This window comes from Zootoca vivipara, chromosome 7 (assembly GCF_963506605.1).
Source record: "Zootoca vivipara chromosome 7, rZooViv1.1, whole genome shotgun sequence".
Classification (NCBI taxonomy): domain Eukaryota; kingdom Metazoa; phylum Chordata; class Lepidosauria; order Squamata; family Lacertidae; genus Zootoca; species Zootoca vivipara.
This window is the reverse complement of record NC_083282.1, coordinates 91,900,265-92,042,795: the sequence shown is the minus strand read 5'-3', so window position 1 is coordinate 92,042,795 and position 142,531 is coordinate 91,900,265. Positions and strand designations below refer to the sequence as shown.

Below are 142,531 nucleotides of genomic sequence, written 5' to 3'. Positions count from 1 at the left end.
ACTGCAAGATAGTTTGGTATGCTCGGGTGTTTCATGGCAACTCACATGCACACGAATGCTTTTTCACAGCTTTAAGACTATAAAACCCATGATGCAGTGCACCTGTGAGCGGAACACCTGCAGGCGTGAAAACATTCAGAGCCTTTAGTTGAAGTGAGCAACTGAAAAAGGCCTATAAGAAAGTAAGTCAGGGTATAAATTGTTGTTGTTTGTTTGTTGTTGTTGTTGTTTAGTCATTTAGTCGTGTCCGACTCTTCGTGACCCCATGGACCATAGCACGCCAGGCACTCCTGTCTTGCACTGCCTCCCGCAGATTGGTCAATCTCATGTTTGTAGCTTCGAGAACACTCTCCAACCATCTCATCCTCTGTTGTCCCCTTCTCCTAGTGCCCTCAATCTTTCCCAACATCAGGGTCTTTTCCAGGGATTCTTCTCTTCTCATGAGGTGGCCAAAGTCTTGGAGCCTCAGCTTCACGATCTGTCCTTCTGTCCAGGGTATAAATAGAATGAATGAATGAATGCATCAATCAATCAATCAATCAATCAATCAATAAAAGGATTAACAGAGCCATCTGAAATTCAATTAGACAAATGGATTTCCCATGGAAATTGCTCCCAAGAAAGCAAGATTCCTCCTGTGGGCTTCAGCAGAAACCTCGGATAAAAGCTCCATGCAAATGGGGATAATCTCCGTGAGGAAGGTGGTCGTATTTTGCCACAAAGTGAGCTCTGTCCATTGCAGCATCGAAAGCCGGTTCCCTTTTCCATCTGACTTTGAAGTCATTAAGTCACGTCTCGCCCCAGTGAGCTCCAGCCAGCTTGACCTTTTCTTTTTTCATATCCAGAAATTAAAAACAACCAGCGCAGGTCCTGTGTGACATTATTGGGCCCTCTGGGGATGTTCCTGCAAAGTCTCTCATCATTGCAGCTGGTCAGGCAACCTTAAAGAAACATGAGCTGTCCATAACGGATTTGCACATGACGTTTCCTGGTGGCAGGTCTTTGACACCATTTTGAAAGCCCCACGAAATGATTTCTCACTCTTTCTGGCTACACCTACAGGCTTGCTGGAGAAGAGATGTTACCTCTGAGCATGTGCAAAGTGACAACCCCCAGAATCGGTACTTCTCTGAGTTTATTGACTAAGTCACCCTGGAAGTTGAAGAACCTCTCAGCTCCTTTTGCAAAAGTCAAGTGCAGCTGAGAGGTGTAGGCATGTTTACTTGGGCGTAAGAGCTAGAGGGCTCAATAGGGCTTGCTCTCAAGTAAGTGCGCATAAGAACACAGATATTGAGGGGGTTCTGTATTCTCACATCTCTAGGATGATCTGCCACAACAGTCTGCTCAGGTGAGAAACATGAGCTCTGAAAACAAGTTCCGAATGACCACATCCAAGCTGGCTGGGGCTTGGGGAGCTGTATGCCAAAACCGCTGGAGGGCACCAGGTTGGGAATGGCGGCAGCAGCAGCTAATAGACACTCGCTATCAGCGGTGATAGGGAAGCATGAAACTTATAGAAGCAAAAATGAGTGTGGGAGAAGTCATTCAAAATCCATTCATCTAGCTCAGGCCTGTCCAACCAGTCGATTGTGATCTACCCGTCGATCGCCGGCTGTCCGTGGTCGATCCCGGTAAATCACATGATCTCCGTTGATTGACCCAAAAGCTCAACAACTGTGATCTCCTTCCCTAAAAGAAGCTCAACTACTGTGGTCATCCTCTCCTCCACCCAAAAAGCTCAACAACTCTGGTCAACCCAATGGGTAGATCACTGCCAGTTTATTTATAGTGGGAGGAGATCACAGTTTCTTGGAAGTTGGACACCCCTGATCTAGCTCAAAGTGGGTGATGGGACTCTTGGTGGGGTGGGGGCACTAAGAGGCAAGGGGGTGGCCAGCTGCAAGGATGTTGCTTGCCCAGAGTTGGAAAGACGATAAGATACCTATGAGGGCAGACTGACAGGCAAAACTATTGGACTATGCAGAGACGGCAAGATTAACTGGGGAAATCAGAAACCAGGAGGAACAAAACTTCAACAGAGAATGGGACGAATATAGATTGTATTTGAAAGACCGCTGTAAACACTTGAACTCTTTGGCAGACTTGAAATAACTCTTGCAATGATATATATAGACTTTGGATATAATGCAGGACTGTAAACTGGATGGACTTACGGGTATAATATGCAGTTGGAAAAGCTTTGTAATGAACCCACGGAGGGAAGTCCTAGGATTCGAGAGAATCTCGTGTAAAATTTTAATATTTGCAAGAATATTTTGTGTGTGGATGAACTTGTAAAACCAAATTAATTAAAAGAGAGAGAGGCAAGGGGGTGACAGGAGGTGCTGGATGTGTCAGTGAGTTATTATTATTATTAATAATAATAATAATAATAATAATAATAATAATTTATACCCTGACCATCTGGCTGGGTTGCCAAGGTTGCCAGGATACTGACAAGCTGGAACGTGTCCAGAAGAGGGCAACGAAAATGGTCAAAGGCCTGGAAACGATGCCTTATGAGGAACGGCTTAGGGAGCTGGGTATGTTTAGCCTGGAGAAGAGAAGGTTAAGGGGTGATATGATAGCCATGTTCAAATATATAAAAGGATGTCATATAGAGGAGGGAGAAAGGTTGTTTTCTGCTGCTCCAGAGAAGCGGACACGGAGCAATGGATTCAAACTACAAGAAAGAAGATTCCACCTAAACATTAGGAAGAACTTCCTGACAGTAAGAGCTGTTCGGCAGTGGAATTTGCTACCAAGGAGTGTGGTGGAGTCTCCTTCTTTGGAGGCCTTTAAGGAGAGGCTTGACAGGCATATGTCAAGAATGCTTTGATGGTGTTTCCTGCTCGGCAAGGGGTTGGACTGGATGGCCCTTGTGGTCTCCTCCAACTCTACGATTCTATGATTCAAGTGGCATTTTGTTTCAACCATGTTTGTTTTTTTAGAATGCTCCCTGCTTAGAAGCTTTTGCAATACGGAGTCGTATAGAAATGCTTTTAAATAAGAAAAACAAAAAAGCAAAAGGCTGGTGAATTTCGCCGAGGGCGATGTTTAAATTATTATTATTTTTTAAAAACACACACACACTCACACACACAAAATATCATAGTCATGAAGAATTGTGATAACCCTCTGTATATATATAGGGTCTGACACTTCTGTTTCTAGTGTATCTGAAGAAGTGTGCATGCACACGAAAGCTCATACCAAAATATAAACTTAGTTGGTCTTTAAGGTGCTACTGAAGGAATTTTTTTATTTTGTGATAACTGAATTTAAGATGGAGGTGGGGGGATGAAGGAGAGAACGTGAAATTGACAGATGTAGCCAAGCACCGCATAATTTGGAGGGTGAAGCCCTGCTCCCTCTCCCTTTCACCCCACCCCCACCCAAAAGCCAAACTATCCACCGTGAGTGGTACCCGAGGAGCCTGAAGGACACAATGCTCTTCTCCCCGCAGATCCCAGCCAGAATGGGTCTGAGGGCTGCCTCCTCCGCCTGGCCTGATCATTAGACGTAAGGCACACTTGCCGGGTCAGAGGTCAAGGTCTGGCCTGCGCCGTCCGCTGACCGCAGCACCCCCCCCCCCGATGACAGATGGAGATTTACCATCAGGTTGGAAGGTGGGGACCGGGGTCTTCCCAGGGGTACGGCCCTTTTGTCTCCGGCTGACGACTGTCGCACAGGTTTTCCTTCATTAGGGAAGCGAGCTTCCCTCCCTGCGCCCCCTCCCCAAACCCTCTTCATTTCACCCCCCAGATGGCTGAGCGGCCTGCTGACAGTCAGGGCTGCAAAGACCCTCTTTTGAGAAGCTAAGATGAGGCACTCCACTGGGCAGGGTCAGGCCAGAACCCCGGGGACCACCGCCTTTTGTCCCCTCCTAACCCGGCTCGGCAAAAGCCCCTTCCCCCTCAGGGATCAGCAGACAGAAGCCTTCCAACTTTCAACTTGACCTGGTCTATTGGTATGTAAATCAGATGCAAATAGGGCAGGGAAGCAAAGAATGGCGTGAGGTCTCTTGACACCAGCCGTTTGTTAGCTGCAAATTATTTTTTGGGGGGAGGGGTCCATATCACCCCTGAAAAATTGCAGGACTGATACAGAGAACAAGGGGAAAGAAAGAATTTGAAAGAGGCATATCCGTTCTTGGTTCGTTTTTTGCCATATCTATATGCATAGGCTACCCTTCAACATGAAAATAGGGATGCCCTATGTAATAATAATAATAATAATAATAATAATAATAATAATAATAATATCCTGCCCATCTGACTGGCTTCCGACTCTGGGCGGCTGGCTTCCATCATATATGAAAACATAATAAAACATTAAACATTAAGAAACTTCCTTATACATGGCTGCCTTCAGATGTCTCCTAAGGGTGATATAGTTGTTGTTGTTTAGTCGTTTAGTCGTGTCCGACTCTTCGTGACCCCATGGACCATAGCACGCCAGGCACTCCTGTCTTGCACTGCCTCCCGCAGTTTGGTCAAACTCATGTTCGTAGCTTCGAGAACACTGTCCAACCATCTTGTCCTCTGACGTCCCCTTCTCCTAGTGCCCTCAATCTTTCCCAACATCAGGGTCTTTTCCAAGGATTCTTCTCTTCTCATGAGGTGGCCAAAGTATTGGAGCCTCAGCTTCACGATCTGTCCTTCCAGGTGATATAGTTACTTATCTCCTTTTCTGAATATAATTTTTATTAAATTTTCTGTTTTACAATTTAAAACACTCATTTTTACATCCTTAAAATATCAATGAACTCCCTTCTTCTCTTTCCGTGGTTCATTTTACATATCATAAATCCTTGCATATTATACCATTCGGTTTTCCCTTATTGCATCCATCGAAGCTTATTTACACTGTTGAGCTTATCTTAATGCTGCCAGTGTTTTCAGCTGTACACAATGAAACGATGCCTTATGAGGAACGGCTTAGGGAGCTGCGTATGTTTAGCCTGGAGAAGAGAAGGGTAAGGGGTGATATGATAGCCATGTTCAAATATATAAAAGGATGTCATATAGAGGAGGGAGAAAGGTTGCTTTCTGCTGCTCCAGATAAGCGGACACGGAGCAATGGATTCAAACTACAAGAAAGAAGATTCCACCTAAACATTAGGAAGAACTTCCTGACAGTAAGAGCTGTTTGGCAGTGGAATTTGCTACCAAGGAGTGTGGTGGAGTCTCCTTCTTTGGAGGTCTTTAAGCAGAGGCTTGACAGGCATATGTCAGGAATGCTTTGATGGTGTTTCCTGCTTGGCAGGGGGTTGGACTGGATGGCCCTTGTGGTCTCTTCCAACTCTATGATTCTATGATTCTATGATTTCCCATATTGGCTGGGGTGGGGTGGGGATCACATAACTCCATACCCTCCAAGATCTCTCCAATGAAAATAGGGAGATCCTAAGGAAAAGCTGGACATTTCAGAATCAAGTCAGAAAATAGGACGGCTTCTGTAAATCTGAAACTGTCCCCGGAAAATAGGGACACTTGGAGGGTCTGCTTAAGTGGTCATTTTCCCCCATTTAGGTAAGAAGCAAATCTACCTCCCATTTGGTCTTGAAAGTTGTTCTTTGATTATCTGGCTGGTTTCCCAGGGAAAACCCTCTTCTTACTACTGAATCAGAGCAGGCATAAATACGCAGAAAAACTGATTGACATTCAGCAGTAAGCTGTGGGTTTTCCAGGGGGAAGTGGCGGGATAAAAGAAAAACCTCTTGGATTTGTGACTAGAAATCAGGGGACAAACAGAAGGAGGTTCTGCTCCCTTGGTTGTCATTATAATTTTATTATCGTGGTTCCACCAACTCCTCCCCAGTGCCTGCTACCCTACCTTATAAAAAGCACTATTGAGAATAACAGCCCAATCAGAAAGCTATTGATGCAATAAAATTCAGAACAGTAACAATTAATTGCACATTTATTCAAAAGCAGAGCTATTTCATTTAATTAATTCAAGGGAGTTGATTAAATTGATCCAGGGATACCAGCTTTTCGAAGTCTGATAGTCATTCGCGCCTCCAGCACCTTCTTGCTGCCCCCTCGCTTCTTAGCTCCCCGCAAGGTAATCCCCCCCTTGGGGGGTGCTACAGCACACTTTGGGAAGCTCTGGATTTGGCAAAGAGATGCATAATTCTATAAACAGTGCAAACTTTGGGTTGAAGCAGCAGACTGTGACTGTTCTGCTTGCACAACAAAATGTTCTGCCCATTTCCTCCTGTTCTAGGGGTTCCCCCAGCCTCCTGGAGCAGATTTGGAAGACCAAGAGGCACGCCCGGTGATCGTGAATGGGAGAGACCCATTGTGCAATCAGAAATCTTGGTGCTGATGGGGCCCATAAATTGAATATTGCCCTTTGTATTTGACTTGCAGAGTCATTGAGAGAATGATTGCATTTGGACTCCTAGAATAGATAGCTCCTATCTAAGGTCTCACAAAGTCCTAGATATGAGCTGTTAACTGCTTAGATTTGTAAAAGTGTTAAGGATCACCTTAACTATCGAATTTATGTCACCTACCTTTCCACTAAGAAGGACAGGAGTGCATTTTAGCTTCACAAAAATTCCGGGGAGGTTTTGCTGAGAGAGGTTGCTATTTTTCTTAAGGTCTCTCTGTTACCAAGGCCAAGACAGAGCTGGGATTTGCATCCGAACATCTCAGCATCCTGGGCTATTACACCACAGTGTCTGTCTACCTAACCAATAAATGCCTGGATTTAAAAACTGCAGAGAAAAGCAATCTCCCCAAAGGATTACTCTCTTTCAAATAATCCTTGAAATTTGGCATTATAAAGCTTCTGGAACAGCTTATAGAAATGCCAGGAGTGAAACATATCACCATTTTTCTTGCCTTGCATTTCGTGTGAAACATTTAGGCCGCAATCTTCTAGACTTACTTACCTGGGAGTAAGGCCCATTGTACTCAATGGGCTTTGCTTCTGGGTAGAGATTGGATAGGCTTGCGGTTTCAAGAGGCTTCAAGACCAAGGGCAGCAGACTCTGTTTACCACTTTGGGACTTTGCAGAGCTGCCTAGTTACCGTTAAGTCTGCCTCTTCTTGTCACCATTTGAGGAAGCAGGATTCTCAGAGGTCAAAGTGTCCACTGAGCCACAAATCCCTCATTCCGGTCATGCAGTCTTGTAGCAGGGGTGTTGTGTGTGTTTCTGTGTTAGGCAGACCTTTGCTTTCAGATAAGAAACTAAATGCTCTGGGAAGGGGGTGCATGATGCTCGCTTGCATTCTGGAAAGTGCCTTGCGGAAACCTGTGGCTGATGAGTCAGGATAACACAGAAGGCTGGCAGAACCAAAATGAACATTCTTACCTGGGACCTTCCTCATAAGAAGCAGGTTCTGCCCAGCCCTGATGCAGAAGAAATTTGAATGTAGGTGAACATTGGGGGCAGGGGGGAGTGGGTGGCTGTGAGAAGAAGCCCCTTCTTCTCTTGCAAGCACACACCCCATTTTTACGCTAACCAGAAGACACGTGCTTAGGGAACATGCGCATGCCAGCAGATTCGAAGAGAGGTATTCCGACAACTCTCAGCATCCTTAGCAAACTACCGTTCCCAGAACATGGCTGTTTAAAATGGTGTCATGGTTCTTTAAAAGTATGGTGGGAATGTGGCCTTGGATGAACCAGTGGCCTCACTGGGCAGGAGACTGTTGAAACATGTACCTTTCTTGTACTCCAATGTAATGACCTGCTGCTTCCTACGATGGAAGTTGAGGGTGCACACCTTCACCTGGAAAGCGTGGGAGGGTGTGCCATACAATGGCCATCTTCAAATATCTGAAGGGCTCTTCTCACACAAGTGTTTGTTTTCTCCTGCTCTGGAGGGTAGGACTCGAACCAATGGCTTCAGGTTACAAGAAAGGAGATTCCAACTATTATTATTTATTACTATTTATACCCCACCCATCTGGCTGGGTTTCCCCGGCCACTCTGGGCGGCTTCCAACAAATATAAAAATACATTAAAGTATCACAGATTAAAAACGTCCCTAAAGAGGTCTGCCTTTAGGTGTTTTCTAAATGTCAGGTAGTTGTTCATTTCCCTGACCTCCGATGGAAGGGCGTTCCACAGGGCGGGTGCCACTACCAAGAAGGCCCTCTGCCTGGTTCCCTGTAGCTTTGCTTCTCGCAGGGAGGGAACCGCCAGAAGGCCCTTGGCGCTGGATCTCAGTGTCCGGGCTGAACTAAACATCAGGTGTATCTGAAGAAGTGTGCATGCACACGAAAGCTCATACCTATGACAAACTGAGTTGGTCTCTAAGGTGCTACTGGAAGAATTTTTAATTTTTATTTAAACTTTCTGGCAGTAAGAGATGTCCAGCAGTGGAACGGACTCCCCCGGAAGGTGGTGGACTCTCCTTTTTTTGGAGGTTTTTAAGCAGAGGTGGGCTGCTCATCTGTTGGGGATTATTTAGCTGTGATTCCTTAATTTGGGAGGGACGGTCTGGATGACCCTTGGGGTCCCTTCCGACTCTGTGATTCAGTGTCACACAATGTTGATTCCTGAAGCCGCAGCACCCAGGCACGTGTCCCTGGGTCCCCCAGCCAAGGAGGGTCACGCTTCCAGATACCCCTCAGCTGCCAAATGTCGTCGCCTTGTGTCGGGGGACTTCGCTCACATCTGCTCCGATATCAAATGGGGCCTCCTCGCATCGCCCCGATCTGTTGGCTGACATCTCAGCTGCTGCAAATAATTTGGGATGGGCTGGGGCGAGGGGAGAGGAAAAGAAGGGGGCGAATTCACGCTGCCTCACCCAGACGGGGAAGACGGCACGTGTCGGGAAGGGGGCCTGGGGCGATGGGATGGCGCAAGCCCCCCCCCCTTTCCACGTGGATTACTTCCCCCTTTTGTCTCCCTCTTGTTTCCCCCCTTCCCCCAGCAGCCAAATTGATTGGGAAATCGCCTTCCTGCTGACGACCACACAGCAACTGCGCCGGCCAGCCCTCTTCCTTTGTGCCCCGTGGGGCTCAGAAATCCAACCCGAGGCAAAAGCGGGCCCCTCGGAGCATCGCCTCCCTCTCTCCTCCCACAACCCAGCCCCAAACCTCCAGAGATCTCAGCTTTCGACTCTGAAAGCAGGAGGACCATTCTATGGGACGCACGCATTTCTCCGTCTCCCCAGAGCAGAAAGGACAAAGAGAGCTCGGGGTGCGGGGAGAAAGATCCTGACACACGATTTCCAGAAAAGCAGCGGCGGCAGTCAGAGGAGATGGGGCGAGCACCTGGTTTTGTCAAGGAAGGTGTCTGGGGCCATAATGTGAAAACCAAGAGAGGCTGGTCACAATTAGCCACCTGGCTGCCTCCAGGTTTATAACCTGCCTAGGGGATGGCAATAGTAGAAGATGGCAATGGTGACCCAGGTGGCCCTATGGGTTAAACCACAGAGTCTAGGGCTTGCTGATCAGAAGGTCAGCGGTTCGAATCCCTGCGAAAGGGTGAGCTCCCGTTGCTCGGTCCCAGCTCCTGCCCACCTAGCAGTTCGAAAGCACATCAAAGTGCAAGTAGATAAACAGGGACCACTCCGGCGGGAAGGTAAACGGCGTTTCCGTGCGCTGCTCTGGTTCGCCAGAAGCAGCTTTGCCATGCTGGCCACATGACCCGGAAGCTGTCTGCGGACAAACGCCGGCTCCCTCGGCCTATAGAGCGAGATGAGCGCCGCAACCCCAGAGTCAGACACGACTGGACCTGATGGTCAGGGGCCCCTTTACCTTTACCTAGGGGGTGGCAATAGCAGCCAGTCTCCTCCTCAGGTTACCTTTGCGGCACACAGGACCACTTTAATTTTCTCTGGTTCCCCCCCCCCCAAAGTATTCTGGGAGCTGTAGTTTTTTTCAGGATGCTGAGAGTTGTTAAGAGGCCTCTACTACTCTCCTCCCAGAGAGGTTCGGGAATCTCTGCCACCTTCCTCTTGACCCATTCCAATTTCTCAGCATCCTTCTTAACTGTGATACCCACAGTCCACTAGGGACACATTCACATCACTTCTCCTACCTGGCAGTTATCTTTCCACAAGGGGCGACATTGCTGCCAAAATCCAGCATCGCTTGAGCTCTGCGAGTGCAGCTTTCTGCCGATTGAAGTGCAGAGTGTTTGAGGACAGGGACATTCCCAGGGAAACCAAAACGCTTGTTTGCAAAGCTATTGTACTACCAACCTTACTGTATGCTTGCGAAACATGGACCTCTTATAAACACCATCTCCAACTCCTCGAAAGAGTCCATCAGTGGTGTCTCTGAAACATTTTACACACCACTTGGGTAGACAGGGGAACTAATATCAGTGTACAGTGGTACCTCGTTTTATGAACACAATTGGTTCCAGAAGTCTGTTCATAAACTGAAGCATTCATAAACTGAAGCGAACTTTCCCATTGAAAGTAATGGATAGTGAATTAATCCGTTCCAGACGGTCCACGGAGTACTTAAACTGAAGCATTCATAAACTGAAGCGAACTTTCCCATTGAACGTAATGGAAAGTGGATTAATCCGTTCCAGACGGGTCCGCGGAGTACTCAACCTGAAGCGTACTTAACCCGAAGCATGGGTGTAATTGGTTCCAGAAGTCTGTTCATTAACTGAAGTGTTCATAAACTGAAGCGAACTTTCCCATTGAAAGTAATGGAAAGTGAATTAATTCGTTCCAGATGGGTCCGCAGCGTTCATAAAGCGAAAATTCATAAACCGAGGTGTTCATAAACCGAGGTTCCACTGTACTGGAAGAAGCAAAGATCACCAGTGTTAAAGCAATGATTCTTCAACATAAACTTTGTTGGACTGGTCATGTTGTGCGGATGCCTGATGATCGTCTTCCAAAGCAACTACTCTACAGTGGTACCTCGGGTTACAAACACTTCGGGTTACAAACTCTGCTAACCCGGAAGTAGTACCTTGGGGTTGAGAACTTTGCCCCAGGATGAGAATGGAAATCACACAGCGGCAGTGGGAGGTCCCATTAGCAAAAGCACACCTCAGGTTAAAAACCGTTTCGGGTTAAAGAACAGACCTCCAGAACAAATTAAGTTCATAACCCGAGGTACCACTTTATTCCGAACTTGGAAATTGTAATGCTGGTGGTCAACAACAAGTTTAAAGACTGTCTCAAGGCAAATCTTTAAAAAATGTAGTATAAACACCGACAACTGGGAAACACTGGCATACGAGCGCTCCAGTTGGAGAACAGCCTTTAACAAAGGTGTCATGGGCTTTGAAGACGCTCAAACTCAGGACGCAAGGGAGAAATGTTTTAAGAGGAAGGCACGCTTGGCAAATCCCCACTGTGATCAGCTCCTGCCCAGGAACCTATGTTCCCACTGTGGAAGGACGTGTGGATCCAGAATTGGCCTCCACAGTCACTTACGGACTCATTGTTAAAAACCGTGTTTATGGAAGACAATCTTACTTGGCTACGAGGGATCCCCAAAGAAGAAAGAAGAAGATTAAGGGTCCAATGACCTATTGAACTCAAAGAGACTTCCGAATCGAACACCTTAAGAGTGCCCTGCACCTATCACATTGCTTTAGAATTATTTCGCTTTGGATTGGAGCAGGGCAGGGTGGGAGAGATGTGTGTTCCGTATCTTTTCAAAAAAATCATAGAATCGTACTGTTGTAAGGGACTCTGAGGGTCATCTAGTCCAACCCCCTGCAATGCAGGAATCTCAATTCAAGCATCCAGGACAGATGGCCATCCAACCTCTGCTTAAAAACCAAGGAAGGAGAGTCCACCACCTCCCAAGGGTCAAACAGCTCTCACTGTCAGAAAGTTCTTCCTGATGTTTAGTCGGAATCTCCTTTCTTGTTACTTGAAGCTATTGATTTGGCTGTAGAGCAGGAGGAAAACAAGCTTGCTCCATCCTTCATGTGGCAACCCTTCAGATATTTGGAGATGACTATTCTATCTCCTCTCAGTCTCCTCTTTTCCAGACTAAACATACCCCCAAGTCCCTCCTTCTTAAAACATTAAATCTGGGCAGCTTGCAGATTTAACATATAGAATAAGAGAACAAGAAGAGCATACGTTTAAAGAAGATTGGGAAATGTTAATTGAATACAGTATATGGGAGAAATTGTGTATACTGTACAGTACTTGAAAATGTTGGCAGCATTAAGATAAATTCAACAGTGTAAATAAGTTTTGACGGGTGTAATAATGGAATACTGAATGGTTTAGTTTATGATATGTAAAATGAACCATGGAAAGAGAAGAAGGGAAGTCACTGATATTTTAAGGTTCCTTAAATGAATATTCTAAAATGTAAAACAGAAAAATTTAATAGAAAAATTATACATAATAAAAAACAATTTTAAACATTGACATTCTCTTCTCTTCTCTCTCTGTGTGTACAGTGTGTGTGAGAGAGATTAAACACATTCCTTATTGCATTTGATTATGAGTACCTTTCTTGGTGATCATAGAATCACCGAACTGTAGAGTTGGAAGGGACCCTCAAGGGTCATCTAGTCCAACCCCCTGCAATGCAGGAATCACCGCTAAATAATGCCTGACCGGCAGCCACCCAACATCACCCTCCAATGAAGCAGAGACCACCACCTTCTGAGGGATGCTGTTGCCGGGGCAGAGAGGCAACATAGGCAGCTGTCTCAGGCAGCCCAGTTAAATAGGAAGCATTGCATAGTAGGTAAGATGCCAGATTAAGATTGGGAAGACCCAACTTCAAATCTGCAACCAGTCATTGAGGGTTGTGTGTGTGTGTGTGTGTGTGTGTGTGTGTGTGAAGCAAATATAACCCATTTGCTATTTTCTTTGCCTAACCTACCCCACAGGGTTGTTGTATGTAGGAGAACAGAAGATGGAAAGCAGGCACATTTCCTTGAGATGATGCTTGGATGAAATAGCTTGAAAGAAAAAAGCCCGTATTAGCTTTGATTCCCAGAATGTTTTCTTTCTTTCTTTCTTTCTTTCTTTCTTTCTTTCTTTCTTTCTTTCTTTCTTTCTTTCTTTCTTTCTTTCTTTCTTTCTTTCTTTCTTTCGTATTTGCAGCTTTTACAACTGGCAGCCACTAGATGTCACCCCTGCATGGCCTTATAAAGTTCTCTGCTCTGTTACTTAGCCTTTTTAAAGAAAACAAAACAAAACACTTTTGCAGTTATGGTGCAATCCTATGCAGTGGCGTAGCAAGGTCAGGTGGTACCCGGTGTGGAAAATTTCTTGTCACCCTCCCATTGAAATTATTAAAAGAAGGGAGAATAAGATACAGATCCTATGTCATTGTTTATTCTCAGCCAAGTGAAAGTTCTGCTATGTTCAGTCACGGGGCTTACTCCTGGGAAAGTGTAATAGGATTACAGCCTTAAATTCCCTTCTGGGGTGGGGCACTTCCAGGCTGTTGCTATTCAATCACATATTGGAAATTTCTGGTTGTGCAATTTTAAGATTTTGTACAAGTGAATTTGTTATGACAGCCCCATCTTCCCACTCTAACCTCATGGTCAGACTTCCACACACATAGGTACGGAAGGATCTGTCAGTTTATGCCCTCACAGTTTCTCCTTCTAGTCTTTAATCTACATTTTGCATCCAAAAAAGGAAATCCTTTTGGAAATCCACCAGCATTTTTGTGTGACTTTCTCCTAACAAACACACGTTATATGTGGTTTTGACGAATGCACCAAATTTTTTGGAAGCAATGCCCCCAATAGAATGTGCTTCTGTGTGATAATTTCGCCAACGTATTCACTTTTGTTCACACTTTCATCTAAGGTGTGCATTTTTGGAAACATGGTTTGGTTAGAAAATTGCATTGCAAAATTCAGAAATGCGCAGATTTCAAAGGATGGCTGTGCTCCCGGTTTGCATGTTGTTTCGGAAAGTGCAAAAGGTTCAAAGATAATCCCTCCTCTTCAGGGAGGGGGGAATTTGCAGGCGGGACCCGCTCTACGCGCTGAGCAGGGGGGGCGTGTCCAGCCCCCTGCTCCACCTACCAATGCTGCCGCGTTCAGGGACTTGGCTGGCCAATAGGGCCAGGCCTGTGGGCGGGCTTACCTGTTTTAAAAGAACGCGGCAGCCTCCAGATCTCCCCTTTTCACGCTGCTCCTCATCGGATCTCCCACCCACCCGCCCTTTAGGTCTTCCCTTAGTAGGATGTTCGCTTTGACCTTGCTATGGACTGCGGTTGGTCGCCTTTGGTTGCCCAAAGGGTCCTGGTAGGAGTTTTTTATCCAATTGGCTAATTGGCACCGGCCTCTTGGTTTTTTCGCCTACCTCGTAGCAATTCATCACAACTTCTTCGGTATTTGGTGGTAGGCATTGGAATATGGAGTTGTCTGGTGTGTTCGAGGACTGGTTGTGGCCACCATCCAACCCTCCTCTTATAGGGGTATCCCCTTAAGGGATCCGGCGGTCGTGGATCCCGTCCTGCGCCCTGCGGGTGGCTAGGGCCATGGCACGACCCCGGTGGCACCAGGGGGAGCTTTCAGTTGTATTTGCATCAACAGGCTCCTTCCTTGGGGTGTTAACCTGATATGAACGCCCTCCCCCCCGCAGAGCGGGGTGGAGTCACGCTTGGTAGCGAGTCCAATGCCTAAGCCAATACCTCTCACTTGCTTTAACCAATAAAGTTGTGGCCTTATTCTACCCATTAACCCTTATACCATGTGTCACTGTGTCTTTATTTCCTGCGGGGGGGGGCGGGTCCTCGAACCGCAATCACCTTTTAAGTGCAAACTGAAGTCTTTCCCCAGCCCCTAACCACCACTACCCATTTTGGGTGAATGTCAAGGGAAGGAGAGGGCTTTGGATCCAAGCATTCCCAAACCACCACCACCCCCAATCTGTACCTGGTGCACAAACACCTTTTGCCCTCTCTGCTGTCAGAGCACCTGTGGCCCCAGAGAGCATCATCTGATGAACTTTCCCCCATCACCACATCTGAGGAGAAGCTGCCTAGGCATACAGTAGAACCTCTACTTACAACCGCCTCCACTCGCGGACGTTCAAAGTTGCGACCACGGCAAACCTGAAAGTAATTCGCGCATGCACAGAAGCATGCAATTGCCGCCCATGCCTGTGCACATCGGCGCCTCTCCCAGTGACCCGTTTCACCATAAGGACGGGCCTCCGGAACGGATTGTGGTCGTGAATAGAGGTTCCACTGTACTAAAGAGGAGGAGGTCCAAGGGGTGTTGATACAATGGGCTAAAGATTTTGGATATAATATTCAGTTAGAATCCTGGGAAAGGTCGTGGAAGGAAGGTATTAATTTTACTGCATGCATGCAGTGCACTTAAAGAAAATGTTACGAAAATGATGTACAGAAGGTATTTAACAGCAGCTAAATTGGCTAAAATGTACAAGACAAGAAGCAATGAGTGCTGGAAATGTAAAGAAAGGGAAGGGATCTCCTACCACATGTGGTGGACTTGTAAAGAGGTAAAGGCTTTCTGGGAAATGGTATGTTGTTATTGTTGTTGTTGTTTAGTCGTTTAGTCGTGTCCGACTCTTCGTGACCCCATGGACCAGAGCACGCCAGGCACTCCTGTCTTGCACTGCCTCCCGCAGTTTGGTCAAACTCATGTTCGTAGCTTCGAGAACACTGTCCAACCATCTCGTCCTCTGTCGTCCCCTTCTCCTAGTGCCCTCAATCTTTCCCAACATCAGGGTCTTTTCCAAGGATTCTTCTCTTCTCATGAGGTGGCCAAAGTATTGGAGCCTCAGCTTCACAATCTGTCCTTCCAGTGAGCACTCAGGGCTGATTTCCTTAAGAATTGATAGGTTTGATCTTCTTGCAGTCCATGGGACTCTCAAGAGTCTCCTCCAGCACCATAATTCAAAAGCATCAATTCTTCGGCGATCAGCCTTCTTTATGGTCCAGCTCTCACTTCCATACATCACTACTGGGAAAACCATAGCTTTAACTATACGGACCTTTGTCGGCAAGGTGATGTATCTGCTTTTTAAGATGCTGTCTAGGTTTGTCATTGCTTTTCTCCCAAGAAGCAGGCGTCTTTTAATTTCGTGACTGCTGTCACCATCTGCAGTGATCAAGGAGCCCAAGAAAGTAAAATCTCTCACTGCCTCCATTTCTTCCCCTTCTATTTGCCAGGAGGTGATGGGACCAGTGGCCATGATCTTGGTTTTTTTGATGTTGAGCTTCAGACCATATTTTGCGCTCTCCTCTTTCACCCTCATTAAAAGGTTCTTTAATTCCTCCTCGCTTTCTGCCATCAAGGTTGTGTCATCTGCATATCTGAGGTTGTTGATATTTCTTCCAGCAATCTTAATTCCAGCTTGGGATTCATCTAGTCCAGCCTTTCGCATGATGAATTCTGCATATAAGTTAAATAAGCAGGGAGACAATATACAACCTTGTCGTACTCCTTTCCCAATTTTGAACCAATCAGTTGTTCCATATCCAGTTCTAACTGTAGCTTCTTGTCCCACATAGAGATTTCTCAGGAGACAGATGAGGTGATCAGGCACTCCCATTTCTTTAAGAACTTGCCATAGTTATACTTGTCAGGTAGTTATTTATCTCTTTGACATCTGATGGGAGGGCGTTCCACAGGGTGGGTGCCACTACCAAGAAGGCCCCCTGAAAGATTATTGTAAGCAATTAACATCACTAGCAGGGTTGTCTGAAGACTTGTACTGAGAAATTTTCTATCTTTCTATCTTTATTTAAATTTTTTGAGCCATTTTGTAATGAGTGTAATTAAAATTGGATAATTTATAAAACGCTATGATAGAAAGGTTAATTTTGAAAACCATGAGGTGGGAGGGAAGGAAGTTGACAGGAGCCAGGGTGGTAAAGTGGATAATGATGATGTGAATTTATAATATTAAATGGAACATAAATAAAAATATTACACACACACACACACACACACACACACACACACACACACAAAACACACACACACACACACATACATACATACGCAGGTGGCGCTGTGGGTTAAACCACAGAGCCTAGGGCTTGCCGATCAGAAGGTTGGCGGTTCGAATCCCCGTGACGGGGTGAGCTCCCGTTGTTCAATCCCAGCTCCTGCCAACCTAGCAGTTCGAAAGCACGTCAAAGTGCAAGTAGATAAATAGGTACCGCTCCAGCGGGAAGGTAAATGGCGTTTCTGTGCGCTGCTCTGGTTTGTCAGAAGTGGCTTTGTCATGCTGGCCACATGACCTGGAAGCTGTACCACAGGGCTACACAGGTTTGTTTTATTCTGGTTTTCCTAGTCATGGGTAGGAGGAAAGAGTAACACTGGAAGTTTTCTTGAGTCACCCTCTTGGTTTCTGGGTGTTCTGCAGCCCACATGCTTTTGAGAAAATCTGCTCGATCGAATGCCCAGGTTCTTATGGAACCAGAATCTCTTGGCAACACAGCACATTCTGGTGGCTTCCAGAATACCTGTTTATTGAGCGCTCTTCCTGGTTAAATTTGCGGGGGTGATTAAATTAATTACCTGGCCATTTGTAAAGCAGACTTAATTAAATTAAAAATTAAATTAAAATTAAAAACAATTAAAAACAGATAAAACAGATTATAGTCACGGGAATTGCTTGAGCCCTGGAAATAAACATCTCCCAGGTGTCAAAGGGCAGGGCAAAGAGGTACACTTTCAGCTCCTGAATGCCATTTAATGAGCATTTGCTGTTACTGTATATCAGGGGTCAGCAAACTTTTTCAGCAGGGGGCCGGTCCACTGTCCCTCAGACCTTGTGGCGGGCCGGATTATATTTTTTTTGGGGGGGGGAAATGAACAAATTCCTATGCCCCACAAATAACTCAGAGATGCATTTTAAATAAAAGGACACATTCTACTCATGTAAAAACACTAGGCAGGCCCCACAAATAACCCAGAGATGCATTTCAAATAAAAGAACACATTCTACTCATGTAAAAACATGCTGATTCCTGGACCATCTGCGGGCCAGGTTTAGAAGGTGATTGGGCCGCATCCGGCCCCCGGGCCTTAGTTTGGGGACCCTGCTGTATATGTTTGTGGGGAGGGGGTTGATTGCATGCATGGAGGCATGCGTGCATGGAGTTCTATCCTACCATGTCCTCCAAGGAGCTCAAAGCGGTGTACATGATTCTCCCCTTCCTTATCTAATTCCCACAACCCTATGAGGTAGGGTTGAGAGGCAATGACTGAGAAGCCCAAGGTCAGTCAGAGAGCTTTATGGTCAAAGGGAGAGTTGAATCTTGGTTTCCCTGATCCTAATTCAATGTCCTCCTAATCACCACACCACACAGGCTCCGTATAATATTGTGTCAAACACATGCTATCCCACTGATCCCAGCACACACACACACCCATTACTTTCCTTCTTGCAAAAAGACTGTGTTGGGGGGAAGTGAGTTTGCTGCGCAAGAACTCCAGATCTGCTTTATAGCTGCAGAACTTGAATTGGCCAGGCTGTGACTGAATCCAGCCCCCAATAGGGATGGTCTGAAAGCATCCTGTGCAACTTTTTACATACTCCTGTGAAATCACAGAATATGCAGAACCCTGGAAATCATTGACACTGTATATCCAAGCCTATGTCTACATTGTTAGGGACTCAAACCTTTTTTTAAAAAAATTGTTTTACAAATTGGTATGATGCCAGAGAAACTGAACGAACCACTTGCCGTTACACCATTCCTTAGTTTTCCCTTCGGCTCAATTTCCTCCTTCAAAGACACAAACAAAGTTAGAATACCAGCAACCTGACTCACTGTGGTCCAGGTTGAATTACTACTCACAGCATTCCCTACTTAATATGCTAATGACATTTGCTTCCACAAATGAACCAGGAAGTTGGAGGCTGGGACACAGATGCAAGGATATCCTACTTCGTACAAGTTTGTAGCTCCTTTTCCTTTTCTGCAAAATATTTTTAAGTTTTAAGTTTAATGGATCCGCTTGCTTGTTTTGCTTACTTTAATTCACCTGTGCAGCAGATGCATCGCAGTACCAACCTGGTTGAACTTCAATCTAAAGGAATGAGCTAACACTTTTTTGGGTGCCTCCAGGCTGCCACTTGCAGAAGTGATTCAAACACCTACCATAAATTTAAGTTTGCACAATTGAAGTGGTTTGAAGGGCTCTCTCAACCTGGCACAACAGATCTACCTTTTTCCAAAAAAAGGGGAAAGAAATTGACAAGGGAAGCGATGAGGAAATGCACTAAAAAGAGTAGGTTAGGCAAATGGTTAATGTGTAGATGTAAAAAACACCTTGCAAGGCAATCAAGATGAATGCAGGAAGACAGGTTGTGGCACTTTAAAGCGCAACCAATCCTAAACTCGTCCACTCAGAAGCAACTCCTATTAGATTCAGTGGGGCTTACTCCCAGGTAAATGATTATTTTTATATCATAAAATTCATACACCACTTGAGTGTAACAGCAGCAACCTTCAAAGCCATTTACAAAAAAAAAGGTATCACGATAAAATCATCAATAAGAAAAGTTAACAGCAATAACTAAAGGCTTTCAAAAAGTTAAAATAACAACAGATAAAGAACCAATTAAAATTCACATCAACTTTCTAAATGTCTGGGCTTGTCTAGGCAAAAAATGTTTTAAGCAGGTGCCAAAAAGGGCACAGTGAAGATTATGCCATTTAATGAGCATTTATCAATAGGCAGGGAGTTCCAAAGTGTAAATTAAATTAGGACTGCGGCCTTAATTGTGATGGATGGGAGCTGGGGAAATCAGGGCTGGAATTTTAAGACCTTGGCGTAGGCTAAAATTCTTTCATTCCTTCCTCTTCCACTCCCTGCTTTCTCCCACACATTCTTGGTTGTCTTGTCTGTTTGAAGGGTATTCTCTGCCTATTTCCGGAAAGAGAGAAACAGAGATTTAATTCTTTGTGCAAAGGGTGAGTCAGCAGCAGTAATGAAAATATTGATTAGACACATGCTTGATGACTCTCTTCTTGATGACTCTCTTCTTGAAACAATGGTAGGATTTGTTTCAAAGGGTTTTGGGAGGTTTCCTCATAGCAGCAGCAGCTTCAGGAACACCGATCCTTTAAAGTAGGCCAGATGGAGAGATATTAAGTGGCTCCAAGTCTGCTCATCAGCCACATGACTGAACAGAGATTAGAACCCAGCCCCTTTCTGCAGAACAACCCTTAAAATGTTACTTATCACATTAGCATAGCTGCCAAGTTCTCCCTTTTTTAAAGGGAAATTCCCTTATGCTGAATAGGCTTCCTCGTGAGAAAAGGGAAAACTTGGCAGCTATGCATTAGTATGTTGTAGCCATAGAAGAACCCTCTACACGCACGATGTGAAACAGCCCCGTTGAACTTCAGCACTTTTAGTTCCAGGTAAGTGGGTGCAGGACTGAAGGCAAAATTCTTGGACAGAATCTCCTTCTTTCGTTTCCTCCTTTGCCTTTTCGCCTTATTGGAGTGTAGCCTCCTCAGGGCAGAGACCTGCCTTGCAGTGCAGCTCTAAACAAGCTTACTCGGAAGGAATTCCCACCGAGCTCAGTGAGACTTGCTCCCATGTAGGTGGATCTAGGATCTGAATTTTCTTCCTATAGCTCAGTACACTTTTCAAAATAATTACGGTAATAGGGCATGATGCAGTCGTAATTTAAGTACTTTTTTAAAAACAACAACCACAGGTTTGATTGAGAAAGAATGGTTTGTGGTTAACTCCACTGAAACCTACAAAACTTCAAAACAGAGGCAGCTCACCTGTGGCCATCCAGGTGTTGCTGAACTACAGCTCCCATAATTCCTGGTCACCAGCCATATTTGTTGGGGTTAGGAGTGTGTAGAATGGAAGAGAGAGGCAGCCACTTCAGAAACAAGATTGGGAAGGTGGAAAAGAGACAGGAATTGTATTTTGGGGGGTGGGTGGATGGGAAGGTCTGATGGGGGGGGCAGAGGTTGGCGAGTGGAACTAGCAAATGCAGAGCCTCTCCATGTACTATATTGTCTGTTTACTTTTAATCTACACTTACAGACTTTAAAATGGTGTACTTAAAAGAAAAAAGAAAAAAGTTGAGACCTCTGTGGTGTAAGCAGGCAAGTAATAATGTCAATGCCCCGGCCAGGATTTTTATTTATCAAAAGATAAAATAAAATATGCATGCTGCTTAATTGCAAATAAAACTTTGAAGTGGTTTGCAAAGGCTGACAATCAACTTAGATTGATGTGTTTATTGCATTTCCACCCCACTTTTTCTCTAAGGAGCTCAAGTTAGAGTATGCTGTTCTCCTCATTCGACCCCCACAACAACCCTGTGAGGTAGGTTAGGCTTAAGAGGCAGTGACTGGCCCAAGATGACCCAGCGAGCTTCATGACTAAGCAAGGCGATTTGAACCCTGGTCTCTTCCAGGTCCTAGTCTGATACACTGCACCCTGCTGACTTACTCAGAGTAGACCTGCTGAAATTACTGGGCCTAAATCATTTAGCTGTGATTCCTGTGTTGCAGGGGGAGGGGGACTAGATGTCCTTTGGGGGGGTCTCCCTTCCAAGGGTGCTACAACCTACTTAACGCAATTAATTCCTGTGGGTCTACTGTGAGTAAAACACCCCAAAGAACATAAAACATGCATTGAAACGATCAAAGGTTTTTTTTAAAAAAAAAGGAATAAAATGTAAGTTATTAGCTAAAATAACCGATTAAAATAGAATAAACATGACGTGTGGGTGGGTTTCTTTGACAGGTGCCAAGGAGAGATGCAGCGACGCCCTCTGTCTAGCATCAATGGGCAGGGAGTTCCAAAGTGCAGGATCTGCCACTCTGCACTCTGCGCATCAGCCTGGGCAGAATAGAGGGATTAATAGCTCCCGGCAGCCATAATATATCCAGCTGAGCTGGCTTAGCCACTTTATCAAATATCAATAGTGCCTTTGGGGCGGAGGGAGCCTGTTGCTGAGGCCTCTTTTGGTGCTTTCGAGACTCCAGTTTCAAGGCGGAGCTCCTGGAAGACACCCAAGGATTTCTAAAGAACCTGCCTTTTCCTCCTGTGAGGGCAGAGCGGAAGGAGGTCATCCTTGTTCTCCTGGGGAAGTGAAGTTGCAGATCTGCTTCTACCACTGAAGGTAGGTAGAATCCAGACATGGGCTTCTCCACCCAGCTGAGCCTCCTGCTACCCAGCCAGGTCTGCATTTTGTGCCTAGCGCATGGTTAAAAACAATGACTTACCTCCAGGTAAGTCCGACTTGGAGTAGACCCACAGAAATTAATGGCACTAAGTAAGTGATGTATGTTGGCATCTGTCCGTCTCAGGAGACGATGGAGGAGCGCTCTGTTGTGGGTGACGTCAAACCGTCAGAGAGTTACAGCAACTGCTGCGGCTGTAAAGACCGATAAGGGAGAGAGATGTTTTGTTGCAGCTGGGGCAGATGAAGGTGCCCGGTTGTGTTGATGCAGATGGAATCGTAGAGCTGGAAGTGACCCCCATGTAGTCCGACCCCCAGCAATGCACGAACCGGAGATGCAATGAGGTTGAGGGAACGTTCTTTCACATGTGGTGGACTTGTAAAAGCATATTGGGAAATCATAATGAATTGGAAAAAAATGTTTAAAAGTAAAAAAAACCCAAAAAACCAGAGTCCTTTTTGCTAGGGATAATCCAGATGGAAATTTCCAGGTGTCAAAAAAGGTTATTTATGCCATAACTGTGGCCCGTGTTTTGTTAGGCCCCAAATGGAAAACTAGCGAGGTCCCAACTAAAGAAGAGCAGCAACTTAAGTTGACGGAATATGCGCAGCTTGCAGACTTAACATATAGAATAAGAGAACGAGAAGAACATACGTTTAGAGAAGGTTGGAAAACATTTATTGAATACATGATGGGAAATTGTGTACACTTGAAAACGGCAGCATTAACAGTGTTAATAAGTTCTGATGGATGTAATAATGGAATACTGATTGGTACAGTGGTACCTCTGGTTAAGAACTTAATTCATTCCAGAGGTCTGTTCTTAACCTGAAACTGTTCTTAACCTGAAGCACCACTTTAGCTAATGGCGCCTCCCGCTGCGATTTCTGTTCTGTTCTCATTCTGAAGCAAAGTTCTTAACCTGAGGTACTATTTATGGGTTAGCGGAGTCTGTAGCCTGAAGTGTTTGTAACACGAGGTACCACTGTATAGCTTTTGTAAGATATGCAGGGATTTATGATGTGCAAAATGAACCATGGAAAGAGAAGAAGGATGTTTAAATGAGTTTTTAAATGAGTATTTTAAATTCTAAAACTGTTTGTGTGGCAGTGCAATGCAGGAACCGCAGCTGAATGCAGGAACCACAGACCTTTAGAAGGTATATCAAGGCAGCCCTGTTTAGGGAAGCTTTTAATGTTTGATGGATTTCTGTATTTTACTATTTTGTTGGAAGCCACCCAGAGTGGCTGGGGGAACCCGGCCAGATGGGCGGCGTATAAATAATAAATTATTATTATAATATTATTATTATTATGAAGAAACCCCGACAGATAGTCATCTGTCTATATAAAAGGATGTCATATAGAGGAGGGAGAAAGGTTGTTTTCTGTTGCTCCAGAGAAGCGGACACGGAGCAATGGATTCAAACTACAAGAAAGAAGATTCTACCTAAACATTAGGTATCTTCCAGCTCTATGATTCTATGATTCCTCTGACCCATCACTCTTCTCCGGCAGGTGCACCACCGAGGAGCGAGATGGCTCTGCTCACCCACGTGCTGGCCTGCATTTTTGGGATTGGCTCCTGGATGTCCATCAACGGCGTGTGGGTCGAGCTCCCTGTGCTGGTGAACGTGCTCCCCGAGGGCTGGTTCCTGCCTTCCTATCTCATCATCATCATCCAGCTGGCCAACGTGGGTCCTCTCTTCATCACCCTCATGCACAAGTGGAAGCCGGGCTTGCTGAGCGAGGTCCTCATCATCCTCGTTGTGGTGTCCACCGGAGTCGTGGCCTGCTTCCTCCTAGCTTTCCTGTGGCAGTACACCACGGATATCGGTGGGGCTCAGCACAGCACGGCCTTCTTCGTCTTGACCTTCTGCATCTCGCTGGTGGACTGCACCTCCTCCGTCACCTTCCTGCCTTTCATGGCTCGCTTCCACCCTCGGTACATCACCTCCTACTTCATCGGGGAAGGTCTCAGCGGGCTGGTCCCTGCTCTCTTCGCTCTGGCGCAGGGAGCAGGGATCTCCAGCTGCGTCGAGGTGGCCATCACAAGCAACCACACGCACGGCAGCAACGCCACCTTGGGCAACGTGAGCATGGGCAACCCCGTCCCTTTCCGCCTAGAGACCCGCTACTCCCCCGCCAACTTCTCCAGCCTGGTCTTCTTCCTCATCCTGTCCGGCCTGATGTTCTCCTGCCTCGTGGCTTTCTTCTTCCTCAACCGCCTGCCCAGGGTGTGGGATCTTTCGGAGCAGAATCTCTGCGCCAGCGAGATCACCCTCCACTCCATCCGGAAGATCCCTGCGGATGGGGGGCTGAAAGAAGGGTTCACTAACTTCTCCGTGGAGGGAAAGGCAGAAGGTTCCTTCAAAGAAGACGAGGAAGGAGCTCCGGAGAAGGTCGCCTACTCTTGGCCCATGTTGGCCTTCATCTATGTCCTCATCACTTGGTGCAGCTCCCTGATGTATGGCGTCCTTCCCTCGGTGCAGAGCTACTCCTGCTTGCCCTACAGCAACTTAGCCTACCACCTCTCCACCACCCTGGGTGCCATGGCTGTCCCTCTTGCGTGCAGCATCTCTACGTTCCTGCCCAGCAGGTAGGTACCCACCCGCCTTGGCAAGAAGGCAGTTCTCCAAGCTCTGGGGTTGAATCTGCCTCACAAGTATGTCTTGCTTTTGCCGCCGCGCCCTTAAAGAAGGCTCAAGATGCAACTCGCAATGAGGAAAGGTTTCATTTGTTAGAATCATAGGAATTCCTTCCACTAGCACCTTAGATGGTTGATGGTCGAGATAGTTGGACAGTGTTCTCGAAGCTACAAACATGAGTTTGACCAAACTGCGGGAGGCAGTGGAAGACAGGAGTGCCTGGCGTGCTATGGTCCATGGGGTCACAAAGAGTCGGACACGACTAAACGACTAAACAACAACAGCACCTTAGAGACCAACTAAGTTTGTCATTGGTATGAGCTTTCGTGTATATCTTTCGTGGTATCTGAAGAAGTGTGCACACACACGAAAGCTCATACCAATGACAAACTTAGTTGGTCTCTAAGGTGTTACTGGAAGGAATTTTTTAATTTTGTTTCAACTACGTCAGACCAACACGGCTACCTATCTGTAAATAGAATCATAGGATTGTAGAGTTGGAACGGACTCCCCCCCCCCAGTCATCTAGTCCAGCTCCCTGCAATGCAAGAATCTCAACCAAAGCATCCATGACAGATGGCCATCCAATCTCCACTTAAAAACCTCTAGGGAAGGCGAGTCCACAACTTCCTGAAGGAGACTGTTCCCCTGTCAAACTGCTTTTACTGTTAGATAATTCTTACTGATGTTTAGTTGGAATCTCCTTTCTTGTAACTTGAAGCCATTGGTTTGGGTCCTACCCCCCGGAGCAGTAGAAAACAAGCTTTCTCCTTCTTCCATGGGACAGCCCTTGAGTTATTTGAAGATGGCTATCCCATCTCCTCCCCGTCTCCTCTTTTCCAGACTAAACATACCTAGCTCCTTCAACCGTTCTTCATACGGCTTGGTTTCCAGACCCTTGACCATCTTGGTCGTCCTCCTCTGTACACTTTCCAGCTTGTCAACATCCTTCTTAAACAGCGGTGCCCAGAGCTGGATACAGTATTCCAGAAGCGGTCTGACCAAGGCAGAATAGAGTGGTTTATATATTTAAATATCACGACAAGAACTCGGAGGATTTGCGTAACCAGATAACCAAACTGAACCAATCGGCCAGATCCAATTAGTCAAGCAGCAACATTTCCTGCCGAGAAAAGGAGCGTCTCCCTTCCTGTTCCTGGGCAAGCTCTCATCCTGCAACAAGGCAGGTTTATGGAAGTGGGGCCAGTTTGCCCGCATTAGGCACCAAGCTGAGGGGGAGCTGCAGGGGGCACTGCAACACTGATGAACAATAGAAGGTGAGAGGCCGGGGGGGGGGGGACGACCAATTTTTGTTGCCACACAGGCCCTACTGAAATTTTAAAGCCCAAAGTCCGCCACTGCTTAGCGTTAGCTTTTTTTTTTTTTTTACAGTCTAACAGTATATAAATGTTGTCAAAGAAATGAACACCCTGTAAGCAAATGTAGGTCAAAAAGAATTGCTGTTGTATAACCTCACTGCAAGGAAATCAGTGCCGGATAGAATCTAACCTCTGCTTTGAGATCAAAAAAGGATGGATGCAAATCAAGATGCTCAATAAATAGGCCATCTGAAGGAGCTCTGAATCTCCCCCACTCTCTGTTCGAGGCTTCATCCCAGGTGAAATCCTGACCCCAATTTGGCTCGAAATTAGCCACCTATTTGCCTTAATGCTCTCCTTTGCTCTCCCCCCCCAGGTCCCTCCCCTTCTTGAGTGTCCTGGCAGCTACCGGGTCGGCCTTTGGCGCCTACAACCTGGGCATGGCTGCTCTGAGCCCCTGCCCGCTCCTAAACCACTCGGAGTGGGGGGACGCTCTCATCGTAAGTAGCTTGCCCCCAAAGGCTCTGGTGTTCTCCGTTTTGCAAGAGGGGTGTTGCTCAGAGACATGGTGGGGTGTCCTGCAGGTTTGCAAACTTGCTAACCCATAATGGGTCTTGACAAGGACCCAAAGGCTGCAACGGTTGCTCACTGGCTGCGAGGGCCACATTCTGCCCCAGGCAGCCTTCCAGGGGCCACTGACCAGTGGTGGGTGTGGCCCGAGGTCAACAGGGGGCAGGGCACTGGGTGCGGATTTTGCAGGCTCCATTCTAGGCATATGAAAATTCAATTTTCTCCAGCCTCTGTTCAGGCGTTAGGCCAGTTCAAGGACAAATTCCAGCCAAGCAAAAGTGTTCAAAGAGGGCACAGGGTGAAACCAAAGGGGGTGTGGCCTACAGAGAGGGGTGTGGCCTGGGGAGAGTCCCAAAGGCCAGGTAGAAAGCCCTCCAGCTTCTCCCCTCCTGCCCTAAAAGAAGACGAGGCCGGTTCCTGGAGGAGGATAGGTCTATTGGTGGCTACTAGCCAAGACAAGTGGGACCTGAGACAAAGGGGAGTGATGCTCTTCAGGATTTTACCCACTCCAGTTCATCCCTCTTGCCATTTCCCATTCTCAACCCCCCTCCACAGTCCATCAGTTGCTCAGTATGTTGTGCAGGAAGCATGACCAGTCCTTATTGAGACTTTTTTGGGGGGTGGGGCTTGCCCCATACATGTTTTGTACTTCTGCAAACCTTGTGGGTTCCATGGGGCCTGCACATGCCTCCCTCTCTCATGTGGGTGGCACTGTTTTAGCTACATAAGTAACAGCACTCACTCACAGACCATTGGAAAGTGGAGCCTGCAACAAAATGTTGCAGCATGGAATGCTTCTACTCAGCCAGCCAGGCCCTTTTACGGGGCACTTCATCCTGTTCCAACCCCCCACCCCCACCCCATGCCCAGCCACTCCATCATCAGCATTCTATGCCCACTGAGCATGCTCAATTGTCATTTGGGTGCTTATTAGAGCGGTGCAGGTTCATCCAAACCACATTGGGGTTTGGAAAGATTTCCCTTCTCTGTATATTTGCCATTCCGCCAAGCCTGCTGATACTGCCCTCCTGAACTGAGATTGCCGTGAGCATGTAGGGTGATGGCAAGATGGAGCCTCCAGGTTTAAAAGCACTCTACCACCCTTTGCTGATTGGTGGGGAACAGGAAAGGCAATGTTTTCATTGCCCTTATCTCAAGTATCTGGCTAGCCACAGTGGGAAGCAGATTGCTGAACTAGGCTAATGTTTAGCGTGTTCCAATGCAGCTTCTGTGTGCTTAATGGAATAATGAAAGGGGAAGGTGATAATTTGTTGGCTTCAAACACAGCTGCTTCTGTGCCAACAGGTGATCTCCTGGGTGCTGTTCAACGGGACCCTCGCGTATGTCAAGGTGATGCTGGGAGTGATCCTTCGTGGCCACAGCCAGAGCGCCCTCGTGTGGTACGGAGCGATGGAGCAGCTGGGGGGTCTGCTTGGAGCCGTCATCATGTTCCCCTTGGTGAATGTCTACAGTGTCTTCAAATCGGCCGACTTCTGCAGCTTCCAGTGCCCGGCGTGACCTCAAGAGGAGGCAAGGGCTTGTCTCGGATCAATGCAGCAGTCGGGACGCTCGTCCTGTTTCCAAACTGAAGGAAGGAACCATGCGAATAAGTTCCCCTTCAGATCATGGCGAAGGAATGCAAGGGATCGTTGGGCAACGTCACCCTTGACTTTGTGTAACAGTGATGGACGATGAATTAACTTTGGACATGGCTCCACGCTCCTCCTCCTCCTCCTGCCATTTCTTAACCTTGGTGATGCCAAGAACCCTGCTGTTCAGAAGCTGGCCAGGGAGTTGTATAATGCCTTGTAAATAAATCAGTCGAGTTACCAACTCCTGTGTTGAGCCTGGATTCAGCACAGACGTTGCGACCAGTTGTTTAAGGTCCCTTTGGGCAGCTGTAAGCCGCAGCCCACACCAGTGAGCTTGGCAAGACTGGGGAGACAGCAGGGGAATCGTAGCATGCGCCAGCATGGATGGTGCTGCAATCCAAAGGATGATCCTTAATCCACACGGAAGAGGATTCCTACGTCACGTGCAAAGGGGGAAAGGAGCAGCCTCCACAACCAGGATGGAGCCCAGGAAGGGGTGGGCCCAACTGGTCAATTTCACTTCTCATCTCATTTTTCCAACCTGAAGTTCATTTCTGCACATTTCCACATCAGTTTGCAAAACCAAAAACCAAAATTCACATAAGAACGTGAGCCTGCTGGATCAGGCCCATGGCCCACCTAGTCCAGCATCCTGTTTTTCTTTGCAATTTTGCTTTATGTCTGCAGAGAGGTTTCCCCTAATAATAATAATAATTAATAATAATTTTATTTATGCCCCGCCCTTCCCAGTCAAGATCGGGCTCGGGGCGGCTAACAACAAGAATATCAAAGCAAGCATGAAAGAAACAATTCAATTAAAATGCAGATTAAATACAATGTTAAAATTCAATTTTAAAATTAGGAATCTACAAGTGCAAGCTCATTTAAATTATCTGTAGGATAAAGCCTTAGGGGAGGGTAACGCCGCGGTCAGGTGCACTTCTATGCGCAATTTACCCCAGTATTTGCATATTGGTAAGCGTTACATGGCTAGAGAACTGAATTGCAGTATTCAGGAAAGCGCGAGTTCCGAGTTGCAGTCTGAAACATTTAGAGGGCACCAGGTTGGGAAACGCTGAACTCTGGGCCGGCCCAAGACCTTTCGATGCCTGAGGCGAACGACAGACTGATGCCTCCTTCCACTCCCTGTACAGGTGCAACCCGGACAGGTTCTTCCCTGCAGCTCAAGACAGCAGGCACACATCGCTCTGCCCTCTATCCTCTTGCAGCTGTTCCCCCCCCTCCATCCCCCCCCAGTATCTCTCGCTTAAGGCAGCTACCTTGCATTGCATCACTATGTGGCCGGCACTGGATGATCTATAGCCAGGGGTGGAGGAAGGGGCGGCTGGGGGCAGCACGCCCCGGGTGTCATCACTGAGGGGGGGTGACATTCGGCGCGCCGCCTGCCCCAAACTCCCAAGCCTACCCCAAGCCTTTGTCTATAGCCGCACAGAAAGTGTTTTTCCTGATTTACAAATACCGTGTTTCCCCTTTTTTAAGACACCGTCTTAAAACTTTTTTTACTCAAAAAAACTCATGGTGTCTTATTTTCAGGGGATGTCTTGTACCTTAAGGCCTCCTCGGAGGGGCCAGGCCACTGGCTTGGGGTGCTGCTGGGCGCTCTGCGCGGCACCGAGGCGGCAGGCTGCTGGCTCGGTGCTCCGCCCAGCGCTGCTGGGCGCTCCGGGCGCTCCGGGCTGCAGACCGCCGCTTCCGGCGGCGGGGGGCAGGCCTCGGGCAGCTCTCCCCCCAAAAGAAGAGGCTAGGCGCTGCAGGGCGCTCCGAGCGCTCGGCGCTTCGGAGCGCTCCGCTCTGCAGCCGCCGCTTCCGGCGGCGGGGGGCAGGCCTCGGGCAGCTCTACCCCCAAAAGAAGAGGCCAGGTGCTGCAGGGCGCTCCGGTTCCGGCGGCGGGGCGGCAGGCCTCGGGCAGCTCCTCCCCCCCCCCGAAAAAAGAAGAGGCCAGGCGCTGCAGGGCACTCCGAGCACTCGGCGCTTCAGAGCGCTCCGCTTTGCAGCCGCCGGTTACGGCGGCAGGGCGGCAGGCCTCGGGCAGCTCCCCCCCCCCCCCGCAAAAGAAGAAGCCAGGCGCTGCAGGGCGCTCCAAGCGCTCGCTGCTTCGGAGCGCTCCGCTCTGCAGCCGCTGGTTCCGGTGGCGGGGCGGCAGGCCTCGGGCAGCCCCAAAAAAAAAAAGAAAAGAAAAGAAGAGGCCAGGCGCTGCAGGGCGCTCCATGCGTTTGCTGCAGCAACAGCAGCCGGTTCCAGGCCCCTCTGGCTGGCTGGGGTGCTCGGCGGTCTCGCATGGAGGTATGTCTTATTTTCGGGGGGTGTCTTAGATTTCACTAATGCTAAAAAATGCTGCCATGGCTTACTTTCTGACTACGTCTTAAAAAAGGGGAAACACGGTATCTGAGATTAATCCAAGAATCCCTTATCCCTTAGGGATGTGGGTGGTGCTGTGGTCTAAACCATAGAGCCTCTTGGGCTTGCCGATCAGAAGCTCGCCGTTTCAAATCCCCGCAACAGGGTGAGCTCCCATTGCTCTGTCCCAGCTCCTGCCCACCTAGCAGTTCGAAAGCATGCCAGTGCAAGTAGATAAGTAGGTACAGCTGCGGCGGGAAGGTTAAAAAGTGTTTCCATGCGCTCTGACCCAGAAAAAGCTGTCTGTGGACAAACGCCAGCTCCCTTGGCCTAAAAGTGTGATGAGCTCCGCAACCCCATAGTCGCCTTTGACTGGACTTACCTTGAGATCCACCAGATGGCAGCATAGGTTTAAGGAACCGGGTCCTGACGCTGGTTCAGCAGTTTTGCTTTTCCGCCTTTGTGGTTTTCTGCACAGCCTTGCACACCACGGAACTGGTGCTGCACAATCGGCGGCTACAAGAAGGCAGACAAGCTGCGTGATTCTTTCGGGGCTGCTCAGCCACCATTGCTGATTTTTTGCACTTGAAGAACATCCTCCGAAAGCCCAGGAGGTTTCTGAGCAACTCAGGGCTGCCCCAGAAGTGGAATGAAAGCTCCGCTCCCCATTGGCTTGTTCGTTTTTTCTCAGGGGCAGGGAATCCTTTTCCGTCTGGGGGCCACATTCTCTTCCCAGCAGCCTCCCAGGGGCCGCATGCTGGGGGTGGGCAGCGCTATGGGCAAAAGTGGGCGGAGCAATGAACACAAGTTTTACTGTTGTGGTTTCTAACCACACAGCACTCTCTATCCTGGCTGCACAAAGAGAAATAATAATAATAATTTATTGTTTATACCCCGCCCATCTGGCTGGGTTTCCCCAGCCACTCTGGGCGCTTCCAACAGAAGAATAAAATAATCGATTAAAGATTAAAAGCCTCTCTAAACAGGGCTGCCTTCAGGTGTCTTCTAAAAATCTGGTAGCTATTTTTCTCTTTGACATCTGATGGGAGGGCGTTCCACAGGGCAGGCGCCAGTACCGAGAAGGCCCTCTGCCTGGTTCCCTGCAACTTGGCTTCACGCAACGAGGGAACCGTCAGAAGGCCCTCGGCACTGGACCTCAGTGTCCGGGCAGAAAGATGGGGGTGGAGATGCTCCTTCAGGTATACTGGCCCGAGGCACATTACCAGAGTTCAAGAACGCAATTCCCATCAGGTGAACAGACTTGAGGAGGCTGTGATGTAGGGAAAGTGAGGGACATGGTGTGCAAAGGGGGGTCTGGAGAGGGCAGCAGGGTGGGAAGAATCATGGGGGCCAGATGGAGAGGTGTGGAGGGCCACATAGTCCCCTCCCCTGTTTAATACAGGAAATAACACAGATTTTGCCAGCTGATTCATATAATTTTATAATTAATCTAAAGGTCAGAGAAAATCTGGAGAGGATCAGACATTTGCTTGCAAATCTTAAGGTCAACCATGCATGTAATATTTGCTTCTGCAAACTGCATAAGATCATATAAAGTGATGAGTGGGGCATAGAATGACAAATATAATTTCGGTGCCATGTTATGCTTAATGCAACTTAGCTCAAAAGGGCAACATCCATCACTATGGTAGGTTTCGCTACCTCTGTCTCTGGAACTCAGTCATGGGACATTTTCACCCCTTACAATGTGCTTTGGGTAAATGACTGAAATCTCATCCAGCATTTAAAAGGCCAAAAACAAGGCTTGAGAGGCAATGATTTTAGGCATCCTCAAAGAGCATTGTCACTTCTGGTGTTAAGGGGTAAATGATGATAGACATATGCAAAAACTGCCGCCTCTCGGGTTCTCCCAGGTGCCTCAGATCCCCGCTTGTGAAATGGGTGTGTAATCCCTTAACAGCTGCCACGCACAGTTCTGGCAAGGATGGAAGAGCAGCTGACGATTGGATCAGGCTCCCCGTGGTTCTATAGTTCTGTAGATATAATATATGGTACACCCAGCCTCAGTTCTCCATCTGGAAAATGGAACTTCTGTGGGCACTTCAAGGACTGGAGGCCCTCTCCTTAAGCATGGTTTTGCATTTAGAATCATAGAATCATAGAGTTGGAAGAGACCACAAGGGCCATCCAGTCCAACCCCCTGCCAAGCAGGAAACACCATCAAAGCATTCTTGACATATGCCTGTCAAGCCTCTGCTTAAAGACCTCCAAAGAAGGAGACTCCACCACACTCCTTGGTAGCAAATTCCACTGTCGAACAGCTCTTACTGTCAGGAAGTTCTTCCTAATGTTTAGGTGGAATCTTCTTTCTTGTACGGTAGTTTGAATCCATTGCTCCGTGTCCGCTTCTCTGGAGCAGCAGAAAACAATCTTTCTCCCTCCTCTATATGACATCCTTTTATATACTGTATTTGAACATGGCTATCATATCACCCCTTAACCTTCTCTTCTCCAGGCTAAACATACCCAGCTCCCTAAGCCGTTCCTCATAAGGCATCGTTTCCAGGCCTTTGACCATTTTGGTTGCCCTCTTCGGGACACGTTCCAGCTTGTCAGTATCCTTCTTGAACTGTGGTGCCCAGAACTGGACACAGTACTCCAGGTGAGGTCTGACCAGAGCAGAATACAGTGGTACTATTACTTCCCTTGATCTAGATGCTATTTCCCCACTGCTGCCATTCGTATACAAATCCCTTCCGCTTCTCCCCCTGCAGGAATACCTTTCATGGATGGGGCATCGCAGTCTACAGGAAGTTTGTAGTTTCATCTGTGAGGCAGTTGCGGCGAGAACTGGGAAGGCCTCCAATAATTATACAGGCACATTTTTAAGAGGCAATTTTGTGTGTGTGTGTGTGTGTGTAAATTTGCTAAAAATAAATAAATAAAAAATACTGCTGCTGCTACCATTACAAATAACAATACTGTTGTGGGTTTGGGGTGAGGTCAGTCTAGTGCAGGGGTCAGCAAACTTTTTCAGCAGGTGGCCGGTCCACTGTCCCTCAAACCTTATGGGGGGGGCAGACTATATTTTGAAAAAAATATGACCGAATTCCTATGCCCCACCATAGCTGCCAAGTTCCGGCCTGAGAAATAAGGGACTGGACCGGAAGTAGCAGACCGGAAGTAGCGCTGCCGCCATTTTGGAACTGGGCGGAGCATGCTCAGAAGCGACTTTTGATGCTGCTCTGCCCTGTTCCAAAATGGCCGTCGCACCAGAAGTTGCGCTGCAGCCATTTTGGAACTGGGCAAAGCAGCATCAAAAGTCGCTTCTGAGCATGCTCCGCCCAGTTCCAAAATGGCCGCCGCGCCAGAATAAACCGGGACCGTTTTTTCGGCTGGGAACAGCTGGAAAAACGGGGGTTTCCCGGGAAATACTGGAGACTTGGCAGCTATGTGCCCCACAAATAACCCAGAGATGCATTTTTAAATAAAAGGACACATTCTACTCATGTAAAAACACCAGGCAGGCCCCACAAATAACCCAGAGATGCATTTTAAATAAAAGGACACATTCTACTCATGTAAAAACATGCTGATTCCTGGACCGTCCAAGGGACGGATTTAGAAGGCAATAGGGCCGCATCCGGCCCCCGGGCCTTAGTTAGGGGACCCCTGGTCTAGTTGATGCCCTGAGTCCCTCCCAATTCTTGGGGTCCTGTACCCAGCGAGGGTGAGAATCTAACAGGGGAATCTATTGTTGAACTAGTCTGGGTTTTTTTATTATTATTATTTGGTAAGGCAATAACTTTAGCAGGCCACAAGTATCCTCATCGGCATCCCAAAAGGATGAGCTATGTTGTGGCTATGAGGTGGCCAATACTTTGGCCACCTCATGAGAAGAGAAGACTCCCTGGAAAAGACCCTGATGTTGGGAAAGATTGAGGGCACTAGGAGAAGGGGATGACAGAGGACGAGATGGTTGGACAGTGTTCTCAAAGCTACGAACATGAGTCTGACCAAACTGTGGGAGGCAGTGGAAGACAGGAGTGCCTGGCGTGCTATGGTCTATGGGGTCACGAAGAATCGGACACGACTAAACAACTAAACAACAACAAATGTTCTAGTTACAGGTAGGTAGCCGTGTTGGTCTGAGTCGAAGCAAAATAAAAAAATTCCTTCAGTAGCACCTTAAAGACCAACTAAGTTTATATTTTGGTATGAGCTTTCGTGTGCATGCACACTTCTTCAGATACACGAAGAAGGTGTATCTGAAGAAGTGTGCATGCACACGAAAGCTCATACCAAAATATAAACTTAGTTGGTCTTTAAGGTGCTACTGAAGGAACAACAAATGTTGTGAGAGCTACAGCTATCTGATGGGGCCCTCCAGGCGAATGGGTGGGCCTTTTTTCCGCCCAACTCACTTAGCTGCTAGGTAGGAGAGCAATAGCCAAGGTATGTGTGATAGCTGAGCTGGAAACAAGTTGGAAGCTGGAGACACAAAGACCTGCTAGCCCTGTGCTGGATCTAATGAATTATTAGATTTCGTTTCTCAAATTAAAATTTTGCAGACATATATCAAACATAAATAATCAAAAACAAGATTCGAAGGAATCTCCTGGACTGCCACCCTACCTTTTGTGGGTCCTAATTTAATCATCCCCCCCCTCCACCTCTTTTTTGACAGTCCAAATCTTTTACAGTATACCTGAAGGAGCGTCTCCACCCCCATCGTTCTGCCCGGACACTGAGGTCCAATGCCGAGGGCCTTCTGGCGGTTCCCTCACTGCAAGAAGCCAAGTTACAGGGAACCAGGCAGAGGGCCTTCTCGGTAGTGGCACCCGCCCTGTGGAACACCCTCCCATCAGAGGTCAGAGAGATAAACAACTACCTGACATTTAGAAAATACCTAAAGGCAGCCCTGTTTAGAGAAGATTTTAATGTTTAATAGATTATTGTATTTTAATGTTCTGTTGGAAGCCGCCCAGAGGGGCTGGGGAAACCCAGCCAGATGGGCAGGGTATAAATAATAAATATATTATTATTATTATTATTATTATTATTATTATTATTATTATTTACATCTCTGTTGTGTCCAGAATTCACCCTTAAACTACAAGTGATATTCCAATCCTACTAACGATTTCAACTGTTTACAATGCTCTTTAAGATAAGTTACCGGTACCAATTTTCCCCATTCCTTATTAAAATTTTGGTCTTCCTGATTTCTGATTCTTCCGGTCATTTTAGCCATTTCAACATAGTCCATCAACTTCATCTGCCCTTCTTCTCTGGTCGGGACTTTTACATCTCTGAGCTAATAACATCCGTGCAGCCCTGGCCGCATACATAGGTAGTCTTTTCTGCTCCCTTGGGATTTTGGTACCTAAAATTCCTAAAAGGAAGGCTTCAGGTGTTGTTGTTTTTTTAAAGCAAAGGTTCAAGATTTTAGATGGTGACAGCAGTCACGAAATTAAAAGACGCCTGCTTCTTGGGAGAAAAGCAATGACAAACCTAGACAGCATCTTAAAAAGCAGAGACATCACCTTGCCGACAAAGGTCCCTATAGTTAAAGCTATGGTTTTCCCAGTAGTGATGTATGGAAGTGAGAGCTGGACCATAAAGAAGGCTGATCGCCGAAGAATGGATGCTTTTGAATTATGGTGCTGGAGGAGACTCTTGAGAGTCCCATGGACTGCAGGAAGATCAAACCTATCCATTCTTAAGGAAATCAGCCCTGAGTGCTCACTGGAAGGACAGATCGTGAAGCTGAGGCTCCAATACTTTGGCCACCTCATGAGAAGAGAAGAATCCTTGGAAAAGACCTTGATGTTGGGAAAGATGGAGGGCACTAGGAGAAGGGGACGACAGAGGACAAGATGGTTGGACAGTGTTCTCGAAGCTACGAACATGAGTTTGACCAAACTGCGGGAGGCAGTGGAAGACAGGAGTGCCTGGCGTGCTCTGGTCCATGGGGTCACGAAGAGTCGGACACGACTAAACGACTAAACAACAACAACAAAGATTTTAGCATCTTGGTGGAGTATATTCCTGTTATCCCTCCCTTTTCCTGTCCACCAACAGCATCTCCCTCCCCACCTCCTTTGACAATGGGCCCGAGGGGGGTTCCCTCTATCTGTGCCCATTGCCCAGCTGCTTGCAATTTCCTCCTCCACAAAAGCTGTTCTTTAAGGAGGCTTGCGACTCGCATGAGACACGCACATATGTACACACACACACTCACACACTGAAATGCCTCGCCCCCCCACCCACCCACATTTGCCTGCCCTACACTTAATCACAATTAGGCAGAGGGTGTCAGCTCCATTCTCCAGATCATCAATCAGGGCAGGCACAGCCGGCAGGGGCGGCCAGAGGAGAGACTGGGTGACCCACTTGCCATCCGGCCAGCTTGTCAGGCCAGTGAGTGGATGGCATCTTTGATGCCCCAGGATGGAAGGCCAAGGCAGCTCCTTTGCCTGTCAGAGAGAGAGAGGCCACTGGCCTCGCCTCCCCCCCCCCGCCCCCCGGCAGCAAGTGATCCTATTAAGAGCAGGATGGGAATCTTTGCACCAGAGCACAAGTTGGGAGTAAGGAAAGGGGAGAGATACATTTCAGGTTGCATTTAAAGACAATTTCATAGAATCATAGAGTTGGAAGAGACCACAAGGGCCATCCAGTCCAACCCCCTGCCAAGCAGGAAACACCATCAAAGCATTCTTGACATATGCCTGTCAAGCCTCTGCTTAAAGACCTCCAAAGAAGGAGACTCCACCACACTCCTTGGTAGCAAATTCCACTGCCGAACAGCTCTTACTGTCAGGAAGTTCTTCCTAATGTTTAGGTGGAATCTTCTTTCTTGAAATTTGAATCCATTGCTCCGTGTCCGCTTCCCTGGAGCAGCAGAAAACAACCTTTCTCCCTCCTCCATATGACATCCTTTCATATATTTGAACATGGCTATCATATCACCCCTTAACCTTCTCTTCTCCAGGCTAAAACACAAGCTGAATTTTGCAATGCAGTTCCCCAGCCGAGGAATGCGTACAATAATTCCTATAACTGGGGCAAAGTCCTGTTCACAAAGGTGCATATATTACCGAAGGTAACAAGCAAGCAAAAAAAAAGTGCATTAGGTTAAGGGAAATTGGTTTGGAGAGCTACCGGTATGTACTTTGGGTGAAATTGCCTACAAACGTGTATTAGGAGAAATTTGCACTAGATTGCTGTTGAATTTTCATGAGACCTTAAAAAAAAAAAAGAACCCTGCAAAGTGAGGTGGAGATGTGGAGAACTGAATTTAAGAAAAATTAGAAATGGAGAGAAATCAAAATTGATAGATTCACCTGCCCTATGTGAATGTTTTACCTGTTTATATTTGAGTATACACATTGGTTGGTCATGGCGCCATTGAAGTCGGAGATTCTCTCGTCGGAGAGAACCTCGGCGCTTCAAAGGAGGGGGCCATCGTCCCAGCGAGACGGACCCCCACGAAGAACTCCAAATTGTGCGTTTTGGAGGCAGATAGCTTGGCGGACGTCAGAAGCGAGCTCTCCCCTCCCCCGGTAAGGCTGCATTTTGAGCCCCCGAGAGTGGGGAGGATTGGAGCTGCGGCGCGGCAGGAATACATCACTAGCTTTGAAGCGCAAAGCTGCGGGACTTCGTGGCGGAGGCGGCCAACTCTTCCAAAATTAGAGACTAAAGAGACCTAACCGTGAGTGTGGCGAATTTTCAACTAAAGTATTTCTCTATGATGCCCGTCCATTTTACTTGCAGGAGAGATCTGTTTTTTTAATAATAATAATAATAATAATAATAATAATAATAATAATAATAATAGATGAACATTCTGAAGGGCATCCACAGATCCACAGAACAGGTCCACTCCATTTCCCGAAGGCAGGAGTCCACATTCTGCTGCCTGTGTGGATGAGTCCCCGGCAAAATCTCTTGGCAAATGCATGTGACCAAACCCTCTAATTAGTTAATTTCATGGAAAGGGCCATACATATTGCCGTTTTCTGCTGATTCCAGGGATGCAATGAGCAGGAGGTTGGATTAGGTGGCCTAATTAGGTTGCAACAAAGTGCCACAGCTTTGAGAGCTCCTGTATCGAGATTCCAGCCTCTCCAACTCCAATCACACACAATTGGAAGTCAGTTTGGGGGAGTGAAGTTTGCTGGCGCTTCTACGAACCTCAGTGCGCCCTCACACCTGCTGATACTTCCCCTGCACATGTGCAAAGTGCCATTCTGACACTCTGAACATTAGAAACAGAGGAGATGTACAGTGGTACCTTGGTTCCCAAACTTAATCCATTCCGGAAGTCCGTTCTTAAACCAAAGGGTTCTAAAACCAAGGTGCGCTTTCCCATAGAAAGTGTTGCAAAATGGATTCATCCATTCCAGACTTTTAAAAACAACCCCTAAAACAGAAATTTAACATGGATTTTACTATTCTATTGTTCTGTTAATGGTTCTCTTGGCTTTGCAGCTTTTACCCATGCTTCCCCCCCCCCGCAGTCACTCAATCCATCAGTCAATCAATCAATCAGTAGCTGAACTGGGTTCTACACAGTCACAAAAACAAATTAACCAAAAGAGCCACACAAACAAAAATGCAATTTTTGGAAGCAAAAACAGAAGCACCAAATATAAGCTCCAAATATCTAATCGGAAGCAGGGTATTCAAATGAGAAACGGAAAACTCAAACAGGAAGAGGAACACTCTAATCAGAAGCGGAAGACTAGAAACGGACCACGTTCAGCTTCCGGGAGGAAAAGTTCGCAAAGTGGAAGTAAGAGCTGTTCAGCAGTGGAATTTGCTACCAAGGAGTGTGGTGGAGTCTCCTTCTTTGGAGGTCTTTAAGCAGAGGCTTGACAGGGTTGGACTGGATGGCCCTTGTGGTCTCTTCCAACTCTATGATTCTATGATTCTATGAACAGTCACTTCTGGGTTTGCAGCGTTCAGGTTCCAAGTTGTTCGAGAACTAAGCTGTTTGAAAACCAAGGTATCACTGTATTTGTGTGGAAACGTACACCCTTTGGGGAAAAATTGAACAGGGCCCCTGAGATACAGATGGGTGCTGTTTCATACTAAAATGGCATGGAACCTGCATGCAGAGAGGCAAAATTCTGACACCAGGGGTTGTCTGTGTGTCCCTGACACCAAGTTCCATCTGTCTGGACTCCCCCATAAAGTTGGCAGAAGGTGTAGAATGATTCCAAACCCCCACCCCCCACCCCGCTCCAGCCCTGGCCAATTTTCCAGGCATAAATTTGGTTGCAATTTTGCCTCCAGCCTGCAGGAGTCATCCTCAAGAGACTGTGTGTGTGTGTGTGTGTGTGTGTGTGTGTGTGTGTGTGTGTGTGTGTTTTGATGTGATGGGGAGGGGAGGGGTATAATTAACTCGGAGCTAATAAAATGCCGATTTGGGGGTTCTTTTGTGCTGGCTGCAGAAGGCAGCATTGAGATGCAAAGTGCATCATGTCAGCGGCTGGTTGCCGGCATCCTTCCTTGGGCTGCAGCTGGCCAAGAATGGCCAGCTGTACATGCCAGATTTGTCTGAGGGTGCAGATCTGGAGCTGGAGTGGGGGGAGGCAGGAGAGAAAGCCCTCTCCCCCCACACACCCCATTTCTCCTGCAAGTGGCTGACTCCATCCATTCAGGCCTCTTGCCTCTAAAGTCTCTCTGTTTGCACACAGGAGGTCAGTAGGATTGGACACTCTTAGATAATAATAAAGCAGTTGTTTATTATTATTATTATTATTATTATTATTATTATTATTATTACCCCACCCATCTGGGCGGTTTCCAACAGAATATTTAAAACACGATAAAACATCAAACATTAAAAACTTCCCTGAGCAGGGCTGCCTTCAGAAGTCTTCCAAAAGTCAGATACAGTGGTACCTTGACTTACGAATTTAATCCGTTCTGAACGGACCTTCATAAGTCGAAAAATTCGTAAGTCGAAGCCAATGGGGGGATTTTTAAAAAAATCGTCAGTCAAAAAAATCCGTAACTCGAAACATTCATAAGTCGAGTCATTCGTAAGTCGAGGTACCACAGTCGTTGTTTATTTCCTTGACATCTGATGGGAAGGTGTTTCACTGCGCGGGCGCCACTACCAGGGCAGTCTCGAGCAGGTCGGGCGCCCTGGTGCTGAGGGGTGGAGATCGCTCCATGCCCCCGCCCTCGCAGGGCGCAGCATGGTTTCTGCGCGGCTTTGCCGCACAGCGCCCCGTCTACCGGCCCGGCGCCCTGGCACACCGCACCACTGGGACTCTACCTAGAGCCGGCCCTGGCCACTACCAAGAAGTCCCTCTGCCTGGTTCCCTGTAACCTCGCTTCTCGCAGGGAGGGAACCACCAGAAGGCCCTCGGAGCTGGACCTCAGTGTCCAGGCTGAACGATGGGGGCGGAGATGCTCCTTCAAGTATACTGGGCCGAGGACGTTTAGGGCTTTCAAGGTCAGCACCAACACTTTAAATTGTGCTCAGAAATGTACTGGGAGCCAATGTAGGTCTTTCAAGACCGGTGTTATGTGGTCTTGGCGGCCGCTCCCAGTCACCAGTCTAGCTGCCGCATTCTGGATTAGTTGTAGTTTCCAGGTAACCTTCGAAGGTAGCCCCATGTAGAGCGCATTGCAGATAGATCTATATAGCATCAGCAGCTGTATGAACTTCACCTGATCAGAAAAAAGCACTCTGAGATCATCAGAGGTCACTTTCTGGGTGCTGAGGATGGACAAAGGAGGCCAGAGATTCAAGGGAGACCTGGGTTATCTCACCTCATGAATGGGTCCCCTCGTCTGCCAGCTTACCCCTGGGGACGGAAACATTTTTGTCACAAGGGCCACATGCACTTCTGGGAAACTTTTAACGGGCCACATGCCAGTTGTGGGCGGGGCAAGAAGCAAAAGTGGGCGGGGGAATCAAATGGTCTTTGACTCCAGCCAGACATGCAGGAAGTAACATGAAAACATCACGTTTTGAAAGTTGATGAGGGTTTTAATCTTTTAGGTGGTTATTTTATTCCATAAAATGAACCCCGAGAGCAGTTTACAAAAAGATAAAGCAACAAAACCGAGGAGATTTTACAACTTTTAACTTTCCAGAAGTCTTAAATTATTGTTAATTTTTCCTCATTGATCGTGTTATTGTTTACATTTTTTTGTAAACTGCTTTCGGGCTTTGTTATGTCTTTGCAATTGAGTGGCATATAAATTTTATGAAATAATAATAATAATAATAATAATAATAATAATAATAATAATGTTTTAATTACAGTCCAATAATAGCCTCATTATAACAATACCAGTTTATAATACAATTACTAATACCCAAATACTGAATTATATAATTTAGATAAAGTGCCCCCCTGCATGCTAGATTTGATTACTGATGATTTTCTTTATTTCTGCATTCCAAAATCTTATTAATTTCCATTACATTCCGATCATCATAGTAATAATCCCTTATACAACAACTGCAATATTAATACAGTAACTCCTATTTGTGTTGACACATTAAATGATTTGTAAAACTACAAGGGAGGAACTCAAACTAGATCCTTGCTCTTCCTGTGTGTGGCAATTACACTGTCCGTAGTGTTTCTTCCTGTCCTTGTAAGATGTTATGTCGTTCTTTCCCCCGGTTGTTGCTGTTATCCGTCATGCCTTGGGCGGAGCTGATATCCCATTGCACTTACCAAACTTTGAGAAGGCGCCCTCGTTGGCTGCGTACCTGGTGCAACAGTTGTCAATGTTTATACTACATTTTTTTAGATTTGCCTTGAGACAGTCTTTAAACCTCTTTTGTTGACCACCAGCATTACGCTTTCCATTTTTAAGTTCGGAATAGAGTAGTTGCTTTGGAAGACGATCACCAGGCATCCGAACAACATGACCAGTCCAACGAAGTTGATGTTAAAGAACCATTGCTTCGACACTGGTGATCTTTGCTTCTTTCAGTAAAAGGTAAAGGGACCCCTGACCATTAGTTCCAGCCGTGACCGACTCTAGGGTTGTGGCGCTCATCTCGCGTTATTGGCTGAGGGAGCCGGCATATAGCTTCCAGGTCATGTGGCCAGCATGACAAAGCTGCTTCTGGCAAACCAGAGCAGCACACAGAAACACTGTTTACCTTCCCGCTGGAGCGGTACCTATTTATCTACTTGCATTTTGATGTGCTTTCGAACTTCTAGGTTGGCAGGAGCTGGGACTGAGCAACGGGAGCTCACCCCGTTGCGGGGATTCGAACCGCCGACCTTCTGATCAGCAAGCCCTAGACTCTGTGGTTTAACCCACAGTGCCACCTGCATCCAGTACACTGCCATTAATTCGCCTGTCTTCCCAAGTGATGTGTAAAAATTTTCAGAGACACCATTGATGGAATCTTCTGAGGAGTTGGAGATGGTGTTTATAAGTGGTCCATGTTTCAAAAGCATACAGATCAAGGGTAGGAGTTATCGATAGCCCTCTCCACCTCCATGAATTGGCCTCATCCTCTTTCAAAGGCAGCCAAGTTGGTGGCCATCACTGCCTGCTGGAGGAGTGAGTTCCAAAGTGCAGATCTGGCCACCCTATAAGATCAATTTCCTGCAAGTGCAGAATTAATATTACTTGGCACTTGCAGCAGTGCCTGTTCGGTAGTTTTCTGGTATGGCATAGAATACGCAAGCAAACCCAAAAGCAGTAAGGGGGCAGCTGTCACCTCCACTCAACTCACACCCATGTCCTGAGGGCAGATCTGGAGCTGCCAACACCCCCACACACAACTCAGTGTTGTTTGCAAGAGAATGGGGGGATAATGGAGCCAGTGTGGTGTAGGGGTTAAGAGCAGTAGACTCGTAATCTGGGGAACCGGGTTCGCATCTCCGCTCCTCCACATGCAGTTGCTGGGTGATCTTGGGCTAGTCACACTTCTCTGAAGTCTCTCAGCCTCACTCACCTCACAGAGTGTTTGTTGTGGGGGAGGAAGGGAAAATGAGATTGTTAGCCGCTTTGAGACTCCTTTGGGTAGTGATAAAGCGGGATATCAAATCCAAAGTCGTCGTCTTCTTCTTCTCTTCTTCCCTTCCTTTCCAAGAGTCGGAAATGCTGTTTGTTTGCTGTCTTGGGCTCCCCAACAAATGGAGCAAGCAGCGCGGGGTGTCACAAACAGCTCGATCCAATCAAGGTGCTAAGTGAGGACCCTCCAGTGTGTGCAGCACGGCTATAAGGAAAACCACATCAATTTCTGCAGAGAGAGGAAGGTTTCTGCAAGGAGTCTGATAATTGCATTCCACCTGCATCCTCAGCTTAGGATGTTGAACTATTGATCCGAGACCCCACTGAGAGATGGGCTGGGGAACTATGCGGGGGGGGGGGCAAAATGGATTTCAGAGAAAGTCTTACGGCAGACAGCTCCATCCACAACTATTAGGTATGATTGCCTAAATTGGGGGCACCAAGCTGAGAGGTGGCATACTTTGCCTCCATGCAGCGAATGCAAACAACAAAGGCATCCTTATTGCCTGTATTTTTATTTACTCGTTTTTTTTATTAATTAAATTTGTATACCACCCTTCATCCGTAGATCTCAGGGTAAAAGGTAAAGGGACCCCTGACCATTAGGTCCAGTTGTGACCGACTGGGATTGTGGCTCTCATCTCGCATCATTGGCCGAGGGAGCCTGCGTACAGCTTCCCGGTCATGTGGCCAGCATGACAAAGCTGCTTCTGGTGAACCAGAACAGCGCACAGAAACACCGTTTACCTTCCCGCTGTAGCAGTACCTATTTATCTACTTGCACTTTGATGTGCTTTCGAACTGCTAGGTTGGCAGGAGCTGGGACCGAGCAACAGGAGCTCACCCCGTCGTGGGGATTCGAACCACCGACCTTCTGTTCGACAAGCCCTAGGCTCTGTGGTTTAACCCACAGTGCCACCTGCATCCTGTACACTGCCATTAATTCGCCTGTCTTCCCAAGTGATGTGTAAAAATTTTTAGAGACACCATTGATGGAATCTTCTGAGGAGTTGGAGATGGCTTTCATAAGTGGTCCATGTTTCAAAAGCATGCAGATCAAGGGTAGGAGTTATCGATAGCCCTCTCCTCCTCCATGAATTGGCCTCATCCTCTTTCAAAGGCAGCCAAGTTGGTGGCCATCACTGCCTGCTGGAGGAGTGAGTTCCAAAGTACAGATCTGGCCACCCTATAAGATCAATTTCTTGCAAGTACAGAATTAATATTATTGGCCCTTGCAGCAGTGCCTGTTCGGTAGTTTTCTGGTGTGGCATAGAATACACAAGCAAACCCAAAAGCAGTAAGGGGGCAGCTGTCACCTCCACTCAACTCACACCCATGTCCTGAGGGCAGACTTTGATGTGCTTTTGAACTGCTAGGTGGGCAGGAGCTGGGACCGAGCAACGGGAACCCACCCCGTCGTGGGGATTCGAACCACCGACCTTCTGACTGGCAAGCCCTAGGCTCTGTGGTTTAACCCACAGCGCCACCCGGTGTGTAAACTATCTCAGGGTAGTTTACAGCATAAAAAATACAAGATGAAAACACAAAATACACACACACACACAGACAGACAGACAGACCAATAACCTCCTTGTCCCACCCCCTCCCACAAACACATTTAAAAGGGGCATCAGATGTCACTCAGCCCAAGACCTGGTTGAGGAGGAATGTTTTCACCTGGCACCTAAAGATACACAGTGAAGGCCCCAGGCAAGCCTCCCTGGGGAGAGCATTCCACAAATGGGGAGCCACTGCAGAAAAGGCCCTGTTCTTGTGTTGCCACCCTCTGGATTTCATGTGGCAGAGGCACATGACAAAGGGCCTCAGATGGTGATCTCAGGGTCCGGGTTGGTTCATATGAAGAGAAGCAGTCCTTGAGGTATTGCAATCCTGAGCAATTTAAAGCTTTATCAGTCAAAACCAGCACTCTGAATTGAGCCCAGAAACGAATTGGCAGCCAGTGCAGTTGGGCCAGGATCAGTGCAATATGCTCAAACTTTCTTGCCCCAGTGAGCAACCTGGCCACTGAATTCTGCACATCTTACAATAATCTAACCCCACCTTTCTTCCATCATGAAACCCAATGGGGCACACCTGTGATTCCTGCATTGAAAGGGTTTGGACCAGGGGACCCCTCGTCTCCCTTCCGATTCTATGATTCTGTGTGGGTCCCAGGTGGTCTCTCATCCAGGCACTGACCACCCCGAAACCTGCTTAGCTTCAGCAAGTTGGCTGCCTCATGAATCTTCCGATCAGGCCTGGACTGCATGTTGTGGGAGTTTCCCTTTTGTGAAAACTGAGCTGCCTTATATCAAGTCAGAGAAAATTGGTCCATCTAGCTTTGCTCCTGTTGCTCAGTCCCAGCTCCTGCCAACCTAGCAGTTCAAAAGCATGCCAGTGCAAGTAGATTAATAGGTACTGTTGTGGCAGGAAGGTACCTGCGGACAAACGCTGGCTCCCTCGACCCGAAAGCGAGATGAGCGCCCCAACCCCATAGTTGCCTTTGACTGGGCTTAACTGTCCAGGGGTCCTTTACCTTTACCTTTACCTGCATACAATGGCTCCTTGATACAATCCCTTGCATCTTCAGATTGGGTTTGCAGAAACCCAGAGCTGAATCTCTGGAGATCTACTGCCAGTCGGTAGATGAAGCTAGACGAAGCGATTCAGTATAAAGCCTTTTTCTTCCAAAAGCAGAGCGACGTACATGGCAGGGGGGTGGACTAGATGATATGTCCATCCAAAATGGATGCATTATTCAATGTGAAAATTAAGCACCACACTTTCTACGTGTTTCCAAAAAACCCGCCAATGCCAATGCAAGTGTTGCAGATGGTAAGGAAAACCTCAATGAGAGGCATTGAGAGGGGTTGTTTTTCGTGGTTCTACTGTGAAATCCTGGCTCCCTTTCCCCTCCTGGAGAGACCAGGTTCCTCCTCGGCCCGCCATCCCTTCATCCCCCAAGCAGAACCCCACTTGCCCCCCCCCAAAGGAGACCCTTTTTATCTCTGGCCCTTTTGACGAGCGGCATGTCCAAGATCAAATTAACTTTTGCACACTTAATTATGCCTCCTTCTCCTCTCCTACCCCCACAATGAGGCACACACACACACACAAGGCAGCCAGATCTCGCACTCCAGTCCTTTGGGCAATTAATCTTCACACCTCAACCAGCCAACTGGCTATTGTGCGGCCATGAATGGGATGGGGGCGCAGGCAGGAGCCATGGGGCTCAGGGCCTGTTCATGGCGATAAGGAAGGAGACGCACTGCCAAGGCCGGGAGGTGGATTGCTTGCTTCCCCCTTTGTGAGGGGCTCAGGGAGAAATGGATGCCCGCCCCAACCGGCACACTCCTCCTTGGCTGTCTCGCTCCCCCTCCTCCTTCCCCTTTTGCCTTCCATCCATCTGTTTGCACAGGACTATTCCCCCGGGGTGCTGGAAAGGGGGGAAAGAAACAGAGAAAGAGAGAGAGAGAGAGCGCTGATCTATGGCTTTTGTGTGTCCTCGTTACTGCATGAAAGTATAATTATTTGGGGAAGGGGTGGGTGGGGGTGGGAGGTTGCCAAATAATTGTTCTGGAGCTGAACTTGGCATCCCGATCATGAAGTCACCAGGGGCCATCAGGAGGAAGAGGCCCAGGATTTCCTCCCCATCCCCTCTCAGCGATGGAGATCAGGAAGTTCAAACCCAGGTGGGAATGTCAAAGTGTGCTCCTGCACAGAGAAAAAGACCACCTTCAACTAGATCACCTCCTGCCCCGGTTCAAATAAACGGGAGCTGTGCAACATGATGTTGGAATCCTTGCTCTCTCCCATTTGGGGGCAAATGCAGGCAATAATATAAATTCAGCAACTGCATTCAGTTTATGCAGGACAAAGGATTCCATTTTTCTCGGGAACAGAATTTGGGCTGCCTGGGGGGGGGGCTCATTATGTTTCAGCTTTATATCAGCACACAAGGAGACGCAACTTTGTCTGCGTGGGCCTCTTGCTGCTGGGTCCTGTCACACATGGAAATAGCAAGAACAACAAAAAAAAGCATTTGTTTGCTGGTTTGCTTCCATGCAAAGCGCTCTGAGGAGAGCAAACCCGAGTAGAGGGAAGCCACAGCCAAGAACTTGATTGATCACAATAATAATCCAGTTAATTAAAATTGGGATCTGGGAAGGAGGCGTCCTCCGAGGCTCTGGGGAAGGCTTCGATACATTCTGTTATAAGCTTGGGGGTTTTTTGGACCACAATCGTTGGCACTCTGCTGGAGGGGCCTCCCTGGTGTCCACGCCACTCCTGGTTCAATTTCCCCTTGCTATGTTAGAATCAAAGAATTGTAGAGTTGGAAGGTATCCCCAAGGCAAGGGTCATCTAGTCCAACCCCCACAATGCAGGAATTCGTTTTTGCCCGAACTCACAACAGAGCCAAGGGAAAACTTGTGCAAATTGCAAAACGACTCAGGCTACTGCTAAGGGCAGGAGTAGATGACCCTTAGGGGTCCCTTCCAAATCTACCGTTCTGTGGTTCTGCATTTCCCTGCACAAACACTGCACTCTCTCCCCTATGGAGAGGCGCTTCACACGTATCATGTTTGAAGTAGCTTGGAAATCGCTGGGACCTCTGGTGCTCCAGCTGCTTAATTGATACGCAGATTGATCCGTTTGATTGGCCGCTGCTGGAGACCTTCTCCTGTGACCTTTCGGCATGGAGGGCCAAGCTGGGTGGCCTCCATTTGCCCACCCTGCAGTGAAGAACAGAGATCACCAAGCGGTGGTGGGTCTAATTGATACGTGGTTGAGAGGGCCTGAGTGGAGCAAGTTGCAAAAGCGAAAGCCACAGGACTCTTTCCTCAAGCCGTGGGCAGCCAGAGGATTAAAGGTTTACGAGAGAAAGAGACCAGAAAAAACCCTTCTCGTTGGCCGCTGTGTAAGTCATCCTGCCAAGCGATGACAAGCCCTACGGCAGATCAACTGCTGCTCTTTCGAAGCTTGAGGTTGTTCAAATAAATATGTATTTACATAGTATAGCAAAGATTTGGAAGCAGCCATGCCTGGTTATCGTATCTGATTTAGACGGTCAAATTCTGAATCTTTAGAACGGAAAGTTCTATTGATATGCTTGTGCCCATACTTCACTTACTTGCCTTCACTCACCAAACTTAGTACCACAGAACTGTCTAGTTGGAAGGGAACCCAAGGGTCATCTAGTCCAACCCTCTGCAATGCAGGAATCTCAACTCAAACATCCAGGACAGGTGGCCATCCAACTTCCACTTAAAAACCTCCAAGGAAGGAGAGCCCACCACCTCCCAAGGAAGACTGTTCCACTGTCAAACAGCTCTTACCGTCAGAAAATTATTCCTAATGTTTAGTTGGAATCTCCTTTCTTGGAACTTGAAGCCATTGGTTCGAATCCTACAGAGTAGGAGAAAACAAATTTGCTACCTCTTCCATGTGACAGCCCTTTAAATATTTGAAGATGGCTCTGATATCTCCTCTCATTCTCCTCTCTTCCAGGCTAAACATACCCATCTCCCTCAACCATTCCTCGTAAGGCTTGGCTTCCAGACCCTTGATCATCTTGGTCGCCCTCCTCGGCACACCTTCCAGCTTATCAACATCCTTCTTATACTGTGGTGCCCAGAACTGGACACAGTATTCCAGAAGTGGTCTAACCAAGGCAGAATAGAGTGGGACTCTGACTTCCTTTGATCTGGACACTACTATTGATGCAGCCGAGAATTGTGTTAGGGTTGTTTGTTTGTTTGTTTGCTGCTGCCTCACACTGTTGACTCATGTTCAGCTTGTGGTCCACCAAGACCCCTAGATCCTTTCCACATGTAGTGCTAGTAAGCCAGGTGCTCCCAATCTTATATTTGTGCAGCTGGTCCTTCCTGCCTAAGTGCAGAACATTACAATTCTCCCTATTGAAATTCATGTTATTAATTTGGGTCTTAGTTCTCCAATCTGTTAAAGTCGTTTTGAATCACTTACCTGCTCTTACCATACTCACTTTGCATGCTTCCCACAGGCATCTGATTGGCTACTGTGAGAACAGGACGATGGACTTGTTGGGGCCCTGGCCTGATCCTGCATGGCTCTTCTTGTATTCTTATATTCTCAGCATCAGGTGAAAACGGTCCTGTTCTTCCAGGCATTTGTTATCTGGTTCCTATTTGTTGCTGATATTTAGAGCAGCTGACAATATTGTTTACGGTTCCATGGCTGGCATTGGCTCTTGTGGTTCTTGTTCTAAATGCTTGTGTGTTTTTAAATCATGTTGGAAGTTGCCTACAGATCATTTGGAATTACACAACTAGCACATGAAAATAACAACAACAACAACAACAACAACAGCTTACTCATGATACATTTGATCTACAAAGTAGCTCGCTGATGGGATGATGAGTGATCCATTGCACATTTTAACTGCACAAAGCATGCTGCACTCTTTATTTTAGCAATTAGGGGCACCGTTCCCAACCTGTACATCCTGCAGGGCTGAGCCTTGTGAATGACTCAAGGGGAGACCTTCCGCAAATGATTTTACACAACCAGATTCCTGCGCAAAGAACACTGACTTTTGCAGTTGGAGGTATCCTCTATTTAGCCCATAGGTCCTTAGTGGTGGTTTCACTAGCAAAAAAAGGACATTCCACGTCCCTCACAGAAATTGTGTTATTGCCTGTCAAGAACTTCTTGCTGAACCATTTAACTTCAGTCATTTAAATCTGCACACAGAGATGGTTTTAGGGGCACACGACCTGTTCAGTTGCACTGGGCGCCAAGCCTCAGGGCGCTGCAGGGGATGCCACAACTATGATTTAGAAAGGGGGGATTTTGGCACTGCACAAGGCACTTCTGGAATCTGAGACCCCAAAGTCCACCACCACTGATCCCCAGACCCTCTAGGAGATCACAGCAGTGGTAGCTGTAGCTAAGACCCAGGGGGCTCCTCTGCATTGCTGACCCAAATCAGCTTGAATCTGGAGAGCAAAGAAAGTCGAGGCATTAACCCTGCCTCTAGTTATTTGAGGTTTGCCAAACTGCAAGTGTGGCAAGAGATCCAGGATGAGAGGGGCAACCCTAACTCAGCAGGTTCAGTCAGAAGTTAGTCCCACTGAACTCCATGCGATTTACTCCTTTGTTAAGTGTTTTCAGGATTATGTTAATCTTTCATTCGCCATGTTGGCCCAGCTGGTGCAAATTTAAATGAAATTTACATGTGCTGCTTTATGTGTACAGGTATAAAGTGCAACTGATTTTCAGATGGGAAGTCACCTAAGGTTTTTTTTTTTAATTATACCCCGCCCTCCCCAGCCAAGACCGGGCTCAGGGCGGCTAACACAGGATATAAAACAATTGATTAAAATACAGCTTAAAAAAATAAGAAGACGAAGAAGAGGGAAGACCCAGGAGAGGAAAATACAGGCTCAGTGTTGGATAGACAAAACGGAGCCAGAAACTCAGGAGGTGTGATCAAAACTCTCCAGCCATCACAAACTATGCAGCCTTAAGGAAATGCAAAACTCCTTCAGAAGAGAGGCTGTGGCTGTGCCATCCATTTGAGCAGCTGGCACTGTCAGCATGCAAAGCAGGGTGGCTCTGGCCCCACTCTGAAAACTCCCAACAATTCCCTTCTGAAACTGGGGCGCAATTCCCTCACCTGCCCTCCTCATCCCAGCAAGGAAGAACAGCCGAAACACCCATTTCCTCCCTCCCCTTTAAAAAGGGTCCGAGGTGCCCTTTAAGTCTTTTCTCTCCCCCCCCTTCTTTTCTTTGGGATGCTTCCCTCTCTCTGTGTGCCACTTCACTCCAGCTGGGGGTTTTATGGGACTGCTGCAATGCTAACCTGTCTTAAATCAAGGCAGCCGGGCCGGCAGGATGAAAGATGCCACAGGGAGCCAGGTGTGCCCAGCAGAAAAGATGGAGGTCTGAGGTTGTGAATGTGCCACCTGTGAGCTCTTTGCTGCTGCCCCCCGGCCTGCCCCCCCCCAGCCCACCAAGCTACCAAGGAGGGGGCCAGTTTCATGATTCATGAGTGAGCGGGCCAGAGCATGTCAGGCAGGTGGTCTCAGGGAAATACCCAAACAGAGCCCAGTCATCCACAATTCCAACTCTTAGGTTTAACACGGAAGCATTCAGATTATGATTCCCAGAACCAATGCTTAATCCTACATTAAAAAGACACACACCCCTATTTACACTTAGAATAGTAGAGTTGTAAGGGAAGAAGAAGAAGAAGAAGAAGAAGAAGAAGAAGAAGAAGAAGAAGAAGAAGAAGAAGAAGAAGAAGAAGAAGAAGAAGAAGAAGAAGAAGAAGAAGAAGAAGAAGAGGAGGAGGAGGAGGAGGAGGAGGAGGAGGAGGAGGAGGAGGAGGAGGAGGAGGAGTTTGGATTTGATATCCCGCTTTATTACTACCCTAAGGAGTCTAAATGGGTGGCACTGTGGTTTAAACCACAGAGCCTAGGGCTTGCCAATGGGAAGGTCAGCGGTTCAAATCCCTGCAACGGGGTGAGCTCCCGTTGCTCTTTCCCAGCTCTTGCCCACCTAGCAGTCTGAAAGCACGTCAAGTTCAAGTAGATAAATAGGTACCGCTCTGGCAGGGAAGTAAATGGTGTTTCCATCCGCTGCTCTGGTTTTGCCAGAAGCGGCTTAGTCCTGCTGGCCACATGACCCGGAAGCTGTCTGGGGACAAATGCAGGCTCCCTCAGCCTATAGAGTGAGATGAGCACGCAACCCCAGAGTCGTCTGCAGCTGGACCTAAGAGTCAGGGTACCTTTACCTTTTAAGGAGTCTCAAAGCGGCTAACAATCTCCTTTCCCTTCCTCCCCCAAAACAAACACTCTGTGAGGTGAGTGAGGCCGAGAGACTTCCGAGTAGTGTGACTAGCCCAAGGTCACCCAGCAGCTGCATGTGGAGGAACAGGGACGCAAACCTGGTTCACCAGATTACGAGTCCACTGCTCTTAACCACTACACCACACTGGCTCTTGGGATACCCCAAGAGTCATCTAGTCCCACCCCCTGCAATGCAGGCACCACAGCTAGAAAATGACAGGTGGCCCTTCAACATCTGTTTAAGGAGAGACCACCACCTGCCAGACAGAGTAGTCTGCTCTGCTGTTCTACCATCAGAAAGTTCTTCTTGACTTTTAGTCGGAATCTCCCTTCTTGCCATTTGAATCCATTGGTTTGGGTTCTACCCCCCTGGAACAGCAGAAAACAAGCTTGCTCCATCTTCCATGTGGCAGCCCTTCAGGAGGGCTGCCTGCTGAGGGCCTGAAGGGCCCTGCCCTTTCCTCTCTCCACCTGGCTTGGGGCGGGGCCTGACAGGCTTCACAAGGACTGCAGCTGCTGCTCAGCAAAGGGGGCTCCTCTTTCAAAATTGTTTTTAATTTCTATCTGTGTTGTTTTCAATGAGACCATCTTGGCTGTGAGCCCTGGAAGACCTGCGCCCTGCCTGGCCAGCCCTTTCCCATCTGGCCTGGGAGAGTGGAGTGCTGACGGACGGACTCCAGCTACAAAAGCTGAGGCTGTTGAACAGATTCTTGGGCTGGAATATTGCTTATGGGGGATTGAGAGAGCTGTCACTGTTTTTGATATTATTGTTGTATTTTTTAGTTTTAGATCTTATGATTTACATGGAAATTGTTTCCATTTGGTTGTGTACTTTTTGATGTGTTTTATTTCGTGAAGCTGAGGCTCCAATACTTTGGCTACCTCATGAGAAGAGAAGACTCCCTGGAAAAGACCCTGATGTTGGGAAAGATGGAGGGCACTAGGAGAAGGGGGCGACAGAGGACGAGATGGTTGGACAGTGGTCTCGAAGCTACGAACATGAGTTTGACCAAACTGCGGGAGGCAGTGGAAGACAGGAGTGCCTGGCGTGCTCTGGTCCATGGGGTCACAAAGAGTCGGACACGACTAAACAACATTTATTGTTTGTGACTTCTGCTGTGTTTGTAATTATGTAAATCTTGTTAAGTTGTAAGCTGCCTTGAGTATAGTTTCTACTATGGAAGGCGGCATACAAATAAAATGATGATGCTGATGATTGAAGGGGGCTCTCTAATCAACGCCCAGTCTTCTCTCCTCCAACTTGTTTGCTCAAACCACATCTCATATTTGCTCTCATTGCATAGCCTCCAACATTTCTCTGATAAAAATAGGGACGTCATAAGGAAAAGCGGGACATTAAAAAACTAGGATGGCTGCGGTAAACCTGGGATTGTCCCTGGAAAATCGGAACACTTGGAAGGTCTGCATTCATGAATTCCACCTCCAAGTCATCACACGCACACACACCCTCCTGAAACAACACATGGCCCATGAGAGCAATCTGGGGCTCTTTATGACATCATAGCCCATCTGTTTCCCCGGCAAGGAGCCATGACATCACACGCCTTGCAAGTTCAAGGTTAGCGGTCCCGATGGAGCAAACAGAAGCCACCTCTCCAGACAACTTGCCTTCCAGGCCTGCAAAGGGCAGCTCTTATTTAAATGCCGCTGCTTGGCAATGCTTCCCCCTCCCTTCTCCCTGAGCCCATCTTCTTGTTGCTCCTTTATTGCATGCTTCAGAGATTCCCTTTTCCAAGGCCTTGGGCGGTGGTGGGGAGAGAAGAGCCCGGTTTTCCCTGCACCTTATCTATTAATACGGAAGCCTCTTCCCCTTTCCTTCCTCGAAGGCACAGCAAGCGAATTGGCGATTACTCATGCCCTATTTGTGCCAAGCACACTTGCCCGCTGCCCTGTGATATTTCTGCACCCCCTCCCCACCCCGGTGTAGTGTAATAAGTGAGGTAATTAAGTGTAAAAGACAAGGTAGGGGTGCGGATTGGGGAGGGGGGAGCGAGAGGGAGGGCTGAGGAGGGGAGAAAGAGAATAACCACCACCACCCTCTTTTCAGGAGCAAGGGACTGAGATAATATATGCTAATAACCGGCAATCAGAGCTGCCGAGTGGCATTAATACTGCTGACTGCAATAAGCCTCTGTGTGCAGCCCCCCTCCCCAAATGCACACAAAGAACCCCCTTCTCCATGCACAAAAAAAGGACAGAGGGGAGACACACAAGGAAGAATGCAAACCTTTTCTTCCACCCTAGGAAGAAAGAAACCCCCACCCTCCAGCAACCCACAATGATCTTAAAATTCGTGGCTTTCTGGGCAGCTGTATGGAAATAATTTTCCTCAACTGAATGTGATAGCCCCCAATGTGAGGTTGGTGAGGGGTTTAAATAAATAAAAAAGTGGGGGTGGTGAAGGAATTGGTAAGAGTATGGGGCTGTATTGAGGAAGGGGAAACAGATGCAGAAAGCCAGTGGGATGCAATGGTTAGAGTGTTGGACTTGGGCAGACAAGGGCAGGGTTCGAATCCTCCCTTGGCCATGAAGCTCTCTGGCTGACCTTGCGCCAGTCACTGCCTCTCAGCCTAACCTACCTCACAGGGTGGTTGTGGGGATTACTGTAAATGAGAAGCAGGGAGAACTCCTGAGTGGGGAAAGGGGGGGATATGAATACAACAAAATCAATAATTATAGAGACCAAGCCATCTGGGGCAGGTTGAAGCACAATAAAAATACAGTGATACCTCGGTTTACAAACACAATTGGTTCCAGAAGTCTGTACCTAACCTGAAGCGAACTTTCCCATTGAAAGTAATGGAAAGTGGATTAATCCATTCCAGACGGGTCCGCGGAGGAGTACTTAAACTGAAAATACTCAAACCGAAGCATACTTAAACCGAGGTATGACTGTAAGGAGAAGTTGCAATTGCAAGCTTCTTTTGGATGGAGAGGTCAAAAACTCTGGTTGAGTGTCCAGCAGTGGTGGCCATCTGGGCTTTGTCTGGTCTGGTCTCCTCTCCACCTTCCTGTTTTCTAGGGTGACACTTGCACGGACATCAACAGCAACAACATAAAGGGCCATCCAGCTAGCACCAGGGGTCTTTTTCAGCCTGTGGAGCCACATCCAGGGACCCCATGCGGGTGGTGAGTGGGGTCAAATACTGAAGTCTTCTTCTTCTTTGACAATCACTCATAGCCGAGTAAGATTGTCTTCCATAAACACAGTTTTAACATGAATCCGTAAGTGACTCTGGAGGCCAATTCTGGATCCACACGTCCTTCCACAGTAGGGACATAGGTTCCCGGGCGGGAGTTGATCACGGTGTGGATTTGCCAAGCGTGCCTTCCTCTTAGCACGTTTCTCCCTTGCGTCCTGAGTTAAAGCGTCTTCAAAGCCCATGACACCTTTGGTAAAGGCTGTTCTCCAACTGGGGCACTCGCAGGCCAGTGTTTCCTAGTTGTCAATGTTTATACTACATTTTTTTAGATTTGCCTTGAGACAGTCTTTACACCTCTTTTGTTGACCACCAGCATTACGCTTTCCATTTTTGGAAGACAATAATTAGGCATCCAAACAACATGACCAACGAAGCTGATGTTGAAAAAATCATCCCTGCAGGAGCAACACACAAAATGAATCAAACAGGCAGCAGTGATACGATCACTTACCTGGCTTGTGGCCCAGTGTGGAGGGGTGCAGGCTATTGTTTACTTTTTATTTATTATTATATTTAATTTACATTCTATATTTATATACAATGTTGTATATCATTGAAATACCAATTTCAAAATAAATTTTATTTCAAGCTTTTTTTGAAATTTCATTTTAAAAGAAAAACTGCACAGGGCAGGTTGTTGCACTCCAAATCCCATCAGCCCCCAGTAATAATAATAATAATAATAATAATAATAATAATAATAATAATAATAATTTATTATTTATACCCCGCCCATCTGGCTGGGTTTCCCCAGCCACTCTGGGCGGCTTACAACAGAAAAATGAAACAAAACAATTAAACATTAAAAGCCTCCCTAAACAGGGCTGCCTTCAGATGTCTTCTAAAAATCTGGTAGCTGTTTTTCTCTTTAACATCTCATGGGAGAGTGTTCCACAGGACAGGCGCCACCACCGAGAAGGCCCTCTGCCTGGTGCCCTGCAACTTGGCTTCTCGCAACGAGGGAACCATCAGAAGGCCCTCGGTACTGGACCTCAGTGTCCGGGCAGAGTGATGGGGGTGGAGATGCTCCTTCAGGTATACAGTAGGGATGAGGGGAGAAATTTGACACAGTTCACATTTTAATACATGATTCACCATTCTTGAAACAATGCAGGGGTGAAACAAGGCTCATTTTCATCCGGGTCAAAGAAAAGTTGCTGTGTACAAACATAGGATGGGAGCCTTAATGGTGCCCCTCTAGAGGCTTCACCCAGAGCAAAAAAAATGTGGCCAAGGAGATGTTGGTAATGTTCTTTCCAGCGCAGTGCAATAGCTTCTTTATCTTTTAGAAGTGTGTTACTGTCTGCTGAGTGTAGGGGGCATATGCCATGATTTATTGGCCCATAGATGGTCTTTGTGGCTTTAAAGAAACTCTGTGCATCATGAGTGTCAGCTAAGTGCTGGATATCTTGAGCTTTTTTTTTATCCACCAGGTGTTTTTTAGTTCTCTGGTTCTTCTTTGAACCTCAGTCATTGGCATAGGTTTTTTTCTAAGTGGCACAGTTTCTATCTCTTTGCCAGATCTGAAAGGCCTTCCTTTTCTTGTCAATCATGTGTTCAATCTCACTGTCATTCTCATCAAACCAGTCCTGGTGTTTCTTGGTTTGGTATCCAATAGTTTGTTCACAGGCTGCAATAATGGACGTTTTTAGCTTGGTCCAGTGTTCCTCGATGTTATCAGGGAATTCTGAAAGCAGATGATCCTGAAGAGTCGTAAATATGCATATATTAAAAGAAATTTGCATAAAAATGCTGACAGATTTTCATAGGGACTCTTTGCAGTTACATAAATGTGGAGAACTGAACTATTTCCAAGATGAGAAACTTTAAGAAACCAAATTGGAAATATTTGTCCACCCCTGTGCCCCAGTCAGAATGGGCAATAGTCTGGGATAATGTGAACATCTGGGATATGGCAACATCTGTAATGTCACAGGTCCGCCACAGCTGCTTCCTAGATTAAGGATGGTGCATTAGTTTCTGCTCTGAGAGCTGCAGGGAAACTTTGCAATCTGTAGCCTTCCTGGTGCAGTAGTTAGGCCACAGGCTAAACAAACAATGGTTGCGATCAAATGAATTATCCAAGGACACGGAGGACAGGATTCATTTCATCCCCAGGCTGGCAACGCTTTGTGGATTTGAGAGGGAGCCATTTCAACAGGCTGCTTGGCCCAAGCTGGCAGGCATTGGCAACAGGCAAAGAAACACCATCCGTCAAACGCCTGGTGGACTTTACAGTGGCTGTCCTGGCCTGATGGCACAGCTTAAGGAACAGGCCCTGATTTATACCCCGAAGGAACTGGAAATGGTCAAAGTCAAGAAGAGTCTGTGCAGTCCTTTTCTGGGGTCAAATGAAGGCACAGGCAGTTTCAAGACCAGGCAAGGGGCAGCTGGATGATTAGGGGTGTGATCAAGGGCTATGGAACAGAAGACCAAGTTGGAGGTCTGGACCCTCGGAGGGGGGGGGTCTCAGATTTCATCAGCGCCCTGTGCAATGCCAGAATTTGGCCTACACACCCCCTGCTTGCAGTGCGACCAAACCAGTCGCACTGCCCTAAATCCAGCTCTGTCTGGGGTGCAATCCGCTCCCCTTGAAAAGGAACTGGGAGCTGTGCGCTGGGGCTTGTGGAGGGGGAGGAATTACCTCCGTGGGTTGTGTGCCTCAGGATTATTTTGGAGGGTGGTGGTGGTGGCACTTCTCTTCTCAAGCAGCGAAATAACTTCAGCTGGCTCTAGATAAAAGGAATAAACCGACTCTTCTCCTTCTCCATTCTCGCTTTCCCAAAGGTCAAAGTACTCCACCTTTTGTTGAACTGGGAAATCAGAGGCAAAGGGTCTCTCCCCGCCCTTGAAGCCAGGCTCAATAACAGTAATAATTTGCTGGGTCTTAAACCACCCTGGGTTTGTACCGAGACAAAGAAACCGGGGGTGGTGGTGAAGAGAGGGGTGGGGGGAGAGAGAGAAAGAATCTCCCCCCTCCCCACCCCCTCTCCCCTCCTCTTCTTCTTCCTCAGACACGTGTCCCTATTGTTCTGCCTTTGGCTGGACACGAGGGAGGGGAGGGGAGGCAAGAGTTAATCAACCCTCCGGGTGGAGAGAAACGACTGTCGAAGGAGCAGTTTGGCTCGGGGGAAGGGGGGTCGATTTGGAGGAGGAAGGGGAGGGGAAACGACGAGGGGGGCGGAGGAATTCCCTGCATGGCGAGGAATTTGGGTAGCTGTATAAGGAAACGTTGCGCGGGGGGCGGGGGGGAGGAAGAGTGTTTCCAAAAGGACCAGAAAATGCCGGCCTGTTCTGGAGCTTTGGTCAGTGGGGAGAGAAAGGGACGAATTGCTGGTTGGAGGGAGAGATAGCGATCGATAGGTACCTATTTTTGCCTTCATCCCTCTGGCAACCAGCATTCCATTTTATTTTCTGGGGTGCAGAAGGGGGTAAGAAGTTATCTTGCACTGATTTTAGACCAGATTTCAGAGCGCCGGCTTCTCTCTCCATCCTGGGTACAGACTTTTGCCTGCGAATTCTCCCGGAGCTGAAACTGGCTAAAACCCGCGTGGGTTATACAATGCTGGCGCGGGGGTGGGAGAATCGAATAATGTGGGAAAGGTGTTTATAGGCTCAAACCTCTCTCTCTCTCTCTCTCTCTCTCTCTCTCTCTCTCTCTCTCTCTCTCTCTCTCTCTCTCTCTCTCTCTGTGTGTGTGTGTGTGTGTGTGTGTGTCGCAGTGTTAACCAGATGGGCAATGGAATACTGCGTTCCCTCCCTCCTCTCCTCTCCTCTCTCTCTTTCTTTCTCTCCCGTCCCCGTCCCCCCACCGCACTGCCAACCCGGTCCTCTTGTCTGCTTCACCCTCCTCTCACTTTCTCCCCCCTGCCCTCCTCCCCCCTCTCCCTCTCTTGCCTTGCCTCTCGCAATATTCCCCCAACCCCCCCCCCAACACAACGCCCCCATCCTTTAGCCCTGCCTGTTCTTTGCTCACGTGCTGACGGTCCTGGGGGACCGTTGATGGATTAATCCACCTGATCATCCCCCCCCCTCCAACCCCAGTCCCCGCAGCCTGCGTCCCATATAAAGACAGGAGGAAGGGGGGGAGGCTGGAGCGTGCTGCTGACCTCAGCTATTCCTCGGCAGTTCCCGCCTCCCCCCCCGCCTTGTCTCCTCCTCCACTCCCCCCCCCCACCGCTTCCCATCTCCGCCCCTCCCTCCTCTCGCTCCCAAGCGGAGAGCGGGCGGGGAGCTGTCCAAAGTGCTGATCGCGGCTCAGGAGGCGGCAGTAGCAGCAGCAGCAGCAGCCAGAGGCGGCGGAGGCGTCTCTCGGGTCCTGCACGATGCCTCGCTCTTTCTTGGTTAAGAAGATCAAGGCAGACGCTTTCCAGCCCAGCCCGGCGACCCCTACTTACCACCCCTTGGAAACTTCGTACAATGAGTTGGCGGGACCCCTGGGGGCCGGCGACCCTGGGGTGGAGGATGGTAAGCAGGCGAGAGGCGCTCTGAGAAGGGTCGGGGGCGGGGGGCGATGCTAGGAAGGGGGCGTCGTGCGCGTGAGAGCGAAAGTGTGGGGATGAGGGAGAGGGGACGTAGAGGGGATAGGAGGAGCGTGTGAAGGGGAAACACTTGGTTATGTGCGTGCGGGGTGAGCCAAGAGCGGGTGCAACCTTTTTTGGCAAAGTCTGGGGCGTTTTGCGTAGAGGGACCTCGATTATAACCACTGTGGGTGTTAATGGAGTTCTCCTCCCCCCTACCTCGGTCTCTCTGTTCCCCGGACACAGTGACACCCCGCTCCGTGGCTCCTCTAGGGAACGGAAACAGGCACTAAAAGGTGGTGTCAATCTTTTTTAAAAAAAAACCAAAACGAAACTGCCTGCAGGGTGGGGGGGGTCTCTTGTACTGCTCCTACCCATCCTCCCACAGCATCATTGTACCAGAGGAATAGTCCTGAACGTTAGAACAGGACTGTGTGTGTGATTGCCCCCCGGGGGTACATCGCCAGTAAGCAGGGAGAAATAACGTTTGTGAGAGAGCGTTGGATACTTTATGACACATACGCACCCAAGGTCTGGCTGGGCAAAGTTTGGACCAGGCGGTGGTCCTCACCCCCTCTACGACTGAAAGGGTGGAGGGAGACAGTAGACAAAACGGGGAGGGCAGGAATGATGCTGTACTTAAATTGGGATGCTTTTTCCCCGTTATGCAATGTGAGATGAGTTTTCTGTAGGGGGAGAAATGTTGTGAGTCCAATAGATTTGTATAAATACATTTTTAAACGGGGCGGCGGGGGGGGGAGATGGATAGGGTTTGCTCGCCCCAAGGCCTCAAAAGGGGTTTTGAGCTCAAGGTAGAATAGGCAAAGCCTCTGTTCACGGCCCGGACTCGGGATTCTTCCATGCTTTCTTTCATCCACGTCCTACAAAGAGGGAGGATGCGCTCCCCTCCCCCCTCCTCCTCCCAGCAGCTTTCATCCTCGGCTGCCTTCTTCCATCTCCCAAGTTTATGACCCAAAGCAGCAGCAGTACCATTCTCCGCGCCACCCCCCAAACCATAAACCCATGTTGGACAACTCAGGTGGATGACTTTAGCGGAGCCATTGCAAAAAAATGGGGCATGGAAAAGTTTGGTCGCTCTCGCGTTCTTGTGCGTGGCTAGCGCTCTCTCTCTCGCTCTCTCTCTCTCTCTCTCTCTCTCTCTCTCTCTCGTGTGTGTGTGTGTGTGTGTGTGTGTGTGTGTGTGTGTGTGTGTGTTGGAAAGGGCATTCTGCGCGTTTCTCGAATCTCGGCCATTGATCCAATGTATGTGAAAGGACGTGTTTGCAAAGAGCGGCTCCGTGTTTTGTGTGTGTTGTCGTGCTAGTTTATTGCAGATGAATTCCCATAGGTGCACCCTGCGTAAACTGCTGCGTCTGCAGAAATATGACATTCCTTCCTGAGTGGATGCGGTGGCCTTTGCAAGGAGTTTTGATACTGTGAGTGGCGTAACTCCAGTCCGTTCGCCCCTGCAGGACTGCTGTGCTAAGCTTCAATAGGTCAAGGGTGTGGGTGTGTTTTCTAAGGATTTAAGAGTTGCGTTGCTGGCTCAGACCAAAAGGTCACACACTCTGTTAACATCGGTCAGTCCCTTAAATCGCTTGTAGCAAGAAAACAATGGAACTTTCCTGTTGTTTGACCCCAGTATTTGGGGTGAATAGATACTGTCCCTGTAGAAGGAGGCTTGATTAAATCACCACGACTAAGAGCTGCTGGTAGTCTGATCCTCCATTAATTGTAATTAAATTCTGATGGATACATATCATTCATTCATTCATTCAAAAGTGGGATCCCTTTCTTTTCTCTGTGAAGACTTCAAGGTGCAATGATACCTGGGTGCAGGTCAATCCCATTGAGATCAGTGGATCTTACTTCCAAGTAGACCTACACGAGATTGATGAGGCTATATATTCTGTGGTTGTTGTTGTTTAAATCAAATTACTGTAATAAGGAAATCCACTCCTGTGATCAGAATAATCTGTGGAACGACCCTCTATCACATCATTTTGAGAGGGCTGCTTCTTGCATACAATGTAGGCTTCTGAGAGGATCTGAAACTTTTTTTTTTTGCAAGCGTTGGGAATGGGAAGAAAAATGATTTGAAGATTTGAGGATGTGGGATTTAGGGACGGGAGCCAGGAGATAGTGGGAGGAGGAGGAGAACCACATGGGGGTGGGGGCGTTGGATTCAAGCCTTCACCCCACCCCCACCCCCAGTTAGTGGAAATCCTGCTCAATCACCCTCTGACATATGAGATTTCATACCTGCCCTCCCATTTACAAGGATATACTATGCAGTCATGGAAGAAAAGGAGAATGAAAGGGAGATTGTAATCCAATTTTTATTGATTCTTGAGCATCGCACCTCCTTAAGCAAGGAATTTGGAGGAGGTGGGAAGAGAACATTCCTGTGTCCAAATTTATGCAAGCATGTGGGGGGTAGTTCCCCGAGCACTGGACTAGCACCAGGGAGACCCACACAAACTATGAGATTCCTGGGGTGACTTTGGGTCAAATCCCCATTCAAGACATGAGTTTCTCTAGATGACCTTGAGCCAACCTCTCTCTAACCTGCCTCACAGGGTCCTTGTGGGTTTCAAAGTGGAGGAGAACTTTTGCATTTCTTTGCTACCCTACTTGTGCCAAAGCTAAAATGGGTAAATCAGATTCACCTTACACTCAGATAGCTCAGTTCACAGAGCATGAGACTCTTAATCTCAGGGCCCATGGGTTTGAGCCCACGCTGGGCAAAAATATTCATGTGTTGCAGGAGGTTGGACTAGATGACCCTTGGGGTCCCTTCCAACTCTACAGTTCTTTGATTCCAGCTGCCTGCATTGCTGTTCTCCTTATCCATCCTCCCCAAGAACAGCACCTCCCCTATTTCTACCACCCAGGTCAAACATTGATGGTGTGCATGAAAATATTCAGTCCATGATCAAGGATGGTGGGAGTTGTCATCCCATGTTGGCTGCCTCCGGTGCCTTCCTTCGTCCTGCCTCCTGAGACCTCCTCTGCGAGAGGTGATGGAGCTCAGAGATCCCTAACCGGCGGCCCTCTCTGGAGGAAGGCATCAGGAATAGCCAACATGGGATGACAACTCCCCTAATCTTTGACCATTGGCTGTGGGCTGGCTATGCTAATCTTAATGCACACCATCGAGTTGTGACCTGGGTCCTTTAGCTACAATGCAGGCAGCTGGAAGCTGTGGTCCAAAACACCATGGAGAAGGCAGCTGATGTAGCTCATTAGCAGAGTGCTAACTTTGCATCCCACAGTCAAGCCCCAGCACCTCCAGGTGTTGTTGGTTTGTTTTGTTTTTTAAGGATCTTGTGTACCTGCCTGTCTTTCTGCCTGGGTCCCAGAAACCCTGGCAGCTCCCCTTTATTTGAGCATCTGGCAGAGCCTAGCTGCCATTTTGATTCCCCAACGGAGCACCGTTCTGGGGCATTGTGGGAAATGTCAATGTTGGCTCACTGGTCCCCAGTGCTGCTGGCTGGTAAGCTCAATGGGGCTCAGCCAGAGAGGAGGGGGTTTGCCCAGGCCCTCCCCAAACCTGCAGCTGACCTTGACCTGGGGTGCAGCCAATGCACACATCCCCCCCATGTTCCCTTTTAGCCTTGGCAACTTCCCTGCTGTGCCCCTGTGCCCCAGAGGGCAGCTTTGATCTTCTGCCATGTCCACAGACCCACAGGTGTTCTGAGTGCACAAAATGCTGCTTACATGCAAGCTGAAATTATTTCTCGCTGTGGTGCTGCAACATTTTGTTGCGGCGCTGCATGGCTTGTGTGAAATGTTTTCCAAGGTTTTGCAGCAAGAGTCATCTATCTTTGCAGTAGAATGATGATGATGATGATGATGATGATGATGATGATGATGATGATGGTGATGATGATGTTTGTATGCTGCCCATCTAGGGTTGCCAGACTCAATAGAGGACAGGACTTCTGTGCCTTTAATTGCCCTCCTCTCTTTTGAGTCTGGAAACCTTAAAGAGAAACCAGCAGGTTTCCAGACTCAAAAGAGAGCAGGTCAATTAAAGGCAGAGAAGTCCTGTCCTCTATTGAGTCTGGCAACCCTACGCCCATCTGACTGGGTTGCTCCACCCACTCTGGGCAGCTTCCAACAAATTAAAACACAATACAACATCAAACATTAAAAACTTCCCTAAACAGGGCATGGTTCTTGATGGGCACATTAGGGCTTGAGCCCAGTGGTATGGCATCTGCTTTGCCTGCAGAGGGTCCCAGGTTCAATCCCCAGCATCTCCAGGTGAGACAGAGAATATCCCCTGTCTGTTATCCTAGAAAGCTACTGCCAGTTAGTGCCTGGCAATATGGAGAAAGGTGGGCGAAGCACCTGATTCAGGGCTAAGACAGCTTTCTGTGTTCCACTGGGACTCTCTCTTGTGCTGCAGGCTCCATCATTTCCCCTTCATTTCTACAGGGGCGGGGGGGGGGGGATGGACCCTGCAGGACAACATCTGAGGGGGGTTGTTAACCATCACAAGGAACTGGAGAGTCGATTCTCCCCTGGTGGAACCGAGGCAAAACAAAGGCAAATTGACTGGCAAGAGCTCTCTCTCTTGTCTCAGGCAGCAGGGGCTGGCAGATCAATGGCAAGAGGAAAGCAGCAAGACCATATGGATTGCTTTTCCCCAGGGGGGAAGATTCCGGAGTGTGGGGGGGGGGGCTGGAGAGAGAATGAACAACCCTGCAAAGAGGGAGAGGGAGAAAGCAGCAGAGCGTGTTTGCCATTGGCCTAGCAGGCTGTCAGCTACAAGCATCCATGCATGTAGCTGCATTGTGTTAGATATGCACTTTAGCCTCCCTGCCCCCACCTCCAGTTGTCCCTTGAGGGTATGAGGACTTCCATGTGCGCACAGAAAGCGAGAGAAAGAGCTGTCCTGTAGGCAGGAGCTTCCCCATTCCCTTCAATGGAACAGGATGCGCAAAGAGCTGCATCTCAATCCATTCAACGGTAGATTAATCAACTAAAAGTTTCTGTTGGTTAATTTATCGGGGAGGGTCCATTTTTACTGGCAGCCAAATCATAATTAGTGGGTCTACAAATTGAAGGCATGTACACTTTCTGAGACTCTTTTAGATTTATTTGCTTTTGCATTTCCTCCAAGAATTTCAAGGTGGCATACCTAGATCTTTCCCCACCTTCTCCGTATCATCCTTACAACAGCCCTGTGAGGTTAGTTAGGCTGAGAGGCAGGGACTGAGCCAATGTCTTCCAATGAGCTTTGTGACCAAGTGGGGACTTGAACCCTAGTCTCCCAAGTCCTTGCTCAACATCCTAACTATTACACAACTATTATTGTACACTTCTTTCCATTTTATTTGTTTGTAACATTTTTGCACACTTTCCTGCAAGTTGCTCAGGGAATAGGCACTCTCTTCCCCACCCTGTTTATCCCAAAACCTCACCTGTCCAGGTGAGGGAGTGAGACTGAGAGGGAGTGACTGGCTCAAGGTCACCCCTTCGACTTCAGAACTGGACATGTGTTTGAATCTGAGTCTCCATGGGTCACACTCCCCACTCCACCATACTGCCTCCCCAAAGGTCTCCAAAGGATGCTGGTAGTGAACTTTTGGTTAAAACAATGGTTCCTCTACATTTTACTGGCCGCCAGATTAATAAGAAGAACCCTGCTGGAGTTGACCAACCATTACCGCATCTTGTGGCAGTGAGTTCCACAAGGCAATCAGGCATTCAGTGAAGGGGGACTTTCTCTCATGGATGAGTTTGAAGGAATGGCTCCTTGGACTCTACCAACAGCTCTGCTCTTCAGGTGAGCCAATGGAATGGTGTATGGTCAAAGAGGTGTGCACCCCAAAATCCTTTGCCGTGTCAGGGTTTGCCCCCTTTCGGGCTGCACACACGTGAGTGGCAAAACAACTCGAGCCATCCCTGGGTGTGGCAATCCTTCCCTTTGGGATTTCTCCCTAGGACATAGGGACACTTTCTACAGTACCAGCTCCAGGGTTACGGGGTGTCAGGCATCAGAGGATCTAACCCCCCCCCCCACGGTAGGTTGCCAGGAACGGGTAAGACAAGTTCCTACCAACTGCTTTTTATTCAATATTCACAGAGAGAGGTTTAGAAATGCAAGCTCTTGGAATAATGGCATTGCTCCGAGAGAGTTTCCGCCCCTCCCTCTCTCCCTTCCTGCGTCATCACTACAGGTGCTGAGATGTGCCCTCTCTGCCTCTGAGCTCTCTGCTCTCCTCCTTTCAATGCCTGCCGGGTTCTGGGAGAGGGTGGGTCTGGAATGCTTTCTAAAGACACTGTGTCCATCAGCTGCCCCCCTCTCCCCATGCTTCTTCTTCCTCCTCTCCCTTTATTTCCCAGCTTTCCCCCTCATCTGCCTCTGAGCTGTGATCTCCCTCAAACCCCTGTTGTAATTCTGAACTGTCTTCTTCTTCTCTGGAAGGGTCAGGCTGGGGAGGTGTGGTCTCCACCCTTCCTCCTCTACCCAGTCCCTGACATAGGATTGTGAAGGCTGAGGCAAGATGCCCTCTACGACTCAAGCAGGTCCATCCTCTCTGCACTGCTGTGGAGCGAAGGGCCGTAGCTCAGTGGTAGAACTTCTGTTCTGCACACAGAAGGTCGCAGGTTCAATCCCCAGCATTTCCAGGTAGGGCTAGGACTATCTTCTGCCTGAAACCCTGGAAAGCTGCTGCCAGTCAGAGTCCATATTACAGTGTCTCTCTCCCTCCCCCCCTATTTATTTTTATTTCATGTATTAAATTGTATACATAACCCGACCTTTCCTCCAAGGAGCTCTCCTCCTCCCCATTGTACCTACACAACAACCCTGCGAGGTAGGTTAGGCTGAGAAAGAGAGAGTGACTATCCCAAGGTCACCCAGTGAGCTTCATGGATGAGTGAGGATTTGAACTCAGGCCTTAGCCCAACAGTGTAACCACTAGACTACACTGTCTCCCTCTCTTTCTGCCTCCCCTTCTCCCCACCCCTTTTCTCCCCACCCAGCAGGCTCCGAACGCTTGTGCCAGAGGTCTGAACTGGCTGCGTGGAGAGACCCTTTGAAAGCAGGCTGAGGAGGAACAGAGGGACGCAGGTTGGCTACTCCTTTTTTGAACTGTGGGCTGCCTGCTCCATACAGCTCAGCACACACCCTTCGGAGAAAATGCAACATCTTTGATCACAAGTCAGAGCTGCTTCTGAGAAGGCCTTCCTTCCCTCCCTGTAAAGAAAAACAGACATTTCAGGAAGGAAAGCAAGAATCAGGGGAAGGATTAAGCTGTCCTGGGCTGAGTGAGAAGACAAGCTGTCAAAAGCTTTCCGCTTCAAAGTCTTGACAGGCCTGTTCTGCCCAGGGAGGCTGCAGAAACCTGGAAACTTGAAAGGAGGGTGTGTGCAATGCCTTTTCCTACCAGTTCCCCGGAGATCCTTGAACTCCTGCTTTAGGAGTTTAAATGCACTGCAAAAGTGGTAGAGCTGGCTAGCTTGGCCCCACCTCAGCCCTCGCAAATGCAGCACTTGGCCATGGAGGGGAGATGGTGCTGGTCCCTAATCAGGGTGGACACATCACCAGATACTGGGGATCTTGCCCTGAAAAGGGCAACCATACCGTTTTAGCTACGAGTCCTGCATTGTAGGGGTTGGACTGGATGACCCTTTGGGTCCCTCCCAACACTGCAATTCTGTGTGGAATGTTCAGGAAAGTAGGAGAGGATATATTGATTAAATATTATCCCTCCTCACTCACGCTAGTGAGCAAGCAGCAGAGCACATTCCCTTGCAGATTGCTGGAAGCAAGTTGATGATTCGTTAGAAACCTTTAAGTTAAGCAATCCAATTTGGCTTGTCCAGTAGGCAGGCTTTATCTTGTGGTTACAGTTACATTTGTAGAGAAAAGAAGCCTGAGCTGGCCAAAGACTTTCCACTTTGTAGCTTCCAACTTCTGTGCTGCTGGCTAAGAGCCGGCAGAGAGGAAGATGGCAAAAGAGCAAAAAAAGGCAAAAGAGGAAGATGGTTGCATGACTAGCCCTTTTATAGGGTCTGCTAGGGTCACGCCCATCTACCTGGGCACATACAGGGGGAGGAGGCTCCAGAACAGGTATGACAGGAAGTCTTCCCTGTCTGGAGCAACAGCCCCCTTTGTGTCCACTCTAGGCAACAGGAAATGTTGTATTTGACTGCTTCAGTGATGATACATCCCACATTCCGTGCTTCTGTGCTCCTGTTCTGCTTGCAGGTTTCCTATAGACATCTGGTTGGCCTCTGCACTGAACCAGAGGGGCCTTTTGTCTGATCCTGCTGGACTTTTAGGACAGTGGCTGCTTTTCTACTCAGGCAAATAGCAACTTGGGGTGAGGAGTTTGGGGCGGTTCTTAAAAGGAGAATTCTAATTCATGGCAATGGATGATTATCCATGACAGTTCAATCAGTGGCGTACCGTGGGTTACCTGAGTCCGGGGTGCACAAGCCGTCGCTCTCGGGGTGTCTCTCTCACCACCAGAGCCAAGTGAGGCTGTGGTGCGCCACCTGCCTGCCCACATAGGGGTGGGGATCCTGGCCAGCCAACACAGCCCTTGGTGGGCAAATCCCACCCCCAACACCTGTGGAGAAGAGTGCCAGACCTGGGCTGCTCTGCTGCCTTCGCCAGGACAGGATGGGGACCTGTGCAGGATCCTGCATGGGAGCAACTGGTTGTGCCCCCTCCAAATTCTGTGCCCTGGGCAAAGCCCCCCTGCCTCCCACACTACGCCACTGAGTTCAATGGAACCTCCTTCAGGAAGTGTGCTTTTGAACATCAGGAGGTATGGTCAGGGAACAGGGCAGGATATGTGCAGTAAAATCAACACAGGATCCCCCATTGCTTATGATCTTAATCTTTTCTTAAATCCACTATATTTCGAACAGTTAGAATGTGATTCAACCCTAACCAAGCTGCACGGCTTTTAAGATTACATTATTTAACTCCAGCTGGCAATACGGTTGGTCTCTGTTTTGGTGACGGCTTCCCCATTTCCCGAGTGTCAATGTTGCCCCTGTGTTGTGTTGTGTGGGGTGGGGTTTGTGCTTTGCAACCATTTTAAATTGCTCTGCCGCCGTTCATTACCCAGAGAACTTTGGATATAGGGCAACTAACAGTTTGCTAATTGATCGGCAGATTAATAGCCACTCTTAGAAACAGGAAGCCAGCCCAGATGGAGACCTCGTTTTGTTCCTCCCATGGAGCCCTTCTCAGTGCATAAGCATGTGCTGAAAAGGTGGGAGGGGAGAGGGAGAGAATCCAGGAATTCAAAAGAGAGAGAAGGTGCTTTTTAGTGCATTAAGGAGCAATCAGTGTCAAGTGTTCTTGAGCAGGGACTCTGGGAATAGCAGCAGAGGCAAGAGAGTGAATGGGCTGCTGCTATAGATCTCCCTCCCCCACTCCTCCTTAATTCACAAATACCTGCCTGGGGCTTTGAGGCCTGTTTCTCCCCCCCCCCCCCCTTCCATAATCAGAAAAGCTGAGCCAGGCAGAAAAACCCGGAGCTTGGCATGTTCTTTGTTGAAGGGAACAGGTGCCCTTGAGAAGCTGATGCTTCTGAGCAAGGACACCAATAAAGAGAAGTTTGCAGCACCCACCGGTGGTGGAGAGGGAGGGAAGGTGGGTTATGGTTGGATTCTGCATGCCAGGAACAAGGGCAGATGGGCAGATGAGATCTGAGCTGCCATAGGGAACGGGTTTTCATGAATGCTTCGTGACTGAGCCACCCACTCCAGAAGCCCCACCTGCTTTCTGCAATGATGAGAGGGATTGAAGAGGGTGCAAAAAAAAAAAGTTTGCCAGTGTGGTGTAGTGGTTAAGAGCAGTAGACTCGTAATCTGGTGAACCGGGTCTCCGCTCCTCCACATGCAGCTGCTGGGTGACCTTGGGCTACTCACACTTCTTTGAAGTCTCTCAGCCCCACTCACCTCACAGAGTGTTTGTTGTGGGGGAGGAAGGGAAAGGAGAATGTTAGCCACTATGAAACTCCTTCGGGTAGTGATAAAGCAGGATATCAAATCCAAACTCCTCCTCCTCCTCCTCCTCCTCCTCCTCCTCCTCCTCTTCTATTGTGTGGGTGGAGGGCACAAGTCCTGGTGCTCCCTAAAGTTTTGTGCCCTTGTGCAATGATGCTGCCATTAGGCAACCTGGCAAAACCATAGAATCATAGAGTTGGAAGAGACCACAAGGGCCACCCAGTCCAACCCCCTGCCAAGCAGGAAACACCATCAAAGCATTCTTGACATATGCCTGTCAAGCCTCTGCTTAAAGACCTCCAAAAAAGGAGACTCCACCACACTCCTTGGTAGCAAATTCCACTGCCGAACAGCTCTTACTGTCAGGAAGTTCTTCCTAATGTTTAGGTGGAATCTTCTTTCTTGTAGTTTGAATCCATTGCTCCGTGTCCGCTTCTCTGGAGCAGCAGAAAACAATCTTTCTCCCTCCTCCATCAGAAGTGTCATCCTCCAAAGACACATGCCTCCTCTTCCCCACCCCTCCTCATTCTTCATCATCATCATCTTCACCATCAGTTTACTTGTATGCCACTTTTCCACAGTTGTGCTCAAAGCAGCTCACAAGATACCACACAGGGAATAATAAATATAATATTTTAAAAGGATTAATTAGAAATAATCATAATGCAGAAGATAAATTCTTATAAAAACATACAAACAAGGCAACAGAGCCTCATTTGTCTGTCAGTGGGTGCCACGATATGGTCGTATTCACTATGTGGTCCCTGATTGGCTGGGATCACATAAAGAGTGGGGGGGGAGCCCAAAGAATCAGTAAATGTGTGAGGACACAGGACTCTTAATCCAATGTTTGTGGGTTCAAGTCCCACGTTGGGCAAAATATTCCTGGGTTGGGCTAGATGACCCTTGGGGAACCTTCCAACTCTATGGGAAGAAGTGGAGTTCTTTTTAATAGCCATGCCCCCACCAACACCAGCAACACATTTGGCAGTGTTGAGGAAGTAGATCTATATGAATAGATCTGAATTTGCACAGGGTGCCTTTCTCACTAATGAGGATCATATCCAATGAGTGCACTTCTGTTCCAATCTCTCTTCTCCCCCCCCCCCAATTATTATTCTCTGACTCCCTCTTAGTGCTCTCCATATGTTTTTGAAATACAAGCGGCATGCTGGGCCCGCTGGGAGTTGTAGTCTTCACCATATGGAGGCCACCAAGCTGGCAAAGACTACTCTGTGCTAAAGTGTCACAAAGAACAGGGAAACTTGAAAGACTCGTTATCACCTCATTTGGAGCAAAGGGTGCCCACCAATTACTCTGGAAAAGGAAGGTTGCTCCTGCTCTAAGGGGTTGGAAGAGTCTTAGAGTGCATCCCCTCCCCTGTCAAAAAACCGAAAATCATAATTCTTCTGATATGCCATACCACTCTGGAGACGATAAACGGAACCCGCTGCTTGACAATTTGAGGAGAGAAGGTTCATCAGGAAGAAACACGGAACGCATCCTAAAAGATTCCCGAGACAGACATTGTTTCCTTTTCATCCTTGTTGCTGGAAGCACCTCCTTGCATGGAATAATTTGTTCCTCTTGGCAATAACCTTGCTGTGTGTTCCAGCGAAAGTGTGAAAAATTGCTGAGGAGTGCATTTTTCCGCCAAGAGTGTGTGACTGCACTTGGTAAACAAGGGGGGAGGCGAACCAAGAGGGGGGGAATCGTAGAGATCGCCAGGGTGGGGTGGGGAGGGGGGTTTCTCTTAAACCTTCTGAATTGCACATCTGCCAAAATAATAAAAATCAAAGGTGGGTTCTATTTTTTAAAACCCATCCTGGACAGAGGGAAGTATGCATCTCCCAGTGATCTTCAACAGCAAGAGAAAGAAAGGATAGTTCTACACGTTCAGGGATTTCTATAAAAAAATCTGTATTCAAGCACAGAGATTGGGGGAGGCAAGAGAGGCGTCTGTCATCCTGCAATGATCTCTGGTGCTGAGTGTTCAAAATGCAGTGCTGGGGGAATGCGCGTTTTCCTATCCTTAGAAAACTCACTCTCTGTTTTGGAGGTTGCTAGTGCCCTCCTTCCTCTGCAAAGGAATGAGTGGTGGGATAAGGGGTTGAGAGCGGCAAAGCCCCAATTTACAGATACACAGACACACCCTGATGTTGACAGCACCCACCTGCCTTCTCCCCGGTGGAAATTTCATTCCTGTGTTGCCTTCTTGAAGGCGCATTTCGACCTTCAGCTACCCCTCCCCTAAAAGAAATTTGTTATATGGGACAATATACTAATCTGCACCATAATTCAAAAGCATCATTTCTTCGGCGATCAGCCTTCTTTATGGTCCAGCTCTCACTTCCATACATCACTACTGGGAAAACCATAGCTTTTGAATTATGGTGCTGGAGGAGACTCTTGAGAGTCCCATGGACTGCAAGAAGATCAAACCTATCCATTCTGAAGGAAATCAGCCCTGGGTGCTCACTGGAAGGGCAGATCCTGAAGCTCAGGCTCCAATACTTTGGCCACCTCATGAGAAGAGAAGAATCCTTGGAAAAGACCTTGATGTTGGGAAAGATGGAGGGCACTAGGAGAAGGGGACGACAGAGGATGAGATGGTTGGACAGTGTTCTCGAAGTTACGTACATGAGTTTTACCAAACTGTGGGAGGCAGTGGAAGACAGGAGTGCCTGGCGTGCTCTGGTCCATGGGGTCACGAAGAGTCGGACACGACTAAACGACTAAACAACAACAACATACCGTACTAATCAGCTACAGTTAAGAGATTTTGGAAGGATAACAGAAGGCAAAATTACTCCTTATGTAGAGTTCTGTGCAGTGCCCCCCCCCATGTCCAAGTTTTTTGGACAGTTTTTTTTAAAAAGCTTCATTTTGGAATGAAAAAGGCAGGCAGATGAGCCTGCCACTTTCCCTCCCAGAACTGCTCCCCTTCCAGCTCCAGCTGCTTGTTTCCCTGCGGAGGAAAAGCTAAGGGGATCCGTATCCTTTTCCCTGTGGAGGAAAAAAAGATGGTGTGGGTGGGTGTCTGTTTGGGTGACAAATGGCCAGCACCAAAACGGTTAATGGCCCTTTCCTGCTCAGCCTGTACTAAAAATGTTTGTGGGGTGTTTCGAACCCAGCTCCTCCCTTGCCCTCCTATCCGCCTGGAAAACCTGAGAACCCAGGGATCAAACTCAGCCCTCTGGATTTCTCCGTCTGCCCCCACCCAGGTGCTCCCCAAGCCACACCTCCTCGGCAGACCACCCCCCTCCATGGCCCTGCTCCATCCCCTCCCAGTGCCCCGATCTTCCAGGGACAGTCCTGAAATTACGAAAGCCGTCCTATCTTCTAATTTGATCCCAGAATGTCCCTATTTCCTTCTCCAGCACCGCTGCCAATAATCCCATTGCTTTTCAATAATAATCCCATTGCTTTTCAATGGCCTCTCCATGGCCACCGCTGCCGGCCTCCTCCCTTGGGCATCTCACAGCTGGAAAGCAGGCAAGGAGGAGACTGCGGCCACCAAGACCCAGCCCCATGTGACGTGCTAGCTCTGAGGGGCAGGCAGGGGGCAGGAGAAGAAAGGGGGAGCAGAGAGGAATGCAAGGAGTCTTGGGATTTTTTGTTATGCTTTGTGCATCCTTTGGTAATCCTGCCCCTTTCTAAAATTTGTTTATTGGGGTGTGTTTCTTTTCTTTTTGTAAATCTACCAAAGAATCATATCTAATCTAATCAGGATTAAGAAGTTTTCTTAGGATGCTGGAAGGCGTGTGTGGCACGTCCTGTTGGCAAGATGGTGGTAGAGATGCTCTGCAAGGAGGGGGACAAAAAACTGTGGGACTGTTCAGGGTGGCAAGAGAGGATATGTTGTTTATTAATATCCTTCCTAACTTGTGTTAGCAAGTTCCTTTACTGAGCAGACTTTACATTCCCCCTTTTACATGCACAGCAGATAGCTGGTTGCAGGCTCGTGTGAGCCTCTCACTATTATACATAGAATCATAGAATCATAGAGTTGGAAGAGACCACAAGGGCCATCCAGTCCAACCCCCTGCCAAGCAGGAAACACCATCAAAGCATTCTTGACATATGCCTGTCAAGCCTCTGCTTAAAGACCTCCAAAGAAGGAGACTCCACCACACTCCTTGGTAGCAAATTCCACTGCCGAACAGCTCTTACTGTCAGGAAGTTCTTCCTAATGTTTAGGTGGAATCTTCTTTCTTGTAGATTGAATCCATTGCTCCGTGTCCGCTTCTCTGGAGCAGCAGAAAACAACCTTTCACCCTCCTCTATATGACATCCTTTTATATATTTGAACATGGCTATCATATCACCCCTTAACCTTCTCTTCTCCAGGCTAAACATACCCAGCTCCCTAAGCCGTTCCTCATAAGGCATTGTTTCCAGACCTTTGACCATTTTGGTTGCCCTCTTCTGGACACGTTCCAGCTTGTCAGTATCCTTCTTGAACTGTGGTGCCCAGAACTGGACACAGTACTCCAGGTGAGGTCTGACCAGAGCAGAATACAGTGGTACTATTACTTCCCTAGATCTAGATGCTATACTCCTATTGATGCAGCCCAGAATTGCATCAATACAATTTAGTCTGTCTCAGATTGAATTGTACGTTCCTGGTAAGTTCCCTTGAATCCCTCTTAAAAGAATAAAGACACCACAATCTTATTCAAAGTCAGTAAAAGAAGTTTACTTACATCAGGCAGAGCACAGTGTGATCCCTGAAGGCAGACTTAGTTACAAATATGTACATGTGGATCTATCCGATAGGGAGGAATGATCCTGGCTCCTGCTAGCTGGAAGCTAACAGAGCAGTCCTAGCTGGAAGCTGGTCAAGCAAAGAAGGAAGTGAAAAAGAGATAGGGTGGCAGCATGCCTTGTCCTTTTGTTAGCTGGACAGGTGAGGTCATGCCCACCTTCTTGTCACATGCAAGAGGAAGGATGCTCCAGCCCAGGAGAAACAGAAATTTTCAACTTGCTGGACCAAACATCAACTTGCATGTCCACTCTAGGAAAACAAGGAATGTTGTATTTGACTGCTCCCAGTGAATTATATCCCACAAAAAATGGGGGGTTGGGGAGTCAGGGGCGTTGCAATAGGGGGCGGGGGCAGGCCGCCTCAGATTCCACTCTGCAGGGGGCAGCGCGGTGCCCCCTTGCCACCTCTACCGACGGCCGCCGCATGGGCCTGCCCCTTGCCTCCCCGGAGCAGACAGGGCGGCTTGTTCGGCTCGCGCTTTGATCATACCTGCCAAGTTCCGGACTGCAGAATCCGGGACCGGCAGCCATTTGACACCGGAAGTTGCGTCGATGCAACTTCCGGTGTCGCTTTGCCCTTCTATGGGCACCCAAAATGGCCGCCGCCGGCTTCGAAAATCGCTTGTGTGCATGTCAGGAAGTGCTCCGACGCAACTTCCGGTTTCGCTCCGCCCATCTATGGGCACCAAAATGGCCACCGCCAACACCGAAAGTGACGCCTATGCACTTCCGGACATGCGTAGATGCGGCTTTTGAAACTGGCGGCGGCCATTTTTGGTGCCCATAGAAGGGCAAATGGGAAAGAAAAAAAATGGCCGCCGGCAGGAGAAGATAACGGAGAAAAACGGGAGACGAAGTGATACGGGGGACCACCGGGGAAAGGTAAGTTAAAAAGGGGTTTTCCCGGGGGAAACGGGAGACTTGGAAGCTATGGCTTTGATTCTTTCTGCTCGGGCAAAGCAAGGGGTGGGCTGCTGATGCCCTCTCTGGCCTGCCCCTCGCCTCGCCCGAGCAGAAAGAATCAAAGCGCGAGCCGAGCAAGCTGCAGCGCGGAGCAAGTTTTACAGGGTAGCACCGCTGCAGCCAAACCCGCATGCGTGCAGCGTCCCTCCGTAGTGACGTGCTGCGTCCCTACGTCCCTACGCAGCACATCACTACGGAGGGACTCTGCGCGCCAAGGGGCAGGGTGCCGCCCCCGGTACCAGGGGGGCTTGCAACGCCGCTGCAAGAAGTGTCAGTTGGGGTGGGGAGTGAGAATTGTCACTATTTTCAAATTGGAGCCTATGTTGCTCCACCCCCTCCTTGAGGGGGGTATTGTCATAAACCTCCATGAACACAGCCCAGGCTTGCATCCCAGGGAGGTCACTTTTTAGGGCAGCTAACGCATAGGTTTGACTTCACCCCCGGAGGCACACTCCATTGTCTCTCAAGACAGACGGATGCCAGTGACAACTAACTGACTGTGAAGGCAGAATATAGCCACCCTGGCTAGTAGCTGTCAAAAGCTCTCTCTCTTTCAAGAATTTGTCAAATCGTCCTTTAAAGCCATCTAGCTTGGCGGCCATCACTGGCTCCTGTGGGAGGTAGTTCCACAGGTTAACAATGAGCTGCGTGAAGAAGGGCTTTCTTTTCTCTGTCCTGGAACGTCTTGGAGAACAGCATTTCTGGAGGCATCGCGGAAGCTGCCTGCTGATATGTCGAGGGGCCCGTCTGGAGCCATCTTGGCGGATGACCTCGGATCCATTTCGAGAGACCTTTCCAGTTAGGGAGTTCCTCTTGGGCATAAGCAAGAAATTGTTCTCTTGTTTTCTGCCCTAGATCTCAAGAAGATCAGAACAGAAACTCAAAAGAAGAGAAAATACCAGTTTAACTATTTATTTTATTTTTTAGAAAAAAAAAACTCAATTTATTTACTTTTGTGTGGGAGGGATTTCTACTCTCCCATTTGCCAAATGAATGCCATCTGTAGCTGGAATATACCAAACGGGTGAATCTCTCCTGGTTCTTTTCCATAAGGCACAGATGTTGGGACAAATGGTCGCTTCTGGAACGGACTCCCAAGTAGGCGTAATTTGATTTCCTAACGTCATTTGGAGCTGAATACATAAAAGGAGCCTGTTGCTTTTCTGTGGTGTGAGTTCCATCCTGCACAGGAAGAATCCAATTAGCTAGCAGGGAATTGACATTGGCGTGTTTCTTTGAACCATCGTTAACCATGGGTCAGGCCAAGCGCCAGAACTTTGGATGGCCCGGTCGAATTGATCGCAGCAGGTTTACGCTAGAAGAAAGAAATGATTTCTTCATGTGGTTACACTAAACTAACTTTCCTTCGTAAAGTGCTTAAGAGGTTTTATTGACAATTAAGCAGCACACAAATTCTGATCCATGCAAAAAAAGAAAGAAGAGGGTTGAGCTCGGACCTGGGAAACCAGGGTTCAAATCCCCACTTAGCCACGGAGCACACTGGTTGTGCTTTAGCACATTATAGAAAGAAGTCCTATAGTGGTTGAGATAGTTCAGTTGGTACAGCATGAGGCTCTTAATCTCAGGGTTGTGGATTCGAGTCCCACTTGGGCAAAGATCCCTGCATTGCAGGGGGTTGGACAGAATCAGAGCTTTCCAAACTTCGCGACACGTTAGTGTGTCAGCTGTCGTGCGTAGCTGTGTCGCACAAACACTCCCTGCGCACCTCCTGGGGCTGGAAATGGGTTAGTTTAACTTCCGGTTTGCTAGTAAAACTGAATGACTGTGTCGCAAAATGAACCGTATCTAAAAGGGGTTCCACCAACATGGAAAGTTTGGAAAGTTCTGGACTAGGTGGTCAGCCTGTTCTCCCAAAAGAAGCTTCTGCAACAGCTGGTAGTTATGACACAGTGAGTCCAATCCAGAATCCCAAACCAGAAGGCCATGGACTGTCAATTGCAGATCACCCTTCCTCCATCCCTGCTGGGTTTAGGCTTTCTTTTTAAAACAGTAAATATTTGTGTAGCCTGCTAAGAGTTGGGATAGCATCCAATATAACCAAATAGATGTGATGTCAGCTTTGACAGTTAAAAAAAAAGGTGAGGACTGATGTATCAATAGATATTGGCCATGATGGAACCTCCATGTGCAGGAGTAGCCTACCTTTGATGACTGCACGCTGGGGACAAACAAGAGGTGGCCCTCACCTTAATGCCTTTCTGGTGGGCTTCCTAAAGGCGCCTGGTGTTGGCCACCGTAGGAATCGGGAAGCTGGGCTATTTGGGTCTCTGGCATGATTCATGAAAGCTCTTTTTATGTTCTTAAGGACATTTATCTAGAGAAAGAGTGAGGCAAGAGAATTTTTTCCTCCCTAAGAATGCAGTACTGTACTAGATCACAGGGTCATCCAACAAGGATTCAGGACAGGCAAAAGGAAGCACCTTCAAACTCAATATAGCACACAGGTACAGCTATGGAATTTGCTCCTACGAGATGTAGTAAAGGTCAAGGTAAGGTAAAGGACCCCTGGACAGTTAAGTCCAGTCAAAGGCGACTGTGGGGTTGTGGCGCTCATCTCGCTTTCAGGCTAAGGGAGCCAGCATTTGTCTACAGACAGCTTTCCGGGTCATGTGGCCAGCAGGACTAAACCGCTTCTGGTGCAACGGGACACCGTGACGGAAACCAGAGCACGCAGAAACACCGTTTACCTTCCCGCTGCAGTGATACCTGTTTATCTACTTGCACTGGTATGCTTTTGAACTGCTAGGTTGGCAGGAGCTGGAACAGAGCAATGAGAGCTCACCCCGTCACAAGGATTTAAACCACCGACCTTCTGATCGGCAAACCCAAGAGGCTCAGTGGTTTTAGACCACTGAGATGTAGTGATGGCGGCCAACTTAGATGACTGAAAGGGGATTAAGCAAACTCATGAAGGCTAAGGCTGTCAGTGGCTACTAGTAACAATGGCTATGTGCTATTTCCAGGATCAGAAGCAAGCTGGACACTTCATGGCGCAGAAGTTTTTGTGCATGTGTGCATTTATACGCATGGACATTAGAAATGAGAAATTAGAAATTAGAAATGAGAAGCACCAGTCTTGGCCCATCTCAGAGAAATGACACAAGCTTCTTTCTGCAAGCATGCCCTCCTCTTGGCAGCTTTCTCCTGCCTGAGGGGGCCATCTACTGGTGCAGAAGATCAGTGAAGAACCGACTAGGAGGACCCCCACATGCACACACATCATGCATACAGTCTCTCTCAGATTGTGAACACAGATAGTTGTTACTCCTGCTAGAGCTGTTACTCCAGGGTTGTGGTTTTCTAAAATATCAAGCTTCTCTTTGCACAAGCCTGGAATTCTAGAGTGGTTCTCCCTAATCATTTCTTCTTTTGGAAACAAAGTCACAGGGCTTCCCTGTGGGTCACTGCCCTCCACACTTCAGGGATAACTACCCTCTTATCATTTACAAGAGGGGCGGGGATACTCCATCCTTGGAGATTGGCCTTGCAGGATAAACTTACTTCTTCCTCTCCTGGCCCTGGTGTCATATATGACACCTGGCATGGGAATATTCAAGGTGAAGCTTGGAACTTCAAGCCATAGCTAAAAGGATGAACAATTAGGAGAGTACTCAGAACATTCTCTTGACTCCTCCTTTGCATCCCCGACTTGAATTCAAATCTCCTTTTGCAAGGGTGACTTGAAATCAATGCCCCACCCCTTCCAATGGAAGGAAGGAAGGAATCAGAGCTCCCTTAAGAGTGCACTCCCATTACTTTTCTTTGAAGCTGTGTCACTTGGTGTCGTGGGGATGCCAGGTGACTGACAGGTGTCCAGCCCCATCCACCTGTCAAAGTGGCCCACAAGGTGTTGAGCACCTTTGTCGGAAGTTTTAGGTTTTATTCTTTCACTTTTGACAATCCATATTAAGGTAAAAAAGGACGCCGGACAGCTAAGTCCAGTCAAAGGCGACTCTGGGGTTGCAACGCTCATCTCTCTTTTCATGCCGAGAGAGCCTGCGTTTGTCCACAGACAGCTTTCTGGGTCATGTGGCCAGCAGGACTAATCCGCTTCTGGCACAACAGAACACTGTGACAAAAACCAGAGTGCAGAGGTACCTATTTATCTACTTGCACTGCTATGCTTTCGAACTGCTAGGTTGGCAGGAGCTGGGACAGAGCAATGAGAGCTCACTCCATTGTGTGGATTCGAACTGCCAACCTTCTGAGCGGCAAGCCCAAGAGGCTCAGTGGTTTACCACAGCGCCACCATATAGGTCAGAACAGGCAGCAGTTAGAAATGGAATTTAGGCATCATTTTATTTTATTTTTACATATTTCAGGAGAAGTGGTAGTAAACTGTTCATATATTTCTGGGCTTCCAATTTAAATTGCAAGGGACTGCAGTCACAGTCAGTTTCCCAAAATGTTGTGTGTCCGCCGACCGCCGCCTTTGGAACAAATCTATCAGGTTTTCCCTTCCTCACAAGAAGAGCCTGGTTGCTAAATCATAATCATACTCATAATTTATTATTTATACCCCGCCCATCTGGCTGGGTTTCCCCAGCCACTCTGGGCTGCCCTCAACAGAGATAACAATAACAACAATAATAATAAAGCAATAAAACATCAAACATTAAAAACTTCCCTAAACAGGGCTGCCTTCAGATGTCTTCTAAAAGTCAGATAGTTGTTTATTGCCTTGACATCTGTAGCGAGGGTGTTCCACAGGGCGGGGCACCACTACCGAGAAGGCCCTGTGCCTGGTTCTCCTTAACGTCACTTCTCGCAGGGAGAGAACCGTCAGAAGGCTCTTGGTGCTGGACCTCAGTGCTGAGCTGAACGATGAGGGTGGAGATGCTCCGTCAGGTATCAAGTCAAGGGCCCATCTAACCCAGTATCCTGTTCTCACAATAGCCAACCAGACGCCCCGAATGGGAAATTCACAAGCATGACTTGAGCACAGTAGCCCTCTCCCCAGTTTCCAGGAACTGGTAGCCAGAGGCAAATAAGCTCAAGCAGTGAAGGTACAACTTAGCCATTTTAGCTAATAGCCCTTGCTAACCTTCTCTTCCATGAATTTGTCTAATCTTCTTATTAAACCCTCCAGCTTGGTGGCCATCACTGCATGTTGCAGGAGTTAATTTTATCGTTTAGCTATACACCGTGTGAAAAAACTCTTTTGTCTGCCTTGAGTCAGCCTCCTCGGTGACAGACATATTAGCAAACTTAACACTAAGAGAGTCACCCAGCTTCCACCTCCACCAAAGCTTCTGGCAAGCTGTTGGCCTTTTAAATTTTCACTCTTTTTTAGTTGGGCGAAAAAACCCTTGGGAAGGCGGGTTGGTGATGTCACAGGCCAGCGCCAATCAGTGCTGTGCACGCACCCAGTTTTCCTAGAGTTTGATCCTGGGGAGAAGATTGTACCCCATGAACAGGATGCACAAAGCTCCCTTCCACTCAGCATGACTGCGACCCATTTCACGTTTTACCAACTTCTAGGCTATTGGGCAGCTGACAAAATTTAATTCCTTTTTTTTTTTCGTGTGAGGCAGATGAGGGGAGGTAATGAGATGACCCGACTTGTTGCCTCTGCCTTTCCCTCCGTCAATCAAGAGGAAATTGGACAAGACTGAAGGAACGGCCTGAGAAAGAGGTTGGCTCCTTTCCACTTCAGCTCCTCTTATTTCCCCAGGGAAAGGGGGAAACACAAGAGCGTTCGTAGTAGCCTCTCGCTGTGGAACTGTGTGCCCGATGCTCCTTTGTTTGCTGAGCTCCTTCCACTGACTGCCACCAAAGGCTTCCCTGGAAAGGGGAGTCAAGAGGAAGACTTGGTTTTCCCTTAATCCAGTATGGGAAGGGAACACACCGGCCTCTCTTTCTCGAGGACTTGACATTCTGCAAACATGGCTATGCAAATGTCTGCCCTCTCTCAGCTGCTGTCTCCTGTATCTCCTAGGTCCTGTTTCCTAGTTGCAACACCAAGGCATAACTTAGTGGCAAAAACACATGTTTTGCATGCAAAGGTTCTCAGGTTCAATGCTGAGACAATCTAGGTCAAAAAGGATCAGATGGAAGGCGATAGGAGACTCTCTGAAGCAGTCGGATGGGCAGCATATTATTATTATTATTATTATTATTATTATTATTATTATTATTATTATTATTATTATTATCCCTGATCAAAATAGATGGAGCTCTGTGCAGAAACATCAAAAGACTCGTGAATGAATTATGTGGCACTTTGTTCAGTGAGACCATATTTCTCGGATCTTGTTCCTTAATTCCTTTGCAATCATTTGTTTTCTTACTGTATAGCTATCAGATTTTTGTTGTGTTGATATTTGGGGTGCAGAACCTCAGAATCCATGTTTCAGATGGATTTAGAAATCTTAGCAATTTTCAAAATTAATACTAATACTAATAGCTCCCCTCCTCCTCCTTTTTTAAAGCAACCACAGAAAAAGCTCAACTTCCACAGGTTGTGCCTTTAAATCATTCCTTTTCGTTGGCTGTATTATATCTGCTTTCCAGACAGCAAGAGACATTGCGGAGGGGTAAAGCACCTTTTTTGCATGCAGGAGACCCCAGGCTCAATGCCTAGGATCAATCCAGGCAAGGCAAGGGAACACCCCCGCCTGAGCTCCTAAAGAGCTGCTGCCAGTCAGTGCAGACAATACTAAGCGAGACAGACTAGTGGTCTGATTCGGTATAAGGCAGCTTCCTATTTGAATGCCCTGCCTGCAGAATGGGGCAGCGTACAAATATTATTGAATGAATCCGTTGATTCATTATTCCTGCATTGCTGGGGGTTGGACTAGATAACATCATCATCATCACAATCATCACCATCATCATTATATTTATGATTTCCAATTTTATACATTTCAATCTTTTTACAATCATTTTAGCATTTCAAAACTTGACTTATTTCCCCCTTAAATTTTAATATTTTCTGCATATCCAAATTAACTTAATCTGCTCATTTATTCATCTGCTTTAAATATATACTTTATAAAACTGCAGGTTATTACAAAAATCCTGCCAATGTTCTTATCTGTTTGCAGTTTATTTGGAAATATCCAATAAACCATTTATATACTGTATATATATATGTTACCTTGATTGCTTATTTTTTCGGCAAATTTCGCCATTCCTGCATTTCCCATAAGTTTTTGCATCCATTCTTCTTTCGATGGGACCTCTTCTTCTTTCCATTTTTGGACTACATGACTCTTAGGTTCCTTCCAACCCTACAGTTCTATGATTCTGTGATTTAATCAAGGAGTTGACCAGACTCCCTTGGAGGGTGGGGGCGACTCTCCTTCCTTGGAGATTTTTAAGCAGAGGTTGGATGGACATCCGCCATGGATGATCGAGCTGAGATGCCTGCATTACAGGGGGTTGGCCTAGATGACCCTTGGGGTGACTACCAGCTCTAGGATTCCCTGCTTAATAGAACCATTTCTGTCCTCCCTAGGGTATCTCCAGACCTGCCTCGCATCGTCTGGCTACAAGAATGAAAAGAAGAAGCTCCACTTGGCGTCCTCAGACCCAATCTACACGCCGGCGCACGAAGACTACAGTGACCCCGAGAGCCCCCAATCCAGCTTGTCGGCGCACTACTTCAATGGCGAAGCCGCAGTCACAGAGAGCTACTCGATGGATGCCTTCTTCATCACCGACGGGCGGTCGCGGCGCCGGGGAGAGGGCCAGCGGCGGGGGGCGCACCGCCATTCCTGCAGCGAGTGCGGCAAGACCTACGCCACATCTTCCAACCTCAGCCGGCACAAACAGACGCACCGCAGCCTGGACAGCAAGATGGCGAGGAAGTGCCCCACTTGCAGCAAGGCCTACGTCTCCATGCCCGCCCTGGCCATGCACATCCTGACGCACAACCTCAAACACAAGTGCGACGTGTGTGGCAAGGCTTTCAGCCGGCCGTGGCTCCTGCAGGGACACATGCGTTCCCACACGGGCGAGAAGCCCTTCGGCTGCTCCCACTGCGGAAAGGCCTTCGCCGACCGCTCCAACCTGCGGGCTCACATGCAGACGCACTCGGCCTTCAAGCACTACAAGTGCAAGCAATGCGAGAAGACCTTCGCCCTCAAGTCGTACCTCAACAAGCACTACGAGTCGGCCTGCTTCAAGGGGGCTGAGCATGCCTGCGAGGCAGAGAACTGAGCCGGCCAGGGGAAGGAGAGAAGGTCCAGGGGCAGGACCGTGGGGCAACCGTCTTCAGGGACCTGGGGTTTGGACAAGAAAGGACAAGCGTCACCCTGGGAGGCGGAAGGGACCGCCGCAACAAATGGCAAGTCCTTTTGTTACCGGGAGGAAGCACTTAAGAACCTGGCGACTGCAACCTGTCCTTCTCAGAAGGTGGTGGGGACTTTGGAAAGATGGCAAGCGTTGGTCCCGAGGCCCAGCACCCTTCAAACCCAGGGGTGGTCCATGGGATGTTCTCCAGATATTGTTGGACCCGACCACATGTTCAGCACCTGTGGGAGTTGTGGTCTGGCACCTGGAGGGCAGCAGAACGTTCTCTCCCCCCCCTGGTCCTTCTCCCCCCCCCCCCGGTCCTTCTGACCTGCCTTTTTCTCCTTCCTTCTCCAAATCGTCAACCGAAGCAATAACTCCAGACAACGCCAGCAGAAGGCCATCTTCTGGGAGACTCCTCGCTTGGTTTCGCACGAGCGAGACAAGCTTTTGACTTTTCTTCAGGATTACCGGGAGAGAGGGGGTGGGGAGAGAGGAAGCCATCTCTCTTTCCATGTCTGTCTCTCTCTCTCTTTCAGATAACTTGGGAAATGCGGGGTGTATTTATATTATTTATGACGTTATTTATTTCGTGTGCTGCTCCTTCTTCTCCCCTTGATGGGGAGGGAGAAAAGCTATCAGTGTGGCCCTTTGAGATCTTTTGGGGACAGAACAAGCGCAGAAGCTGTGAAACCCGACTCAGGGGGGGGGGCATTGTGAGGAAGGGTACCCACGAAGCTGACAAGGCCGGGTGTGGGGTGCTTGGAGGGAGGGACTCCTCAAATTAAGCTTTGAAAGCGAGGAAGAGATTAATTTGATACCTTTGGCATAGGAAACAGGAACTTTTTTTATTATGGGTAAAGGGCCCAGGAAGGCACAATGCGTGGGTGGGGGAAGGGAAGCAGTCATTTTCTTTCTTTCCATATGGTTGTCAGAATTAGGATCTCCCCCAGACAACCTGTTTGTTAAGCCTCCATCCTGGTTTGTTTGCACAGAGGTTATAGGTCTTCTCGTTCCAGGTTACTTGACATCACCACCTAGTGGCTGCTAGCAGTGATGCCTTTGAGAGGGGACTTCACCAAAGCTGGCCCTCTTTCACCCATCTCCACATTATGGGATGCTCTCAAGAGCTTCCGAGGAGCCACGCCATGTTCCCGGGAAGAACCCAACTCAAAAACCCCAACCATAAACCTCTCCATCCTCCTTTCATCACAAGAGAAGCATTCTTCGTTGAAGGCTGGAAAGGGCAAGGGCAAGAAATAGATTTACTGCATAGCTAAATCCAAACATTGTTTCCATGGTGTGAGCGTAGCCAGGCAGTGGCGTAGGAAGGGGGCGTGGTGGGTGGGGTCCACCCCGGGTGTCATCACTGAGGGGGGGTGGCAAAATGACAAAAATATGTTTTTTTAAAAAATAACTTCCGCACCCACCGCACGCCCCTCCCTATGCCACTGTAGGAGCACCCTCCCCTCGAGTGATTTCCAGAAACCAGAAGCAATTTTGCCTCCAGCTTTGCAGGCAGAGCACAGCCTTTATGGCTAGTAGCCTTCAACAGCCCTCTCCTTCGTGAATCTACCTAACCCAGGGGCACAGCTAGGTGAGGCAGGGGGCCCCGGGCGCCACACTGCAGGGCCTCCAGCGTGCCTGAGCCATGCATCTCTCCTGGGGTGGAGGCGGAGGGCAGACTGCCCGCAAGCTCCACGCTGCTTTTTTGAGTAGCGCAGGGCTTGCGTCTGCCCACCACCTCAGCCGCCCTACAGCTGAGGGGAAGGCTGCGGAGAGGCTCCACGCAGTGCGCCCTGCCTTGGCTCGCCCCGCCCCCATTGGCAGCTCGCCCTGCCCCCATGGGTGGCTCACTCCACCCCAGGCTGCAGGGTGCATGCACCACCCCGGGCACCCGAGCGGCTAGCTACACCGCTGTAGCCAGGAAGCTGTTTTTGTTGCCATTCCACATTTGTTAATCTTGCCTCTTGCTGCTACAGAGGCGCCCGTATTAGATGCCCATGTTCTTCCTTTGAGAAGCGCCAATGGATTGTGGCGCACCATTTGCCTTTCAGCCAATCAGGAGGCCTCTCTGCTCAGCTCCCACCTTCTTGCCTTTGCAAGCCCATCAGAGGTATGGGATGTAACCGGGGGGAGGGGAGGGGGGCTTTATGCCACTCTTGTAGCAGAAATATAATAGTGCATCCATTTCCCCCTTGATTGAGGAGTTTGTCTTTCCAAATGTGTGTTAGTAAGAATGGCAGCTGCTGCCATAAATTTAGGAGCGCTCTATTTTAAAGTTCTAATTTATCCTATTTATGCTATTTATTGTTTAAGAAGAATGGGTGGGTGAAACGTTGGGGGTTTCTTTGCATGCATCCTAGCAAGCAGGACATCGATGGCAGAAGCAGGTTGCAGCTACACCATTGTCACAGAAGCTGAAGGCATATTGTAGCTCTGTGGCGGCAGCAGCTGTTTTCAGAGTGGGGGAATCCATTTGTAAGGAGGAATCGCCGATTTACTTTGACCTGTGTTAGAGATGGTTGTTGGATGATGGGAACTGAACTTTGAATATTCACATGCATCAAAATATACCCTATTTCATTGCGCTGTGGCTCCTAAGGTTAGCCAGATGCTGCCCCTGGGATGGGGGGGGGGACTGAAAGAGAATGCAGGGCTTCCTCAGATGACCTGTTTATTGAACATGTGTCCTGACTTGCTTGCACAAAGCTTATGGGGAAAGGTAGATTGTACGCAGTCTCTACAGAGCAATCTGAATTGTTTGTGGTGAGGCTATATGACATGAGCATTCGTCCTGCATTCATCCTCATCTGCTTGTGGGAATATTTACATCTCCATGTGTTAGCTCATACCACACTTTTCACAGCATTTCGCCATTACTTCCCGAAGTGCAAACTGTTTGCTTTTAAAGCGCATTTGTCGCGCTAAGGTGGCAAGAGCGCTTTAATCCACCTTAACTGCGCAAACCGAAATTTCTGGTATGCACTAGAACTCTTCCTGCAAAATAGTGACAGTGTGGAGGCAGCTAAAAGTCACCTAGGCAGCTCGCCACAGAGGCAATATTTCAGACGGAGATTTCCTGATGGCCAGCTCTCTCTCACAGCCAATATCTGGCACCAGTTTTCTCAAACGAAAAGCAGGACAAAATAAATGCGGGCCTGCTCTGGGAACCAAAGTCTTTCTCAAACAACCATCAGTTCTCTCCCTAGCCATCATCTCCAGCCTAAAACAAGAGTTAAGAACCAGGAGGGGGCAACTCCTCATTAAATGACATTTATATTTTGCTGATATAGTGATGGATTTTTTAATGGAAAAAAGGTAGGCGGGCACAGAACTCTACACTCAGCCGAATGAGTAGAAGCCATGCGGGAAGTAGAATGTTTCAGAAGATAATTTTTCAGTGCTGTTGCCCCCTTCGGAACAGACTGTGTTTTGGGCTGTGCAAGACCTGTTCAAAGGCAACATTGTTCCATCATGTCTTCTTCCTCACTGATGAGAAACGTCGGCTCTTCTGTGGGCTGCAATTCCAGGTGATGGGAAGCAACAGCCGTTTCTATGCAAACTCTCCAGGTGAACGTTGCATCTCCAGCCTCTGCCATTTTGCATGTGCTTAAAACTTTTCGGCGCTGCTGACAACAGTACATAAATAACATCGTGTCTTCCAGATATGGACATATAAGTCTCTGGGGAAAGGGAAAGGCCCCCCAAAAATGAATGTGACAAAAGATTCATCTGCTTTTTGTGACACCTCCGATTTTCTACCTCTGACCCAATGAGCCATCTTGCAGGACAACGGATACATCTCGGCAACGGTCACCTCAGTTGCCCAAGAAAACTGTTCTATTTGTTGTTAGAAGAGGTGCGCCAAATGCCACAACCATCAACACATCCCCTCCACCTTTGGAATGCAGCCTTCTTCCACAAGCCACAAATCCCATACATTCTCCTGGGGTTCTAACCTCCGCTGGTGAGCCAAAACACATTAATGCATCACAAGAGGGTTAAAGTGGGGGGTATCTAATAATCAAAGGCTCCCGTGAGCTCAAAGAATCCAGGTTGCCTCTTTTCTCTGCGTGAGTCTCTGCCCCAAGAGCACTTGGAGCTGCACTCAGACCGGTGACTTTATATGGGAAGGGGAACATCGCCCCTCTGAGGGAAAAGGAACCCTGTTACATGCTCAAAAAAAGCAAACACTTTTGAGGGTGTGTGTAAAAAACAAACAAACCATGTGCTTCCAATTTTAATTCAGGGGAAAAGTGTGCCTCAGCTACCCAAAGTTTGAAAATGACCGTTCTGTAGGAGCAGGAATGTGTGAATGGTGGAAAAGCAGTTTTGCTACAATTCGAACTTGATATGTTCACTTGAGACATGGTTTGTTCTCCTCTCTCTGCCCCACAGAGCTGCTTCTCCCCATCTCTGCCCCACCACAGGTCTTGCTTCCCCCCCCCAGGTTTCTTCCCCCCCTTCCAACAACAGCAGCAGCAGCACACAAGGGTTTTGCTCCCCCAGCAGCTCACTACACACTGACTGGGAGGGAATCTTTGGTGCAGGCTGGCCGTACTGTATGGGTTACGGGGACCGCGATACAGGCATTATCCTACCTTTTTCCTCCTCTTAGGGCTTGGGCAAGTCTTACCTGTTCCCACCAAGGAGTGGGGAAAGGCTGTATACAATAATCATTTGCAATTTCCCCAGCGGGGCACAAATAGCACAACTTAAAACATGCAGAGGCTCAAGCTACTGCTAATGTCTTCTTAGGTGCCATGGCGACACTTTTGGAATTCTGCACATTGCTTCAGCACCACCATATTCCTCTGCTTGCACATGCACACTCAAAGCAGCATCCATGTGATGGATACATTATTTCATCATAGCTATCATTTCGTTACAAAAAACGAACAAACCCCACCTCCCTCTGACATGAGCAACAAGCAGCAGAAAGCTTCTTCCTGCAAACGAAGGTTTCCTGGTTTCTTGCCTGTTGCTTTTTGCACTGGGAACGATCAAGGTCAACCCAGATCCTCGTCAGTGTTTATACTGTAAATAAGATAAGACAGCAATAATTTTCTCTGCATGATAGAGTTTGTTTGTTTTTCCTGCCAGATTTTGAACTGGACAGATCACAGGGAAGAGACACAAATCTCCCCCCAGATGAAACTACCTGCAGTATTGTAAAACGCATTTCAGGGATAATAAAAAAGGGCCTTCTTCTGCTACAGAATTGTGTTGTTTGTGTTTGAATTGGTAGAGTTGGGGGGGGGGAGAGAGCAGGGGCAAGCACAAAGCTCTGTACATATTTATTCTGATTATTGCTGTCCCACCATTAGCACAACCAAGAGGGCAACTTACAACCGAATCAAGGAAGTTTAAAAAGCATTCATGAAATAACACAGGCCTTAAAATACAGCAAAACAACTCTTCAAATAATTCAGTTTATTAATAGCTGCAGCAACTAATCCAGGGGTCAGCAAACTTTTTCAGCAGGTGGCTGGTCCACTGTCCCTCAGACCTTCTGGGGGACCGGACTATATTTTTTTTGGGGGGGGGATGAACGAATTCCTATGCCCCACAAATAACCCAGAGATGCATTTTAAATAAAAGGACACATTCTACTCATGTAAAAAAACAATGATTCCCAGACCGTCCGCGGGCTGGATTGAGAAGGCGATTGGGCTGGATCCGGCCCCGGGGCCTTAGTTTGCCTACCCATGGACTATCCCTTTGTCTAAGCAGGCCTCTCCCTCCTCCAAACAGATGTTGAAAAGGGGGGTCTTTGTTGTTGTTGTTTAGTCGTGTCCGACTCTTCGTGACCCCATGGACCAGAGCACGCCAGGCACTCCTGTCTTCCACTGCCTCCCGCAGTTTGGTCAAACTCATGTTCGTAGCTTCGAGAACACTGTCCAACCATCTCGTCCTCTGTCGTCCCCTTCTCCTTGTGCCCTCCATCTTTCCCAACATCAGGGCCTTTTCCAGGGAGTCTTCCCTTCTCATGAGGTGGCCAAAGTATTGGAGCCTCAGCTTCAAGTTACGTGTGTCATCCTAACACTGAATCCGAGCTGGGACGTTGGAAAATCCAGGACAGATCTGTTTAGCGGCAGAACTCCTTGCTACATGAGGCCCTGACGGCCACCAACCTTGTTGTTGTTTAGTCGTGTCTGACTCTTTGTGACCCCATGGACCAGAGCACGCCAGGCACTCCTGTCTTCCACTGCCTCCCGTAGTTTGGTCAGACTCATGTGGGTCTTTACCAATCACCGAAAGCTATAGACACAGGGCCAGGCACACCTAAGGAGACTCAAATGCGAGGAAGCACCACTGAAAAGGCCCAAGACGCAGGCCAGCCCAAGAGGGCGAGACTTTTGCTTACCGAAAGCTGGCCCCAGACCAGGGAGGATCACATCAGTTATCCCACCCTTGTCACATCTCCTTTGCTGAAAAGACCACCTGTTTTTAAAAGAATAGACTCATGCTTCAGAAAACCCAAATGTTCCCTTTCAGAACAAAAATTGCACCCACCACCTAGGGGTGTGGGCTGACTTGGTTTCGGTTACAAAACCCTGCAAAGTACATTGCCCAATTTATGGTGCAGCATACATCCTCGGGAAGAACACCAGGATAGCTTGACTTCTTTCCAAGCAGATCCAAATTCCCCTATCACCCCACTCCCGCAAATCCACCTTCCCAGCTGCATTATGTTCTCATTATGGAGATTTTGGATCCCTCAAAGTCTTCTACACAGTTTGTCCCCAGCAACCAGCTTCAACCTATAGACAGAGGTTCTTTCAACGTGATCTATCTCTCCCCCCTCCCTCCCCCCCAAAACTTGTATAGTTCTTCCATAACAATCCTTCAGCAAAAAGGTATTTTGAAGGTTAAACATTTGTAATACCAGCTAGACCTCTTGACTAATAGGGGAAATCTTTAGATGAACAAGCAACCACCGTGTTTGGCCCTCGTTCTTAGTGATAAAAAGGAAGCATAATGCAATAGTCTGATGTCGTGAAAGGGGCCAACCATCTTTGTAAAACCAGGAAGCACATAAAACATGACATTTACCCACCTAATGCTGTTAAAATTGAGGAAGTCCCTAAAGACTGAAGCCTAAGGGAAAGATTAAGAAACTTCAAACAGCGCGGATTTATGTTGCAGGCAAAAGGGGGAGACACAATAAATATCACAAGGTGCACTTTGGAAAGGGGGGCGGGAATTTAAGCACCATGGATCCAGGGCAGGGAAGATTTCAATACTCTGCTCCAACCCCTGCCACTCGGCTCCAGATCAAGACCCAGACCTTAGAGGGCTGAAAAGATTGTGGTGCCCACCCCACATATATGTAATTCGAATTAAAAAAATACTAAACCGCAAAATAATTTTTATTTTTTTGAAATGGCACAAAGCTCACAGGTATGCTGAAGTGCGCGTCCAAACATGTCCTTTGCAATACAGGACCGGATCTGATCTCCTCGCATTATTTCAATCTATGTTAGTAGGGTGCCCCCTGCCCAGCTGGGGGGGGGGGGATAAGCGTAAAAAGAGAGGATAAAAATGCGGGGAGGGGTGTAAGGAAGACTAACAAACCCCTGATTTTCCCCAGGATGGCTAATTGCATGGGCGTAGCCAAGGGGGCGGCAGGGGGGCAACTGCGCCCCTAGATCAATAGAAATACTTAACTGACCAATCACGTCGGTTCTGCCCCCCAAAAACCCCCAAAAGTCCTGTCCCATCAGTGCCAGATTTACATACTGTATAAGCAAAACAAGCTATAGCTTACTTTAAAAGGGGAAAAACCTGGATGTACATTTCCAAAATACTGTATAAGATAAAAAAACAAATAAAATAAAGCCTATACACAGCAACAGTGTTTAGTGTTGTGTAGGCTCCTATTTGTTATGTGCAAATGGCTTTAGGGCCATAAATTACCATATAGCATATATTCAACACAAAAACAGCTGGACATATAAAGGACCCTATTACCTTCAGTAGCTTAGGGTCTCATCCAACCTAAATCCGGCCCTGATCACCGCATTTATTTTTGGCGACTCTGCTTTGTGAGACCTAACCACGTGTTTACTCTGCCCATTGGGCGATCCAGCCCCGATGCCACAGAGCTACGATTCTTTCCAGAGTGGTCTCTAACAACCATCAGTCCCTCTTCCCAAAAGGATCAGCAGAAGAAAGTTTCGGCAGCCGAAAGCGACCCGCCTGCCCCTCCTGGGGGACAAGGGCCGGGGCTCTCCCCGAGCCCCCGTACGAAGGAATTCCCCCTGGCCCTTCCGCCCACCCGGTTCCCTCAGGACGAGTGGAAACCGGTTCCGGGGCTGCTGATCCCCGGTCCAGATCGAGCCGCAGCTGCTTCCGCGCCCCGCTTCCTCCTTTGCCGACTTTTCTGCTGCCTCATCGTGACTCAGCCAAAAAAAATTATGAACCAGCCCAGGAAAAGCGCTTGCCCACGTGCGCGTGTGAGTCATCCGGAGGGGACGCTTCCATTGGGGACAAGCGGGGGGAACGGACGTCGGGATCCTGCGGGGATCCCGGCTCTCTTGCAAGCCCGGCATCGGGGATCGGGTTCACAAGGCGTTCTGAAGCCCAAGCAAGTGGAGGGTGGGGGGTGTCTGTGGCTCCTCCTCCTGCTCTTCCTCTTATTTTTTTTCTCTCTCTCTCCCACCCCCACGGCCCAGCGGTGGTGAGATCCGGTGCAAGCCCTCCGGACGGCGTTATAAGAAGCCCCGGGATGTGGGGAGTGAGATCGCGAGCTTGGAGGGAGCTGCTGGGGGTGGATCTGGGAAGGCGGAGGCGGTGCTGCGGGGCCGAAAACGTCGCCAACATGGCGAGCGAAGGGCGCAGCATCCATTCGGACAACATCGCCGCGGTCCACGAGGTGCCCATGAAGGTGATCATCCGACCCATCCCTCCCGCCTTGGAGGAAGGCAAGGTGGAGAGCCTCATGAGGGCCATCCAGGTACGGCTTCAGGCAAAAAGCACACAAGGAGAGAGACTCAGGGGTCAACCTGATCTTCGCACTTGTCGTAGTGCCGGATTTACGTATAAGCTAAACAAGCTATACGCTTAGGGCAAGCATAGGCAAACCCGGCCCTCCAGATGTTTTGGAACTACAACTCCCATGATCCCTAGCTAACAGGACCAGTGGTCAGGGATGATGGGAATTGTAGTCCCAAAACATCTGGAGGGGCGAGTTTGCCTTTGCCTGACTTAGGGCCCCACTCTCTTGGGGGGAGATTTAAAGGGAAAAAACAACTGGATGTACATTTCCGAAATATAAGATAAGCTGAAACAATTACTTTTGATAAAATAGATATTTTATTATGTGCAAGTGGCTTTAGATACCATATAGCATATATTCAAGCATATATACCATATAGCATATATTCAAGACTCAGTCGGGAGAGCATGAGACTCTTAATCTCAGAGACTACTGCCATGCTCTCTACGTGGGGCTACCTTTGAATGTGACCCGGAAACTACAACTAATCCAGAATGCGGCAGCTAAACTGGTGACTGGAAGCAGCTGCTAGGACCATATAACTCTGGTCCTGAAAGACCTACATTGGCTCCCAGTGCGTCTCTGAGCACAATTCAAAGTGTTGGTGCTGATCTTTAAAGCCCTAAATGGCCTCGGTCCAGTATACCTGAAGGAGCGTCTACACCCCCATCGTTCAGCCCAGACACTGAGGTCCGGCTCTGAGGGCCTTCTGGCAGTTTCCTCCCTGTGAGAAGTGAAGTTACAGGCAGAGGGCCTTCTTGGTGGTGGCGCCCACCCTGTGGAACGCCCTCCCATCAGATGTCGGAGAAATAAACAACTCTGACTTTTAAAAGACATCTGAAGGCAGTCCTGTTAAGGGAAGTTTTTAATGTTCGATCTTTTATCGTGTTTTAAAGTTCTTCAGAAGCATCACTGTCTCTAGATGGGGAGGCAGATCAAAGCCACCATGGCTAGTAGTAGCTATGATAGCTATCTCCTTCGTGAATTTGTGTAACCCTTTTCCAAAGCCATTTTGATTTGTGGTCGTCACTGCCTCTTGTGGGAGTGAGTTCCGTAGTTTAACTTTGCACTGCGTGGAAAAGTGCTTCCTTTAATCAGTCGTGAATCTTCTAATGTTCAGCTTCATTAGAGGCCCATTGGGTCTGAGGTGATTTAAGGGCAGAACCATGCCATTTCAGAGCACATTTAAAGCACTGCTCCAAAATCCCCCGGGAATTGTAGTTTGTTCATGGTGCCTGGGAATTCATAGAATCATAGAGTTGGAAGAGACCACAAGGGCCATCCAGTCCAACCCCCTGCCGAGCAGGAAACACCATCAAAGCATTCTTGACATATGCCTGTCAAGCCTCTGCTTAAAGACCCCCAAAGAAGGAGACGCCACCACACTCCTTGGCAGCAAATTCCACTGCCGAACAGCTCTTACTGTCAGGAAGTTCTTCCTAATGTTTAGGTGGAATCTTCTTTCTTGAAGTTTGAATCCATTGCTCCGTGTCCGCTTCTCTGGAGCAGCAGAAAACAACCTTTCTCCCTCCTCCTTTTATATATTTGAACATGGCTATCATATCACCCCTTAACCTTCTCTTCTCCAGGCTAAACATTGTAGTTCTGGGAGGTGGAAACAACAGTATGGGGGTTGGATCTACCCTAAGACAGCTTCCTTTTAAAAAAAATATTTACCTTATTTATGAATCACCTTTTTCTCCATCTCTCGCCCTCCGATTCCTAGGAAGAAGCTGACCGTGTGCCCCCGATAGATGTTCTCTGGGTCAAAGGCCGAGAAGGGGGCGACTACTTCTACTCATTTGGAGGGTGTCACCGTTACGCGGCCTACAAGCGCCTGGGCAAAGAGACCATCCCAGCTAAAATAATCCGCTCCACCATCAGCGACTTGCGCACTTACCTGGGTTCCTCCCTGCCTGATTTGCGGTAGGGATGCTCTTGGGACCTAGTGGTCTTCGCAAGGCTGCGATGCTGTGAGCTTCACAGGCAGAACCACCAATGCTTCTGAATACCAGGAGGGGAGAGTTGCTCTTGTGTTCGAATCCTGCTTGCGGGTTTCCCACAGGCGTCTGGTTGGCCCCTGTGAGAACAGGATTCTGGACTAGGTGGGCCATCGGCCTCATCCAGCCACGCTCTTCTTAGTACGGTCCTCAAGGAGATGCGCTTTGCTCTCAGGATGGCAGGCTTCCGATAAGGAGACTGTTGAATCGCAGGCACTGTTTTTTTACTTCAGGGAATTTCTCCTCTTTATCCATCTGGCTTTTGTATCTTTTTAAAAAATGTGGTTTTTTTTATATCGTAAAACACTTTTTATGGACTTTTCACAATAGGCTTCAAAAAGATTGAAAAGAAGCATATAAACAAATAAAGGAAAATGTCTCAGAAGTGATTTTTTTTTTTTAAATTGCTTAATTCTGTTTTAAAAGTTGCCGCCTTGAGGGTCTCTTGACTGGGAGATGGGATCGAGATGCGTAACTTATGTGAAAAGATTTTGCCCACCCTGTCAGGCCTTGTTGCTCCCATTAGGAGTTTAGCAGGGAAAGAAGGGGGTGGTATAACCATGGAGGCTTTTATCATTTATTTTTATTACGTTTATATTTCACCCTTCCTCCAAGGAGCCAAAGCTTATGCGCATGGATTCACTACTCCTCTCCATTTTGTGCTTTTACAACAGGCGCCCCCAAACTTGGCTCTCCAGACTACAATTCCCATCATCCCTGACCACTGGTCCTGTTAGCTAGGGATGATGGGAGTTGTAGTCCCAAAATATCTGGAGGACCGAGTTTGGGGGTGCCTGCTTTACAACAACCCTGTGAGGTAGGTTAGGCTGTGAGGCAGCGACTGGCCCAAGGTCACCCAGTGAGCTTTGAACCCTAGTTTGCCAGGCCACTCTAACCACTACACAACACTACATCCCTGGCTATAGGCTTACCTGCTGGCAACCCATGTTGGCTGCTCCATGGGATTGTGGGAAATTCAAAATGGAGAGCAGCTTTCCAGCACTGCTACTTCTGCCGCTATCAGAAAACCGCATGGACTAGGCAGGCAGAGGGGCAGAGTTCAGGCACCAGTGGACCCTCCCAGTGTGTTTGGGCCCTGGCAACTTCCAGGTGTTGCTTCCACACCTGGCTTCATTGCCCTGCCCTGCCTTGGCTTACTGGCTAAATCAGGCATCCCCAAACTGCGGCCCTCCAGATGTTTTGGCCTACAACTCCCATGATCCCTAGCTAACAGGACCAGTGGTCAGGGAAGATGGGAATTGTAGTCCAAAACATCTGGAGGGCCGAAGTTTGGGGATGCCTGGGCTAAATCTATTCCTGCTCCCGAGATTGGCCTGTTCTGCAATCTTGCTAGCTCCTATTCAGAAGCGGCAGGAAGCAAAATAACTCCTGCACAAATCAAAGCTGTGCATTCCCGCATTTGTGAAAACTCGTACCTTTTAGTGTCGAGTTTAATTTATCCTTTGGAACTCCCTGCTTATTGACATCAGGCTTCACTGCTCTTTTTGGCACCTGCAAAAAACAAGATTTTTTAGACCAGGCTTCATAGATAATTAAAAAGCTGGTGTAAGTTTTCATCTCTGTTTTGTTCATTTTAACAATTAGAAAGTTTTAGATTCTTACTCATTTTTGGTATCAATAATTTTATCATCTTTTTTTGTAAACTGCTTTGAGGGTTGTTGTTTTTACAATCAAACAGTATATAAATTCTCTGAAATAATACATTTAAAGTACACGTCCCCAAAGAATCCTGGGAACTGTAGCTTACCCTCCATTGCCCAGCACCCTTAAACTACAATTCCCAGAATTATTTTGGGTGGGAGAGAAATGTGCTTTAAATGTGCATAGACAGTCTGACCCTTAGAATTGCATTGTTTTTGGGTGTTCATGTACATGCTTTTATCTCCAGTGGTAAAATGTTTCCCCATTTCCTGATCAATGTATGAATTAATATGAGCAGACCATATGGAATGGCCTTTGCTGTACAGTATATGAGAGTCTTTGATGTGGAAGAAGTGCCTCCCTTAAGAGCGCCAGCAGATGGCGCCAGTATCCTGAAATTATGGGATTGCTCTCCGAATTCTGTCTTGATCTCAGCAACGCACTTGGACAGTTTGCATTGAAAAGGGAGATCAACATGCTCTCTGATGCAACAGGAAGCCAGGGAGGGGGTGGGGAGTTTCTCCGTACGAAACTGCCTTGTTTCGAATCTTAAAGGCCGAGCCAAAACTCAGCCGCCACCCCATTTCCCTACCCCGTTTGTGCATGGTGGGAGATGGCAGAGAGTGGGAGCTTATTGGCGATGGTTTGCGGCAGCAAGGGGCATCGCTAAGCAAAAGTACGTCCTCACACAGCACATAATTAAACTATGGCACTCGCTTCCACAGTATGGATTTAAGAGGATGGGACAATCATAGAATTGTAGACTAGATGGATGAGACCCCATCTAGCCCAACCTCCGGTAAAGGTAAAGGTACCCCTGACCATTAGGTCCAGTCGCGGACGACTCTGGGGTTGCAGCGCTCATCTCGCTTTGCTGGCTGAGGGAGCCGGCGTACAGCTTCCAGGTCACGTGGCCAGCATGACAAAGCCGCTTCTGGCGAACCAGAGCAGCACATGGAAACACTGTTTACCTTCCCGCCGGAGCGGTTGTTGTTTAGTCGTGTCCAATTCTTTGTGACCCCATGGACCATAGCACGCCAGGCACTCCTGTCTTCCACTGCCTCCCGCAGTTTGGTCAATCTCATGTTCGTAGCTTCGAGAACACTGTCCAACCATCTCGTCCTCTGTCGTCCCCTTCTCCTAGTGCCCTCCACCTTTCCCAACATCAGGGTCTTTTCCAGGGAGTCTTCTCTTCTCACGAGGTGGCCAAAGTATTGGAGCCACAGCTTCACGATCTGTCCTTTCAGTGACCATATTTATCTACTTGCACTTGACGTGCTTTCGAACTGCTAGGTTGGCAGGAGCTGGGACTGAGCAACGGGAGCTCACTCCGTCGTTCGATTGGAACCGCCGACCTTCTGATCAGCAAGCCCTAGGCTCTGTGCTTTAACCCACAGCGCCACCCGCATCAATGAAAAATGGCCATCCAACCTCTGCTTAAAAACCTCCAATGAAGGAGGGTCCACTGTCAAATGGCTCTTGCTGTCAGAATGTTTTTCCGTAGAATGTATCAATCAATAAATAAACTTTATTTGCATAGCCAACAACCATAGCAACAAAATACATGCAATATAGAATTAAAAACAACAAGGATAAAAAGATCATATGACTATGGTTGTTGTTTAAAAGGTAGCCCTTAGTCTCATTGCACCCTCGATAAATCTGGCAACTTTTGTTGTTCTCAGGTCATTTTGATCTGATAGAAGAAAGAACAACGTGGCCTCAGTTGGGCGGCCTGGGATAGTTAGAAGTAGGGGTGTCATGAGATCGAGCCGCAAGTCTTTGTAGAGAGGACATGACAGAAGGATGTGAGCCACTGTTTCTGTGTTGCCGGTTCCACAGGGACAGAGTCGTTTTTCTGCTGGAATCTTTTGAAATCTGCCCTCGAGTACGGCGGAGGGCAGCACATCCAATCTGGCTAGTGTAAAAGCACGTCTGAATTTTGAGATGGTTAGTTTATCGCTTCTTGGCCTTTTGGCTAAGATCAAGTGTAGTATCTGTTCTTATCAATTTAATGTTTTTCCGTATGTTTAGTCAGAATCTCCTTTCTTGTGACTTGAAGCCATTGGTTCAGTTCTTAACCTCTGGAGCAGCAGAAAACAAGCTTGCTCCATCTTCCATGTGACAGCCCTTGAGAATATTTGAAGGTGGCTATCACATCTCCTCCAGTCTCCTCTTTCCCAGGCTAAGCATACCCAGTTCCCTCAGCTGTTCATCAGAAGTCTTGGTTTCCACACCCCTGATTATCTTGCTTGCCTCCCTCTGCACACGTTCCGACTTGTCAATATCCTCCTTAAATTGTGGTGCCCAGAATTGTTCAAAGGCAGCGATGCTTCTGAATGCCAGCTGCAGAGGCACTTGGGCTCAAGATTCTGTTTGGGAGTTTCCCACAAGGCATCTGGTTGGCCATTGTGAGAAGAAGGATGCTGGTCTCGATCCATTGGCCTGATCCTGCAGGCTTGGCATTCCCTGGGAAGAGGGATCGATTGCTGAACAACTCTTGAGATTGTAGCTCCATGTGGGGTCTTCCAGCGGCACTCAACGCCCTTAATCAACTACAGTTCCCAGCATCCTTTGGGGGAAGCCATGACTGTTAAAGCGGTATCACTGTGTTTTAAATATATAGTGAAAATGTAAATAATATATAGTTTATATAAATATATAGCGGAGATGTGCCCTCTGGAGGCAGCTTTGCAGATTACTCGTGGACCAGGCTACCCAGCCAAGCAGAAGAGTTACCTCTCTTATTTGGGTCAATTCTCTTGCAAACGTTCAATGTGTGGCTAATATCGCCCACCTGGATCTCTAACCTCTCTCGATCTGGGATTGATATATTTTGATGAGCATGGGCTGGATAGCTGGATAGCTATGCTCTGCCTCCAGAGTCGGAGGCAGCTGTGCTTCTGAATACCAGCTGCTGGGAACCACAGGAGGGGAGAGGGCTGCTTTAATCTTGCAGGTTTCCCACAGATGTCTGGCTGGCCACTTTGAGAACAGGATGCTGGACCAGGTGGAACATTGGCCTGATCCAGCAGGCTCTTCTTACATTCATTTCTCAGCTCTGGCTGGTTCTTGGAGCTACGATTCCCAGGAGGCACCGTGTCAAAGAGCATGTGTGCAGGCAGTGGCGTAGCGTGAGGGGGGCACAGGGGTGATTGCCCTGGCTGCAAGATTGTTAGGTGCACAAAATTTCAACACCTGGTGCTGCCCCGATACAGCTGCTTCCATCGCTGGGCTCCATTAAAAGCAGCTTCTCCCTGGAAACCAGGAAGTGACCTCCCCAGGCAATGGAACGACTCTTTTTTCCTTATCCCTCCTGCTGCAATCTCCTGGGTGATGTGGGCACTGTTAGGCAGTTGAATGTGCATGCATACTTCATCTGTTTCCCTCCTGCCACGCAGCCCCAGGAGCTGGCAACCCATGCTACGCCACTGCGTGCAGGCACCAACATTTTACAAGCCAGGGGAGAACTCTTGGAAAGAAGTGAGCTTTCACCCAAAATACTGGTTGCCATTGCTGGAAACCAAATGCAGGCCTTTCCAGAGCCCTAGATCAGGAGTTGGCTTTTTTTTTTTTTTTTTAGCCGTGGGACAGTCCACTGTCCCTCAGACCTTGTGGCAGGCCAGAGAAGTGGCACTGGGGGAGGGGGGAGCTGAAAGAAGAGGTGAGGGGAACAAGAAGTTCTCCTCCCCACCCCCCCAGCCCCAGCCGCTGCGCATATCTTCCCAGGGGCTGCCGCTGCCGCTGTTGTTTCTCGTGGGTAGAGGCAGAGGGAGGTCATACGCTCCTCTCTCTGGCCCACAGGAGCACCAGAGCGGTGGCGGCAGAGAGAAGATGAGTGGTGAAAAGGGCTGGCTCTGGAGAGCGGCTGCTTAAAGTGGCGCACAGCCAGCTCAGCCCAGCCCCCTTCCTCCTCTAGCCAGGGCAAGGAGAAGCCAGGAGGAGGGAGGGAGGAGGCGCCACCGTGGTGTGTATGACGGAGAGGGGGAAATGGAATGGCACAGGGGGAAAATGGTGCAGCCTGAACTAACAGAATCCCCACGCCGATCCACGGACAGTCCACGGGCCAGATCCTGAAGGCAGGTGGGCCTGATCCGGCCCCCCGAGGGCCTTAGTTTTCCGACCCCTGCCCTAGATGCAGCATGCCTTCCCTTGCGTTATGAATGAATGAATGAAATATGAACTAGAACCATAGGAGGAAACAAAGGAATCCTTTTGCAACGAATGAATGAATGCAACGCAAGAGCTGTTAGAGATGAAGGATCCTGCTAGGCGGGAGCCACGTGCTTCAGGAGAGAAAGCCATTTCCTTAGGAGGTCACCGCGGGGCGGAAGAGAAGGAGGTGAGACTGGATGGCTCCTTCCCTTGAGCAGGAGAGAGAGACCGCTGGCTTCCCCGCGCAGCATCAAAGCCTCCCTCCGGCCCGCAGGAAACATTGCGAGGGCTCGTGGAGGCAAAGACCCTGGGCATCGGCTCCCCTGGAGGATTATAAATTTTGCCCGAAGAATTGTGGCGTGCCAAAAAGCTTCCTCTTGCAAAGATCCGGGGGGGGGGTTGTTGGTTTGCGAAAGGAACCACTTGCGAAGGAGTTATCTCAACAGAGACCCCTGTCTCTGTCTTACTGGTCACACCCACCCCTCCAGCGAAAACAGGGGGGCACTGTCGTCAGCAAGGGGGAAACAGCAGCTTCCAGAGCCTTAGAGGCAAGCCTTTGAGCTCTTATTATCTGGAAGTGCCGGGGGTTTGGGCATCTGTCCAGCAAAAAAGGAGGAGGAGGATGAATGGGGGATTCTTTTCGGGTGTGCGGACAGAGCGTTTCTGCCCCGGCTCTTCAGCTGGAAAGCTTCCCAAAGTGTGCCATTGATGAAGCAATCTAAACGCCTTACGACACGAAAGGGGAAAGGGTAGGGGAAGGAAGAGGGGGCAAAGCAAATTCAATCTAGTAAATGAAATAATCCCAGGAGAAGGCAACAAGGAGACAAGTTTCCCTGTGATCAGACGTGCGCTGGTGCCAGGCGTGCATTTGCGCCCTCCTCAACCTCACAGTGGTTTAACATTCAATCCCTCTTCCCAGGGAACTCTGGGAATTGTAGCTCTGGGAGGGGGAAAGGGGTCCCCTAAGTAAGAGCTCTCGACACCCATAACAAACTACAGCTCCCATAATCCTTTGGGGGAAGCCACGACTCTGCAAAGTGGTATAATAGGGCTTTGAATCTATGGCGTGAATGTACCCGGAGCTCTTCCTTTCTCTGAGTCATATGGCTTGGCATTGCGGTCAGGCAAGCGGCTCTGGGTGTCCACAGGGAGGAAGGGAGGGAAGGGACGGCATTATTTATCTCTGTTTGCTCTGTTGATGTTCCCTCTCTGCCCACCTGTTTCCCTGCATGACCTGCAACTGGACTCCTCTCGCAACACAGGCTGACAAACGGCCTCAGCTAACTCCAATCCATTTGTTCCAGGAGAGGAACAAAGGCCCTTTGTGGGATCCGCTCTCTTTTCTTAATCTTGCGTGGCTCACCGGCATCCCTGGGTCCGGAACTCGGAGAGACTTCCTCGAAAGACAGCCGTGTAATGCCTTCCAGGTTTCCTCCGCTGGGTCCTCAGATGGGCTGGACCAACGATCTGTGATTCAGCCCTTAGCCAAGCAGAGGGGAGAGCTCTGCTTCTCTGGCAGGTGTGGAAAAATGGAGGTGAACTGGAGGGGTGGTCTCTCTCTCTCTCTCTCTCCAACAGGAATGTCAGCAGTACAGAAGGCGCAACCTTTCTGCGCCCCTACCTTGCCCAGGCAGCGGAGGCTAGGGGCATGTTCTGCAGCCCTGGCATGCTGATTTTCCATACTAGGTTGAGAATCTTGCTATGATTCCCGTTTGAGGAAAGGTTGCCACGTTTGGGAGTTTTTATTTTACAGGAAAGCTGAGTAAGAGGCAGCGTGATCAAAGTTTGCAAAATTATAGATATGGCACAGAGAGAAAGCAAATATAGAGAAAAGTTTCTCTCCCTCTCTCCCAACAATAGAACTCATGGGCAGCCCATGAAGCTGAATGTTGGAAGATTCAGGACTGATAAAAAGAATGTGCTTCTCCACGCAGCACATGGTTAAACTACGGAACTCCCTCCCACAGGATACGGTGATAGCCACTGACTTACATGGCTTCAGAAGGGGATTGGGGGAATTAATGGAGAGTCAGTGGAGGACTTTGGGCTTTAAAATTTCAATGGTGCTTTAGGCGGAGCCGGATTTAGCTTTGATGAGGCCCTAAGCTACTAAAGGTAATGGGGCCCTTTATATGTCCAGCTGTCCTTTGTCAACAACAAATTGTCACAGTCTTTTGTGTTGAATATATGCTATATGGTAATTTGTGGACCTAATAGGTATCTAAAGCCATTTGCACATAACAAAATATGTATTTTATCAAAGTAATTGTTGAACTGAAATACAATGGAGAAGAAGTACTGTACATTAATAGTGAAATAATCATCAAGCTCTAACTAAAAATGATTTTTTATCCATAACAAACTTAATAATGCAAACACATTGGAAATAACAAAAGTTCCTTCAGAAACACAATTTACCAAGACTCATAATCTAGTCTCTGGAAACTTGCTATAACATGAAATAATAATAGGTGTAAATATATGGTGCAATCTATGAATAGTTATAAATAGCAGCATGTAGGCACCCTATATATAGAAATGAGCAAACGAGGGATATTTTAGGGAGCCGGCTAGCAGGCGGGGCCCATTACTTACATCATAGGAGCCTACACAACACAAAACACGGTTGCTGTATGTAGGTTTCATTTTATTTGTTTTTATCTTATATTTTAGAAATGTACATCCTGGTTTTTTCATTTAATTTTTTTGGGACCCCCCAAGAGAGTGGGGCCCTGAGCTATAGCTTGTTTAGCTTATACGTAAATCCAGCACTGGCCTTATGCAACACCAAAAGTCCTGCTCTTATGCTCAGATTCCTGTGTGTTGCTTTTCCACAGGCATCTCAATGGCCACCGTGAGAACAGGTCCCTGGGCCTGATCCAGCAGGCTTGACTTAGGCCCGTACGCTTATGCTAGGATTCCCTCTATTTCCAAACCTCGGGCTTGTGAGAGCCGTTCCTTATGTCATCACATGCTCTGACCGCAGCTCCCATCCACACTTGGCTGGGAGAGGCTGTTCCATCAGACGCCGTCTTGCGGGTTTTCGATATTCATTTGGCTGTAAATGGCTCTGAAATTAAGTGACAGACGAACAGCAACTTTTAATATGGTTATAAAAAGGAGATATTGTTGCAAACAGGTGCCCGCAGGTGTCAGGTGTTCAAAGAGATGTTCAGAGATGAAAGTTTCCGCCCTCCCACAGAGCAATCCGGTATGAGTGCGAGTCTGCTGCTCCTTTCAGAGTTTCTTAGCTGAGATCCAGTTTCCAGTTGAGGAATGAAAATGGGGGGGGGGAGCAGGCGCAGAGCTGAGTTACGTTTTATATGTCACAGGTGTGTGTTTTGCAGCAACACCAATAGTCTGGGTAAGAATGGCTCCAGCAACCGCAGGCGTCTCTGGAGGGGGGAAAGAGCAGCAGCACAGCCCCCTCCCCAGCACCCGGTATTTCCCTTGCACCGAGACGGCAACTCATCTGCGTGGGCTGGAAATGAGACATGTTAATCACCGCAACCACTGCGCTCGCAAACATGTGCACAGACACTGCTATCCCCTGGGGGCCCCCCAGACCAAGAGCAAAGGGTTAAGCCTCATACTCTCCAGTTTCATCTCCCCGATCCCTGTTCTCAGCAAGCAAATATTTCAGGTTATTTCGCGCATCAAGGGGAAGATTGTCTTTCTTCTTCGCCGATCACTTGTGGCCAGGTAAGATTGTCTTCCATAAACACGGTTTTAACAATGAGTCCGTAAATGACTGTGGAGGCCAATTCTGGATCCACACGTCCTTCCACAGTGGGGACATTGGTTTCCGGGTGGGAGTTGATCACGGTGTGGATTTGCCAAGCGTGCCTTCCTCTTAGCACGTTTCTCCCTTGCGTCCTGAGTTCGAGTGTCTTCAAAGCCCACAACACCTTTCGTAAAGGCTGTTCTCCAACTGGAGCGCTCGCAGGCCAGTTGTCAGTGTTTATACTACTTTTTTTAGATTAGATTTTTAGAGAGAGTCTTTAAACCTCTTTGGTTGACCACCAGCATTACGCTTTCCATTTTTAAGTTCGGAATAGAGTAGTTGCTTTGGAAGACGATCATCAGGCATCCGCACAACATGACCAGTCCAACGAAGTTGATGTTGAAGAATCGTGCAGAATATCTCCGGTACAGTCCATGGCACCTCCAAAAAGGCCCAGGGAAGGAGTCGTGATCTCAGACCCTGGAAAGCCATTGCTGCCAGCCAGTGTAGACAGTACAGAGCCCAATGGACCAGTGGGCCTGACTCAGTTTAAGCCAACTTCCCGCGTTCCTAATTCTCTTCATGCTTGGTGGGCCAAAGCTCATGAAAAGAGCAGCTTGTTTGGGTGGCTTTAGGAGAAGAATTGGAGAAATTAATGGAGGAGTGGGCTCCTAGCCGCAATGGCACCTCATTTAGACAACTTCAGTCGGAGGCAGCAATGCTTCTGAATCCCAGTTGCTGGAAACCACAGCAGGAGGGGAGAGGGGTCTTGGGTTCGAGTCCTGCTTGTGGGTTTCCTATTGGGGCATCTGGTTGGCCACTGTGAGAACAGGATGCTGGACTAGATGGTCCAGTGGCCTGATGCAGCAGGATCTTATTACGTTCGTTGCTGCGCTAGGTCGACCAACTTGGCTTAAGGCAGGTTTCCCATAGCAGGTTTCCTTTCACTGCTAAGAGAACAGAGAGGAGTCACAGTTGTTCCACCTGTCCAGCAGGGCTCATCTAATAAATAAATAAATATAAATAAATAAATATGCCCCGCCCATCTGGGTTTCCCCAGCCACTCTGGGCGGCTTCCAACAAAATATTTAAAAAGACAATAAAACATTATCTGAAGTTCCAACCCTTTCCTTAAACAAAAAACCAAAAAAAACACATTTATCGTTTTCAATTTTACAACAATGAAACAAATTACGTTACAGTGGTACCTCTACTTACGAATTTAATGCGTTCCGAACACACATTTGTAAGTAGAAAAAAGTATCTGAAGTAGTGTGCATGCACACAAAAGCTCATACCAAAATAAAAACTTAGTTGGTCTTTAAGGTGCTACTGAAGGAATTTTTTTTATTTTAGAAAAAAATTGTAAGTCGAATCCCATAGGAATGCATTGGGAGAAAAAAGTCGAAGCAACCCTATCTAAAAATTCGTAAGTAGAAAAAATCCTATCTAAACTGCATCCAAGATGGCGGATGGAGCTCCATTCGTAAGTAGAAACATTCGTAAGTAGAGTTATTCATAAGTAGAGGTACCACTGTATTTAATTTCACATCTATGATATCGACTTCCCCTCCTTCCATGATTCATTATAATTTCCCCCTTTCTACAGCATATTCCAAGTACTCCTTTTTCATTCTTTTTCTATCATATTTCATTTATTCCTCCCTCCCCGTTTCAATTAATCTAATCCTGATAACGTTCAAAGTTGTTTACAATGATTTTTCATATATTCCACCAATTTCTCCCACTCTTTCTTTAAAAAAAACCTTCCTTCTCCTGGTCTCGAATTCTGCTTGTTAATTCAGCCATTTCCATGGTCCATCAGTTTCGTCTACCGCTCCTCCTTTGTTGGAACTAAACCTTCCTCCCGCTTCTGAGCATAACTTCTGGCACTTTCCAAAACCATCGCACCTTACAAAACCTCCACTGCCCACCGTCCTCTTCTCCATAAGAGGAAATGAAGGGCATGGCTCAGGACCTTGGTGCAATAACTCTCTCCCAGCACCTGGGATTCAGAATCTCTCTCTCTCTCTCTCATATGGGGAATGATGCTAAACAGTTAGGAATCTCAGCTTGTATTCTAAACCATTGTCCCACAGATAAGCTGGACTGACTTATCTACAGGCTTGAAAAGAATTATATCTAACTGTTGGAGATGCAATAGGGACAATGGTTCTCTAAAACCTATGTTTTTTCATTGTCCTCTATTGAAAGGTTTTTGACAGAAGCCATAAGCAGAACTGTACAGAACGACCTTCAATATCAAATTCAATGATATTTGGAATCCATTCTTACAAATACTGCAACAGGTTAAGATATGGTGAAGTACTATAACAACTTTGTAAAGTAAAAATAAAAAATGCTTGAAAAGAATCATGGCATTCTGGCTTCCGTGACCTTTTTCATGTTAAGACAAACCAGCATTGTTTACTGCAAACAATGCAATTTATGCTGCTGTAATAGATGGCTAGGGACCCAGGTGGCGCTGTGGGTTAAACCACTGAGCCTAGGGCTTGCTGATCAGAAGGTCGGCGGTTCGAATCCCTGCGACGGGGTGAGCTCCCGTTGCTCGGTCCCAGCTCCTGCCAACCTAGCAGTTTGAAAGCACGTCAAAATGCAAGTAGATAAATAGGAACCGCTACAGCGGGAAGGTAAACGGCGTTTCCGTGTGCTGCTCTGGTTTGCCAGAAGCGGCTTTGTCATGCTGGCCACATGACCTGGAAGCTATACGCTGGCTCCCTCGGCCAATAATGCGAGATGAGCCCGCAATCCCAGAGTCGGTCACGACTGGACCTAACGGTCAGGGGTCCCTTTACCTTTACCTAATAGATGGCTACTAGATAAAGGAGATGGTTTTGTCCCCCTCTTTCATTGGCCACACACAATTCCAGCCAGAAGTTCTGCTTCGAGAGTCTTCACATTCCTAGGGACTAGAAACTTGATTTCTTTTGAATAATGTTGCTAAACAAAAGCAGAAATGACACAGCGGTTGAATTCTGTGCACATGTGCAGAACACACACAGACTTGATGGTAAGTGTTGCCTAAGCTGGAACGGGGAAGGCTCCCTTCTTTTGGAAAAAAACACACCCTGGCAAATGACGTAGCCCCCACCCTCTCCGGCGTAACTCGGCATGAAGAGTTGTAGGGCCCTGCTGGAAGAGGTCTTGCCCCCACTGCGGTGTTAATATCTGACACCGGCCATCAAAGGCTTTGCGGAGGGAGACCCCAAAGGGCACAGGGAGCCTTGTAAAGGAGGCCACCGTGCTGGGGGGAACCTTGCTCCCGAGAAGGGAGAGGGCCCTTTAACAAAGGATCGAGGAGGTCAGGCTGGCAGAATCCTGGTGGCCACATGTGTCCGACGTTTAACACGGCCCAGGTCTGGAATCCATTTGCCTCGGCTGCAGGAGAGGTAATGGTACCCCAGGGAGATGGGGAAAGCGGCTCAGAACATCCCTCCCATCTGCTCCCTGTTTATTTACTTACACTTAAGGATCACCTCCTGGATAAAAGGTCCCTGTGGGGGGGGTGCAAAGTGCTCGAGGGGGGTGTCATTGTCCCATGTTGACACTGCAGAGACCCCCTTCTCCAGGTTTTCAAGCTACTGTTTGCATATCTGATTCCACCGGCTGCCCAACTTTTGGCAACGGGGAGCCGGCTCTGGAGGGTGCAAGACGGCTGTCCGAAGGGCAACGTTGCGCCCAGAGATGCGCCCATATGGCACAGGAACATAAGGGGAGTCCAGAAGTCGAATCGGTAATGATTCACTGGGGAAAAGACCTTGGATATAATGTACATCTTTCTTTTCTTTTTTTGAAAAAAATATTTTTTATTAGTTTTACATTATGTAACATCCTATCCTCTTATTTTATCTCTTTGGCTCAACTGAGCCTATCGACTTCCCTCCCTCCCGCCTGATGGTTTACAGAATTAAACTTTGCATCTTTACATTTCACCTCATTTCCTATCCTTGTTATATCATTACCTAAAATATTAAGAAGGGGACGACAGAGGGCGAGATGGTTGGACAGTGTTCTCGAAGCTACGAACATGAGTTTGACCAAACTGCGGGAGGCAGTGGAACACAGGAGTGCCTGACGTGCTCTGGTCCATGGGGTCACGAAGAGTCGGACACGACTAAACGACTAAACAACAACAACAAAATATTAAATGACTCAACCTGAATAGGTAGCAATTTCATCTTACAAATCTTCAGATAACCCTGCTAGTGGTGTTAATTGCTTACAGTTGTCTTTCAAATATAGCATGAATTTATTCCAGTCTTTTTGGAATGCTTGGTCTCGCTGGTTCCGGGTTCTTCCCGTCATTTTCACTAGTTCTACAAAGTCCATCAACTTCATCTGCTATTCTTCTTTTCTTCATAACTCCTGTTGTTTCCATCTTTGCGCTAACAACATTCTGGCTGCAGTTGTTGCATATAAGAACCATTTTTTTTATCTTGACTTGGTATTTCTCTACCCACTATACCCAATAAGAAAGCTTCTGGGTTTTGTTTGTTTTTAACAAAAGTGTTTTTAAACATTTTCTTTAACACATTATACATCATTTCCCAGAAAGCTTTTATCTCTTTACATGTCCACCACATATGGTAAAAAAATACCCTCCTTTTCCTTAACATTTCCAGCATTGGTACCTAGTTACCAATTACTTCCCCTGTGTTTTCATTATTTATTTCCCAAAAGTTATACACCGCTTGATTGTTTTTTTAAAAAGTAAATAAATCTCTGAGCATTTGACAAAAAAGATAAAACGATAAAATTATCCATGAGAAATGAACGAGAATAAGAAAAATTAACAACAATAATTTAAAGACTTCTTAAGGCTTTCAGAAATTTAAATTTAAATAGACTAGAAACCAGGCAGAGGGCCTTCTCAGTAGTGGCGCCCTCCCTGTGGAATGCCCTCCCATCAGATGTCAAGGAAATAAACAACTACAGTACCTGACTTTTAGAAAACATCTGAAGGCAGCCCTGTTTAGGGAAGTTTTTATGAACTGATGTTTTTATCATGTTTTTAATATTCTGTTGGCAGCCAGATGGGTGGGATATTATTATTATTATTATTATTATTATTATTATTATTATTATTATTAAAACAGATGGAAAATCTCATTAACTTTCTAAAAATGACTGCCGGCGTTGGCCTGATTTCAATAGGCAGGGAGTTCCTAAGTGTAGATGTTGCTACAACAAAATGAATTCAAGATTGGGGGGGGAATGAGAAACAAGGGAATTGAAATTGACTGGTGGAGCCATCGCTACATATTCTCACAAGTTTTCTACGGGATTGGGGCAGCTCCTGTGTTTAAAGATGCAGAAATGCGGCCCCATCGCATCTTCCAAAGAGGTTCGTGGGGAGAGGTTGTGCCCTGCAATTGCCTGCAAAGTGACACTCTGTCCCCCCACGATCTCTGCTGGCCTCTTCCCCTTCAGATGGCACCCACATGCTCGATGGCAGCTGCACCTGAGTACACAGAAGTAGCTTATCCGTCAGCCGGCTGTCATGAACCTCGTGCCCCTTCCTTGCTTAGCCAAGCCTCAGCCCAGTAGGACGTCGGTGCTTGAGAGACAACTTAGCAAACAAGCATGGAGAGAGGGAGGGGAGGAACAGTGGCTTGAAATGGAGAGACCAACCTTAATGTATGCTTGTAAAACATGGACCACTTATAAACGCCATCTCCAACTCCTTGAAAGATTCCATCAACGGTGTCTCCGAAAAATTTTACACATCGCTTGGGAAGACAGGCGAACTAATATCAGTGTACTGGAAGAAGCAAAGATTACCAGTGTTGAAGCAATGATTCTTCAACTTCAACTTCGTTGGACTGATCCTGTTGTGCGGATGCCTGATGATCGTCTTCCAAAGCAACTATTCTGTTCCAAACTTTAAAATGGAAAGTGTAATGCTGGTGGTCAACAAAAGAGGTTTAAAGACTGTCTCAAGGCATATTTTTTAAAAAATGTAGTATAAACACCAACAATTGGGAAACACTGGCCTGTGAGCGCTCCTGTTGGAGAACAGCCTTTACCAAAGGTGTCGTGGGCTTTGAAGAAACTCGATCTCAGGACGCAAGGGAGAAACGTACTAAGAGGAAGGCACGCTTGGCAAATCCACACCGTGATCAACTCCTGCCCAGGAACCAATGTCCCCACTGTGGAAGGACGTGTGGATCCAGAACTGGCCTCCACAGTCATTTACGGACTCATTGTTCAAACCGTGTTTATGGAAGACAATCTTACTCGGCTATGAGTGATCACCAAAGAAGAAAAAGATTTGGACAGAGCAGGGCAGAGGTGGGGGACTTAATGCTCGAATCACATGGAGCTTCAGAGTCTTGGCCTGTAAAGCATGAGACTCTCAGTCTCAGGTTCGTGGGTTCGAGCCCCACATTGGTCAAACATTTCCTGCATTGAGGGGGTTGGATTTCCCCAAATAGGACTGTCCTCAGATGTCTACAAAAAATTATATAGTTGTTCAACTCTTTGACATCTGCCAGGAGGGCATTCCACAAAGCCACTCCCCATTTCTACACAGCTGTCAGGGTTTTAAGCAATTGCCTCAATGCAACATGCCCCTCGAAGTACTTGCCTGAGGGTCAATTCTGCAAAAAAGAATCCAAATTGTTGCAAAATGTCAGTGTGAATTCTGCACAGGGAAATTTTGCATTCTTTAAAAGCTCCTTGCTGTAAATGTTGGGAAAGTTAAGCCCTGGCAAGCATTTTATAGAAAGGCAAGATAACTGTGCAGAGAATGAATGAATGAATGGTCGTGTGTGTGTGTGTGTGTGTGTGTGACTGCAACAAAGGGACCCTGTGCCCACAGGAGAGAATTGTGGTTCTGGCAGCATGCTGGCTCAAGAGTGTAGAAACTCCTTGGAGCCTGACCATTTGCTGCTGGGAGTTTGGGAGGGTGCTTTCTCCCCCCTTTTTTATTATTTACTGGTAGCCAATTGAAGCGTGCATGCACACAAAAGCTCATACAAAAATAAAAACTTAGTTGGTCTTCAAGGTGCTACTGAAGGAATTTTTTTATTTTACCTCTCGCAAAGTTTGAGGAGCTAAAAAAGACAAAGTGTGTTGCGTGCCACTTGGAAGGTTCATCTGGGACACTCAAACACATCTGCTGGTGGGTTGGTGCCCGAGGACCAAATGAAACATTTGCCACTGAATCTACTGAACATCTAAAAAGCGGCAAAGAGAGGGCAGACTGTGGAGAGGAGAACCAGCGGAATGAGGAAGGATGTTCGAACCCTTCCTTGTCCACCACCTTCTCCCCAGCCAAGGTACCCAGATACACAATTGCAGGAATGAAGGGGGAAATTACCTGGGGAAGAGAGCATAAGGGAGAAGAGGGCAGACAGGATTAAGTACTCCATCAATGTGTTTTGTTTTGTTTTATGATTTGAACTCAGGGTGGTGTCCATATGTCTCCCCACTGCTCATTTAATCTCCACAACAACCCTGTGAAGTAGGTTAGGCTGAGAGGCAGAGACTGGCCCAAGGTCACACCTAGTAAAGGACCCCTGGGCAGTTAAGTCCAGTCAAAGGCGACTATGGGGTTGGGCTGCTCATCTCGCTTTCAGGCCGTGGGAGACGGTGTTTGTCCGCAGACAGCTTTCCAGGTCATGTGGCCAGCAGGACTAAACTGCTTCTGGCACAACAGGACACCGTGACGGAAACCAGGGTGCACGGAAACACCGTTTACCTTCCTGCCACAGCAGTACCTATTTATCTGCTTGCACTTGTATGCTTTCGAACTGCTAGGTTGGCAGGAGCTGGGGCAGAACAATGGGAACACATCCTGTTGTGGGGATTCGAACTGCTGACCTTCTAATTGGCAAGCCCAAGAGGCTCAGTGGTTTAGACCATAGCGCCACCCGGGTCATCACACTTAGTAAGCTTCATTACCAAGTGGGGGATTTGAACCCTGGTCTCCCAGCTCCTGGGATGCAGGTGGCGCTGTGGGTTAAACCACAGAGCCTAGGGCTTGCTGATCAGAAGGTCAGCGGTTCGAATCCCTGTGACGGGGTGAGCTCCCGTTGCTCAGTCCCAGCTCCTGCCAACCTAGCAGTTCGAAAGCATGTCAAAGTGCAAGTAGATAAATAGGTACCGCTCCAAGCGGGAAGGTAAATGGCATTTCCGTGCGCTACTCTGGTTCGCCAGAAAGCAGCTTAGTCACATGACCTGGAAGCTGTATGCCGGCTCCCTCGGCCAATAAGTCGAGATGAGCGCTCCAACCACAGAGTCGGTCACGACTGGACCAAATGGTATGGGGTCCCTTTACCTTTACTCCCAGCTCCTAGTCCAGCACTCTAACCACTACACCATATTGGCTCTCTAACAAGCAATCATAATGATACAAGATATAAAGATGATGCAAGACAATTTGTGCAAGGCATTCTTTGCCCCTGCTAATCTGCTGCCTTGGCAAAAAAGAAAGGAACAGGGTCTTCTGTACTGATGAGGAAATGTTTGAAGTCCATGATCTCATGCATGGGCTTCATTTTGCTCTGCTGAACATAGCAACAACTCTCATCATCACCATCATCATTTTATTCGTATGCTGCCCTTCCATAGTTAAAACAATGCTCAAGGCGGATCACAACATGATAAGATTTACATAATTACCAACGTAACAAAAGTCATAAGCAATAAATAAAATACATCAAAAAGTACACATCCAAATAGAAAACAATTTCCACATAAATCATAAAATCTAAAACTAAGAATAAAGCCTTAATATCAATCACAATTACAATCAATAAAAAATAAAAGCAATTAAAAAAACAAAAATGGAGCCCTCTCTGCCCAGATGGAAGGAGGCAGGCAAAATGTGCTGAAAAATGTGGAGCGCTCAACCTTTGGCTCCCTGTAGTCCCCTGGCTTCCCCCAGCCAGAACCCCCATCTCTTTTGCACACACACATACACACACACACACACACACACACACACACACACACACACACACATGCAAACACCACAGCAGGTCTTTAGCTCTGCTTTTTTGGGAATGGTTCTAAGCACAGAGAAAAGAGGATGGCTGTTCACTCTCCCATTAAGTCATGCAGAGAGGGAAGCAAAGGGGAGAAGTCCTTAACCCCCGACCAGCTCCAGGCCAGCCTGATTTGCCTTGCCGAACGCAAACGCCTGCAAGCTGGTCCTCTCCCCGCTGGTCATCCCGAGGTGTCCACTTTGCAAACCGCAGGGCGGACGGCACTTTCCAGTGGTGCCTGGCTGAACGTTTTTGCAAAGGCAATGGGCCTTGAACGCACCATGTGCAGATATAAGCAGGGAAAGGGCTAATAGCTGAGCACCAGCCTCCCCCCCCCCGTAATTCCAAGGTCTAAAATTATCTCCTTATCTGCACCACTTGTTTGCCATGGGTAGAAAGCTGTCTCTCCCCCTCCTCATGCCCCACAAATCTTCCAACTGTGATAAAAATGGCATGAAACAAAGAGAGACCTTGCAGAAACAGGCCAGAGTCTCCATAGATGTGGGATTTCAGGTACTGCAAATACAGAGGGGTGAATATGTCTTTTTCATCTTCTCTTTTTCTAACCTTAAATTTTCAGTTCCCTACATTTCCACATCAGTCTGAGATGTTTTTTAAAAAGAAAATTGCTCCTCACAAAAGTCCACCTGTATTTTAGCCCCAGTTTCTCTGCATGGACATAATTTGTGTGCAGTTTTGCAACGTACACAATTTATCACAAAGCCATTTCCCCTGAAATAATGCATTTGTGTGTTATATACTGTATGCATCTTTCTATGGACCCTTTAACCCCCCCCCCTATGCATTTTTGTTGTCCTAATGGACATTGCGGAGCCCTGTGTCCAGTTCTGGACACCACAGTTTAAAAGGGATATTCTGGATAGCTCTGTTGGTTAGAGCGTGGTGATGATATCGCCAAGGTCGCAGGTTCAATCCCATTTGGGATAGCTGCACATTCTCTGCTTTGCAGAGGGTTGGACTAGATGATCCTCAGTTTCCCTCCCAACTCTCCAGTTCTGTGATTACTCAGCTGGAGAACTACCTTGCAAAATTCAGAGAAGGGCAAATTTCGAAGGACGGCTCTTGCAACTGGTTTGCTTCTAAATGCAAATTCCATCAAATTTCTCTATCACCCCAAAGTGTAAATAGGCCTTTTGAATTCTGTAAGAAGCCTGTCTTCTCTTTCGGATCAGCAGCGATGAGCGGTGTAGAAATACATTTCTTCAGGAGGTAGATGGCTTCCCCCCCTTCTGTGTGCACGTGTATTTTCCAGCTTTGGGGTGGGGAGGGATACAGTAAATCCTTTCCTTGCAAGGGAGACAAGGCCTCCAAATCCACTCGGGGTTCACCGGATCCATTCCAGCCTGAGCAGACAAGTGACCCACCGGCTGGGGTTTACCTCTGCTTCCGAGAGGTCAAAGGATCTCCTTCGGCTTCCCCACAGAGGGAGGGTTTGCTTCCTGAGACATTGAATTATGGCCAGAGAGAGTTCCTTTCCTGTCTGCTCCCCTTTACTAGAGATATTTACTCCTCTCTCTCTCACTCTTGCTTTCTCACCTCCAGGCTCTTCCCCCCAAGACTCCCCCACTGGAGTGCCTTGGGCCAAGGCAACCAGCCAACAAAAGCTCCTGGCCATTTCCTTCCTCCGAGGCCGGCAACATGGGACATGGGACACTGTGACCTGGAAGAGGCTGCTGCTTGGAAATTCGGGGCTCTCTTGGAGATGGGCAACATTTCGTGCAGCTTAAGTGGCAGCAGGAGAGCAAAAAATGCAAAATTTATTAATTCATTAATTAAGGAATAGAGTGGCGATCTGCATGCATCTGCTCATACACCATTGTAAGATGAAAAATTGCAAGCCTTCTCTAATCCTCATTCCCAAAAAGCACAGTTATTTCATCATGTGGCTAGATAGCAACTTGGCTCATCATCATCATCATCATCATATTATATTATTATTATTATTATTATTATTATTATTATTATTATTATTATTATTATTGAAATGTCACACTTTGCATGTGTTCATGCATGCTGTGTTGCCGCCATTCCCCTCTGGCTGTGCTTCTGCACTATTAGCAGGGTGCTTTAAAAAAAAAAAAACTTAACCGAGGGAAAATTGCTTTATTATCATAATTTTTAAGGTTCCCTGTCATCACTTTAAAAATATCCATATAAAGTTGCACCACATAGATAACAGGAAATTAAACAATTTGGTCTAGCACATTATTCTAGTTGTTCACGTTTGCTTGAGTGGTGCAGAAATATTAGCCGGAGCCTGCTCTGGATATGCGAAGGATCCCTGAGGCATTTCAGCAAGTTTTCTGTGCTGTGTGTTGATGTCTTCCAGAATCTGCTGCCAGCGTTGCAGTTTACCCAAGTGCTTCTCGAATTAGTGCTTCCTTCCTCTGCAATTCATTTCTCAGTTCTGAAACATCCTCTTTAATTATTTGCTCTGGTTTCTGGACACATTACTGCAGCCTTTTTGTTGTTGTAAGAAAAAGCATTCCATTTCCCATGCAACATTTAAACATTTCTGGATATATTGTCTATGCCACTTCTAATTTCTTTCTAGTTCTGTGCCATTGACATAATCTTAACTCACGAGGGAAGCAAAGCAAGCCTCAAAAGACATCTCCAACTCAAGTCGTCCATGAGGGTGCTGTTGGGGTTCCGCAGGTCCATGGGGTTCAGAGGGAGGAGGCCAGGTGGACCACAGGGGGGAGAAGGAGGGGTGGCAGAGGGGGAGGAGGGACTGGACCCTGGTTTCCAAACATCCTGGTCAGGCCGGCCGCCATGTCCTAGCAAGTGGCATTTAAAGTCCCCCCCACCCCACCCCATGGTGGGAATGAAATGATTAGAAGAACTCTTGACTTGCTGGAAGGTGAGATGAAGGATTAGGCCAGGCTTCCTCAAACTTGGCCCTCCAGATGTTTTGAGACTACAATTCCCATCATCCCTGACCACTGGTCCTGCTAGCTAGGGATCAGGGGAGTTGTAAGCCAAAAACATCCGGAGGGCCAAGTTTGAGGAAGCCTGGATTAGGCGCAAACTTGTTTTACTCTCAACTAAAGTTTCCTGCATTGCAGAGGGTTGGGCTGGATAACTCTCAGGACCCTTTTGAAAACTACAATTCTATTATTCTAAAATCCAAGTGGTCATTTTTGTGAGAGAAAACCACTTCACAAGGAAACAGTGTGGAGTGAATCAACAGCAGAGGATGTGGGGTGCTTAACCCTTCCCCACCCTCGTCTATTATTCTATTGCAAGCCTCTCTGCCCCACCCCAGGGTTTTTCTTTCCAGGGCGTTTGCAGGGCATATTTATGGAGTGAGCATGCGCCTTGAATCCAATACGGGGGACAGGAATAGTGGGAGTCAGAGGGGGTGCATGTGAAAAATGATGGGCAGGAAAAGGGTTAAGCACTGGCATCCTGCCACTTCACCATTCAACTTCCCATAGATGGGGTTGCGTGGAACGTTTAAGGATGGGGGACCAATTCAAGTTTAGTTTGCATTTAAAGGTGAAACCAATGCACACTTCTTGAAGCAACGGGTGCACTACACTGAAATGCAGCCACCCCTTCAGAATCTGCACTTCCCCAAATGTTTCAGTGAAGTTCTCCAACTGAACGTGTTAAAAATAAATAAAATGCACCTGTTAGGGCAGTGTTTCTCAAACTCAGGTCCCCAGCTGTTTTTGGACTACAACTCCCATCATCTTGCTAGCTACGGATGATGGGAGTTGTAGTCTAACAACAGCTGAAGACTGAGAAACACAGGGGGAAAGTCTTAGGGGAAGTGCCCACGAATCCAGGTGTTGGTGAAAATTTCTTTCATTGCATCATTCCAACTCCAAGATTCGATGACGCCTCTTGATAGTCTGACCTGTCCCCTTCCTTCTCCTGTTGCCCCCAGGAGACATAGTGCCATGTTTATTGCTGCACTACACAGCTAAGTTAACTTTTGTTCTGGCAAAAGACAGGACAGGGCAAGGCAGGACAGTTGGGGGGGCATTTTCATTTATTTTTGGGTCATCTGGTGCTTAAGTGACTTCAAATCAATCCACTACAATCTCTTGCAGTCTAACAGGATGGCCCCTCTGGAATTTGTCACACATGGTCTGCACACACAAATACTTGTGACATGGGCGTAGCCAGGATTTTTTTGGGGGAGGGGGGAATTCCTGAGCTTCTTTTGGGACACTGCCCCCCAAATTTGCTGAGCTTCTTTGGGGGAAATCACACACAGGTTAAAATCCCCCCCCCAAAAGAAGACATTGCAAGGGGCAGGCTTTTTGCTGGGTGTGTGTGTGTGTGTGTGGAGGCTTCTGCTGGGGAGGGGCAGATCCTCAGTTAATTGAGTATTTTTAAAATGTTTTCCAAAAATCCTTTTTGAGGATTTGGGAGGAGGCAGCTATGCCTACTACTCACAAATTTGTAAATCCGTCTGTGCTGTGCATGACCTCTTCTACACCCTTTCACACTCATGAATTTGGAGAGGGTCCCTAAACTGGCAGAGAGAGAGAAAAAGAGAGAGAGAGAGAGACTTCAAACACAGCACAAACTAAATAAATTAAAAAATTAAAAAACATTGTCCAGTAGCACCTTAGAGACCAACTAAGTTTATTCTGGGTATAAGCTTTCATGTACATGCACACTTCTTCAGATACACAGATACAACACAAACTGTTATCAATACAGGACGTAGCATTTTACATTGAAATACAGGACACTCCTGTATTATAACAGAGCAGGGGGCAACCTTCTGCGCAAACACTCGCGGTGGCCAGACGGCTCCAGAAGCCGGATCAGCGCCGCCTTCCCATTGGCAAGTCCGGCGAGGGATGCGCTCCGCCCAGCGCCTTTTATAGACGGGCGCCTTGGCAAGCCCTGCAGAGCGCGGCTCCGGGACGCGCGGCGAGGCGTCGGCGACAGTTTCCCCGCGTCGGACGCGCCTCCGCGGGGCTCCGGCCGCGCGCAGCGCCCGTTGCAGAGAAGCGGCGGCTCTCCTTTTCTCCCCCGACGGCGCGGCCATGGCTTTTGCGTTGCTGCGCCCCGTGGCGGCGCGCGTCCTGTACCCGGAGCTGCGCCTGCTGTCGGAGGAGGACGACGCGTCGGAGGACGACGAGGAGGCGCGCAGCGGAGGCAGCAGCGACGCGTCGGAGCGCTCGTTCGGCTGCTGCCCGGCCGCTGCCCGGCCGCCCGGCGGGCCGGTGGTGGTGGTGAAGCAGCGGCAGGCGGCCAACGCCCGCGAGCGGGACCGGACGCAGAGCGTGAACACGGCCTTCACGGCGCTGCGCACCCTCATCCCCACCGAGCCCGTGGACAGGAAGCTCTCCAAGATCGAAACGCTGCGCCTGGCGTCCAGCTACATCGCGCACCTGGCCAACGTGCTGCTCCTGGGCGACGGCGCCGACGACGGGCAGCCCTGCTTCCGCGCCCTGTGCGGGGCCAAGGGAGACGTGATGGAGCCGGGCAAGCAGCCGCGCAGCATCTGCACCTTCTGCCTCAGCAACCAGAGGAAGGGGGTGAGTCCTGCTGCCAGTGGAGAGGGCTGCGCGTGGGGGAGTCCAGCATAGTTTAGAAGCGCTCATCCCTCGGGTCCCTAATCTTTCACCTGGAAGCATGGGCGTAGCCAGGATTTTTTTGGGGGGGGGAGGGGAACTTGTTGGAGGGGCAGAACCGACGTGATGGTCAGTTAGTGAAGTACTTCTATTGTCCCGCTACTCCTCCTTGGATACACCAATGCCTGGAAGCAATTACGCAGCAGCACTCTGTGCATGCTCAGAGGCACGCTTTGTTTGGCAATCGTAGCCCCTGTTGCAAGGCATTCAGAAGCACGGGTGGGGAAGTTTATAAAAGCCCTCATTTCCCGGAGAGCTAGCAGATCGTTCCCTTCCACACAGGTCAGTTTTGCTTCTGTGAAAACCCCAGGTGGGAGGTAGGCAACCGCCTCCTCCAATCAGCTAAGGGGATTCCGATCAGGCCAGCAAAGTTGGTTCTTCATTTTATGTGTTTTTATATCCCTGTGCTTTTTAGAGACTGCGACCAACAGGGCTTGACTCCAAACAGGGCCAGAGTTCAGACCTGAATCAAATGCAGTAGTACTAAAGGAGAGGGTGTCTCTGTGCATGCACAGAATGCCTTTCTCTTACTGTTTAAGCAGGGGTGTACACCTGCACTCACCAGGTGGGGAGGAAAGGTTGGAATTCCTGGCTTCTCCAAAGGCTTCAGTGCGGAAACTCCCAATGCTAGAAGTTTATCCCCCTTTGTGCAGATGGGTAGACTGAGGTTGGAAGGTGGTGGCTAACCCTTGGTTCATTGATGAATGAGTCAAGGTCCTGATCTAACACCAGCCCTCTACAATTCTTTTTATTGATTACATTTATACCCCAACTTTTGCTCCTCAAGTGTGGCATACATCTCCCCTCTCTTCATTTAATATCCACATCAACTCTATGAAGTAGGTTAGGCTGAGGGGCCAGGATAGCAAGACACAGCGTTGGTTCTGAGTTCTTGCATATACAGCCTGTTTTCCATCTATTTCCTGCATCTCCCCACTGCAAGATAGTGAATGGGGGGCTGTAGTCAGACATGGCTTCCATCTCTACTGGACTGGCCCTCCTGGACCTGGTCACTCTTCTGACAGTGGAGAGATGAGGAGGCTTTGGCCTTCCTAACTTGCTGGTGGGCCACTTGCATAGAACAGGATCCTGGAGTTGAATGATCTTTGGTCTGATCCAGCTGGGCAGTTTTTTGTCTTACTTAGTGCAGCCCACACATCCTCAAAATATTTGAGCCTCCTACAGACAATCGATTGGCACAGCATTCATCCTGATTTGCTTCTACGGTGGTTAGGGTGCACCCAGTATTTATTGAGCACTCATCCTGATCTGTTTGGCGGGGGGAAAGTCTATACATCTTCCCGTTCAAGGCACTTCACGCTTTTCGATCCACTTTCCAAGTGCTTGCTTCAAAAGTGGTTTTGTTGTGCCAGGGCAACAGAACCGTTAAATCCATTTAATTTGCACACACCTGAAATTCTGGAGGCATCGCCAGTCTGAGCTGCATTTCCATGAAGGAAGAGTTGGTTAGATCAGGAAGGGTCCCACCCCCTTCACATGTAATGGGAGAAGCCAAGGCTCTGCTTCTTTCCCTTGCTGTGGTGGGCTGGCATGTTTTCTGCCCCGCTTGGAGGAGAAAGCTAGGCATGGAAGTATTTGTCTATGGCGCATTGAGATGGGTGTGGGGCGAGTGCTTTCTCCTGCAGGCAGCTTTCCTCATAGCAGCCGCACAATGTTGTTGGCATTAGAATGCCAGCTCATTGTCCCATTGTTGTTGTTTAGTCGTTTAGTCGTGTCCGACTCTTCATGACCCCATGGACCATAGCACGCTAGGCACTCCTGTCTTGCACTGCCTCCCGCAGTTTGGTCAAACTCATGTTCGTAGCTTCGAGAACACTGTCAAACTATCTCGTCCTCTGTCGTCCCCTTCTCCTAGTGCCCTCAATCTTTCCCAACATCAGGGTCTTTCCCAAGGATTCTTCTCTTCTCATGAGGTGGCCAAAGTATTGGAGCCTCAGCTTCACGATCTGTCCTTCCAGTGAGCACTCAGGGCTGATATCCTTCAGAATGGATAGGTTTGATCTTCTTGCAGTCCATGGGACTCTCAAGAGTCTCCTCCAGCACCATAATTCAAAAGCATCAATTCTTCGGCGATCAGCCTTCTTGATGGTCCAGCTCTCACTTCCATACATAACTCATAATTGAATAACTTAGAGAAGCTATGAGCTATGCCATGCAGGGCCACCCAAGATGGACAGGTCATAGTGGAGAGTTTTGACTAAACATGATCCACCTGGAGAAGGAACTGGCAAGCCACTCCAGTATCCCTGCCAAGAAAACTCCATGGACAAAGACAACAGGCATATTACATATTAATATTTAGCATTATTTGCCATTTTCAGAAGGTAAAATTGAAATCCTTGGCTTTTCCAAGAGCAGTTTCTGTGCTTTTTAGTCCACCAAACTAAATGTTGTCCACTCACAAAAATCATAGCAGGTTTGAATTCCTCACACCCAAAAACATATTTTAAAGACCCCCTTCACTGAAGGAATTTGCAAAAAAAAATCACCTCCTAAAATGGCACGCCCTCCTGCTGCAGGAAGCCAGTGAGATGGTTTGGATGTAACACGAAGCCAGGGTTTGCTGTAATGTCTGAATCAACACCATCTGATGAACCGTCGCTTCCAATGGGGCACCAAGGCAGGATCCGAAGCTGTAGTTTAGAGAAGCATGGTGACTTAGTGGCAGAGCGTCTGCCCTGCGTACAAGCCCCATGTTCAGTTCCTGGCATCTTCAGGTAGGGCTGTGAAAGGCCTCTGCTGAAACCAGGGAGAGCTGCTGCTCAGCCGGGCAGATAATATTGAGTTAGCTAGGCCCCACAGTGTTTCCCAAACTTGGTTTTCCAGCTGTGGTTGGACTACAACTCCCATCATCCCTGATCAGTGGTCCTGCTAGCTAGGGATGATGGGAGTTGTAGTCCCAAGCAACAGCTGGCGAGGCGAGCCAAATTTGAGAAATGTCATCTGCCTCAATATAAGGCTGCTTTCTGTGTTCCTATGAGGTAGACCAATGTTCTGACCTCGCACAGGCCAGAGCTAAAACAATTGAGCAGAGCTGAATAGGAAAAGGGTGTTGCATTATTTAGTTCAGGCATCCCCAAACTTCGGCCCTCCAGATGTTTTGGACTACAATTCCCATCTTCCCCAACCATTGATCCTGTTAGCTAGGGATCATGGGAGTTGTAGGCCAAAACATCTGGAGGGCCAAAGTTTGGGGGTGCCTGATTTAGTTCATAAAGTTTATACAGTATACTGCTTGGCTGTTTGTTTGTTTTTCTGAAAACCCGGTTTTTAAATTACACTGAATATATATATGTATCAATGGAGATACGGAAACAGAACACCAAGAAGACGCACAATGGTAGACAAAAATCCGTTTCAGCTGCTCAGTCTTTTCCAGTTCACTTTGTTTTCTCGGTTGTCAATGGAGAAAGTGATAACATTCAGTTCCAGGTTCCAAATAATGTTGTTTTTTTTGCATTTGCTTTAGGGACCCTTGTTGTTGTTGTTTGTCCTGATTTAGTATAATACGTCTGCTTCTGATACTCCTTTATAAGGTTGCATGGCAAACTGGGGTTAGTTTTATATATATATATATAGCAAATTGTGGCTCAGCACTGCCATGGCTTGGGCTGTTGCATCACCCACAGAGTACTGCTTGTGGAATGGCAACCAGGAGGTCTTTGGGCAGACAGAGGTAGAAGGAAAAAATCACAAACCATGGTTGTCTTATGTGTGTCTGATGCAGAACATACAATAGTCTATGGCTAGTACAAACCAGCCATAGTTATGTCTGAGTTATGTAATATCTGAACCAGCCTATATATTCAGTAATGGTCGATGGGGGGGGGAGGGACCCCCCAGCAAACCTCTGAATACCATTGGGTGACGGTGACCTTTAGTGTTAATGGAGGGCCAAAGGTTCCCCACCCCTGATCTAGGGACTCCCCATTGATTCTGATGGGGTTGGTATCCTATTATAAAAACTGGGGCTTGCCCTTTGATCTCCAGTGTGACAACGACATGGGGAGGAAGGGGTCATTCTGTTCTTGCAGAGTTGCCTCCAAGGAGCTAAAAATTCTTTAAGCGAAACCTGTTTAATGTCTGATATTCAAATATATAAAAGGATGTCATATAGAGGAGGGAGAAAGGTTGTTTTCTGCTGCTCCAGAGAAGCGGACACGGAGCAACGGATTCAAACTACAAGAAAGAAAATTCCACCTAAACATTAGGAAGAACTTCCTGACAGTAAGAGCTGTTCGGCAGTGGAATTTGCTGCCAAGGAGTGTGGTGGAGTCTCCTTCTTTGGAGGTCTTTAAGCAGAGGCTTGACAGCCATCTGTCAGGAATGCTTTGATGGTGTTTCCTGCTTGGCAGGGGGTTGGACTGGATGGCCCTTGTGGTCTCTTCCAACTCTATGATTCTATGATTCTATGATCTTTTGCACCAAAGCGTGAGCCTCAGAGCATCTTTTATGAACGCGCTTTTGCTGTCTTTCCTCTTCTGAAACCTTGCAGGCTCTTCTGGCCGCAGAGGCTACAGACTTCACTAATTGTCTTCCCCAACCTGGTGCCCTCCAGATAATAGGATCATAGAGTTGAAAGGGACCCACAGGGTCAGCACACAGCTCTCCCTAAAGCGGAACTGAGAATTTTGCCCAGTTATATGATATCAAGTTGTACTTACACATTCAAGCGCCTTTTCAAGTTTTGCTTGTGAAATCGGACTTGGTTGGGGAACTTGTTAAAGTTCAGCCACCTAAATAAACTCATGACTTTTGCACCTTGCAGTTAAATGCAACTAAATTCACAGTTGGCTCTGATCCATAATCGGTACTGATATTTTAAGAAAATGTGCATTGCAATGTGACAAGGGAGACTTTGCACACTCTGCTCTCCTGAACTACACCTTCTCCACAGCTGCTGGCAGCTGAAGGAGTTCACAGAATTGCTTACTTCTGAGTAGACCCTTCCCCAATGAGTAGCATGGCAACTCTGAGCCTAGTGATGTCACTCTTCCCTGGATCCTAAGCTTTTGGCACTGGCATTATTGAGGACTGGGGGTGGGGTTCTCCCTCTCCCTTAGACAGCTCCTTGGGATTCCCCTCCAGGTTGCAATCTGGAAGGCCCCTCAAGGGGGTCTGCAGCACAAGGTTCTGCTGCTTAAGGTCCTCAAGCTGTGAGGAATCTGGTTCATTCTCAGAGAAGTGTGGTGGACTCGCATTCACTGGAGGTGGGTAGCCATGTGCTAGGGAGTCTTTAGCTGTGGTTCCTGCATTGCCGGGAATTGGGCTAGATTACTTGCAGGGGTCCTTTCCAATTCTATGCTCCTACGACAGGCATAGGCAAACTTGGCCCTCCAGATGTTTTGGGACTACAACTCCCATCATCCCTAGCTAACAGGACCAGTGGTCATAGATGATGGGAATTGTAGCTCCCAACAGAATATTAAAAACACAATAAAACATCAAACATTAAAAACTTCCCTAAACAGAGCTGCCTTCACATGTCTTCTAAAAGTCAGGTGGTTGTTTATTTCCTTGACATCTGATGGGAGGGCGTTCCACAGGGCGGGTGCCACCACCGAGAAGGCCCTCTGCCTGCTTCCCTATAACCTCGCTTCTCGCAGGGAGGGAACCGCCAGAAGGCACTCAGAGCTGGACCTCAGTGTCTGGGTTGAACGTTGTGGGTGGAGACGCTCCTTCTGGTATACTGGGCAGAGGCCATTCAGGGCTTTAAAGGTCAGCACCAACACTTTGAATTGTGCTCAGAAATATACTGGGAGCCAATATAGTCTTTCAGGACTGGTGTTATGTGGTCTTGGCAGCTGCTCCCAGTCACCAGTCTAGCTGCCGCATTCTGGATTAATTGCAGTTTCTGGGTCACCTTCATAGGTAGCCCCACGTAGAGCTCATGGCAGTAGTCCAAGTGGGAGATAACCAGAGCATGCACCACTCTGGTGAGACAGTCTGTGGGCAGGTAGGGTCTCAGCAGACTAGACGATTCCATGCTAACTGGACCTTCTGTGGCAGAATGGGGTTGTGCGACTGGCTGTTCACCCGAGAGCTGGTAGTTTGAGCCCACCCAGGAACAGCTGTGGGCAGAATTCCTGCATTGCAGAGGACTGGACTAGATGAGCTTTGGGGTCCCTTCCAGCTCTAGAATTCTATGATTCTATTTCGAGCTGCACCTGCAGCATCCTGTGTTCCTTATCGGGGTTCCTAGATGCTAACAGCATCACTAACAGCAGGTGGGCTTCACAGGGAGACCGATTGTGTCTCCCTGTAGTCCAGCCTCAGTAATCAGGGCGCATGTATCATCTCCTGATCTTTGGGTCTTTGCAGCACTTTAACGGACTGTCAAGGGAATTCAGTTTTGTTGGGAGCAGTGGCTTTTAACATGACATTTTCACAACATGACATTCAGCTGAATTTTACAGCCAAAATGTAGAACCCAGCAGCAGGAATAAAATCATATTGAACATTCCTGCATTGCAGGGGGTTCGTCCAACAGGTAGATCGTGATCTACTGGTAGATCACTGGACGTCTGTGGTAGATCACTGGTAGATTACTGGCTCCCCCCCAAAGAAGCCCAAGAACTTTGGTTCCCCTAAGAAAAGCTAAACATTTTAGCCCTGCAGCCCATAAAAAGAAGCTCAACAACCTTGACCTGAATCCCCCCGAAAACAGGGTTTTCCTTCCTAAAAAAAACTCAACTGTGACCTGAACCCCCCAAAAGAGGGTAGATCCCTGCCAGTAACTCTGTGAGTAGATCGCAGTCCCTTGGGAGTTGGCCACCCCTGGACTAGATGATTCTCGTAGTCGCTTCCAATGGTACAATTCTGTGCTTAGCAGCTCCATTCAATAGCTTCTAATTACTGGAGAAGCACATGGGTTTTATGTACAGCGCCGGTGCTAGGGCTTTTTGCGCCCTAGGCTAAATCACCTTCTGGCGCTCCCCCCGGCACATGCGTCATGACGCGTGCACAACGCCGCTGACGCCGCTGCGTCCCCTCCATAGGCGGGAGGGCGCTGAGCTCTCATTTTGGCTCGCGCGCCTCCCGCCTATGGAGGGGACACTGTGAGCTCTTCAGCGGCCGCGGCAGCGAGCGAGCGGTGGCGTCGGCAGCAACAGCGCCCATAGCTGAAGGCTTTAGCTACGGGTGCTGCCTCCACCTCCGCCACCGCTCGCTCATTGCTCCCGGCGTGGCGGCAGCGCGGCCGGCCGACGGGCTGGCTCGACAGCGCCCCCTCCATTTCGGCGCCCTAGGCCAAGGCCTAGTTTGGCTAAATGGAGGCACCGGCCCTGTTTATGTATAATGCCCCATCTAGCATCTCTGGTTGCAGAGAAAGACATCTGATGGTCGGCAAACAGACAACTGTACTGGTTTGATCTTCAAAGAGCAATGCTGTGCTCCAAATATTAAGCAGTCTTCACCAACCCGGTGCCCTCCAGATGTTCTGCAACTCTTCCCCAGCCATCATGGCCAATTATCAGAGATGATGGGATCTGTAGTGTGAAGCAACTTCACAGGTTGTTGGGAGGAGAGAGGGAAATGGCAGGATCACAGCGGTGTGTGGTTTTGTCCTTCAAGCCATGGTAGTTTCAACTTCCAAAAATGGAGAAGATGACGAGGGGAGCCCAGGATATGCATGTGTTCTGTATTGAAAAACTGGCGCGATTGAAAAGTTTTCTTTTCTTTCTAAGTGCTGGGAAGGAGTGTGACCTTTTTGATTTCGAAAGTGACTGGAGGAGAGAGACCCTTAATCCAGGGCTCAGCCTGGGAACTGGCTGTCATTCCAGACTCACTCTGGCTTCCGGCTATTCCCCAGCTGGTGATGACATCATGACCTTCGCCATGGCAACCTTCTGTGAGGCCATAAGCAAGACTTCTGGCAGTCCTGGCGGGGAGAGGCAGGAAGGGCGACGCTCCAGGTCCTGTGCCCCCTTCTGCCTAAACGGCCGTTGCTCTTAGTCCCTTAAGGTCTGGGCGCATCTCCTCCCGCACGTCACATGCTGGAACATGCTGGCTGTGAGCTTTCTCCAACCAGAGATGGCTGCCCCAATGCCCCATTGCACATTGCTGAAAGGGGGAGAGACGGTAGATCAGCTTGCATGAGTTGTGCGTGCGGAAGGTTCTGGGTTCAATCCCTGCTCTCTGCAGGCATAGGCAAGAATGACCCCTGCCTGGAACCCTGGAGGGTCTCTGCCAGTTGCTGTGGTGGAGCCAAGTGGCCACACTAACAGCGCAAGGCAGATTCCCAGGTTCCATTGGGTGGTGTTCATGCTTCCCCTGCAATAGCCTCTCCCCCAAGTTCGAAAAGCAAAGGCGTTCGCTCTTTCATTTTCTCTATTTAAGGCTGGGGAAATGAGAAGCCTGAAAATTCACTTCTCTGCCTTTCTGCTCCACTTTGCAAGTCCTTGCCATCAGAGTTTAAAGCCTTCTTGAAAATTTGTCAGCATTTTAGCGTCAATCTGCAACGCAGGAACCTTTTGCCCCATGCGGGGCTTGAACCCACGACCCTGAGATTAAGAGTCTACTGCGCCACCCAGCCTGGCCGTAGGGCCGGCCGTGCAGAAAGTGCTTTGCCTGGCCCACTAAGAAAGATAATAGCACAATAATATTCAAAGCAGAAGCAACTGCACACTTACTCACAATGCAATTAAAGCTGGAGGTGTAAATGATTATCAGACTTTGGAAAACCTGATATTTACTGGGTCAAGATCATCAATTCCTGTTGAATTAAACTTAAATTCAATAGAATTGATGAACTTGACCCAGTGGTACCAGGTTTCCCAAAGTCTAAAAGTCATTTTACAGCTCCACCTCTTGCCCCCTTGGCTTTTGGTGGCCCCATATGTAATTCGCACACCGCCAGGAGGCAGTACCACCCACTTTGGGAGCAGATGCTCTAGAGAATTCTGGGACATGGGTGTTGTTAGAGGGTGGCCCATGGTGACTGAACCTTGCGTCTTTCGCACCAGGCTTTAGAAAGCACTATTTTCACTTTGCTTACAGTGCTGGTGAGACCCCAGCTACTTGCCGTCTTAATTTGCCCAGAGATATCTCTACACTTTAAGCCCTTTCAATACCTAGTAATGACCATGTTCAGAGACCAGTGGCAAGATTCAGGCTCTCAAACATCATAGAATCATAGAGTTGGAAGAGACCACAAGGGCCATCCAGCCCAACCCCCTGTCAAGCAGGAAACACCATCAAAGCATTCTTGACATATGCCTGTCAAGCCTCTGCTGAAAGACCTCCAAAGAAGGAGACTCCACCACACTCCTTGGTAGCAAATTCCACTGCCGAACAGCTCTTACTGTCAGGAAGTTCTTCCTAATGTTTAGGTGGAAGCTTCTTTCTTGAAGTTTGAATCCATTGCTCCGTGTCCGCTTCTCTGGAGCAGCAGAAAACAACCTTTCTTCCTCCTCTATATGACATCCTTTTATATATTTGAACATGGCTATCCTATCACCCCTTAACCTTCTCTTCTCCAGGCTAAACATACCCAGCTCCCTAAGCCGTTCCTCATAAGGCATCGTTTCCAGGCCTTTGACCATTTTGGTTGCCCTCCTCTGGACACGTTCCAGCTTGTCAGTATCCTTCTTGAACTGTGGTGCCCAGAACTGGACACAGTATTCCAGGTGAGGTCTGACCAGAGCAGAATACAGTGGTACTATTACTTCTCTTGATCTAGATGCTATACTCCTATTGATGCAGCCCAGAATTGCATTGGCTTTTTTAGCTGCAGCACCCTGTGTGGTACTAAAATTTGGGGACACCCCCCCCCCGCGCGCCTCTTGCGCTCTCTTCTGCAGCATTGCAGTGGCACCCACTGCGGCCAAACCAGGCACGCCACCCTAAAACCGCCTCTGCCTGAGGCATTCGGATCGCATGAGAACTGGCTGCTGGGCTGAGATGTTGCCTTGAAATGAATCAAATGGTGCATTGCAGGAGAAGGTTGGAGAACAAGGTGCCTTTCAAGCCAGCTAGGCTGCCGTGAATGACCTTGGGGTGCCAAGTGGCAAAGGGCTTATAGAACTAGACGGGCAAAACCTCACCCAGCAAGACTGAACTCTCTGCTCCCCAGTTGGTGAGTAGAGAGTCAATCCTGATCTATGCAGGATAATAGCAGAGTGACAGCAACTGGTGGGCAGGTGGATGTGGTTTGAGAGGTGGGAATGGTCTCACCAGCTAGTGGTCCCCCACCCCTGGTTTAGATACAGTTATCTTTGCATGCAGTGGTTTGTAATTAGCTGTTTTTATTATTATTTTGCAGCTCCTGTTCATAAACAAAAGGAAATATTGCTAGGGGTGGTGGAGAGGGGGAGTGTTACAGTACTGATCTGGATTGTCCCCAAACGTGGCCCTACTCAGAGTTCATTAGTTAAAAAGGTCTTTGGCAATACAATGCCTGCAGGATGGTGAGCCTCAGCCCTTTGGGGGGGGCAGGTGTACCCCTCCAGGCATCTTTCTCTTGCCCCCAGGACTCTCCCCAGGTCACACCACCCACTGAGCCGCCCCCGTTACCATCCCCGTTTTGCCCCATCCTCAAGTGCTTTTCGCTTGCCTAAAAAGATGCTACGTCTTGCTTGCCTGGAAAGAGGATAGTGAGCGTTGTGTGAATGTGACGCCACGGGCCTTCTGTGCAAAAGGCATAGATTGCCCTGCCCTCTTCTGACCCTACTGTCACGTGGCCCCTGGAATGTTACACAGACGGGAATGTGGCCCTCCGTCTGAAAAGAGTCTCTCCCCCCCCCGGCGTGGTGACTAAGAAGCTGAGGTTCAAATGGGGGAGCCTGCCGCAATTTCAGGCTTGCGAGTCTACCGGGTGAGTGGGTGACTTCAGGCCCCCTCCAACATGTGTCTAATAACATTGGCCTACCTTGGGGGGTTGTTGTGACTGTTGCAAGATAATGCAGGTGAATTGTTTTACTTGCTGCGTTTCTGCTTCCTCTCCAGGGAGCTCAATGTGGCATGCATGGTTCTCTCCCCTCCCTCCTTTAATCCCCACAGCAACCCTGTGGGGTAGGCTAGGCTGAGGGGCAGTGAATGTTCCCGCCCCCCGTCACCACCCATTGAGCTTCATGTCCGAGTGAAGATACAAACCCTTGTTGTCCACATCTCCTAGGGACCTAGTCTAACCCTCTAACTGAAACTGTTAGAAACTCAAATATAGAAGCTAATCGCCAAACAGCACCTTAGGTTACGGCTGCCACGACGGAATGTCTAGGCTCTATTTTTTCTCAATGTGATTTATTGTTGTTATTATTATTCATTTCATTTCTGTACAGCTTTTAATAAAATAATAATAATAATTTATTATTTATACCTCGCCCATCTGGCTGGGTTTCCCCAGCCACTCTGGGCGGCTTCCAACAGAAAAATGAAATAAAATAATCTATTAAACATTAAAAGCCTCCCTAAACAGGGCTGCCTTCAGATGTCTTCTAAAAATCTGGTAGCGGTAGCTGTTTTCCTTTTTGACATCTGATGGGAGGGCGTTCCACAGGGCGGGGGGGCGGGGGGAATCTCAGGGCTGTTTAGCTTTAAAACATAACACAAAACAACCGAGAAAGAACCAATTCAAGCTTCAAGGAAAATATTTCAGATCCTTCTCTAAATGACAATTTGCTTTACCAATATTTATTTACCTACTTCATTTACGTGGCTGTCCCATAGCAGAAGGACTCTAGGAAGCCAGGGTGGTGTAGTGGTTAGAGTGTTGAACTTGGGAGATCAGGGTTCAAATCCCCACACAGCCAGGAAGCTCACCGAGTGACCTTGGAGTCAGTTGCAGCCTCTTTGCCTGCCTCACAGGGTTGTCGTAGGGATTAACTAAAGAGGGAGGTGAACCATGTACTCTTGGGAGGAAAAGGCAGGGTATAAAAGCAATAAATAAGCTCTTCCGCTGACCTGCTTAAGAAAGTTAGAGGGGCCAGCCAGATGTCAGTCACCAGCCTGGCACCCAGAGATCTACACGTGGTCGCAGTTGGGCCCGTGCCAGTCGCAAAACGCGCCCGGTGCCTGGGGAATTTCTAACACTGACTCTTAACCACTGCACCCCACAGCCTTGGGCAGGTCCGGCACAGCTTTCAACGCTTTCTCTGCCTTCCTTTCCAGGGCATCCGCCGGGATCTGGGCGGGGGCAACTGCCTGAAGGCAAGAGGCGTGAGCCACCTCAAGGTGCTGCGGAGATGAGACGGCACAGAGACAACCGCCTGTCTGAGAAGCCAAGGTGGGCTTGACGCCTGGGGCGGCTTGAGTTGGATGTTCCTGACTGGGGCAAGAGGGTAGGGTGACTGGAACCAGGGTGGGCTCGGTGCTGGCGGGGGACAAGCTCCAAGACGACGACGGGGAAGCTCGCCCTGCGGACTCGGAGGAGACGGGAGAGGGTGGGAACGACACCCCCACCCCGAACCGAGCTGCGGCGCAACGAGGGATTGCAGTTTGCCAAGGAGAGACGGGACAAACCATTCCTTGGACATCTGCCCAGATCCAGGAGGAGTCACCCCGCCACCGGTGCTCTTCCAGTAGGAGAGAGGGCACGAGAACTTAGTGGATTCTTGGGGGGTGGGGTGGCAGGGGCTCCTGAGACCTCTAGTCTACTTTCGAATGGACAACGTTGAAAGAGAGCTTTATCCGAGAGGATTGCTGGTCTGTATGATCACTGTCAGTAGTTGTTATTATTTCTTCATTCAGCGGGGCTTGAAAATAAAGTTATTTTTCACATCCTCGTGTGACTCTCTGTTTGCTGCGTCCTGGAGCCTTCCTTTATTCTCAGAGGCTCATTCCACTAAGGAGAGCTTGGCTCGCCCCCCCCCCCATCCCACTTACCAATAAAAATGAAACGGTTCTCAATAAATAAATAAACAAAGCAAAGCAAAGCAAAGCAAAGCTAAAGAGCAGAATTAACAAATGCTGCAGCAAGTTGGAAGCAGCGTAAGGTTGGGCGTTATCAGAGAACAATTCCAAAAGGTGTGTGTGTATGAAATCATAGAACTACAGGACTACAGGGGTCATCTAGTCCAACCCCCTGCAAGGCAGGAATCTTTTCCCCAATGTGGGGCTCGAACCCACGGCCCTGAGATTGAGAGTCTAATGCTCTACAGACCGAAACTCTGAAGCTCCTTATGCTTACGGACTGAGCTATTTGATCCACATCACCAACATTTATCCGAGCCTAACTTGCATATTATTAACTTCGCGTTATAAGCTGTTAAATAGCATTGATATAGGACTCTTAAGTAGATCTGCTGAAATTCTATTGCGATGGAAGTCATCCTGATTTTAAAAAACAACTAATAGCAGTGAACCATTGCAGCAACAGATCCTTATGTGTACAGGTAGCACCGAGAACTTGGCTAAATTTGCACACTGTGTCCCCTGGATTAGAGTGCAATAGCTTGCAGTGGGGGACACCATTGGAAATCCGCAACATGGGAAGGAGCTTGTCTCATTCATCTGGTCTGGGAAAGGTGAAGGGTGTTGAGGGTGACTCTATGGCCCTGGATGACTCAGAGGCTGTCCAGCCCAGCTGTGGAGACAGGAAGCTTGGGATTCATTTCCTAATAGGCCTGCACGATTCCCTTTTATAGACCGGAGCCTTCATTGCCCAGCTTAAAGACCTTCCCTTTCCAGCCTCTTAAATAGGTCTTTACCACAAGGGTCAAGGAAGCTGCTTGGGGAGGGGCTCAGTGGAGCCAGCTTCGGAGGGTCAGGGACTGGCAGGGACTCCAGGCATGGCCAAAGGGAGGGGGTGCCGCCCCACCAGCACTGCCGCGCCCACAAAAGTCCGAGAAAGCACATGAGAAGACAGGCTGCTCCAGGTTCATGGTGTGCTCAGGGACCCCCAAGCTACAGTTGCTGGTCAGGATGACGTTAATCAGCTGGTGGATTTGCTTTGCTGGGAATCATGATGAGGCTTTTCTCAATTTAAAGTTCCTTTTTCTTGCATGGACTCTTGGGCTTCTTTTAGGGCTGCCAGCCCATTAAAGGATGTTTGGCTTATTATTGTTTGTTTATTATTATTATTAAAATTTGTATGCCACCCTTCATCTGTAGATCTTAGAGCAGTTCACAGCATAAAAATGCAAGAGTAGAAAGCATAAAATACATGATAAAAAAGAAAAGAAAAACCCAATAATCCTCCCTCCCACAACACATTTTAAAGGGTATTGGATGTTAATCAGCCCAAGAAAGGCCTGGTTGGTGAGAAACATTTTTTGCCTGGCACCCAAAGCTGTATAATGAAGGTGCCAGCCGAATCTCCCTGGGGAGAGCATTCCACAAACAGGGAACCACCACAGAAAAGCCCCTGTTCTCCTGTTGTCACCCTCCAGACCTCTGCTTCAAAGTCTCTAATGAAGGAGAATCTACCACCTTTCTGATCAACTAGAGGGGCAGCCAACATGATATTGGAAAATAATATATATAATAAGAATAATATTGGAGAAAACTGGGTATTGAAACTTGCTTAACCTAAATCATATATTCCAGTTTTCAGTGGCCCTTTAAAGTACGCTTCACGGAGAGTATACGCAGTCAGAAGTCGACTTGGCTAAGAAAACACCACCAAGAGCGTAGGGTATTATCTCCCTTATGTGAAACCCCTTACTAGCTGCACACTTGTAAAAGTATGCAGATGAAAATACAAACGGTTGGGTTTCTTTAACTGAAAAACAAACTGAATCTAAAGAGACTTTAAACTAAAGATAAATGCTTTCTCCCACATTCCAAACCTCACACAAACTCCCACAAAACTCCCATTAAAACTACCCAAGAATTAACAGCAAACTAGCATTATAACTAAGCAACTCTCATACTAAGATTCAACTAAGGAATCTCTTAAACTGAGAACAACTGAGAGAGTGATCTACTACGAGATGAATCAAACTGAAAGATCTAACTAAGAGATACAGAAGGCTTTTTGCAGAGCCCACGCCTGTGAGCAATTAACAGAAACACCGGCACCTGTTTTTCTTAAACAGACAGTATTTTCATTAGACCGGCTCTAAAGTAACTTGACTATTCAAAAAATCCAACACATGATGCTGTCCAGCCAACATGCCCAGTTGTCCAGGATGATGGGAAATGCAGAAGAACATCTAGAGGGCATTGTGTTGGCTACCCTTGACCCAAAGTGTCTCAGCTGCCTTCAGTGGCAATCTGACCCGCATTGCACCACACAGGAACATAGGAAAGTGACTATCTGTTTTCCCAGTCCGATATTATCTCCTGCAGGGATGGAGAAGCTGGGGCTCTGCAGATGGACTACAGCCCATCTCTTCCTTGACCCATTGGCCAGGATGGCTAGCAGGAGCTGGTGAGAGTTGAGAGTCCCTCAACAGCGGGAGAACCACAGCTCTCCCAACTAGCCTGCTCTGGCTGGCAGCTTGTCTCAAAGATCTCAGGCTCTCCCTTTCCCATCCTCACTCAGCAAGAATGGAGCATTCTTCTACCTGGAAGCTGGGGGGGGGAGGAGAGACACTGTCTCCTGCCCTCCCCACCGGCAGCGTGTTCGTTCCCCAATAGTATATTCTCTATTTTTGGTCAAAATGTTGTCCCGAGGAACGAAAAAGCTGCCAAAGCAAATTTGTCCCGGAGGAAGGAGGGTGTGAATCTGAGCGTGGTCCAAAAGAAACAATTGCTGGTCAAGCTGGATCTCTGATTCCCCCCCCCCCCCTACAGCTCTGAATGTATCCGTGCCTACTCAAAATGAATGTAAGGACAATAAGAAGAGCTCGGCTGGATCAGGCCAATGGCCCATCTAGTCCAGCACTCTCTTCTCACAATGGCCAACCAGATCCCTCTGTTGGGAAACTAATACTGCACAGTGGCACCTCCGGTTGCGGACGGGATCCATTCTGGAGATCTGGTTGGATCCCGAGGTTTCCGCAACCTGAGGACAGCATGTGCGAGCAGCAAAACACGGTCAAATACTTCTGGGTTTGCCGCTTTCGCATCCTGAAGTTTACGTAACCCAAGGTACTACTGTAATAATAACAATTCATTTATATGCCACCCATCTGACTGGGTTCCCCCAGCCACTCTGGGCGGCTTCCGACAAAATAATGTAAGACACCAGTCATTAAAAACTTCCCTAAACAGGGCTGCCTTCAGATGTCTTCTAAAAGTCAGATAGTTGTTTATTTCCTTGACATCTGATGGGAGGGCGTTCCACAGGGAGGGCGCCACTACCGAGAAGGCCCTCTGCCTGTTTCCCTGTAACTTCGCTTCTCGCAGGGAGGAACCGCCAGAAGGCCCTCGGCGCTGGACCTCAGTGTCCGGACTGAACGATGGGAGTGGAGACGCTGCTTCAGGTATACTGGACTGAGGCCATTTAGGGCTTTAAAGGTCAGCACTTTGAATTGTGCTGGAAACCTGCTGGGAGCCATGTCAATCCTTTATATCAGGCATCCCCAAACTGCGGCCCTCCAGATGTTTTGGCCTACAACTCCCATGATCCCTAGCTAACAGGACCAGTGGTTGGGGAAGATGGGAATTGTAGTCCAAAACATCTGGAGGGCTGAAGTTTGGGAATGCCTGCTTTATATGCTTCTGGCAGCCTGCAAGCAGGATTGAAGCACAAGGGCCCTCTCCCCTCCTTCAGTTTGCAGTAAATGAAATATGGAAACACAGCATAGTCATCGTGGCTAGTAGCCCTCTCTATGAATTTATCCGGTCATCTTTTAAAGCCATCTAGGTCAGTGGCTGTCACTCCTTCCTGTGGAAGTGAGTTCCGTAGTTTAACTATGTGCTGCATGAAGTGAAACAGATTTTTAAAGTTCCTAGTACTTTTGCATGCAGCCTTGGGGAGAAGTTCCCGTTTCCAGGCTGAAGTAAGTAGCAGCCAACCCCTTAGGAAAGAAAAAGCATCTTATATTCCCATTGCCTCTGTTCTCCCAAAGAAAAACAAGCCCTGCTTTTAAAAGGGCTGGGGATATTTATTTACGGAACGCAACGGCCATTCCCAGTTTCTCCAGTAAAGCCCAGTGGCCGGAATGCGGTGTTTTTTTTAAGACTCTCACGGCTGTTTATTGGGGTCTGGGATGGATTAGACACAGTGAGAACAAACTGCTCCCCACCCACCCCGACCCCACCTGGGACCTTCGCTCACAGCTGCACAGAGCAATCAAGGGCCATAAATCAAAACCCAGAGGGGGAGTTGTGGAGAGGGGGGGGGAGGGAACTGGAAGGGAACCTTCAAGACCAAGGGTGCTGGGCTCCAGAGCGTGGGGCTGGGGGTGGGGAGGGAATTCCTTCTGGTTCTCTGTGGGGAACAGCAGGGGTGGTGTTGGTCTGTTCGGCTCCCACACAGCTTGTGAGTCAGCGTGGCTCGGGGTGGGCTGCGCACAAGGAGCAAAAGGAAGTTTTGTGGAGCACGGAGAGAGGCAGCTGTGTGCCGATTCCAGAATATAAAGGATACAAGGCTGTGGACATTTCTAGATTTCATTTCTCATAACCCCTGGAGCTCGGGATCACCCTAACAAAACAGCCTCGGGTTAAATTCAGCCCAGAGAAAATAAAAATGGAACAGAATCACACCTGGGCAAAGGAAACCTTCTTATCCCACTTATTCCTACTTGGAATCACTGTCTGCCTCTTGAAATGACACACACGTCACCTAAGCATTTCCCTGCAAATGGAAAAGTAGAGCAGCAGGCAGAAGACTGGCCTGAGCAGGTTGTGTATGATGGGTTAGCTCTGGCATAGGCAAACTCGGCCCTCCAGATGTTTCGGGATTACAATTCCCATCATCCCTGACCACTGGTCCAGTTAGCTAAGGGTGATGGGAGTTGTAGTCCCAAAACATCTGGAGGGCCGAGTTTGCCTATGCCTGGGTTAGCTTTCTTCTTGCAGGGAGTTTGCACTAGGAATGGAGGGAATTTTCCCTCATTTCAATTTTGGGGCCAAAAAAAGGAGGGCCTTGGGTATAATTTCCTGGACCTTTGAAGATAATCTCTGTACAGTGGTACCTCGGTTTATGAACCCAATTGGTTCCGGAAGTCTGTTCATAAACTGAAGCGTTCATAAACTGAAGCGAACTTTCCCATTGAAAGTAATGGAAAGTGGATTAATCTGTTCCAGACGGTCCACGGAGTACTTAAACTGAAGCGTTCATAAACTGAAGCGAACTTTCCCATTGAAAGTAATGGAAAGTGGTTCCAGACGGGTCCGCGGCATTCGTAAACCGAAAATTCGTAAAGCGAGGTGTTTATAAACCGAGGTTTCACTGTACTGTATATATAATCTAAATCTATCAACCTTTCAGACAGTTACTGTCTCCCAAAACAGCTCACATCAATTAAAAAATGTGCTCTGTTTTCATTTTAAATCACGGTGAGGCAGGCGGAAGGTAGTTTGAGATCTATCTGGGCAATTTGCACCAAGGGTTTCTGACTTTCAGCAATATAAACACAGGCATTCTCCATTTCAGTGTGAATTTGAACAATTGCCCTGAGCAAGGGGAAGTGCCTATCTCCGGGCTACAGGATTGGCCGTTGAAGAGACTCTCGTTCTCCAAAGATGGTGGAGGTCGGAGAGGCAGAGACTCAAAAGGGCTCCATTCACTTCCAGCACAGGAGGGACAAATTGCTCACTTTGCCTTTTGGTGCAGGTTACTTTTCAGGACCAAAACACACCATGCAGTAATTCCAGTGCAGCACAAAGCCCATCAATCACAGGAGTTTCTGTTGTTCCGGTTCGAGGATGCTTTGAAATCATGGATGTGTTCAAAAGAAAGTGTCTGCCACTTTTTCTACCCCTCCCTCTGCCCTTTTGTTGTTGTTGTTGTTTAGTGGTTTAGTCATGTCCAACTCTTTGTGACCCCTTGGACCAGAGCACGCCAGGCACTCCTGTCTTGCATTGCCTCCCGCAGTTTGGTCAGACTCATGTTCGTAGCTTTGAGAACACTGTCCAACCATCTCATCCTCTGTCGTTCCCTTCTTCCTGTGCCCTCAATCTTTCCCAACATCAGGGTCTTTTCCAGGGAGTCTTCTCTTCTCTTCTCATGAGGTGGCCAAAGTATTTGGAGCCTCAGCTTCAGGATCTGTCCTTCCAGTGAGCACTCAGGGCTGATTTCCTTAAGATAGGTTTGATCTTCTTGCAGTCCATGGGACTCTCAAGAGTCTCCTCCAGCACCATAATTCAAAAGCATCAATTCTTCGGCGATCAGCCTTCTTTATGGTCCAGCTCTCACTTCCATACATCACTACTGTGAAAACCATAGCTCTAACTATATGGACCTTTGTCGGCAAGGTGATGTCTCTGTTTATTTATTGCATTTATATTTCACCTTTAACTCCAATAAGTTCTCCCCCTCCTCAATTAATCCCCACAACAACTAGCAACTCCACCAAAAGGAATTGTTGTTGTGAATCATAGAATCTTAGAAGGGACCCAAGGCTCATCTAGTCCAGCCCCCTGCAATGCAAGAATCTCAGCTAAAACACCCACGACAGCTGGCCATCCAACCTCTGCTTAAAAACCTCCAAGGAACGAGAGTCCACCGCCTCTTGTGGGAATCTCTTCCACTGTAGGACAGTTCTTCCTGATGTTTAGTCGGAATCTCCTTTCTTGTAACTTGAAAATAAGAAATACTTAGGGGGCAAATTTTGCCCTCGCTCAGGGTGCCATGTTACCAAAGTCCTCCCAGCAACAACCCTGTGAGGTAGGTTAGGCTGAGAGGTGGCCAGGCTTCGCTACCCAGAGCGCTAAGCCAGAATGAAAACAAGGAGAGAGTGGGCACCAGCACAGGGCCCTGCCAGGGTTGGGATCCTGGCATCTGCCCCAGGATATCAGGTGTTGACGCCAGCCTCCCCGCTCTTTCTCTCTGCATTTTTCTCTCTCTCCCCCTCCCCCTCTCCCTCTCTCCCTCTTCCTGCTCTCAGAAACCCTCGGAACAACTCTTGGCTGCGTTCTCTGAGACAGGAAGGTGTCCCCAAGTCTCAGGAAGGAAAAACACTCCGTGCTGAACCCACAAAGACTGTCTCCTTGGGGCTGGGGTTGGCGGAGCTCCAATCCTGACATCACCTGGGAACTGGAACCCGGAGCACAGCTGCGTTCTTCGTCTTCATCTTCTTCTCTCCCGTTTTTGTTTTTGTTTTCAGTTGTGTTTTTCAGAATTCTTTTTATAGCTCTTTCCCCTCCCAAATATTTCAGGCTCTTGAAAACATTTTACCCCCCCCCCCAATCTAGGATGTTGAGCTGTAGAGAGAGAGAGAGATGAGGGTGGACCAGGCCTCTCTGCCAGGAATCCACCAAGGCAAACCTTTTGCTACTCCCCATTTTGCTGCAAAGGAAACAGTTCCCATTATAAAAACACAGCAATACTCAATTAAAAAAGGGGGGGGATCCATAATGGTTGCATCCAACTTACAATGCCTCTAGAGCAGTGGTTGCCAAACATTTGTGGAATAGCTGCCCCCTTGGTCCCACAAATTCACCCCCAGTGCTCTCTACCCTGTTTAAAAGCATTATTCAACAATAGCGCAATAAAAACCACTAACAATTAATTGCACATTTATCAAAAAAATCCAGTTAAAGCTAATTTGTTTAATTCAACAAAATGTATAAACTTGAGTCTGCGAGAACAGCTTTTCAAAGTCTGATGCCCATTCACACCTCCAGTGCCCCCTCCCAATCTCTTGCCTCTTAGCATCCCCCCCCCGCCCGCCCGTAATTCCACTCCCAACCCAGGGGGCAGGAAAATTCAAGGACAATCTAAACATTTCAGCATAGCATAGCATAGCATAGCATAGCATAGCATAGCATAGCATAGCATAGCATACTACGGTAGTTGGTTAGTTGGCATCCGCCTGTCTTGGGAAACAAGGCGTGCGTCTTTTGGGGGTGAGGTCAAGCTGTTGGAAGGTTGCAGTGCTCGATGCGATGCGGCTGCAGAGACTGATATGGGAGAGACATGTTTTGTTGCAGCTGGGGCGGAGGAAGGCGGTTGGTTGTGCTGCTGCAGATGCACCATGGTGGTTCTTCTCTCTGCGCTCCTCCCAGCAGTCGTTTCTTCTCTGGTCCCTGCTATGGATGCATGACCCCGCTACCTCCAGGCTTTGCGGTCGTCTGCAAGGGATTCCCACATGGCGGGGTTGATGTTGCCACCAGCCTTCGTGTCACGTTTGTGGATATCTTTGTAACACAGAGCTGCTCTGCCAATTGTACTGGTGCTGAAAGCCAGCTGCCCACAGAGCACATATCATCTCCTCTCTCTCTCTCTCTCTCTCTCTCTCTCTCTCTCTCTCTCTCTCTCTCTCTCTGTGTGTGTGTGTGTGTATTCAGGACTTTTTTTCTGCCGGGACATACCAGAGCACATTTCTGGCACCTTTTTTTTTTTTTTTTTTGCCCTGCTTTGTCCAAGAAGTCTACTCACCCAGCAAGGGAGGTCCCCGGGAACGGTGAGGTGCGCAGGATGGCAGCCCAAGTGGGCTGAGTGGGTGGTTGGGGAGCAAGTGGCAAGCCCAGCATCTTGTCACATGATCTTGGTTTCAAGATGGCGTCAGATTCTGGATTGGCAGTTGAGGTAGCAAGTTCTGGAAACGTTTTTCCTTGGGAGGAAAAAACCACTGTGTATAGATATACCGTAGATATAGATACAGGTAAAAAGGAAAAGGTAAAGGACCCCTGGACAGTTAAGTCCAGTCAAAGGCGACTATGGGGTGCAGCACTCATTTCGCTTTCAGGCCGAGGGAGCCGGCGTTTGTCCACAGACAGCTTTTTCCGGGTCATGTGGCCAGCACAACCTAACACTGTGGGACAACGTAACACTGTGGCAGAAACCAGAGCGCATGGAAACCTTCCTGCCACAGCGTTACCTATTTATCTACTTGCACTGGCCTACAGAGTAGATGCTGTAATGACCAAGCCACTTCCCTGTGGTGTAGGGAGACATAGGTGGTGCTGTAGTCTAAACCACTGAGCCTCTTGGGCTTGCCGATCAGAAGCTCGGTGGTTCGAATCACTGTGATGGGGTGAGCTCCTGTTGCTCTGTCCCAGCTCCTTCCAACCTAGCAGTTTGAAAGCATGCCAGTGCAAGTAGATAAATAGGTACCGCTGTGGCAGGAAGATAAACAGTGTTTCTGTGCGCTCTAGTTTCTGTCACGGTGACCTATTGCACCAGAAGCAGCTTAGTCATGCTGGCCACATGACCCGGAAAGCTGTCTGTGGACAAATGCCGGCTCCCTTGGCCTGAAAGCGAGATGAGCGCCACAACCCCATAGTCGCCTTTGACTGGACTTAACCATCCAGGGGTCCTTTACCTTTACCTCCCGGTGGTGTGCTATTTAAACAAGTGACTTCAAAAGAAAGCTGTTGTTGTTAAAACACATTTATTCAAAAGTTACAATATAGCTGTGTCCACTGCCATAATATCACAGAATGATTACTCCAATCCTACATCCCTTGTCACATCCTCGCTGGCTTGTCCAGTATATTCAATAGGAACCCATTTTTTTCTCTTTCATTGAAGAAGAACATTTTAATGCCATCATATTCGCAGAGGAGAAGGGGACGACAGAGGACAAGATGGTTGGACAGTGTTCTCGAAGCTACGAACATGAGTTTGACCAAACTACGGGAGGCAGTGCAAGACAGGAGTGCCTGGCGTGCTCTGGTCCATGGGGTCACGAAGAGTCGGACACGACTAAACGACTAAACAACAAACAACAACAATTCGCAGAGGTGTCCGTGCAGGGGATATATTAATTGAAAATGTCTAGTGAACCAGATCAGTAAAAAAGAAAGCTGCTCCATCAACGGCAGCTTGCAAAAAAAGACCCTCTGAAGGATCCGAAAGGAAGCAGGGAAAGTCTAACAATATTTTCCCCACTTTAATCTGCTTGCGTTGTTCTTCCTGCCGCGTTTAGATGCGGCCTGTTTTCCTCTCTGTTCTTGCGACTGGCCCGTGTTTCGATTTACCTGCTGCAAGGAGGAAAGAAGCGCAGCAGAAGTCAACGACCTCCCCTGACCTGGAGCCCATTTGTCATTTGGTGTCGAATCCTCTCTTTCCTGACACAGCTTTCTGGAGCTCGGTGGCTCCTTCTGAGCCAAAAAGGGAGCCAGAGTTCTGCTCTGTCATTCTTGCTTGCAGCTGGAGAAGTTGGGGGGGGCGCGATAGGGGGAGGTGTTCTCTTAGACATCACAAGTGGAAGGCCATTGCTTTTGGAGAAGAAGGGCCATAGCTCAGTGGGTAGAGTATCTGCTCTGTATACAGAAGGTCCCAAGTTCAATCCTCAACATATCCAGG

At 48.1% G+C, this 142,531-nt stretch overlaps 4 protein-coding genes and 2 pseudogenes across 4 annotated transcripts; 5 read left to right on the top strand and 1 right to left on the bottom strand.

Moving 5' to 3' along the window:
* Positions 1-21,948: 21,948 nt before the first annotated feature.
* SLC52A3 (solute carrier family 52 member 3) lies at positions 21,949-28,663 on the top strand. Its single transcript, XM_035122958.2, has 4 exons — positions 21,949-22,027; positions 23,606-24,686; positions 26,431-26,554; positions 27,930-28,663. Exons 2-4 carry the CDS (start codon positions 23,626-23,628, stop codon positions 28,140-28,142), a joined length of 1,398 nt encoding a protein of 465 aa, XP_034978849.2. The 5' UTR covers positions 21,949-22,027; positions 23,606-23,625; the 3' UTR covers positions 28,143-28,663.
* Positions 28,664-59,926: 31,263 nt separating this feature from the next.
* SCRT2 (scratch family transcriptional repressor 2) lies at positions 59,927-84,019 on the top strand. Its single transcript, XM_060277498.1, has 4 exons — positions 59,927-60,058; positions 73,298-73,329; positions 77,736-77,745; positions 83,354-84,019. Exons 1-4 carry the CDS (start codon positions 59,927-59,929, stop codon positions 84,017-84,019), a joined length of 840 nt encoding a protein of 279 aa, XP_060133481.1.
* Positions 84,020-92,599: 8,580 nt separating this feature from the next.
* Positions 92,600-95,505, top strand: SRXN1 (sulfiredoxin 1). The gene is made up of 2 exons (XM_035123292.2): positions 92,600-93,053; positions 94,822-95,505. Exons 1-2 carry the CDS (start codon positions 92,826-92,828, stop codon positions 95,023-95,025), a joined length of 432 nt encoding a protein of 143 aa, XP_034979183.2. The 5' UTR covers positions 92,600-92,825; the 3' UTR covers positions 95,026-95,505.
* Positions 95,506-98,715: 3,210 nt separating this feature from the next.
* LOC118089568 (U2 spliceosomal RNA) lies at positions 98,716-98,922 on the top strand (annotated as a pseudogene).
* A 16,964-nt stretch (positions 98,923-115,886) lies between these two features.
* LOC118088414 (mediator of RNA polymerase II transcription subunit 28-like) lies at positions 115,887-116,445 on the bottom strand (annotated as a pseudogene).
* A 2,194-nt stretch (positions 116,446-118,639) lies between these two features.
* On the top strand, positions 118,640-132,006 carry TCF15 (transcription factor 15). Its single transcript, XM_035123048.2, has 2 exons — positions 118,640-119,175; positions 131,398-132,006. The coding sequence occupies exons 1-2, from the start codon at positions 118,681-118,683 to the stop codon at positions 131,473-131,475; spliced, it is 573 nt and encodes a 190-aa protein (XP_034978939.2). The 5' UTR covers positions 118,640-118,680; the 3' UTR covers positions 131,476-132,006.
* The last annotated feature ends 10,525 nt before the right edge of the window (positions 132,007-142,531 follow it).

Coding starts and splice junctions, on each gene's coding strand:
- TCF15 (XM_035123048.2), top strand. CDS start 118,681: ATGGCTTTTGCGTTGCTGCGCCCCGTGGCGGCGCGCGTCCTGTACCCG. Junction 119,176..131,397: donor TCAGCAACCAGAGGAAGGGG/GTGAGTCCTGCT, acceptor CTTCCTTTCCAG/GGCATCCGCCGGGATCTGGG.
- SLC52A3 (XM_035122958.2), top strand. CDS start 23,626: ATGGCTCTGCTCACCCACGTGCTGGCCTGCATTTTTGGGATTGGCTCC. Junction 24,687..26,430: donor TCTACGTTCCTGCCCAGCAG/GTAGGTACCCAC, acceptor CTCCCCCCCCAG/GTCCCTCCCCTTCTTGAGTG. Junction 26,555..27,929: donor AGTGGGGGGACGCTCTCATC/GTAAGTAGCTTG, acceptor CTGTGCCAACAG/GTGATCTCCTGGGTGCTGTT.
- SCRT2 (XM_060277498.1), top strand. CDS start 59,927: ATGCCTCGCTCTTTCTTGGTTAAGAAGATCAAGGCAGACGCTTTCCAG. Junction 60,059..73,297: donor TGGGGGCCGGCGACCCTGGG/GTGGAGGATGGT, acceptor GATCAAACTCAG/CCCTCTGGATTTCTCCGTCT.
- SRXN1 (XM_035123292.2), top strand. CDS start 92,826: ATGTGGGGAGTGAGATCGCGAGCTTGGAGGGAGCTGCTGGGGGTGGAT. Junction 93,054..94,821: donor GCCTCATGAGGGCCATCCAG/GTACGGCTTCAG, acceptor TCCGATTCCTAG/GAAGAAGCTGACCGTGTGCC.